General features: G+C 37.5%; 4 protein-coding genes and 1 pseudogene across 16 annotated transcripts; 3 read left to right on the plus strand and 2 right to left on the minus strand.

Annotated features, from left to right (window-relative positions):
• Window positions 1-4,710: 4,710 nt before the first annotated feature.
• On the plus strand, window positions 4,711-7,039 carry LOC131947907 (cytochrome P450 3A24-like; annotated as a pseudogene).
• A 6,457-nt stretch (window positions 7,040-13,496) lies between these two features.
• LOC131947902 (mesocentin-like) lies at window positions 13,497-19,401 on the plus strand. The gene is made up of 10 exons (XM_059309291.1): window positions 13,497-13,635; window positions 14,735-14,850; window positions 15,267-15,363; window positions 15,710-15,813; window positions 16,132-16,205; window positions 16,332-16,418; window positions 16,732-16,955; window positions 17,183-17,248; window positions 17,584-17,610; window positions 17,761-19,401. The coding sequence occupies exons 1-10, from the start codon at window positions 13,516-13,518 to the stop codon at window positions 19,399-19,401; spliced, it is 2,556 nt and encodes an 851-aa protein (XP_059165274.1). The 5' UTR covers window positions 13,497-13,515.
• A 1,448-nt stretch (window positions 19,402-20,849) lies between these two features.
• LOC131947905 (syntenin-1) lies at window positions 20,850-27,165 on the minus strand. 3 transcript variants are annotated; one of them, XM_059309295.1, is made up of 8 exons: window positions 27,022-27,165; window positions 25,249-25,324; window positions 24,866-25,060; window positions 24,042-24,212; window positions 23,665-23,840; window positions 23,345-23,516; window positions 23,106-23,197; window positions 20,850-22,944 (listed from the first exon to the last, which is right to left on the minus strand). In XM_059309295.1, the coding sequence occupies exons 2-8, from the start codon at window positions 25,300-25,302 to the stop codon at window positions 22,890-22,892; spliced, it is 915 nt and encodes a 304-aa protein (XP_059165278.1). In that variant the 5' UTR covers window positions 25,303-25,324; window positions 27,022-27,165; the 3' UTR covers window positions 20,850-22,889. The 3 variants fall into 3 exon arrangements, with proteins under 3 accessions (XP_059165278.1, XP_059165279.1, XP_059165280.1); XM_059309296.1 differs by lacking the exon at window positions 27,022-27,165 and adding an exon at window positions 26,934-26,979; XM_059309297.1 differs by lacking the exon at window positions 27,022-27,165 and adding an exon at window positions 26,093-26,139.
• Window positions 27,166-30,591: 3,426 nt separating this feature from the next.
• Window positions 30,592-100,284, plus strand: LOC131947908 (phosphatase and actin regulator 1). Of its 11 annotated transcripts, XM_059309299.1 has the most exons (20): window positions 30,592-30,748; window positions 34,340-34,366; window positions 35,292-35,369; window positions 48,861-48,898; window positions 51,875-52,069; window positions 53,088-53,136; window positions 66,342-66,359; window positions 69,862-70,020; window positions 72,830-72,934; window positions 88,140-88,436; window positions 88,995-89,177; window positions 92,226-92,423; window positions 92,966-93,212; window positions 93,619-93,749; window positions 93,915-94,071; window positions 94,457-94,512; window positions 94,699-94,760; window positions 95,470-95,607; window positions 96,337-96,413; window positions 96,543-100,284. In XM_059309299.1, the coding sequence occupies exons 1-20, from the start codon at window positions 30,628-30,630 to the stop codon at window positions 96,556-96,558; spliced, it is 2,352 nt and encodes a 783-aa protein (XP_059165282.1). In that variant the 5' UTR covers window positions 30,592-30,627; the 3' UTR covers window positions 96,559-100,284. The 11 variants fall into 11 exon arrangements, with proteins under 11 accessions (XP_059165282.1, XP_059165284.1, XP_059165283.1 ...); XM_059309301.1 differs by lacking the exon at window positions 53,088-53,136 and having other exon boundaries at window positions 51,875-52,067; XM_059309300.1 differs by lacking the exon at window positions 34,340-34,366.
• A 1,228-nt stretch (window positions 100,285-101,512) lies between these two features.
• LOC131947903 (mucin-4) lies at window positions 101,513-113,610 on the minus strand. Its single transcript, XM_059309292.1, has 18 exons — window positions 113,589-113,610; window positions 112,621-112,776; window positions 112,254-112,429; window positions 111,712-112,070; window positions 111,493-111,596; window positions 111,268-111,405; window positions 111,029-111,174; window positions 106,971-110,655; window positions 106,539-106,871; window positions 105,525-105,717; window positions 104,959-105,125; window positions 104,608-104,800; window positions 104,386-104,465; window positions 103,749-103,913; window positions 102,926-103,297; window positions 102,702-102,821; window positions 102,516-102,608; window positions 101,513-101,666 (listed from the first exon to the last, which is right to left on the minus strand). Exons 2-18 carry the CDS (start codon window positions 112,750-112,752, stop codon window positions 101,541-101,543), a joined length of 6,582 nt encoding a protein of 2,193 aa, XP_059165275.1. The 5' UTR covers window positions 112,753-112,776; window positions 113,589-113,610; the 3' UTR covers window positions 101,513-101,540.
• Between the last annotated feature and the right edge of the window lie 526 nt (window positions 113,611-114,136).

Raw genomic sequence — 114,136 nt, forward strand, 5'->3', positions numbered from 1 at the left:
TAGTAGGCCTAAATATTATAAAATTTTCAACAAATAGTATTTGTTTATTTTATTACATAATATTATTGTGATAGACCTAGTACATTTATAGATGTAGATTAATTTTAAAAATATTGTTATTAACTCACATTCCGGGTAGCTTCCCTTTAGTGAAAGTACGCTACCCCGATCAGTTCGAGGCAAGCAGACACGGTCGGCCACCTGTGTACCACAGTGTCAAGTTAAAAATACAGTAACTAGGGCCTAGGCTACAGCAAGAGATTTTGCCGGATATCGTGACCTACTTTGGTTTTCTCTCAACGCTGTTCGTATGAGAGGTACTGATCATGACACACGGCGCCATATTGTGTTCGTAAACCACTTGTTAACACGCCATTGAATCAGTCGTGAATTTAAATATAGCTTCGCAGACATGCAGTGTAATATATCGGCCAAATAACAAATGTCTGTGCAGAAACAAAGGCAGCCTGGCCTAATCTGTTGTTACCATTTACAACGGCAAATGTAGGTTACACTGAGTTACAAATTAAAAACACTTCCGTAGGCCCTATTTAAAAATCTTTGGTGTCTGTATTATTTTATACAATCTTGTGTTTCAAAAAATGAATGATCATGTTGAATTGGCTAACTAATAAAGTAATTTAGATAGGCCTACCCAGAGGCGTCGCGAGGGGCGGGGCGGGGGTGCTGACCGCACCGGGCGACACCATTGGGGGGACGGGGACACAAAGGCAAAAATAGCAATATATAACTAAAATTCCTGTTAAATAAAAGTTTTTTAATTAAGAGCAAAATTGACAAATCATAACACCATGACGTAAACCTGCTAACGATAATTATAGAAAATAATACTACATCCAGCTGTAACCGACTATAGATGAACAACTTTAGTACTATCAGTGGACAGTTTAAAGCTATCACCGGGGGGGGGGGGGGGGGGGGAACGACACCTACTAAACGTTGCAACATTTACCTGAGGAAAAAGGTTTTCTTAAGAATTGTAATAACTGACACGTCCATCCATCCACGTCTGGGGTGGGGATGGGAGGGGGGTGACACCAAAATGAATAACTTACTACAAATACAATGCTTTTTCTAGGTGGATTTATATAATGTTTAAAGAAATTGACGACAAAAAGTTAGGGGGTGACACCAAATACACCGTCCATCGAAGTGAATTGGGGGGTGACACCACATTGGAAATTTTCAAGATCATTCGATTAAGCAAATTATTATACACCAGCCTACGTGTATGTGTGTATGTGTGTGTGGGGGGGGGGGGGGGAAGGCGAATGACACCAGTAGAACAATACTTGTACATTTGATTATATGTAGTTGATTTGTTATCAATGATGTGTGATATGTTTAATGGGTTATTTTTTTTCTATTCCTATTTGTGTGATACGTGGCTAACATCAATGTATCAATCCATTGTAAATAAACTGAGTTTAAAAAGTTTGAGGCACGAAAATGAATACTGGAATCATTAAGCAGTAAAAAGCGATCAACAGATAAACCGAACTGGTTGGCTTGCCACATTGACACATTTTGACTCTTTTCGTCAGCTGAAAGTTTTAAAACAATAATTCGCGTCTTTAATCAGTTTTGACCATTAAATGTTTTATATTTTTACAATGGAATATATTAAATTATAATAATTTGATTACAAATTTAGTATACCCATGCGAGGTAAAGAGCTTCTAGCGGATTCAATTTTCAAGCGTTGTTAAAAAAATTTGGTCGTTACATTACTTATCTATATATATAATTCTCTTCTGGGAGCCGTTAGAAAACAAGCTGTAAACGCGTTCCCTACCCACACCCACCCCTACATGGTCTTAGTGAGCTGTGTTTCACTCTAATGTTTACAAGCAGAGCTGGGTTTAGTGACAACTATTAGAGGCAGATAATTTAGTTTGAAACGATTTTAAACGTAGGGGGGGGGGGGGGGAGGGGATGACGGAAGGGGGGGGGGGGGTTATGGTCCTTAACGTGCTACTTATAGTGTTTTAAAGAAATATTTTCAGTGGCAACGTTGGTACCGTCGAATTTACAAATTATGAATTACTGAAAAGTAGAAAAAAACAACCAACTAAATAGCGGCGTATGATATGCCGCGGGCCGGCTCGTTTCCTATAAATTAAAAAAAAAATGGGACTGAGAGCTCGAGTTCGAATCCGGGTTCAAGGTGGAGATAACTGTCAGGTGGGGAGACTGTCAGGTGGGGAGACTGTCAGGTGGGGATAACTGTCAGGTGGGGAGACTGTCAGGTGGGGAGACTGTCAGGTGGGGATAACTGTCAGGTGGGGGAGACTGTCAGGTGGGGGAGATTGTCAGGTGGGGATAACTCTAAGGTGGGATAACTGTCGGGTGGGGATAACTGTCGGGGTGGGGGATAACTGTCGGGTGGGGATAACTGTCGGGTGGAGGGGACTGGGGTGTCAAGTTACTTGTTTACACACTTTTCTGTCTGAGCAAATGTTTGTTCACGCTTTTTTTTCCGCTTGCGCATTTTCCTGTGCGCATTTTTCCGTTGTTGCATCTTCCTGGGAACCTGCTAGGTTGAGATGAATTTACACCCATCACTGATAGTTCTGTTTTCCCCTCTAATATTTTATCGGGTCGAGAACATTCAAGAGGCAGAGAGAATCCTGCAGATATGGCCACCTGTGAAAAGAAATCATCCAAGAAATTGTTAACATAGCTTTAGCCATAAATGCTAAGTAAAAAGAATTTTGGAAACCTTCAATGAATCAATGCAATAAGTCCACCCAGCTCTAAAGGTCCATACCCCCCCCCCCCCCCAACGAAATATAAAAACAAATAATTTATAAATGGGGTCTATAGGAAATATATACTTTAACCAATATTCTCTTCAACCCCCCCCCCCCCCCCCACCCCCCGTCTGAAAGGAGCTTTTGTTGGGGTGATTCCAGACCGGATGACACTCAAGCTAAGGGGAGGGGGAATGGTGCAAGTATGATTGAAGTGTATATTCTCCATTTAAAATTAATATTTCTCTATATAACTAATTGAGGGGGAACAAACTCCCCCCTTCCATCCCCCAGGGAAAGATGCTTGAAAGAAATATTGCGTATAAGATCCCAGTGTCATGAGATCTGTAATTGCATTTTTAATTTGTGAGATACTAAAATTTTAAATTTTTATCTTTTTTTTTGTAGCTAGGGGAGGGCGACTCGACTCTAAGAGGACCCCTAATAGTTTAAAAAAACAAAACCAATGAAAAACATTATAATAATGTTAATTGTAATTTAAAATCAGTTTAAAATTATTTTTTATATAGGCCTATATTCCCACAAAATAATACATAATAATGTAATGTAATCAGCTTATTTTTTAAAATTAATAATACGAAACTACAAAATCCTTTAAAATAACCATAAGCTTTTAAATTTTGTTGTAAAAGAAGTTAGCCCCCCTCCCCCATAGAAACACTCCTGCCTACGCCTATGACGCTAAGTGTAACTTTACACGTCAGAATGGATATTTAAAGTGCCAAAAATGGTTAGTGTGGGGTTTTTTGGACCTAGGATTGTAGCCTTTTATAAAAAGAGATTTTTACTTGGAGCAGCAGCTTTATTTTCTACATCTTAGAATCGAGGAATTGTAAACTTATAATAGTAAGTTGATATTTAAGTTTCAAACTGAAAAACGATGTTTACAATGTGTTTTTTTTTCTATGATAATTATTAGTCGAGTCTACACCTTAGACTTAACTTCTTGCTTTGATTAAAAGCTGATCAGTAAGTTTAGTGTTTAATTAGCATCTTTGTTATTGTCTTGAATTCCTAAGCAGTGCGAATGATAATTAATATTTTAAATAGCGTTATAGATTTGTGAAGAACTTAAATTGGGATTAAACAATCTGGAGTGTACTGGCCCGCCGACAGTGTTTCTTTCAGATTTTTTTCTCCGGGGAGGGGGTCGGGCACTTGAAATTTCCTGGAGGGGGGGGGGATTTTCCAAGGGGGAGGGGGGTAGGAGGGGGGACATTGGTTAAGGTATATATATTCTCTACTCTAAATTCGATTTAACAGGAGACAAACTATTGCGCTGCTAGCCACTCTTATGTATATTAGTCCAAACACTTTTACTGGCATCTGTAAATACACACTGAGATAACGGATCTTGTACAGAAAAAAACCTCGCCAAAAAAGTTAACCCCCGCCACCAAAAAAAAAAAAAATTATAAAAAAGACTATATGAAACTTGTACTTTTAGTTTTTAACCCTAACCCAACACTAACCCTAACCCTAGAGGCGGATAAGGAGTTATATTTACGGCGTGCGTTAAAATATTTAAAATAAAATGTCTAGATATTAGAAAATAGGTCAAGGTTGCCTGCTTGCATGAATTGAAACTGGCAAAAAAGTGGCGGGGCTTAACTTTTCGCCCGTGCAATTTTTGCATTAGTGGTGGGGCTTAGGTGGACAAGGTCCAATATAACATCCGTAAAAAATATAACATGCAATCAGTGTTTCTTCCTGGCATCTCTTCGGGGGGGGGGGGGGGATTTGGAATTTATACAGAAAATATATACTTTTTAACAGTGTTCCCCCCCCCCCCCCCCCAGGAGAAAAACCCAGAAGAAACACTGCATGCAATGTAATTTGGTTTTAACAGTGGCATCAATACTGTATTACAATATTTTTAAAAAGCATGCCCTAATTGGTTATCTTCCCTTTACAGTATTTAAACAAAATGGACGCTCTCTTCATACTGCTTGTCATCACCGTGGTTGTCCTGGCTCTGATACTTATGAGTTCAAACTAGCAGGACCTGACCACAACAGCTTTAAAAAGATGGGCATAGTCACACCACCTCCCAATTGGTTACTTGGTAATTTTGCGTTGGAAATGAAGCATGGAATTTTTGAGGCACAGAGAATCTTTTATAAAGAGTTTCAAGATAAAAAGGTACAATCATTTATAGGCTTAGCCAATTGTAAGTAAACAATTTTTACAGGTTTCTAAGGAGGAGAGGTTGTAATTTTGTGACCATGTGTGATGAGCAGGAAGGGGGGGGGGGTCCAGACAGTGTGACGTCACACTTGCATTTTCAAAAAGTAATGTAGGAAACTGAATTTTTAGCCGTTATTTCGCGTTTTATAATGCTGTTTTTTTGTAAGTTGTAATAGAAAATGATTAATATACTCAATGATGACCGAAACTCAGTCAATATTTTTGAAAGAAATATGTTTAAAAATATGTTAATGCCTGATTAATAGAGCATGTTCATAGATTCATATTTAAACATGTCGTGACTTAGAAATTCAAGCTTGACGAATCTGGCTTATAATTGTCCTTAGGTGTATGGCTGGTATGGCTGCAAAACCCAGTTATGATAGCCAGGGATCTGGATGTTATTAAAGATATCCTTGTGAAACACTTCAACAACTTCGTGGATAGGACTGATTTCTTCTTTGCTGAATCTCCTTTAAAAGAGAGCTGATCTTTCTAAAGGGGGGAGCACTGGAAACAAGTTAGAAAAACTAGTATAGTCCCAACTTTCAGTTCAAGTCGTATCAAAGTTATGTCCCCATCATATTGAACGCAATGTCAAAGTTCTGCTAGAACACATACATACACTACAGGAGTCAGGCCAGGAGGTTTGAACTGAGAGAGTTTTATTTCAGCGTTTACCTTAGATGTCATAGCCAGCACAGCTTTTGGTCTAGAGCTCAACACACTTAAAAACCCAAACTCTAGGTTCGCTACTGAAGCTTACAAGATCCTGAACCCCAACCCAGTGCTTTTTCCGTTTGCAGTTATGTCCCCGTTCTTGAGCAAGCTATTTTCAAGGATGGGTTTACCATTGACCCCCAAAGCATCCAAGGATTATTTTGCGCAAGTAGTGGATACGGCTATTGAACAAAGGAAAAGAGATGGGCTCAATGGGAAAGTGAATGACTTTCTTGATCTGCTCATGAATGCTGAAAAAAAACGGATGCTGAACAAGAAAAAAGAACTAAGCAGAGTTGAAATACACGTACGTAAACTATTTAAGTTAATACAGTACGTTTTTAGTTGTAAGACGACTAAATTATTTTTAAACAAATTCAGTTATTCCAAGGCTTGTACTTGTATGCTAGCAGAGGCGTAGCGAGGGGGGGGGGGACGGGCGGGGGGGGGGGCACATATATCCACGGGCGCCAACCTTAGGGCGCCAAAATGGGTTGGAAAAACAAATTGAAAGTTTGAGGGGAAGGGGTGCAAATCGAAAGTTTTTCCCCGGGCGCCGGAAGGGTCGCTACGCCTCTGTAGGCTAGTCAAAGCAATAGGTATGTTTATTAGCATTATCATAATGGATATTAATCTCAATGTATTTACTTTTCAGGGCCAGTCACTAATTTTTATTCTTGGTGGCTATGATTCTCTGGCAGCAAGTTTATCCTTCACCCTCTTTCTCCTGGCCATGCATCCTAAAATTCGCCAGAAAGTCCAAGACGAAATCGATGAAAAATGTGGGAAAAACTTAACCAAGTTATGAAACTGTCCAGGAATTAAACTTATCTCGAAATGTGTATTAACGAATCACTGAGAATGTTTTCCGATAGGAGTCTTCTTGACAGAAATACCATCGATGACATAAATATCCAAGGCGTTCATTTCCCTAAAGGTATGACAGTGATGATCCCAATTTTCGCATTGCACACCGACCCCGAGATTTGGCCAGAACCCGAAAAATTTATCCCGGAAAGGTTTACACCAGAGAACAAAGAGTCCAGACACCCTTATGCTTTCTTGCCTTTTGGTCAGGGTCCAAGAGGTTGTGTTGGAATGCGACTTGCCATGCTGGAGTTGAAGATCACCATGGCAACAGTCTTACAGTCCTATGTCCCGGCGAGGTGCACCAAGTCTGTGTACCCAGTCGTAAGCAATAAATTTCAGCTGAAGGCAAAGGATGGCTTGTGGGTGAAATTTGAATCGAGAAAAAAAGCTGCATAAATTGTTGCAAGGAGTGCTGATAGAGTAGATGCTATGCTACAACATTTCTTGAACATATATTGATGTCAGACTTTTAAATTTTTTTATTTTATTTTTTTTATTTTTACATTTTATTTACTTTTACAGATTAACCAATAATTTTTTTAAATTGTGTATTCTAGATGTATTTTTTGCTATGTGGAACTACTGTGATATAAATATATGGCCAATATAATAAAATAATGTGTCCTGTATGGCCACAAAAGGTCCGCCCGTCTTCAGGTATACATGCTTTAATGTTTGTGACGCAGTCTCCATCACAATAGACAACGCTGCCTAAAAAAACTCAATAGGCCAGTTGTTTTCCTGTCAATGTCGAACTGGAGTTCAACTCCGCATATATGTATATAATATATTTATATAATATATATATAGGCCTATATATATATATATATATATATATATATATATATATATATATATATATATATATATATATATATATATATATAATCATATTATGTGTGTTACCAGATGCGTTTAAGCGCTTTGAGATAGTTTTTTTCGAAGTCTTTTCTGTGGTTGTCAATACAAAAGTTTACTCGGTCCTCTATAAGTCCAGCTTGGTCGAATGTAAATTTCCTGAAACTCACTTAAAAGCTTACTGACCGTATTCAGTGTTCATGCAGAGTAGTAAGTATACATTATTCTAACACAACACTATTTTAAAAAATCAAAATTGAGTTCTTTAAAATTATCTACATTTATTTTTTCCCCCTCACGCAACAATCTCTGCCTACGCCACTGCACTTTAAGTGTAACTTAGCGTTCTCTGGCCCCTTTCTTGTTAAGCGTCATGAGTGGATAGACATAGCTTATCCTGCTTCATAAAATGGTACTTTAAAAAGTCATAACCTATCTACACTTATGGATTTTTTAAAATAATAAACGAAAGGGTGGGGGTGGATACGAGATTGTTACGAGGCTTTACACACTAAGTTCACTGATTTCCATATCGATAGTAAATAAAACAGCAAAATAAAAGAATAAAAACATTAAAAGGCAGAGACCGGTAAAAAGTGCCCTACCTTTCGCAAGTGAGTGGGGAGTGTGCAGTGCCAGGTTATTTAGCGCCCTAGGCAAAACTTATTAAGACGCCCCCTTTCACACAAATTAATTACTAACACATATGTATAAGAAAACAATTAATTAAAAGTGACATATTAATTTATTATCAATTGCATACACGTTATAAGTAGACATCAAAATCAAATTTTACTTGCCTCCGTCTCAAAACTTTGTACTAATACCTTCAATTCCAGTTTGCAAGCGTAATCACATGTTATTGAAACTGTTGCTAAGTCCGCGAGTCTACTTTGTACTTTACGACATAGCCCCCCCCCCCCCCCCAACTTAGAAAATTTTAAGTGCTTCGACCCCACCTATTTTTAAGTTTGACTGTCTTTAGTTACAGTTGTAAAATGTCTATATTGTGTGATTACGTAAAGATTTTTTAAATAGACTCCTAAAATTGTTATATATGAATCCTTTAGGAGAGGTTGAAAATTATAAAAAGAAAATTAACTAGATGTTTAATATACAACTAAGACTATAAGTGTAATAACATTAAGTATTGCAATATATAACGGCTACTGATGTATTTGTTTTCCTACTTGATAATGCTAAAAAACCTACCAAAATATTTTGTTTAGAACTTAAGATCTATATAATTTTTACAATAGCAAATAATAACTTACAGTTGTATTTAAATGTAAGCGGTCAACCTAAGTTGCAGGAATTTTAAATGAATGTAAAGTTAAGCAACGATTTATCTACCATTTGATAATACAAATACCAAAAATTATTTTCAAGGGAAATAACTTTCACAAGAATAGCTAAATTAACCAAGTGTAACTAAGACATGCTTGGAAAACACAATAAAACGCTCTAAATTTTATTATATAATAATTATAACAATTCTTTTATATTAGCTAAGTAATTTTGAGAAAAAAATATATTTTATCTATTGAATACTTAACTGCAGGTTTTGTTTGAAAGTCTAAAAATTGTATCTTTATTATAACATACTTCTATTCAATTTTGATGACAATCATTTATCTGCGTTCCAGGTGTGCGAAATATATGTATGTTATAAAGTTTTAGATCCTGAGTGAAAAAAAAAAAATGATCCCCTGAGTTAAGGGACACCCTTCAATAAAATCAGACGCAGGTAACTGTCTTAGACATTGCTAGAATTATTGATTAATTATTTTAAAAAATATAATTTGAAAAAAAAAACTTAACCGTTAGTTATAAATTCCAACCTATTTAATATTATATATTAATACTTTAAGAGGGGTCGGCGTGGTCGCGTCGGTAAAGCTCATGGTTGCCAAACCCAAAAGTATCGGGCAGATGAGGCTCGTTAGCTGGGGACAGACACTCTTCTAGGAGAGACAGCTCCAAAATCAAACAACTGCTGCCTTGTAGTTTGTTCTTGGTTGGACAAAGGCTATGGAAGCTAATCCAAAAAGAAAGGCTGAAATCGGAGTCAATGGCCTCAATGGCGCATAACCAGTTGACACGTATCCTTAATTTTGATGGAAGCGTGGTCGAGTTGGCGAAAGTTCATGGTTGATAAATTCGAAAAAAGTCTCGAGTTCAAACCCTCTGGCAGATAAGGCTCGATCCCTTCCAACGCTAAAAATTAAGAACGAAGAAGAAAAGAAGAAATACTTTAAGAGTGGTAATATAAATTCCTAAAAACTAAAGATCTTTCAACTATTACCAATCAGATTCCACTAGACCTTCAACTACAAAACAGCCGAATAAAAATTATGACACTTTAACACTTCGATACTTTATACCTACGAAACCATATCAGCAACAGTCCTCTGTCGTTACTCCCAAATCTAAACGATCCATCAAAACTTACCAAACAAGTACAATACTTTGAACACCTTGTCATTACAAAACTCTATACATCAAGACAGATTTCTAATTCAAAGTCAGAGAAAACGAGACTTACAAGCCCTATTAAAATTAGATAACAGTTTGAAATGTTCGAAATTTAAATTACGAACTTATTTAATCGTTTTCTACATCAATTATGTGACACCAAATTAGAAAGCTAATGTGACTGGTAAAAAGCACACCGACCTTTCCAAATTGGGGAGGTGGAGTTGCATTTTCACCATCGCGAATAAATATAGGCCAGTATAGACCTAATTTTGGAGTGTGAGTGCAAAATTGATAGTTCGTCCTGGGTGCCGGAATATATCGCTACTCCTTTATAAAAGTTATTAGTTATTAGGTACTTTTTGATAATAGTCTAATGCCTGCCTGGTGATGTTGCAAGTTGGTTTACGTAAGGTCAGAGGCGTAGGGAGGGGGGGGGGGCCTGGCTGCGGACCGCACCGGGTGACACCATTTTAGGGGGGTGACACCAAGGCAAAAAATAGCAACATATATAGAGAAAAACTTGAGGGGGGTGCAAATCGAAAGTTTGAGGGGGGGTGCAAATCAAAAGTTTGAGGGGGGTGCAAATCGAAAATTTGAAAGTTTGTCCCCGGGAAGGGCCGCTACGCTTCTGGGGGGTGACACCATTTAAGTGCCGCACCGGGTGACACCCGACCTCGCTACGCCACTGCGTAAGGTGTTAACAATCCATTCCCATTAGCGTTTTCAAATGTCTTTGCCAATAGGGTTTTCTTCAGTTTTTCTTCATAGTTCCTCGTTGTTGTTTTTTTAAATGTACATTTGTTGGCAAAGTGTCGTCCCGGTTCTACGCTCCCTGTCACGTTTCTGTGCCCTTGGCATATGTAAGGGATAGTGTGGTCAGTGCTATACCCAGCCATCTTTACTTTCATTAACATTAGTTAGGTACCCATCAGAGCTGGGTGAACTCAGGGACGGTCAACTAACTTGAACCCGGATTCGAACTCGAGACACACGGGTTAGCAGTCTAGCTGAGTAGCTCCCTACCGCTAGGCCACTCTGTCCCCATCCACTCCCCAACGAAAAAAATTATCGCTCCTATTGTCGGGGGTGGATGTTATGAAGTAAGTAAGCAAAGTTCCCTTTATGACAGGTGAAGTAGAGTCCACCTGTTTCTGTGACCTCGGCATTTGAAGAGATAGTGAGGTTAGCACTATAGCCAGACGTCTTTACAATTCTCTCACGTAACTCAGGTACTCACCAGACCCGGGTGGACTCTGTGACGTGCTACGACTCTAGCCAGGGAGCCGAACTCTTAGACTTTCTGGTTAGCAGTCGAAGACGCTAGTATTCGACCACGCTGTCCCATTGATGTTATGGAACCAGAGTCAAATACTGTTTACAACTTCATGGGGGGGGGGGGGGGGGGCAGTGTTTCTTCCAGACTTTTTTCTTCGGGGGGGGGGGGGGGGCACTGTTAAAAGTATATATTTTCCATATAAATTATATAAATTTCATTTCGTTCGGAGGGGGGGGGGGGCGGTAGAATTTTTTCGGGGGGCCCCGAAGAGATGCCTGGAAGAAACTCTGATGGGGGGGGGATGCATAAAAACAACACTGGTTGTTAAAGGGTTTTATATCAACACACAACTAATCATTAACACCCAAAATAAGATTATTGACATAAATCTAAATAAGAGGGACAAATGTATAATTTCCACTGGAAACATGGAGGAGAGAGATGGAAGAAGTGCAGGCTACTGGCAAGACCTGGCATGAATTAAAGTGGCTCGTCCAAGACAGAGTGGAATGGCGGAGATTTGTGGTTGCCCTATACTCCACAGGGGGTGACGAGGATTAAGTAAGTAAGTAATGTATAGTTTAGGTTTTGTAAAAAGTTACAGTTTTAAAATTGTGGTTATATTTTTCTTGGTTTTTCAAGTTTCGGCGAAACAGAATCTACTCTCAACCAATCAGTCTGAGGTTATGTGACTGAAATTATAGAACATACCACAACATGATAAAACAACATATGTTTAGAACATTTAAAAGTTGGTGCCAGCGAAAATTGTCCTTGTGGTATGGCCTCGGAAACACCGAACATGTCCTAAGACTGCAGCGTTATACCAAGCAGTGGCGTCTCAAGGGGGGGGGGGTCCAATTTTTACCCGGGGACAAACTTTCGATTTGCACCCCCCCCCCCCTCAAACTTTCGATTTGCACCCCCCCCCCCTCAAACTATCGATTTGCACCCCCCCTCATACTTTTTATATATACCGAGGGGTCTATGGGGGGGGGGGTTATGACCCCCCCTAACCCCCCCCCCCCCCTGCCTACGCCACTGATACCAAAAGATGCAGTCTAGACTCTGGCTCCAAACATCCTACTCAGAGAAAAGGGTATGGGGAGCTTGCAAATCTGGAGACGACGGTGTTGTTTGCACGTTAAATGTGTATAATTGGTTCCTTTTCTAGGAGTTTCTAAGATTTCTCCACACACAATCTGGTAAAAATCAATCCGAATTATAGCAGTGCTCACTCCCAGGGGCGGCGCTACCTATAAGGCGAACTAGGGGTTTTTTAGATTGGAATCCCTAAGGAAAGTAGGTAGGCCAAAACAACGTTGGAAAAAATCAGTAACCAGTGAAGCAAAAGCAACCGGAAAGTCGAGGGCCCAGCTTGAGGAAAAATACATTTCTTTCAATCTGATTTTAGCCCGAACATATTGGTTTGTAATTAAACAGTTTTTTTTTTTTTGCTGCTTCTTAAACCAACACATTTATTCTGCATTTGTAATGTTGACGACTATATGCGAGAAGGCAGAAATGATCTGCGAAAACAGTGTTTAAGGTGTTCTGTCCACTGGATTCCAGCAAAAATAGTAGCATGCAGCAGTGGCGTAGCGAGGTCGGGTGTCACCCGGTGCGGCACTTAATGGTGTCACCCCCCCCCCCCCCAGAGGCGCAACGACCCTTCCCGGGGACAAACTTTCAATTTTCGATTTACACCCCCCCCCTCAAACTTTCGATTTGCACCCACCCCTCAAACCTTCGATTTGCAACCCCCCCCCCCCCCCTCAAACTTTCGATTTGCACCCCCCACCTCTTAAAAGGCTATTTAACACTCTAATTAATCACTCTATTAAGTGGAATTATCATTTTTCTCTATATATTTTGCTATTTTTTGCCTTGGTGTCACCCCCCTAAATGGTGTCACCCGGTGCGGTCCGCACCCCCAGCACCCCGCTCGCTACGCCCCTGGCATGCAGTAAACCCCTGTATAGGGCCGATTTGCTGATAATAATACTAAATTTTATTATTATTTTGGGCTAGCATCTGAGAGCAATAAAATAATGTATAGGAATATTAATGTTTTATTCAGTTTACGTATTTAAATTTAATTTACAAAAATTGATTATACCCATGCCATACACAGCCATGTTAGGCCTAGTATAAATGGTCTAAAGCTGGTATCGACTTAAGATAAAGTTTATAAAACGATACTAACAGTTGGTCTACTCATCCTGATGCTGTGAGATTTTTAGGCCATACAGTACCAAGCCTAGCCTAACTATCTGGACAGGTAACACGAGTTCTTCCGGGTTAAAGTTGAGTGTGAAAGTTGAGTGTAAAATGATGGAGGAAGAGTCACACGCGATAGGTGATGTTTACAAGTGTACATTTAGTGGCTGCGATAAATCATTTAAACGAAGAGACAGGCTATCTGTGCATATCAGGACCCACACTGGAGAGGTTTTCAACTTTAACATAAATACCGTTTTAAGTAGAACGGTCGATATTTTACAGCGACCCCTGAGGCCGCCTTAGCCTTCTTCAGAGTTCTTCTCTTAGGACGTCTTTGCCAAAGGCCAAAGACTCTTTGGTCTTAGTCTTAAGTCTTAGTCTTCTTAGTAGTTAAAAACTCGTAGTCACTCTTCATAGCCGCTTAGTTACAAGTAGTAGATCTAGAATCTAGCTAGACTAGGTCTAGATCTATAATTATATTTATATATTTTATTATAATCTATAGTATAGACAGTATAGTAATTTAAACTTAATAACACTAACCTTACAGTCCTAACACTACTAACAGTAACAATAGACACTAGACAGCAATCAGTACTCAGTAGCAATAGCCAAAACTATACCCATGATTATTAATTATATTTTATATTTATTATGATATTAGTTATTAGGCCTATATTATAATTAGGCCTAAGTATATTATTATTTTGGCCTAACAGGACTTAAATTTAAAGTTCATAGGTCTCTAGGAGGAGAGGCCTAAGCTGAGGCCTAGTTCATTTATAAAATTATAGGCCTACCCTAATTATTTAATTAACCTATCTAATAACTTACTTAATTTAACCTGTTCCATTGCTAAGTAGGCCTATATTAGAACAATTCAAAAATTGAAGCTTAAAAACTAAAAAAAGTGACTTTGAGATTGAAATAGTTCATTCTTTAAACACCTGTGTAATTCTGGCAATGAATATCAAGACAAATTTTGCATGACTGTCACTAATATTAATTACAGAAGCTTGATATTTTCTGTGGATTTCTGTTTATTTTATCTCAAAAAAGTTAAATAAAACATAAAGTTACTACCCAGGACATATTAGTTACTCAAGCTCAGGATTTGAACTCGAGACTTTCACCAGTTTAGCAGTGGTGTGCATTGGTGTCCAACCCGTATTAAAATGATTCAATTACATTTTATTTACATGATACAGTTATTTCAAAACATGAATTTTAAAAATGTTTTAATTGGCGATCAACATTTTTACAAACATAAGGCAGGCTTTTATTTGCTTTTTTGATATAACAAAGACCATTTTCACTGTTTCCCCAGCGGCCATTTGTCTGCACAGTTGAAGGTTGCAACAAAACTTACACCAGGAGGCAGCATTTGACAGGGCACACTGAGAGAGTTCATAATATCGATTATTCAGCTGAACAGAAAGTTAGGTATGTAATGTGGTACGCTACATGTAGGCCTGCTGTGAGATTAATACAATTCCAATTTTTATCAACCCAATATTAGACATTGATTTGTTATTTATTTTTCTTTAATTTCCACTCCGTTTAGCTATTTTATGATTTGAATGCCTTGACGTGATATTGTTTTTCTTGTTTTAAATAGCACAAATCAAACACGGAATGTCATTCTTCTAAAATATCTGTCTCTTTCTTACTAGTCATTTTCTTGGAAATTTAATTAGAAAAGGGATTTTTTTAAACATTTAAAAGTGTATATAAAACAAGTAAATAAATAAAATAGGTGTATGGTTAAAATTGTACTAGGTAGGGATGTATAATGTAAATATCTTGATCAATAAAAGGTGAGCAAAAACATTATTATTCTTTATACGTATCTTACCTAGGTGTGCCAAGTGTGGATTGGATTTTGCAAACAACTTCAGTTTAAAAAACCATTTCTTAAGATTTCACAAAGATTCAACACCCATAAAATCCTATAAGGTGAATTTCATGTCTGTTTTGAGCCTTAAATAATGATTGTATAAGAAAAACATTTTAAGTAGACCTCATGTTAAATGTTACAATACTACTTTCTTTCTGATCTGAAGTAATTTTTGCACATTTAAATGGTAACATTACCCCTTCAGTCTTGATGAACCATAAGGAAATTTAAGTAGAGTTAGTACATTTCTTTAATTGTAATGTAAAGGAATTGTGTGCTCTGTCCAGCTACTTTTTTTTCCCTGACTCCCATTTATGTACCCTTCATAAAAAGGTGAACACAAGTGTTTCTTATGATGGAGCTTTGGGTTTATGTGTTTACCAAAGTTCTTTGTCTCCTCTCTAGTGCACAGAACAAGGTTGCAATGAAAGCTTCCACAAGAAGAAACAGCTGATTGTTCATAGGTTGCTTCACACACCACACACAGCATTAGCCAGCAAATGTTACAAGTTTGTTTTGTTTACAACTTCTTGTCTTTAATCACTGTGTAACACCATAATTGTTTTTGGTACATTTTTTAAAGTGGTCCACATGTGGATTTACCAATATTTTTCCTTAGTTTTACTGTATTATTAGTGTGTGTAATTCTTAGATTGACAACTAGCAAATAATTTTCTGTTTGCATTGTCTTTTTAAAAAAATACTTTAAATATATTTAAACAGTTAGAATATTGAAAAAATATAAAGAGTGGAGCCAGTAATGCATGTTTTGACTTATAGTCTGTTGAAATTAATCGTTGTACATTGCAAAATATTCTTTCTTTCAGATGCTCATTTGAGGGTTGTCAAAAAAGTTTTACCTTCCCCAACAAACTAAAACATCATTTAAAAGTACATCAAGGTTAGATTTCATACTTTATTAACTGACATTTGAATGGTTTTACTAGTAACATTTTTTTTTCCACAGTTTTGTGTAGTTTTGTAATTTTAGTATCCTAATTTATTTATCAATTTAAATATTGTTCAGGCTATACTTGTACATTTCCTGGGTGTGAATTGGTCTGTACGAATTGGTCTTCTCTCCAGAAACACAAAGCAGCAGTGCATGCATCTGGTAATTAATTCATCATTTTTATAAATAGTTAACAAATTCATCCCTTAGTGTATTTTTTTAAATTTCCTTCAATTTATTTGCCATTTGTTTATCTTAATTACTTGAAAAATTTTCTAATACTTTTCATCCTTTTTTACGTAATTTTATTTTGTTTAAACTTACTGTTTCGAACTAAAAATTAATCTTGAGTTAGATTGTTTAGTAGGGCTGATTTTCCAATCAGTCAAATAGAATTTAGTAAATATTTGGTAAATATTGAAATAAAGTTAGCTATTTTATTTTTAAAAGCTGTTTTTTTTCTTCCAAATTTCAGTTTATAGTTGCAATACTTGCAATGCCACGTTCAAGCAAAAGTCAAACCTCACGCAGCACATTAAAATTCATGCAACATCTCGGCCTGCTATACCATGCCCAAAGGAGAAGTGCAATAGAATATTTTTTTATCAGAAAAATCTCACACAGCACATCAGGGAATTTCATGAGGGGGAGAAGATTTGGAAAAATAAACGAATTAGAAAAAATATTTGTCCTAAAAAGGTAGGTTATTTATAGACAATTTAAAAAATAATTGCAATTTAGTTTCATAACTTAATAGTCATTTGGGATTGTTTGTACTATAACTTTTAAATATCTGTTTAATGTAATCTTGATTAGGATAAATATAAGAGTTCCCTACCTAGCAATCCCTGTATTGTTTTCATCATTCACTCTCTTCAGCCACCAGTGACTAAATTATTGCACTATCTTATTAAAATTAATTTTAGGAACGCAAGTCTCCAACTAAAAGATCCATGGCTGCTCGCTTATGCGGGTTAGATGATAGAACCGATGTGAGTTTAATAGTGACTTTTTAAACTTCTAATTTTGCTTTTTAGCATAATTTATTTGTTATTTGATGATTGAACTAATGCAAGTCAAAAACTGACTTCTTTTAAGCATTACCTTTTAGTTTATAGCTTAATTTTGGCTTATTCTTTTATTTTGTTTAGATAATTACCATTATTTTATTGACTTTTTTAAATATTACAACACCTGAGCATAAATTATAAACAAATGCTTTGTTAATTAAAAATTTTGTTTACATCAGTTATCACTTGTAATTTTGAATATAAAATTCCATTTATGCAGTACTCATTAACTTGTTTGAAATTTCTTTTATTTTAAGGAGCTGAAGCTTTACAAAAGTAAAAAAGTAAGTTTAAGATTTTTAATATGATTGAATGAATGTGTTTTTAAAAAAAAATATTCTAACCATTAAGTTTCTGATTGTAATCATTTCATGACTTATTTATTTAATTTAGATTTCGTTAACATTAATATTTTGTCTCAAATTATTTTCCAGGTGGCAGCACAAGAGGGAGTTCAACCTGAATTAGAACTCAACACTGTGTGCAGCTCTGAGTTGAGTGAAGTTTGTGACCCAGTGTTGGCTGTTGAGGCAGTCGATGATCCTCCCATGATGGAATCAAATGAAACTGAGAGTGTTTCTTGCTTGCTTGAGACTAGTCACATCTCACAGAGTGCGCCAGATAAACTGTCTCTGGACTATTGTTGCCAGTCTGATCTTAGTCAGACAACTGGGGAGTATTTACCTGGAGATTCTGTCAATCTTCCATTGCTAGAAGACTCTTCTACTCTGCCATTACTAGAGTACCCTGCCACTGTACCATATCTTGATTACCCTGTGATTCTTCCAATGTATGAAGACACTGAAATTCTACCTGTGATGGAAGTTCCTGCCACTTTACCACTGCCAGAAGAGCCTGCTACTCTACCATTACTAGAAGATCTTGCCACTCTACCAATGTATGAAGACACTGCCATTCTACCTGTGATGGAAGACACTGCCACAACACTACCAGAAGAGCCCATTACTCTAGCAATGTATGAAGACACTGCCATTCTACCTGTGATGGAAGACACTGCCACAACACTACCAGAAGAGCCCATTACTCTAGCAATGTATGAAGACACCACCATTCTACCTGTGATGGAAGACACTGCCACAACACTACCAGAAGAGCCCATTACTCTAGCAATATATGAAGACACTGCCACTATACCTGTGATAATTAACCCTGCCTCACTATCTTTGCTTGAAGATCCTGCCACTCTACCTATGATGGAAGATGGTGTCACTCTACCTATGATGGAAGATGGTGTCAATCTACCTATGATAGATGAAGGTGTCACTCTACCTATGATAGAAGATGGTGTCAATCTACCTATGATAGATGAAGGTGTCACTCTACCTATGATAGATGGTGTCACGCTACCTATGATGGAAGATGGTGTCACTCTACCTATGACGGAAGATGGTGTCACTCTACCTATAATGGAAGATGGTGTCACTCTACCTATGACGGAAGATGGTGTTACTCTACCTATGACAGACGATGGTGTCACTCTACCTATGACAGAAGATGGTGTCACTCTACCTATAATGGAAGATGGTGTCACTCTACCTATGACAGAAGATGGTGTCACTCTACCTATAATGGAAGATGGTGTCACTCTACCTATGACAGAAGATGGTGTTACTCTACCTATGACAGACGATGGTGTCACTCTACCTATGACAGAAGATTGTGTCACGCTACCTATGATAGAAGATGGTGTCACTCTACCTATGATAGAAGATGGTGTCACTCTACCTATGATGGAAGATGGTGTCACTCTACCTATGACAGAAGATGGTGTTACTCTACTTATGACAGACGATGGTGTCACTCTACCTATGACAGAAGATTGTGTCACGCTACCTATGATAGAAGATGGTGTCACTCTACCTATGACAGAAGATGGTGTTACTCTACCTATAATGGAAGATGGTGTCACTCTACCTATAATGGAAGATGGTGTCACTCTACCTATAACTGCAGGCCCTGTCACCCTACCAATACTACAAACTTTTCTCTGCATAGAAAATCATCCAGTTGATACTGAGTTCACAGAGAGTAGTGAGTCTATGGTGTCACGATAGACTTAAAAACATTTCTTAGCTTTCCTGTGATAGCATTTAGAATGATAGTTACTAATATTTTTGTTGCTACCCGATGGCTTTTATTTATTAGCATCTCACACTCAACGTTCTACAGCATTATTCTTCAAAAAGAAAATTAATTTATTTTTATTGTCTATGCATTTGATTTTTGTTAAAACATGTTTTAAAGACCCTACCAAAGATTTAATGATTGTTTTAACTGATGGTTAGATTGATGTCACCTTCAAGTAAAGGCCCTTGTTAAAATGTTAAACATTTGCTTGTCTCCTTTTTTAATTAACTTGAATTGTTGCAGTTGTTTAACATGCCAATTATGTTTATAAACCATATCAAGTATTGTGTGATTATGCAGATTTAAAAAATCTTTTAACCTAAATGTCTTCAGCTCAAATATTTTTTTTGTCTGTTAAGTTAGTTGCCCAGAAAATTTGATGAACCACTAATATAAGGAGGTTGAATACATTTATATTGCTCTGAAATACTATTCAGTTGAATCACCCTTCAAGTATTCCACTATTATAGTTACAGCTTTAAAGCACATTTTTACTATCTGTATAAATGTACAATATTGAGTCAACTGTAATGTATATTGTTTAAATATGACTTGTCCTAGTCTTTTGGTTTTTTTATCGTACTCCTTTGTGGTAAAGTGTCAATAATCTGTTATCTGAGTAACATGTTGGCTTTGTCAAAGTCCTTCATGTTATCATTTTTCTGATCATTGTCTCTTTCATCACGATTTGAAATGCACCATTGAAGTAGTTGGGGGGGGGGGGGAGGGGGGGGGGCGACACTCAAGCCAGGGACCCGAATGTTAAGTATAATTTATTTGAATAAAAATAATGAAGCACACTAAAAATAATACTTTGAACATAAAATATTTTATTCAAAGTTACATTAAATTTTAAAGAAAAATTGAATTGTCATTTACATTCATAGAATACCAAACCAGTGCATAATTACTACACATTTAAGAAATAACAAATTAACTAGCTAATATTTTAACCATGTAATAATATTTGTCAGAAGATTTTTGATTGTATCAATTGACATAATTTAACAATTTTCAAATTTGATGATTTCAAATGGGGTTTAACTTTATTAGAAATTTAAAAATATTTCTGTATCAGAATTGGTCAACACATCCAATTGAGAAAGTTGAAAATTCAGACCACTGGACATTTTAAAAGTGTTTTGCCAACATAGGTCATCATCCATATTTATTAAGTATAGCGTAGATATTTTTTAAATTTTATTTTATTAGGGGTCATCCATTTATGACGTCCACACGGGGGGGGGGGGGGGGGTCCGGAAAAAAAACTGACTTTTGTGGACACATATGGATAAGGAAAAAAAAAGTGGATTTTTGTGGGGGGGGGGGTCCAAAATAAAAAAAAAAATTGTGGATGTCATAAATGGATGACCCCTTACTGAAACTGAGATGAATACTTTTATTTTTCCATAAACAAAAAAGCAAAAGAACTAAAATCACTAATACTAGAAGCTAGAAACTGCACTACAGAGCTACAGGAAACAGACATGGAATTATTGTATAGATTTTTGAGTGTGACCTAAACAGTTCAAGACAATACAAAAAATTAGATTGTAAATTGTTAAAATATGTACTGAAATTATAACACTTGAAACAAAATGAAACTTTCATTTTAAATCGGTTATGAATGCAAAAAATATGTTAAATGGTGATGAAATTAGAAATATGTTACCAGGTGTGGACCAGATTTAAGAAAATGTTAGTTTTAAATTGTACCAGACTACAAGGATTTTTATCACAGATACTTCATATTAGGAGAATGGGATGGCATCCCATTCAATTCTGTCAAACCAATTTTTAACAACAAAAATAATGCTGTTTTATGTTAAACAGGCCAGTCACAATTATTATTTCTTGAATACATAAATGCCAAAAAAGATTTAAGGTCAGAATAAGAAATTTTGACAATTTTAATTTGACAAACCATTTTATTACTGGGTAGCATTTTTAAATAGACTTGCTGCATTTGTGCACTGTATGAATATTGTGTGACTATTTATTAAAAGAATTACAGCAAATATTTTTAAAACTCAGCTAATCGGGTATAGAAGTTCACATACAGAAGTATATTTTTCATAATTGGTAAATAAAAGCTTCAAAAGAAAATTGAATAAAATATAAAACAAAAATCACAACTTTTTAATGTTGATTACCTAACTAAAACTTTAGGGACTAAAGTTGTTTCACGATTATTTTAGCAAAAACATAGTGAAATGTAATGATTTATCTTTACTTCAAAAACTGTTTAGTAGTAAGAATTAGAGAGATAGCTGCCTAATACATCTCCTTCAGACAATTATTTTTTCAATTAAGAAAGAATACATTTAAAAATTAAATTTTATGTACAAAAAGACTATTTTTATATATTGATATATTAACGACATTTATTACTTCTGGGAAAAAGTTTTACTATCTCAAAGTATAAATTTTTATAATCCTTAGGCATTGTGAATTTCAATTAAGAATTATTACATGAAAATCTAAGTGGTCTAAATTAGCCATACCTGCTATTAGTAATGTATAAGCAATTTTTTTTTCATGCTTAAAATTTAACCCTTTGAATTTTACCCTGCATCATAAGGATCCATTGCAAGTTAATCAATATTCAACACTATATAGGAGGTTGATAGTCACATATTGGCTTTAGTACAATTCACAAAACCATTTTTTACTTTTTATTCCTAAGAAAATGGATTACTAAAACAAGTCAAAATGTAAAACTAGTGCAAACATGTTAAAATTTATTTCCAAATTGTATCGTAAGGGTTACTTTGAATAAAGTAAAATGCGTTTTTTAAACATTGAACAACATTAAAATTTTTATTTACAACAATATTTAAATATGTACACAAAAAAAGTAAATATAATGAACATATATTACAAAAATCATAGGAAATTTCTGATATTCGCAAGTTGTTTTCAAATACAAGGATGATGACAATATGTGCAGTCTACAGTTAAGCTCACTAAGTAAGAAGAACAGGAAAATAAAGCAAGTTTAAAGCAGTATAACAAATCCCCCACTAACCTACATGAATTGAACATTTAAATTTCACAATATAATGAAGTTAAAAAACAGTTTCATTGAATAATAGAAAAATATTTACTTTTTGCTGAAAATGTGAAATGCTGGTACACAGAAATTTTCTTGTTAATAAATAAGATTGTGATGTTATGTTTTTATCACCTTTTGTTTTTCTTATGGCACAACTATCTGACTTAAATTAGAAACACTTTTCATAGACATATTTTCATGGACAAGGCATTAGAAGTATTTTTAATTAATGTTTATAATTCCTTATTAAAGGAAACCCAAAAAACCTTAATTGAAAAAAAAATTATTCAAATGGTATGTGTGTTTTAGTCCATTATGCACTTGTTAGTTAATTGCGGTCGTCGAAGTTCATTATCTTGTTTAAAGATCAGGAATGGAGTGATCCATCAGTTTTTTAACAATACTGTTGCCCATACTGTAAAATAAAAAGTTGCATTGATTACCCAGAAAACAAAGCAGCTAATTAAAACAATTTAAAGCTAATAAAATATTTTTAATTAATTATTTCTTTGACAATTTAACTAAAAATCCTATGTAATATGCAAAATGTAAAAACATGTAGAAATCAAAACATACCACTTAATGATGTGATCATAAATAAAGCAAGGCATAACTGTGACAGTGATAGTTCTTCCTGATGCATCAATAATTTCACCAATTTCTTTGTCCTAAAACAAATAAATTATCTTACTTAAAAAGTGATCTATACAACATAAGAACTGTTAAAGTACCGGAAATGTATTGTGTTACAAAAAATAAATAATTTAAAAACAAGCAATTAAAAGTGTGAAGTATCAGAACAGTTTGAAACCTACCTTTAACCCAACAACATTTTGGCCTCCAATTTCAATCAACTGATGGTCAGTTAAAAGCCCATTGCGAGCTGCAGAGGAGTCTTTGACTAATGATTTAATGCGACCGTCCTTGAAAACAAAACCAACAAATCCATTGCTGTCTTTTTGCATTGTAATTGTACGTTCAAAAGGCCTGAAAAATTTTTTGTGGGAAAAATATTAAAACAATTTCTAGTTTAAGGGATTATAATATCAAATAGATCTTGACTATTTTACTTTCAAAAAAGAGATGGAAAAAAACCCGGAAAATTTGAACAAAAAAGCATATTGTTAAAATTTACCTATCTCTAACAGCCATTTCAATTCTCTGGGCATCAGCTTTCTTCAGGAAATTATGTGCTTTGTCATTGTCCCAGCCTGCAACTGTCTTCCCATTAATCTGCAGGATCTGGTCACCAAATCTTAATCCAGCTAGAGCTGCTGGAAACCCAGCTTGGACAAAGGCTACAAAAAGACCCTAATAAAAAAACAAGAGCTTCATAAAGATTTGGAACATAATCAAAAAGACAAATACTATTTGTATAGCTAAATAGAACTTGTATAATTCTAACCTCAATATGCAAAATGTTATATTAAGTGATAATATTTTAAAATTAGATAATGGATATTCCAAACCATAGAACAATATATAGTATGTAACTATCATCAAGGAACTTACGTTGTTTACATGTCTGATACGCAGACCCAACTTGCCATCTTGATTTTTGCAAAACACCACTTCTCTGATTCCAGATTTTATTTCAGCTCTGGCTAGTGCCAAATTATTTCCTGTGATTGGTGCAATCTGTGTCTGTCCAGATTGAGTTTGTCTGATGCCAACTTGCAAGCCCTGATAGCAACAAACATTTTTTTTTATAAACCTGTTGTGTTTTCAAATGTATAAAATCTAAATTGTACTTTAAACTGAGATGCTACTAGATTTAAATTTTCCTCAAGGAACTTATTTTTAAATTAAAGTTTATTCATCTTATAGATATGTTTTCTAAAGATGCCATTGCAATTACTGGTTTAATGTATTGAATAACTAATAAGGTCTAACTCTAATGTGACTTTCTGATTTGATTAACTTTTAGATACAGAAAGTGTTTGTAATGACTGCTTGCAATTTACTTGCTGTGTTTGTGAAATGGCAGAACACTAAAATTGGCATAATGATTTGTCTGACTAATTTATTTATCCATTTTTTATTACTGACCCATAAAATTATTTTGTTTATCAAGTTTATGAATATAGTATTGAAACCCTATATTATATTTATTTTTACCTAGATTTCTGTAAAGATTTTTAAAAATTACTTTAAAGCACAGATTCCCAATCTACAGGTTGTGTTTTCTGAGAGTCACCAACTTGTAGACAAAACCAAACAAAAATATTCCCTTTTTTTACACGGGGTCAGAGGTGACTTGGCAGTTATAAATAGGGGTTGCCATTCAAAAATGTTTGGGAACATGTGCTTTGAAGAGTTTTAGTCTTTTATCTAACCTGAGATGGTACAACTTGCATTTCCTGCATCATCTGTGGTGTTATCTGAAGCCCCATGTAGTCTGTGAGGGATGGGTAGAGGGCATTTCCTACTGGTGTTGATGGAGCTGACCCACCATAACTTGGTGGCTGGGGGTACTGTAAAGCTTCTGGTGCATTTCCACCTGTGATGGCTCTTTCATGATTAATTTGTGCCTGAAATCATAGTCATTTTTATTAAAGGTAGGAAGTAATAATAAAAAGAATTACCATTTTATAATTTATAAAATAATATGATAATAAAGGAATAAAAGTTATTGGCTGCCAATAACAAGTATTAACTTGTGAAAAATGTTTTTAAATCTTGTAAAAAAAAAAAAAGCAAACAGAATCTAAATTCCTACCGTCTGCATCTGATCGACACGCATATCTTCAAGGGTAGGATACAGTCTTGACATTTTGAGTTTAGTTATTGATTACCTAAAATAGACAAATATTAGTTAACAATTAATTTTAAAATGTAAATGTCTCATTAATTAAAGATCAATCAAATCAAAATAACCGCATAACAAATGTAAAATGAGGCCTCATAATACAGTGCTAACTAAAATCACTAAAAGAAAGATGTCTTGTTTAACCAGAGACAAATGAGTAATGCCATATGGAGTAGTATGTGATTCAATCAATAATTTAAAATCTACATACTACATACTTTATGCCACATATCTTGGCATGCTCTTTTTGTAGAATGTAATGCCTACATTATGGTCAAATTTAGGTTAGGGCCAATAGTAGGACTAGAACTAGAATTGGGGAATAGCTTTTTAAATAAAATACATAGATCTACTGCCAATGTAGTAGTATCATGAAGCAGATTCACAGATTGCTATTAATTGTAAATTAATGACACCAATAAAAGAAAATAATTTGGGACATGCCAGGACAGAAATGCTAGAAAGTCTAAAAACTTGGCCTAAAAATCATTTGGTTAGGCCTACAACAAGAATTAGATCTAGATCTAGCACTTGAGTAAAGTGAACAGTGTACTAAAATATAACTAAATTGTACTAGTTTAGCTAGATTCTAGGTCTAGATCTAATCTAAATCTAGATATTAGATTTCTCTATCTATGATACAACAGAAAAACCCTCAAAGTGAAAATGAAACTACTGAAATTGAAATCATTATTTATTCAATAAATTCAATTTTAAATTTATGTTAAATTAAAATTGGCATTTCATTTGTTACCAAGAAGCACAATCAAAAGCCAAAGAGTTAACAAAATTTATAAGAAAAAATTATAAGAACACAATGTCCTGGTCTGGGAGATTCTAGACCTAGATTCTAGATCTCTCTACCTCTATTAGTAAATTATTGTAGCTTTCAGATTGTAAGCACTACTATACAGTGGCCTGTATTATTAGGCTAAACTTTAGATAATACGGAGAATGTGGCAGTCATGTGATTTTGATTTTGTATCCTGTTCTCTTTTCTGCAGCGTCACAAATACACTTTTTCCCTAAAAAGTGCCCTAGTTAACTCAAGCAAGGGAAAAGAACCCAGTTAGTTGAGTTTAATTTTAAATTAAAAGGAAATTAAATTAGGCCCACAAAAAGCATTTTTTGTAATAAAACATCTAGATTTTTCTAGATCTAGAATTAGATTCTAGAATCTAGAGCCCAGATCAAGATCTAGATTATAGATCTAGAACTAGATCTAGATCTAGACTAGATTCTAGATTTCTACCTCTAGTGAAGTGAGTCTAGCTAGATCTAGATCTAGATCTCTAGTCTAGAATCTAGATTAGTCTAGAATCTAGATCTAGAATCTAGATAAGGCGAGAAAGCCTGATAATTTACAAAAATAAACAAGTGTGTAATAAATACATACCAATACTAAAAAATAACAAGATATAATCAGATAGAATCTAGATATAAATGTGATTCCAACCAGCTCGAAACACAGTGTTGTGTTTTATTTTAGTCGAATAAAAATAAATAAAAGTTTGTCTAAAACTAGGCTAGGCAGGAGAATAAAATTATTAATTAGATTCTTCTAGCTCTACAAATTTTTCTCGGAGGTCACGTACAGAAACTAAAATAACGAATTAAGAATAAGATGAACAAAAAAAACTTAGTTAATATTTTTTTATGATTACAACACAAATATACACTTACTGTGTGTTAAAATCCTTTTATATACCTCGATTTTGTAGCTTAAAATATTAGTCACTTTCTGTCAGTCGCTTCGGGTCTATTTTTAGATTGCTTAAACACAATTTGTCACATGACGTCACCGGTCATATGGTTTTGACATCACCTCTTATCAAGTGGGACTAAGTTTTAGGAAGGTAAGGGTAGGCTTCGCAAAACACTAGGTCTACCCGTAATATCTTTTGACAAATAAACATAAGTTAACACTTATAACAAATATATATCTGTCGTTGTTTTTGTTTTGTTTTGAAATGTGTAACAATTACGCATTGTTTATTATGGCAATATACTGAGCGCGTTGCCAGATAGACTGAAGAAGCTAAGGCGAAAGTCTTGATCTTGAGGGGGTGTAATTTTTGTCACGTGAGTGAGGGTCGTTTGGGGCTAAGAAATGTAACTAATTTTCTTTACATTCGAAAGGACACATAACTAGCTTATTGAATAAAAAGAATATTCAGTTCCTGGATATTAGAATCTGGGTACAGTATACAGGCAAATAATTATTATAATTTACAATATATTTCTTGATTTTTCTAAATTTTTCTTAAAGGTCATACTATTATAGAACCTGAAAGATCAACGTATTTGGTTGTAGTAAGCTTTCGTGTTTGCAAGACCAGATTCCAAACCTGATTCCTTTTCTTTGTCATGATAAATTATTTTTAGCGCAATTTCCATTCTGGAGAATTGCGTTTATTAACTCGTCATTTCTGGGAATGGATGGATGAATGTATGGATGAATGAATGTATGGATGAATGAATGTGTGTCCGGGCTTTAAGTCGTATCTCCTCCTCAACGAAGCAATATCGATGACTAGTTCCAAAAGCAATTATGTTAAGCTAGTTACGAGAATGAGCATAGGCCATAAAAATTCCGGGTTTCTTTCATGTATTTCCCGGAAAAGCCAAAAAACCTCGAAAAAATTCAGCTTTTGGCCCATATCTCGGCAACCAGACCACTTAGCGACTTGAAACATGTACCAATCGATTCCTGCCATAATTTAGAACAATATTGCCGAAGAAAGTTTTCAAAAATATCCTTTCGTTCGGTCACAAAAAAATTTTGAATTAATTAAATTTTGACCGAATTAGTAGGCATTTTTTCCAACCACACCACACGCGTCATCACGTTCAATAGCTGCGCCATCGCGTTCCATGGCTGCGCCATCACGTTCAGTAGGCGCGCAATGGTTTTTAGTCATGTAACTCTATTGTAAATAAAACATGTAAAATACTGAAAAAAATTAATAAAAAACGTTTTAATAACTAACCAATGGTTTTACTAACCCTGCTCTTGATTTACGCTACGACAGAGCTATTTTTAGATAACGTAAGGAAATTGCGCTAAAATTGTCACTAGACTTTTTAATTACCTTGTTTTATTTAGGGATAGATCCCTACTTCTTTGTTTAAACACGTGTAAATAATAAATTTTCGATCATCGTTTCTTGTCACATTTTTGTAATATCACAAAATCGTTTTATTTAAAAGTTGTTTTCAATAATTTAAAATTTAACCGACTACTAGTGTTGGGAATGAAAAGTAATGAGGGGGATTATTATTCAAATTTGCATACTAAAACTAAATTTACGTAAGTCTACTTCATCGCTCAAAAATAAAATAAAAAACAATTTAAAAAAAAAACTAAACAAACGTGTATAAGTAATTTAATTGATACAAAGACACAACTGAAGGTTATAGACTTCAGAGTCGGGTCAGAATTCGATGGCTCGATTTCACTACCAGACATTGAATAGATCGGTTATAACAAATCTCCAAGTTCTTCCAATGGGCCTTTTGTTTGTCAATGAAATTATAGCTTTCACTGCAAGGAACACGCCATTTTTGTAGTTTCAAACTGTGTATAATAAAGAGCATATAATTATAGAGCCCACCGCCATTAAGTATATGATGTCACACTTTTGGGGGAGGGAGGGACAGAGTTTCTTCCAGGCATCTCTTCGGGGAGCCCCCCCCTTCCCCCAAAGAAAGTATACCCCCCACGAACGAAATGGAATTTATATAGAAAACATACTTTTGCCAGTGTACGCCCCCCCCCGGGAAATGCCCCCCCCCCCCCCCCAGGAGAGAAAAGTCTGGAAGTAACACTGGGGAGGGGTTCGATACTTTCCTGACCGTCAAACGCTGGGAAGAAAATTGAACCTTAAGAATCGTGACCAGTGGCGTAGGCAGGGGGGGGGGGTTAGGAAGGGTCATAACCCCCCATAGACCCCTCGGTATATATAAAAAGTATGAGGGGGGGTGCAAATCGAAAGTTTGAGGGGGGTGTGCAAATCGAAAGTTTGAGGGGGGTGCAAATCGAAAGTTTGTCCCCGTGTAAAAATTGGAACCCCCCCCCCTTGAGACGATCCTGGCTACGCCACTGATCGTGACGTAGCAAGCATGTTTAATTTCTTAAAATAAATAAAGAAAACATTACACAGTTATGGCTATTTAAGGAATGTGTATGGAACTTCAATACTTCCTTTACTTTTAGCGTTGTTCTTACTTAATGTGACGACGCTAATGGGTAGGTCTACTTGGAAATATCATCAATGGATATTAAGATCAGAATAAAGGCCTATTCGTGGTTTTTTTATAAAGAGGAAAAAGGAAAAGAAAAACCCACAAAACTACATCGACCGGACCAAATTATTAAATTTTTCCTCTCGATATGCATAAGTGAATGGTTACTGAACTTAAATATGATGCCTACAGAATGTCTGTGTTTGCTATAATATGCGTTTGAAAAAAAAAACCATTCTTCTTCGTTTTTAACATAAACACTAGACATAAACACTAATTTATCCCTTTAAAAAACGGAAGTTATTAATATTATATCAGTTTTCTGAATAATATAAAGCTTGAGGGAGTGACTGTGCGATGCAGTTCCCCCTTCAAATCTTACAGTTGTGTAAGCTTTTGAAACACTCCACATCTTGTCCCTTAGGCTTTTAGGATTGGGGAAATTATATGTAGGCTTACACGTTCTAGCATTTTAGATGGGAAGTCGTTGCTCTCTTGCGTAATTAAAGTCATCTAAAGATGCGTAACCCCTGTCAATATTAATAAAAACACACACATACTAGATCTATGTCATATAATTAAATCCAACTACTAGTGCGGTTAAAAAACACATTAGCATACGGACGTAGCAACAAAATTCGACACTGGTGTGCGTATGTGTGTGAGGGATGGGGGGGGGTATCGACCACCTTTTTGTTACCTTTGTTTAAACAATCGTCTCATATGAATATAACCTTTAAAAAAACAACACATACAATCATCTCGCATCCTCGCCATTAATTAGCCACGATGCTGATGGAGAGTGTTGAAAACTTAAACAGTAAGCAGGCGGACTGAGTAAAGGACAGATCGCATTTAAATTAAAACGGATATGCTGGTCAGATCTTTCACAGGTACATTATCTGGAAAAAATGTTTCGACCGGTAGTTAATTTCGATTAATTTATCACCTCCCCTGAAATAGTTCGTTTAACTTTACACATTTAAAATTCTGGCACTAGCCTAAACATTGGTGACCTCAAACCGGAAGTCAACATGATAGAAAATGGCTGAAATGGGCACCAAAACAGATGCGGATTCCGTCTTACCCCCATTTGAAAGGCTCAGAAGTAGTAGTGACCCTAAACCTTCTTTAGATTCAATATCTTTACCAGGCGGTAGTTTAGGTGTGTTTTATATATTTATTTAAAATTATTTTGTTACTTCCGCTAAAGCAGGAAAAAGAATAGATAGGTGCCTACGCCCTGTCTGAACTCACTGAACTCAGCTGTAAAAATAAACCTGTCTGTGTCTCTCACTTAACTTGGACTCAACTCTCATACTCACTCATCTTTTCTTCTACCATGTTATTTATTTAGGGCCTAAAGGGCTCTACTTCTAGCTACTAAGTTTTTTTTTATCATTAATTTTGTAGGTAGATTGAGATATGATTATTTTGAAATTTGTATGTCAGCAACAACTGACAACACTTTTTACTTTTTACAACACTTGACAACAGCTCACTTTAAAATAAAAATATTAGGATTATTAGGCCCTATCTAGGCCTAATATAATAATTAATAATATAAATATAAATAGGCCTAATAGTAGTAATAATAGGCCGAGCCCTAGTCTATAGGCCTATCACTAAGTTTTAGTCCCCTCATTATTTCCTAGTTTAACATGACTAAGACTTGTTTAATTGCAAAGTCTTTCCACTTTTAAGCTCATAAAACATAAAATGTAGGCTTATAGGGCCTAAAGCCCAAACTAAAATGATTTAGTTTAAAATATGTGATAACTCATTTCATGCCTGCAGAAAATTATGGAAAAATGACTGTACAAATCTTGCATGCTGGTCAATATGAATATGGCCTTAGGAAGCCAGATGTTTATTATGGTTTCCTGTGTTCATTTAATCACAATGTTTGTTTGCATTTTTAAAATGTGTAAGTCACATTGCTGCCACTCTTACATTTTTGACCCTCCCCTTAATGTTGCTGGCTTAACTTGGTACATCATCTAGTAGACCTAACTCTTTTGAATACACTTTAATTAGTAAGCTTTTATTAATTTAGTTTCACATTCCATCTTTATTGAATATTAATAATAAATGTTTGAAATTTGGTAATATGTAGGCCTTTTTTGTTTATTCGATTCATGGCTAATGGATAAAAAAGCATTCTTATAGTACTAAAATTGCTTTCAGAAAGTACTGACAAATTTTAATTCTGTGAAATGTATCACACTTTATTGTAAAATATTTTTTATTAAAACAGACTGATAGTTGTCTTTATTAGATAATACTTGAGGTTCTCAACCATGTAGCGTGTGTTTTGAAACATGTCTTTTAATCAGAGCAGGATAGACTCAGGGATGTCCTTCAGTCACAAGTCTGAACTGAGACCTTTGGGCTAGCAGCCAAATGCTCCACCTATTTGACCGTGCCATCACATGTTACTGCTACTAGTTGCATGTCAAAATCAAAATAAATAAAAAAAAAAACAGACAAAAAATATTGTCATAAAATGAGCACTGATTACAAAACGGTATAAACACTGACTCTACTTCTTCTGCCCAAAACAAACTTGCCATTTAATACAAAAGTGCTCAAATGTATTATGTTAACTTCCTGATAAAGTAGTACTTTAATTTTATATGTTGATATCAAGTGTATGGGGGGAATCCACCAAAAAATATACTTTCTGTATTATTTTTATTCAGTTCAGCAAATTATATGAATTCTATATATCATTCTAAAGCAACTGGGCATAGCTCTGACTTACCATCCCCATGTATGCTGTGATTATTGAAACAGATGGACTCTAATTCTATTATTCATGTGATCCCTGTCTTGAGCATGAACGAGTCAAGATGATGTACCATTCTATCTACAAATATGTACAGATACTGTGCTCATTTATTAATATATATAACTTATGAAAGAAATTTTTTGTCTGTTTGTTTTCTTACAAATGAGCTCTACAATAATATATAATTACTTTTTAAAATTTTGAATGATAATTTCTGTTTCCTTACTAAAATACCTAGGAATGCATTATTTAAACCATTATGTAAGTCAGTTTTATGCCCAGCTGTTTTTACTTTCCTTAATCGGAGTCAGATTCTCATCTTAATTGGTGGACTTTAGGATATCCATGATCTTAGTTAAAGACATTTGGGTTAACACTTGTGTGCACAACCACAATGGCACTTGTCTCAATTAAAAAATTATTGCAAAACAGTTTCATATTTGAACTTCTGACACTCTTGGCTAAATTATCTACAGAAAAATTGGGGAATCTGAGAACTGTACTGTCATCATTTTTTAAGTAATGCTGGTAGTGTAGTTTAAAGAATCAATTCACTAAGAGTGTTGTTGTATTTTCAAAACTTTTTTCTCAAGTCTGTGTATGTATACACATCTTGTGAATGAAGTTTGACTAATTTCAAATGGAATAATTTTTTAAAGTGTGTTTAAATTTGTTCTCAGAATTGTTTTTTTTACGCATTTTGTAGAAGGGAGATGTTTCTGTTATTTAAATATATCTATCACACATCATTAAAATATAGTTGAATAATAAACTCATTCACCTAACTCAATTAAAATTTCAGTTTACCTTTTTGTCTAAAATATAAAATAATTTGACTATAATTGTAATTAATTTTGAATTCAAACTTTTGAAATTAGTACTAATTGTAATATATTTTTTGTCCATTAAGGATACAGTTAATGGAGGAAGAGATAAAAAGTATTTTTTTAAAAATAGCAAATGTAAAATTAGAGCTACATCACTGTAAACATCAAATTTAGCAGTTTAAAATCTTTATGATTAGTAATTGTTACTCAATACTTCAGATATCCAATCACAACACCGTCACCTATTTTAGTTATCTGGTAGTGGTCACTTGTGCAATCTGCTTAGAAAGAGTTTTCATAGTCTGCTGATGTTTTTTATCACATTGGTAAAAAGGCTGTTAGTCATAGTATTAGATGTTCTTATTTAACATACATGCAAAGAGTTAGTAATCAAGGTACTTATTTTTTTGTAGTATTCAGAACACAACTAATTCGCCAGCATTTTAATTCAAATAAATAGACGTATATTAACAGCCTTATAAATCCTCATAACAAGTAATGTTTTATCCTTATGTATTAATCATTAAACATAGAATTTTGAAAGTCTGACCTAAAGTCAACAAAATATAAACAAACATGCCTGTAACTGTTGTCACTGTTGACCCATTGAAAAGCAATTGAATCCATCTTGATATAACTTGAAATACCATTGACTTTTACAAGTTTTTGTTTCACACAATGTCCTTTCACTTTACTGAAATGAAATTACATATCCTTTTGTACAAATCCAATTTTTAAATTACAATTAAGCAATCTTGAGTTTTAGAGAAATAATTTTCCCTATTAATTAACTGTAATTAACATAGAAAATCAAGAACTACATTAGATGCTATTCTCTGCTAGACATTTATATCTCTTATTTCTTGTAAGAAAAAAGATGAGTTAATAACCTAGTTTAGGCGCTCAGTGATTCAGATACCAATTTCTGAATTGCTTTAGCCTTTCCTCATCCCAAGTTAGTAGAATTTTATTAATGACACTGCTACTATTGTACCAGCTACCCTTTCTATGCTCATCACCTCTTAGGTCAAACTAAGTACCTTAATTTAAAATTATGCACTGCCTTTATTAGCAACAAAAAAAATGAATGAAAAGGTAATTTTTATGACAACCAACAAATTTTTAAAAAATTAAACAGGTGATGATGGCTTAAGTCTAGAGAATGGTATGTATCTTAAAGACATCTTGCCATTAAAAAATTTCCAGCTATACAACTTAAAACACCCGTTTAATTTAAATTAGAAAATTGCTTGTATTCTCTGCTTTGTTTTATAGTTTTTTTTTGCATTACGTTGCTTTCATTAACAGACCATGATGTAGTATTATTCTGTTGTGTAGAGGGGAGTGGACATACTTTGTTAAGAAAAACAAGCTTATGATTTAAACATTACCTTAGATCTAGATAAAATTTTAAAATGTGTATTTTAATAATCCAATTTTCGAAGAGTTTAGTTTTATACGTTTGAGCTAAATATTTGAACATTGATTTCTAATCTTTGATTAGTTATGAAGTCAAATTGGATTATTAAACTTAATTTTAAAATCAGTTTTTAATCAGTATGATAACAAAGTGCCGTCAAAGAAATTTAATCCAATTAATTTTGATGACAGATTCTCTAATTCTCATCCTAACTTTAATTAAACTTAAAATAGTCTATAACAAATATATCACTTTTTTCTTATTTACGTAGATACAAATATATACCAATAACAATTTTTTCATTCAATACTTCCTTTTTAAAAAACAATTAAATATTCTGTGCTAAGCAATAGTAATGTAGATTTTTTATAACTTTAGTATGGATTGCAGAAATTTGAAGATTCATGTTTTACTTACGTTAAATTATTGTTAAAGGTTTTATAGAAAGGGAAAATATTGATTATTGTTAATTTATTTTAGATAGACCAAAAATATTGATAACTGTTCATTTATTTTAGACAGACCAAAAATATTGATAACTGTTCATTTATTTTAGACAGACCAAAACTATTGATAACTGTTCATTTATTTTAGACAGACCAAAACTATTGATAACTGTTAATTTATTTTAGATGGACCAAAACTATTGATAATTGTTCATTTATTTTAGATGGACCAGGTGGGGACAATTCATATTTGACATCAGGATCATCCACAACACCTAGAACTGTTAGATTTATAAAGGATGGTGAGTAGAAAATTTGTGCATGCCATTTTTTTTTGTAATTAAGCTTAACCAAAACGATTATTTTTAAATTCATTTCAGGTTATGCAATTTACCAATTTAAAAAAAAGTTTCATGAGGCCTATTGAAATTTTTTTTAACCATGGATTTTTTCTTTGTTTTTTTTGCATAAGGGGACATCACCAGAATTAGAATATAGACTTCATTTTTGTTGTTACTTCCCTTAAATACCACAATTGCTATGCCAAGTTTTCAAAATATACTTAAAATGTTAATTGCTATACTTAATACATTTAACGTAAGTTGTGAATTGATTTGAATGTTTTTTGTATGAGTGATTAAGCTATTTCTAAATATCTTCAAAATAGACTTTTATTTTATAGTTTAAAGTGAGAATATCAGTAACATCTTAAGTTGTCTTTTAAATTTGGTCCATAACCAACTGTCATATAATAGTATACTTTAAAAAATGTAAGACATTTTTAAAAACTATCAGATAATCATAAGCAGCAATATTTGAATTAACATTTTTGTAGATATGTTCTCTCTACCAATACTAGTAAGTCATTAGATGCTTTGTTAGTAAAATAGTAGACACTGTATTAGTAAGTCAGTAATCACTTTATGAGTTAGTAGGCACATTATTAGTCAGTCAGTAGGCACTTTATTAGTAAGTCAGTAGGCACTTTATTAGTAAGTCAGTAGGCACTTTAGTAGTAAAGTAGTAGGCACTTGAGTAATAATTTATATGTAATTAAACATTTCAGCAGTAGGCTATAAATACAAATGCAAATGACATAAATATAGTTTCTTCATTAATAAATTGAAATTGGGTTTAATTGTCGAGTTAATTTAATAAGAAAGCTGCAGAGGCTGTAGAATTTAATGACATGCTAATTTATTCAAGTTAATTATGTATACCCATAGTGTTAGCATTGCATTAAAGTTGTAGTGCTTTACAAGAGACCTTATTGGTCCACAAGACACAGCTCACCATTGTTGTAGACTAGGCTAGCTGACACCCTGTCTAATGTGTGCTCTCTATTGTTTGTTTAGGTATTTTCGCCAGATACAGTATGTTTTATTCTATTTTTTTTTCTCTATCTGTGGGGTGGTATTTTTTTTTTATCCTCTAAATGTGGTTCACTTTTCATCTAACTAACTGGAATGTGGGTGTGCCATCTTATTTTTCTCAAACAAAATTTAAAAACTTTAAAAAATGTTTAGGTCATATGTTACAGAACCTCTTATGCTGGGCGTATGTGGCTTAGGGGTAGTCCATAAATGACGTCACACTCGTAGGGGGAGGGAGGGGGGATCCGTAATTTTGTGACGGTGTGTGATGAGAGGGGGGGGTGGTTCAGATGGTGTGACGTCACACTTTTGCATTACAAAAAAGCGTTGTTAGAAAACGAGTTTTAGCCGTTATTTCGCGTTTTAGAAAACTGTTTAAATAAATTGTCATAGAAATTAAATTACTCTATGTTGACAGTTCAGACAAGATTTTGGAAAATTATCGATGTTTTAAGGAAAATTCAACTGCAATTTTGAGGGGGGGGGGGGGTTGTGGGCTGAGGTGTGAGATTTTTTTCGGGGGGGGGGGGGTCTGGCTTTTTGTGAGGGGGGAGGGGGAGTTAAAAATCGTCCAAAAAAGCGTGACATCATTTATGGATGACCCCTTAGACATAAAGGGATGTGGGCGTGACTAGGTCAACGTTTACTGTTAAAACAATGGAGTTTTGTCTTGTTAATTTACATTCCATTCAACTCATCATGCAACAATCTGGGCCACATCTAATGGTTTCACGTGGACACTGGATGAGGTCAGGCCTGGTCAGCTTTCAAGTTTGACCTCAGCATTACTATTCTGACCTTGTATTAACCGTAACTCTGCTTCACGGGGGCAGCAAGGGAGAGTAATCGGTAATTTATTGCCTCCCTTTCTGGTGAGGCGACATGTAATAGATTACCGCTGTCGTTAAGGAAGAACATGCCGTTTGTGATGGGAGAAGGAATTATTGCTTGCATACGCCCAACGCTTGTAGTTATTTTTAAAAATTATTTAGCCATGATTTAAGAAATGCATTTGTTGTTAGTGATATAATGCAATTATAAATAGAAAGGATAATTGTTTCCGTGAAAAACATGAAATCCAATTAATTACAAGTTTTCTCTAAGATATAGTTGTGTATAGTTATGCATTTGATACGTTTAATTATTGTGTACTGTATTTAGGTATAACATAATGTACCGGTCACTTTAACAAACGCATACATTTTTACACATCTGACATATCAACCTTACACATTCAAGTAGAACACAGCAAAACATTGGGTGCTGTGGGTTGTGTTTAAACTGCGAGGTACCATCTTCTCTGGGTCTTTTTGTCGAGTGCATTGATACAATGTTCCTATACATAAGAACCTTACCCATTCAAGTACAATACTAACAGCAAAACATTTAGTGCGATGGGGATGTTGTGTTTAAACTGCGAGGTACCATCTTCTCCGGGTCTATTTGTTGAGTGGTTTGATACAATGTTCCTATACGATGCAAACATGACACGTCGATAATTTAGAGCAGCTTTCTGTTTTGGTTTGTAAAAGTCTCTACCTACTTTTTCGAGGCAGACCATGTCATTTGATGTTTGCTTGCAGCTGAAAGACTATGGTTCTGTTTTTATAAAAGAAAGTTTCTGGTTTACTTATATAAAGGCAAGCCTATCTGACGTAAAAAGCCAATGTTTCTATAAACCATGTACATGAGATAAAAAAGCCCATGTTTCTATAAACTATGTACCTGAGGTAAAAGCAATTTTTTCTGTAAACTAGGCCACCCTTCCTGACGTAAAAAGCCCATGTTTCTATAAACCATGTAACTGACATAAAAAGCCCAAGTTTCTGTAAACCAGACAAGCCTACTTGACATAAAAAAGCCCATGTTTTTCGATCACTGCACGAAGTTTACGCTCGGTTAACTCTGTTCCCTCACGTAATTAACAAGCAAACTGACACTAATTTTTTCTCCTTCTGCAAACCTCATGTTAATTGAGGCTGCGGGGGGGGGGGGGGGGGGGGGGGGTAATCTATACTATTTTAGCGCTTCAATTATTTCAACGTAATTCTTTACGAAAACCAGAGCTCTGTTTTTCTAATCGTTCATTTGTGTTCGTTTTAAATGTGGAGGAAACATTGCTTTGTTTTCTCTGTTTTGTTAAAACTGGTACCTACGACATGTAAGTACCACAATACACCACACCATCACAACTCATGAGACTAGGACACCAACCCCGTAAACCGACTGCAGTAGTTGGCCTCGCTACATCAACAACCACATAGATCTACCTCTATTGGTCAAATTTTATCTATTTTCAACTTTTTGTCTGATTGGGGGATCTTGTCCAGATAAGCCCCGCCACAAATAATAAAAGTTCATGGGCGAAATCTTAAAGCGCCGCCACTTGTAAGTTGTAACCAATTTCTGATGTACCAAAATACACTCATTTTCATGCAAATTATTAATGACGTCTAATTTCAACCTCTTCAACAAAATCTAAAAGTATGTTTCACATCCTCTTTATATAATCTCTTTTTTTGGTGGCGGGGATTAATTTTTTTTGGCGGGGGTTTATCTCGACAAGATCCCGATCGGGCTGTAGTAGTTGCTTCTATCTTTAGTTGATTAAAGTAGTTACACACATCTTATGGAAGTTATTATTACGCCGCCTGTGTCCTTACACCCAGTACATTTAGTGCTTGACATATGCCCTTACACCCAGCACACCTTATTGTAGGGTTTGTATCGAGCACGACATATCAGAGGGCATTGTCCTCGCAGCAGTCTAGTGGAAAAAAATGGCAGGCCATTTGTCCAAACCTCTAGCACACAACAGAACACATGCCCCCCACACATCATAACATCTTGTTCGGGGTATTATTTCCCCTTGCTCTATAATGATAAACATTGTCCTAAACAGTGACGGGGGGCTGGCGAGATGAATGGCCTATAATGAATGTCTCTCTACCCGCTTTCACATTGTGATGAAGCCGTTTATTACTCCGTGTTATCGACCCAGTTTCCACCGTCCCATCGAGCCCAGGAACATTTTCTACGTACCAAAGTTACCGCCCCTTTAGGTTATGTGTTGCGTCCCTTGAACTCAAGCGTTTTGTCCCTTGGCGTAGCCGCCACGCTAACTTAAAACAGGTCAAGATATTTATTATATTTTTATCTCCGGTAATTCCCTTTCTGTTGATAACAATGCTGAGTGAATAGTAAAAACGGTGCGGACTTTAAACACGGTGTTGTCCGCATACCTTTAGCTGTGCCGTACCTTGAAATACCTCGCGGTTACCCAAGCGTGGAGGTGGGGCCGGTCTCCCCCCCCCCATAGCCCACACTTGAACCTGTGGCCTCAAAATTCTAGTTGAGCCTGCTGATGTGAGGACCTTACCGTACATAGTTCTGACTAAAAGGGAATTATTTTTACATACAGACCGCAGCTGTGGCGCTTAATCCGTGTGTGTACGCACCAAGCTAGTTGCAAGTTTGGTGTGAAATTTTTACCTAAATGTTTCTAGTTGGAAAAGGAGAGAGAATTTTTTGTTTATTCACATGTGGCGCCGTTTGTATTTTTTTATTCTGTTTGACTGGGTTGATGGATGGACAGCTACACATGTGACTGGTAATGTACGGCGTGTACTAGGCCAACACCTGTTGAGATTGGATAATTCGTTTGCTTAAAGTTTAACTTCAGTTACCTGGGATTTACAAGCGTGTGTTCACTTCATTCGCCTTAGTTGTTTTTTTTTTCTTTCTGTGATGATTTTGTTAACTACTTAGATTTTTAAGTAAGGGTAACAACGTGTATGGTTATCGTCTTACTGTTTAACCTGTGATACAGAAAGAAGTAAAGTTAGGGTAAGGGTTAGGTTTAGGTCGTGTATGGTTATCTTCTTGCACTACAACATTGTATCTGTCTTTTTAGCGCAATTTCCATTCTGGAGAATTGCGTTTATTAACGCGTCATTTCTGGGAATGGATGGATGGATGGATGAATGAATGTATGGATGAATGTGTGTCCGGGCTTTAAGTCGTATCTCCTCCTCAACGAAGCAATATCGATGACTAGTTCCAAAAGCAATTATGTTAAGCAAGTTACGAGAATGAGCATAGGCCATAAAAATTCCGGGTTTCTTTCATGTATTACCCGGAAAATCCAAAAAACCTCGAAAAAATGCAGTTTTTGGCCCATATCTCGGCAACCAGACGACTTAGCGACTTGAAACATGTACCAATCGATTCCTGCCATAATTTAGAACAATATTGCCGAAGAAAGTTTTCAAAAATATCCTCTCGTTTAGTCACAAATTTTAAAATTACATAAACACCTACAAACCGATCGTTCTTCTAGCTTGAACGCATCCCAGCATTATACGTCAGAGCTATTTTTAGATAACATAAGGAAATTGCGCATAAATGTCACTAGACTTTTTAATTAACTTGTTTTAAAATACACTCACCATGTTCTGCGTGTAAGTCAAATGTTCCCCGCAGTGTTTAGATGTACTCACCAGCCGGTGGTTGCTCTATCGCGTGCCGGGTGTTATCTACAGAGTTCTCTTAAAGAATACCGGATAGTGGCCCCTTATTTTCACTCTGACCTTTTTTCTCTCTCCCCTTAGCACACTAGTGTGTTGGTTGTGTAAAAAAATAAGGGGAGGTAAGGCCGCGGATTCTGTGTTTGTGTGGGGGTGTTGTTTAAATATTTCTAGGAAGTGCTTTGATAAATTTGACAACAAAGTTGTCGTTTGTGTTCCGTAATTTTTTACTTTTATCTAAATCTGGTACGTGTTTTAATTATGTGTTGTTTCCCTTTGCCGTTTGCTGCTTAGAGTTGCTTGCCCTTAGTGTCTATTTACTTATGCATAGATGTGCAGTTAGATTATAAATAGCCTAAGCGGTAGTCGTAAATACGGGTCTTGTAAGGTTAAAGTATTTTAAAACAAACTTTTACAAGAAACACATATTTTAAAAATAAAAAAAGTTTTGGCGTACGAATAGACTAAGAGTTGCCACTTGTGGGCCTATGTATTACCAAGTGACGAAGTTGTTGCCATTCATTTTTCGCCTCAGTGCTAATCGCCTCCAACACATCCTGTAGGTATTGTCAATGAAGGTACCCCCCCCCCCCCCACCCCACCCCGCCCGCCCCTTGCTGTGTATCTTGCGGGCCTAGATATGAAAGATGGGGCGGTGGGGCGCGCCGATAACTCGACCGTAGTTTCGTTCCCTCCTCCGCCAGTGGTGGTGGTGAGGCTCTACAGGTGATCAGCTGGTGGTTCTCTCCCTTATTGACGGATGGTGCTGGTGGTTGTGCTGGATAGGTCTAGTGGTTGTGTTTTTTTTTTAAACTTTGTATAGGTTTAGTGGTTGTGTTTAGAATTGACGGATGGTTCTTATCGTACTGGTGTTTGCGGAAGTTAAGACAGCCATATTGACGGATGGTGCTGGTGGTTGTGCTGGATAGGTCTAGTGGTTGTGTTTTTTTTTTAAACTTTGTATAGGTTTAGTGGTTGTGTTTAGAATTGACGGATGGTTCTTATCGTACTGGTGTTTGCGGAAGTTAAGACAGCCATATTCTTATGTTGGTGGTGGTGATTCATGGATTTAGTTCCGTTAAGGATGTGTCCGTTATGGTGCAAGCTCCAGTAGTGGATTAAGGTTGTGTCAGATGTTGGATATCTTGTTGTGTGCAGTTTTCATGGTGTGGCTTTTTATACTTTGTTCGTTGAGGATCTATGTTTAGTTTAATCAGAAAGTTGTGTGTTGCGTCTATCGGAACTGGCCAGAAAGTTGTAAGTGCTACTGGCCAGAATGTTGTTAGTGACCACTACTGGTTAGAAAGGTCTAAGTGACTACTGTTAGGGAAGGCCATAATGTTGTTAGTGCCCACTGTTGCTACTGGTCAGAAAGTACTGTAGTAGTGTTAGTAGTTAAATTAAGAAATCACTACTATTGTTTACTACAATTTTAAACTGTCCGCCCCATCACGTAGATCCTCCTATACACACCGTACCATTCAGGACGCTATCCACCTCGGCCATCACAAAGAGAAAATACTGTTGTAACTTGAGTTTATTACCTCAGATATACATCACGCCCCGAGCCAACAAATTGTAAAGCGACTCCTTATGACCAATCCTTGTCACCATATTCAAAGATGCGTTGAAAGGTACACATCCCCAGTTTTTAAAGTGTCCCCCCCCCCACCCCAAGCGTGACCTTACCCGCATTCATTTCTGGTTCAGTTTGAAATAGGTGATTGCAGGTCGGCTATTTTTAGCCGGTGTAACCTGGTAGGTCCCATTGAAATCGATGGGTGTCAGTTTGATGTGGGGGGGGGGGGGGGGAGTAGTTTAAACCGGCTAAACCAGAAATATGTTAACATGAGGTATGTTTTGGGCTAAGGTTAGGGTTTGGATTGATAGCGCAGGTAGCAGTTAAAGTGTTGAGGTGAGCTAGTGGTTTCTGTGGTTTCAGCCTAATTCGAAAGTCCCTACATAATTTCACATGAAACAGTTAAGTTTAATAAGATGCTGAGGATTGAGCTATCTTAACTTGATTTTGGGAGGTGTATGTTTGGGGCGGGGAGGGTGAGGGGGGGGATACCGTTGTCTTGACCTGGATGGGTCATGCGTTGCCGTGACCTTTTGGACAGGTCACAGGTTACCTTTCGGACAGGTCCCACCCAGCCTTATGACGAGGTTAAAAGAATGTTAAAACGTGCGAGAGAGGTGACCCAAACTGACCCTGTCGTGAGCAGCCAGGCCTCTCGCTACAAGATTGGGTGGCGCGGGCGGGGCCCTCTATGGCTCTCGTTTGTTTATTTTTACTTCGGCGATTGTTATTAGAAGTGTTCCAGTCAGCGGCTGAAAATGCCCAGTTGGGGGTGAAAACGCGTACTCAACTTTCAAGTAAAATAATTTCAGCTCGAACGGAGCTAGTTTTGTGCAGTCGTGAGTCAATAGGTTTTTTAGGCTCAATTTTTATATACTCATTTCATTAGGGTTGTGGGCCCTTGTTGGAAATATTTGCACGGAAACTCGTTTTATGTGACTCAGTATGAAAAGCTTGCTTAATGTTCTATTTGACTCATTATGGAAACATATGACCCACCATATCGCACACCCAACTGGTACCCCACTTCCCGTATTCCTCTGGTATCAAGCAGTGGGAACAAGTAGATACTTCAGAATGAGGCGGTTAAATCACGACATGGCGAATCATAAGAGACTTTGTTTACCCGGTGTTAGCTCAAGTTGTTGACATGCTCAGGTCTCTGGCTGACTTCAATACTGTGAAGTGTTTACAGTCCGTACTACCCGAGAGTTAGCTCCCCTGGGACGAGTCATTTCCCCTACTAGTTAAGCCCCATGTAGTAACGGCGGGGGCGTGGTTCGTGTTCCAGACCATCTAGAACCTTCGTTGTTTACCAGTGCCACTCTGTTTTATACTTGATACAATTCTACACCGGGTATTCGTATTTAATAATAAGCTTTAAATGTTTTCATAATGTCGTTTTTTATTCAGATTCACAAGGCACCTTTGCTTTAAGAAATGTTTTTTTTTTCTGTATCAGATATCGGAGATCCTTTCATATTAAGATTTATGCCTCTTTTAGTATTCTATTTCTAAGGTTATTAATAACAATATTTAGATTTGTATCTCAGTCATAGGAAGAATGAAAATATTGCAGGGCGTATTTCAATGCTCCAACTGCGGGTGTGGTGGGTGGTTGGATCAGCCAACCCATTTAGCCCGGATGTGTTCATCAGCCAACTCTTTAGCGTGGGTGTTGAGAAAAATCCTAACGGTCATACAAGCACATTTGATACCGCAATGATCATTTGGTGTTTTAAGTAACCATATCAGACATGATATAGAGATCGAGAAGGTTAAACCGAATTGGAAATACGGGTGTGCTTAGCTTTGGTTGCCCAGAGAACTTGTTAAAGTAGTAAATAGCAGCTCTGTCGTGGCGGTAAAGCTGAATGCCTCTAGTCTACCTACCTACAACTGAACACCGTCCATCTATGTCTTACCTCCTTTACTTGTTGAATTATTCAGGCAATTAAGGCATCACTTGCCAGGCTTGTTTGAAGCCCTAGCACTTGAAAATTGGAGCATGGATAATTAAAATTGTGCTGGGGTGGGGGTGATCGATCAGCACCCATCCGTGTAGCCCCGTGACCTTGAAATCAGTGGACCATGTCAGTGAGAAGCTCACGCGCAAATGTAACTGAAAGGGGGACATTGACTTAGCTAATTAGATCAGACTTGTGATCGCTTTCTACGTGATCATTTGCACATTATTTACCTCGTTTTTTAACGCTCAGCCGAACACCTCTATTTGAGGAGATCGGCTATAACGTTTAGTTTTAAGTTGAATGGTTGCAGTAGTGATTCTGGTTATACTTGCTGTACTAATATCACAGTACTATTCTAGTTTACTATTTTCTCATATACGGATGTTTCAATTGAAATATTATAGCTTCTAGGTTTTGGCGAGAGTAAAACTTGGAATAAATATGCTCGGGGGGCTTGTTTGAGGGGGATCGGTAATAAATAAACGCTGCGTATATCGGTGGTTTGTGACATAAAACAAAAGGACCCAGTGACGTAATGTTGTCTTTAGTTCTATGTGTACATAGCTGGTGTGTTGTCTGGCTTTGTTAGGGTTATGTGACGTAAGACGACACGGCGACGTACACGAGTTAAACATCTGAGGTGAAATATTTGACTTACGATGGCACGGGGTATCTGTAGACCATTGAAACACGACAGTAGGGTGTGATTGCTGATAGGGAGGCGAAAGGGGGGGGGGGGTGCTGTTTAAATAATTAGTTAGTGTCAAGGTGAAGCTCAAGTAATCGGATTGATGTGTACGACATGTTTGTCTACAAATCTTGAAGTTTGTTTAGGAGAGGCATATGGGATGTCCCTCCACTCCACCCCTCCGTCGAAGTGTCTCTGTCTTCACACCCTCCGCGTCGTTTCCAGCCTCAGCCTCTACTCGCCTCTCCACACCTACTTCCACCTCACCCTCCACCCACCCATTGTCTCACCCTACACCCTCCCATTGTCCCACCCTCCCGGCTCAAGCGTCACGTGTCAACAACCCCACACCCTCACATACTCTCGGGACCAACAAGCCGATTGTGCTTGTTATCACGCCGTGCTAAGCTGTGTGGTAGATGGATGGAACCACGTGACCTTGAAGATTGAATGTCTTGTCACCCCCTTGTTTCACACGGCACAGAATGTTCTAGTCGACGTCACCTGGGTTGTGAACAAAAAACAACTGCGCCGCTTTATTTCACCTGGTACGGAGCAACTGTTGCAGGGTATATCTGTATGCGACATGTGCTGTAATATATGGGGCAACTGTTGCTGGGTATATCTGTATGGGATATGTGTTGTAATATGTGGGGCAACTGTTGCTGGGTATATCTGTATGGGATATGTGTTGTAATATATGGAGCAACTGTTGCTGGGTATATCTGTATGGGACATGTGTTGTAATATGTGGGGCAACTGTTGCTGGGTATATCTGTATGGGATATGTGTTGTAATATATGGAGCAACTGTTGCTGGGTATATCTGTATGGGATATGTGTTGTAATATATGGAGCAACTGTTGCTGGGTATATCTGTATGCGACATGTGCTGTAATATATGGGGCAACTGTTGCTGGGTATATCTGTATGGGATATGTGTTGTAATATGTGGGGCAACTGTTGCTGGGTATATCTGTATGGGATATGTGTTGTAATATATGGAGCAACTGTTGCTGGGTATATCTGTATGCGACATGTGCTGTAATATATGGGGCAACTGTTGCTGGGTATATCTGTATGGGATATGTGTTGTAATATGTGGGGCAACTGTTGCTGGGTATATCTGTATGCGACATGTGCTGTAATATATGGGGCAACTGTTGCTGGGTATATCTGTATGGGATATGTGTTGTAATATATGGAGCAACTGTTGCTGGGTATATCTGTATGCGACATGTGCTGTAATATATGGGGCAACTGTTGCTGGGTATATCTGTATGGGATATGTGTTGTAATATATGGGGCAACTGTTGCTGGGTATATCTGTATGCGACATGTGCTGTAATATATGGGGCAACTGTTGCTGGGTATATCTGTATGGGATATGTGTTGTAATATATGGAGCAACTGTTGCTGGGTATATCTGTATGTGATATGTGTTGTAATATATGGGGCAACTGTCGCTGGATGTATGAGACATGTGCCGTACTGGGTATATGAGACATGTACCAAGTGTATGGGACAACTGGGTATATGGAGCACACTCCATAGTGTGTCAGCCAAGTGGTCTGTGACGCATTCCCCGAAGTATGTTTGTGGTACTGGGTGTACGTAATATGTTTTATAGTTTGTGGGGCAACTGCTGTGACACTTTTCCATTGTGTACAGGTATATGAAACATGTGTATTGGGGTATAAAGGGCTAAAATGTTTCAGGTCACACATGTTCCAAATGTATATGTGCTGTGTTCCACGGTGTGTGTGTGTCTGTATGACAATTAGCCGTGTAGTGTGTAGACTTGGAATCTACATCACCTGACACGTATTTGTTGATCTATCAGACTTGTATTGTTCCACCACGTGACCGTGGAAGCTACTTAAGACGGGCGTCACGTGGGACTAACGATGCTTTCCCAGGTGTCCACACACCACCTTGGCTGCTACGTGTCGGCTAAATTAGCGTGGGGTCGCTGGGACAGAAATTAGCACATGGTTATTGTGCGGCCCCCACCTGTCATGTTGTGTAAGCGGCGGGGAGGGTGGGGTGGCAACAATAGGACCTTTTTTTTGTAGGCTCGGCCTACCTTCTATTTGTCGTGAGAGTAGGTTTTTCAATGCTGTGTGGAGTTGCTTTCAGTTTTTTGGAGTAGTCCAGACAAGTTATAGTGGAGAGAGGCCTAGTTAGAGCGATGTCTTGGATAGGAATGATATACATTTTATCCCCCCTGGCTGGGTTGTGTTACACTGTATGTCACGGATAAGCAGTTCGTGTTTCAAAATCATTGGAGAATTCATTTTTAATTAATTATTTTTTTAAAATGTGTGGATACGCGTGATGTATTATTTTCCTGATGTAGATCTACATACGATTGGGTGTTGTTGAGTTGTAGTGCATGTGTGAAGGTGTGCGTCTTAGTTATAGTGCAGTGTTCTACAAGTGTTGGTAAGCGTAAATGTGTGTTGGTTCATTTCTCATGTGGCGTTTGACAGGACTTCGGTTCACCTCTGTACCGTCAGGTGCTTTGGGTGCACCTCTCGAGTCAGGTGTGCCGCGTGCTCGTGTAAAGTGCACCTGCGTGCAGGTTGTCTAGCTGGAGGTGTTTGACTCCTGTCAATGGTCATGTTGGCTAACAATCGGACTGAGTGCGAAATCTCCCCGAGTCGCGTACCACTAGCGCCGGCTCTCCCCCCCCCCCTACTGTTCTAATATTTAAGACGGCCTTGCTATGTCGCCTTCACACGACAGAGACAAGCCTAGGCCCCCGATACGGGTAAACTTAGGACAGCATATTGCTGCAAACATCTACCTTTATTAATTCCTCCAACCATTCTACAAATATGAAGAAAATTTAAAAAAAAGTTTGAATAATTATCCGCGTCTCATCTCCATCTTAAAGGAGGTTGTGTGCTGTGTTGGTATTTTCCTGCGGCGAGCCGATTGCCTGTGTATTCTTGTGTTGGTTTGCAAACAAAAACAAATAGCCGACATGAAATGGGCCATGTTACTCTCTGCCGTGTAGGCCTACAAGGGGATGCCACTCTTAACGAGGGCGACAACTCTGCTCTAGATGTGTTTGTTGTCTTTTAACATGGGCAGGCTATGATTGTGATATCTGAGCCAGTAGCACGACACGTCTCTTTTAGCACTTAGACTCTAGAATGTGATTTTATTTTATTTTTTTTATGTTGCCTTAGCTTCTGTTTTGTGTTTACGATTCTCTTCGGTTAATTAATTACAGGAAATTAAGGGCTTTTGGATACGGGATTAATCAATTCTCCGGATTATCTGCCGTTTTAATGAGATAACCGTTTGTGATTTTTTTTTGCTATGGTTTATTTACTATTATATATTTTTTTTAAAATCAGGTGTGAGGGATACTATTTAACTGTGGTGGCTAAATTCTGTAATATAGTGTTTTAATACTTTTTTTTTTAATTACTTGATAACAAAAACAGCATGTGACAATGAAACATTCAAATGTGTTTAAACACATGTGCGTTTCTAAGTAACACTTCTCCCGCATAGGATCATACCCGTGCCTTATGAATTATGGATAACATTACACCCGTACAGCTGTGGATAAGTTAACCCATTCTCTGGATACTAATATTGTGGCTAGAATTTTTGCCTCTATCTGGACTCTACCTTTCTAAAGAGCCCTGCACTATGTCGGCCGAGGTTCGGGTCCCCGAGAGACACTGTTAACGGTAAAAGATAAATATTTGGTACCGTATAATAGATATAATAGTAAAATCAGTGAAATGCTGGTATTCAACCGGTAAGAGGGTCTGTGCCGCTTCTTTACCGGGAATATAGATTCTAGTATTGTATAACTAGAGGTAATATTATTAAGGTCTGATGACTAAGGGTCAATTCAATGCCCAGAGTTCACAGCCTTATTAAAATGATAATTGGTTCTTACCAGGTCCGATGACCTCTTGTCTCTGGCAAGGGTTTACGGCCGGTTAATAAAATAAAATAGCAGGTCCGATGACTACGGGTCAACTCAATGCCCGCAGTTTACGGCCTGTAGTAAAATAGAATGAGGCTGTGTATGATATATATCTACTGCTCCGTGGCTGATACACGTGCAGGATAAAAGTAGTACAGCAGGTAACAAATATCTACTCAACTGCCACGTGGAATTACATCACAGGCAGGAATAGTTTAGGTCAGATAAGTATTTAAATGCCCTGTGGGCTAAGGCACGGGCAGTGTAAAGTTAAGTAATTCAGGTAAGTCATCGACTAGCACAATGTAAAGTAACAATGTATAGTGTTTATGAAAAAAATACATGACAGCAAGATAATATCTATATATGGTATTTATTAAAACTCCTTGATACACTGTTAATCAATTATGCATATAAAAAGTAAAGTTAAGTAAAAGTAAGAAATAACTAAGTAAAACCAAACCCAGAAAAACACGTGGAGGTCGGGCCGACGGCCCCAACGCCGCGTGCGACACCACCAGCTGAGCTCAGTGCTGGGAGAGTGCGAGAATCCCTTTGTTGCATCCCCTTATATGCCTTTACATTGGCGGTGTGTCACGTGGACAAACTAGCCAACTAGAGAGGGGCCTGCGAGGGGGACGAAAGATAGGAATGTACGTAGTTGTATAGAGGGGGGGGGGGGGAGTATAGAGCAGGTAAGGGGTGGTGTAAGAATAACGTGGAGCTAGGCCTAAACGGTTTCACCGTCACACCCCCTTTCCTCGCTAAAATTTCGTGGTAACGCAATTTTCAGCGGACCAGAAATAAAACAATATCTTTTCATGTGTCTTTCAAAGTATAGTTAAGCAAAAAATGTAAATAACAATGTCTTTAGACGAAAATTAATAACATTGAAACATAGGCCATTGACAGGCAAAATGAGTATACATTAGTCCAACATCAATTACAACATTGTGATATGCCATTAGAGGCTATAGAAAACAAAAATTGTTTTTATGTAAATTGTAATAAGACAACGGTGAATAATGACATTTTTTTGTTCAGTATAAGTTTACATTGTATTCAGGAAATTAACTAACGCCAAGTTCTGTTTTAGAAGTATGACAACCAGGTCTAAGAAGTCAGTGGAAACCTGTGAAAAATACTGCAAGAACAAGGGAAACCAACAAATTTATGCATAGATATGAAGTTATGATTACATAAGATATGACAATGATAAATGCCCATAGAATTTTTTTTAAAAAGCAATGCTTGTGTATACAACATATATCAAAGTAAGTCATAAAATAGCTTCATTATTTTTTAACTGTGCAGCTTGCATCAATTAAGTGCAAGGCTGGATTTGAGCTAAGTTCAGGCAATCGACCATGACTTACTAAGAAATTCCACCCTAAGTCTAACTAGCTAAGTTATGCTTAGTGACTTGTCAAAACTCAGAATGGGGTGGGTGGCAAAACGTGAAGCGCCAGTAATTAGAGATGGGTAGACATGGACACAACAGCTATAGAGCAAACGGCACGTCTCCCGATAACTTAGGCTGGTGTCCTTGGACCGTTGTTTCATCAAGTTGTATGTAGGAGGGCGGGGCTTCCAACGAGGTTGTCTGCGTTGGCCAATTTGAGCGTTAGAGTTCTTGTTTTGGCCAGGTACGCAGTAATTGACTGTGCTGTTAGTTGGGGACGATAAGTCTGATTCGGTCCGCAAGGGGCGAGAACCAGATTTTGTTGCTAAGGGTGATAATTGTAACTTGCTTTGTTGATTATCTGCCCCTTGTATAGCTGCGACAGGTAATTCAGGACCGAGAGCGATCCTCCTCTCGTCGGCGAATTTTTTCCCTCTGGGCAGGGGCTGGTAAGGTTTGGTATGTGTGGTAGGTATAACAATGGGGCCGATAAGGCTGACAATCTCAGTGGTTGGGTTGTTTGCATAATTAAGGTCGACTGAAGCATCCGGTGCTGTGTTTATTGATGATTCAGTCGGGGCAGGGGAAGTAATTGTAGGTCCGATGACTACGGGTCAACTCAATGCCCGCAGTTTACGGCCTGTAGTAAAATAGAATGAGGCTGTGTATGATATATATCTACTGCTCCGTGGCTGATACACGTGCAGGATAAAAGTAGTACAGCAGGTAACAAATATCTACTCAACTGCCACGTGGAATTACATCACAGGCAGGAATAGTTTAGGTCAGATAAGTATTTAAATGCCCTGTGGGCTAAGGCACGGGCAGTGTAAAGTTAAGTAATTCAGGTAAGTCATCGACTAGCACAATGTAAAGTAACAATGTATAGTGTTTATGAAAAAAATACATGACAGCAAGATAATATCTATATATGGTATTTATTAAAACTCCTTGATACACTGTTAATCAATTATGCATATAAAAAGTAAAGTTAAGTAAAAGTAAGAAATAACTAAGTAAAACCAAACCCAGAAAAACACGTGGAGGTCGGGCCGACGGCCCCAACGCCGCGTGCGACACCACCAGCTGAGCTCAGTGCTGGGAGAGTGCGAGAATCCCTTTGTTGCATCCCCTTATATGCCTTTACATTGGCGGTGTGTCACGTGGACAAACTAGCCAACTAGAGAGGGGCCTGCGAGGGGGACGAAAGATAGGAATGTACGTAGTTGTATAGAGGGGGGGGGGGGGAGTATAGAGCAGGTAAGGGGTGGTGTAAGAATAACGTGGAGCTAGGCCTAAACGGTTTCACCGTCACAGACACCCCCACGACGACGCCATAGAGACCAACGGGAAAGCCCACACCCTCAGGGGTGGGCAGCTCAGCGCCTCTGGGGACCTGTCTTCCGGTGACGAGCTGTCCGAGTCGCCCTTGGAGAAGTCGTCCAGCAGTAGCAGCTCCAGGAAGCGCTGGCCCTGGAGTCGCTTCCGGTGGAAGAGGAAGGAAGCGGGTAAGTAGCGGCCCCTGACGTACTCTCTCATATACTCAACTACCTGTGTATTAGGGCTACGGAATGTCAGTGGTGGTATACGATTTATCGGTGTCATAACTCGATGTGTAACAACGTGTCATTAATTCAATGAATGCTCTGTATATACTAAGCATGCTGTCGATAACACTACTGTACATTAATAACAGTGTGAGGTAAAGTATTGCTATTGTAAACGTAATCATAACTACCCTGTATGAACTATAGCTACCCAATGCATTAGCCCCCATATTAATACAATGTATTAATCCTGTGCGTGATTATAACGTTATCTGATTATGTAAGCAGAAAAAAATGAGTATCTATCCAGTTAAAAAAGAAAACAGTAGCTTATCCTTAATGCTTTTAGAGTTTGGCCTGGTGCCTGATAGACTCAGCTGCCGGATCATCCATCGATCTATTTTTATGGTGTCTACACAAAAAAAAAATCTACTTTATTTTTCTTCTTTATTTGCAAGTTCAAAAGTCTACACACGCGTAAACAAAGTTTTGCTTAAATGTCTTTCTTAAATGATACTAAACAATTTCAGCTAACTACTCATCCCCTTTCCAGAGGGCCAAACAACCTCACACAAAAAAGCCCCTCACATAGTTGCTACCACCCATTATTAAATTCGAATAAAAAAATATATATTGTATATCATTTAAAATATTGTAAATCAAACTGGATTGTGTGGCACATTTAAATAACCCTCCCATCACACACTTAAGCTAAATACCTGTAAATACAAACTACCCCCATAGTTAAGTGACATAATTTATAAAATCGTGCAATAAAATATATATTAAACTAATGGAAGCATAAACATGTCGTAAGTGTTGTATATATATATATATATATATATATATATATATATATATATATATATATAATGCATAATAAGTCATTAGACGCTAGTTTACAAATTAAAAAAAAAAACTATTCCCATAGAAATCAATTTTTTTAATGCATTGATGTTTTCTTAAGTTTTAAATAAATCAGGTCTTACCCTCCATTATGACAATGGGGAACAACTCGGTTCTTGTGTTGGTGAGTACTAAGTTGTCTAACCTTTGTTCCACCCAGTCCACGACATATCTCATCCAAATGCAAATTTCAATTTCTTGTGTCAACCAAAAATTCTCCGAAATTCACTATTTGTCTCACTATTTTATTTTTGTATTCATGCCGGTACGTTAAAACGAATAAGATGTGAGTTGTGTATTGAAGTGTAAAGCGATGACTTGATAGGACTGTTACATTGAAAGAAACAAATACTTATTAGTTAAAGAAAAGGGGGCGTAACTAAAAAGTTAAACGTATGTGTTTGTAAATATAACGACTTGATTAAATGTCCTAACTTCAACGCTATTGTTATTTAGGTCGTTATACAAGCCTAATGCCAATTTAATTGATTTGTTTTCCTCTGTATCATAATAGGTTCACTCCTCCCCCCCCCTCCCACTCTCAACCACTGACCTCCTTACACAGCTTTTAGTTTCCAGCTTTCTATTCAGTATGCCTTAATTTATACATGATAAACACGTAGGCTACGTGTGTTCGAGATGCGCACCTTTCCCCGTACTGTAGGTGTGTTGCGCACCTTTCCCCGTGCTGTAGGTGTGTTGCGCACCTTTCCCCGTGCTGTAGGTGTGTTGCGCTCCTTTCCCCGTGCTGTAGGTGTGTTCTCTATGCGCACCTTCACCGAGTTGCAAATCTGCCACTGATGCCTTGTATGATATAATGTCCACCTGCCTTGATTGATTGTAATGCTACCCCACAATCACAAGCATCCTCGTATCTCACACACGTATCAGTTAACAGCTAAATTACATGCCAGGGTTTTTGTACCGTCGTCTCTGATTGGCTAAACCAGTCATATGATTCATTTTATGGTTCGCATTTTAAATATTTTTTTTTTAATTTCTTGCACTTTAAGATTTTAAAGTAAATTTTAGATAAAGCCTTTAAAAAAGCTGTTTTAATTATTTAATGAGAACGTTACTTACCACACTGTTAAACGAAAAGTAGTTCATTAATGTATGCTTTAGTTACATTATTATACAAACCCAACCCTCGCCTTACTAATGCACACTGCTTCATTTACCAGCTGCTAGGTATTAAAGAGTCAAAAATGTGCTTTTTATTTCGATATATATATATATATATATATCTATCTATATATATATATATATATATATATATATATATATATATATATATATATATATATATAATGTATGTATAATTAATGAGACAAGAATGGATTGAATAAGTATCGATTGTTATTTGTCCTCTCCCCTCGACGAATGTGACGGTCACTGATCTGATGGATAGTCTCCCCTGGTCCTTATAGGGTACGTAGACAACTGCATGGGCGCTAAATCCACATTGCCCCCTGCTCTAATTAAACTACATATGTCATTGGTAAACAATTTGGCACTCCGTGATTTGAATGATTTCCCTATTCTTTCCTTGCTAAATAGCTGACGATTGTTTTATGCAATTTTTACATGAGTGTTTTGCTGTTTTAATATCCTGCTATTACCCTGCTTGAAAAATTCAATAATTTATTCGCTTTTAAAATTCCGTCCACCGTATTAATTTAAAAAAAAAACTAATTAACTTTAGCCGATTCACACATAGCAACAAACAGCGCAGGCTACGATATATTTTCTTACTGTTTGTATTGTTGTAAATACCTTCTATTAGAAATCTTTAACGTCATACTCTGACGACAGACAATCAAGTTTATAGACAGCTTGGCGTGGTACACTTGACTTCTATAAAGGGCGGTTAGTTTCGTATTCAAAAACTTGCGCTTTGTGCTGCCTAAAATAGAACTATTCACATGTAAAAAAAAGTACACGCTGTTTATTTGAAAATTACTTTAACTCCACGTTTAAAAACGTCTACGTGAAAGGCCGTTACGTTAAACTGATTTTTTAATTATAGCATTACAGACAGCTTGTAGCTTAATTTATTTTTAAAACTGGGTTACACAAGCGTTCACATAATTTTGTTAACCTTTTTTTTTTTTTTAAATCAACATTAACATCGCACAGATTAAAAAACGGTTTATTTATAAAACATAACTAAAACATTATTGCGATATTTATTTTGGTTTCTCAGAGGATAAAGTAAGATCAGAAAAAGTGGGGGTTAGAGTTTCTTCCAGGCATCTCTTCGAGTCCCCCCCCCCCGAAAAAATTCTACCGCCCCCTCCCCCCCCCACCCGAACGAAATGAAATTTATATAATTTATATAGAAAATATATACTTTTAACAGTGTCCGCCCCCCCCCCCCCCCCCCGAAGAAAGTCTACCGCCCCCCCCCCCCCCCTGAAAATTTCAAGTGCCCCCCGGAGAAAAAAGTCTGAAAGAAACACTGGTGTGGGGGGGGGGGGTAGCTTTGATGTGCAATGTCTGTATAGATGCAACACACAAGGAAACCAGCCCACGTCTGTCTTATATTGAGGAGCCACCGTCAGCTGATGAAGACAGATTGGCTGTTCCTTTTGTCGGTGGCTCGGTCCTCAGACAATCAGCCCCATGTCCGGCATACATCGTGCCTGCTACATCCAATAATGTGTGTCTGGGTTTAGTCGTGCTACGTCACGTGTCTCCATGTTACAGTGACTACAACATGCAATCATATGTGTCTGGGTTCAGTCGTGCTACATCATGTGTCTTTATGTTACAGTGGCTACATGTCTTTAAGTTATGTTGACTAAATCAGCTGTGTCTACAATATAGAGTATAACAAATCTGTCTACATTATAGTGGCTACATCATGTACATCATATTCAATACGTCTACATTATAGTGGAAACATCATGTGTCTCTATATATCCAATACGTCTACATTATAGTGGATACATCATGTCTCTATATATCCAATACGTCTACATTATAGTGGACACATCATGTGTCTATAAATACAATATCTACATTATACTGGATACAACTTGTAATTTCTGTTTCAGCATAACTGTCTTATTCATTGGATAAACGTGTTCAAGTTGAGGATAACCGTGTTTAATATTGGAGTTACTTTCAAAACATGACATGAGTGTTTCTATACTGATTGGGGTAGACTTACTGCATCTGTAGCTTATATTTTTTTAAAAAAAAGTTATTTTCTGTAATATATAAATACTTACTTGATAAATTAATGGGGAATTTTATTATTATTTTTTTTTTGCTTTCAAAAACCAGTCAATATTTTATTAATTTAAATTTAAAAACAAACAACCAAAGTAGTATATTAGGTCCCTTTTGGGTATTATTTTTGGCGGAGGTGGGGATGGGGAGGAACAATGACATATAGGAAAATACTCGGGAGCAGGATGCGCAGGCGGGACAATGACATATAGTAAAATACTCCCAGCCTGGCGCATCGGGATGGGGAGGGTGGGTGAGCAGGATGCGCAGGCGGGACAACGAGATATAGTAAAATACTACGCCAACTGGGGTTGGCGGAGGTGGTGGGGAAGTAGGTCACCTTTTGGTGACCTTGTGACGTAATCATTGACCTTGTGACGTAATTAGTGACCTTGTGACGTCATCATTGACCTAGTTACGTAATTTTAATGCGTTTTTTTAATGAGTTTTAATGAGTTTTTAAAATTTTAATTAATTTTTGACCTAGTTACGTAATTTAATGCGTTTTTTAATGAGTTTGAATTTAATTTTTAAATTTTATAGTTACGTAATTTTAATGCGTTTTTAATGAGTTTTTAAATTTTTAATTAATTTTTATTATCGAGTTACGTAATTTAATTACTTTGATTGTATTTTTATTTTGTTTAATTTGTTTGTTTACTTGTTGTTTAATTTAATTACTTTGTTTATATTGTGTAATTTTTATTAACGAGTTACGTAATTTGATTATTTGTTTACTTTTTAATTATTTTTATTTTGTTTATTTTTAATTTTATTTTATTTTATAATTAGTTAAATTATTATTAACTAGTTACGTAATTTGATTTTAATTACTTTTGTTTATTTATTTATTTGATATATTTCTTTTCTTTGTTGTTTAATGTTGTTTATTTATTTGAATGTATGTATGTTTTAAATAAAAGACTAACACTAGCATGTACTAGAACAGTCTTTGTATAGGGACCATTTTCCAACACAACGAACGTTACAAAAATAGAACATCCATTAAAGATAACGATCAGCCACAGCTGTTACGTATCGACCCGCCCGCGAAGTTTTCTCACCGCTGCCCGTTTTAATGGGAATGTATTGATCGCAGCCGCTGGCCCATCACACCTAATTAAATTTTTGTTATGCTTCACCGAGTTACCCCCGCTCGGTTGACGGGTTATGGTAATTAACGACATACATTAAGTAGCTTTCCGCGAAGCACTTAGGTCATTATGCAACAGCTTTTGTGCGACAGCTGGTGCTGTAATTTACGTAATTTGATTATTTGTTTACTTTTTAATTATTTTTATTTTGTTTATTTTTAATTTTATTTTATTTTATAATTAGTTAAATTATTATTAACTAGTTACGTAATTTGATTTTAATTACTTTGTTTAATTTAATTACTTTGATATATTTCTTTTCTTTGTTGTTTAATTTGTTGGTTTGTTTGAATGTATGTATGTTTTAAATAAAAGACTAACACTAGCCGTGTACTTTGTGAATAACATCCATTAAAGATAACGATCAGCCACAGCTGTTACGTATCGACCCGCCCGCGAAGTTTCCTCACCGCTGCCCGTTTTAATGGGAATGTATTGATCGCAGCCGCTGGCCCATCACACCTAATTAAATTTTTGTTAGGCTTCACCGAGTTTCCCCCGAGCGGTTGACAGGTTATGGTAATTTACGACGTACATTAAGTGCCTCTCCGTGAAGTACGTAGGTCATTATGCAACAACTGTTGTGCGACAGCTGGTGCTGTAATTAGGCGGATCAACCGGACATTACCTATTTTGTTTATTTTTAATTTTATTTTATTTTATAATTAGTTAAATTATTATTAACTAGTTACGTAATTTGATTTTAATTTTTTTTTAAATTTTTAAATTTTTTTTTTTTTTTTAAATTATTATTTTTAAATTTTATTTTTAATTGTTGTTTACTTGTTGTTTAATTTAATTACTTTGTATAATTTATTTGTTTGAAATTCATTTTAATTAGTTTGCTGTTAATTACTGGCGACAGATGTTACCAAGCGGGTGGTGGTGGTGGTGGTGGTGGTGGTGGTGGTGGTAAATTTGCTTAAGATTATAAACTTCAAGTTTTAAAAATCAACAACGTTATGGACCATTCAGCAACACAACGAACGGTTACCGAAAATAGAACATCCATTTAACCACATCTGTTACTTAACGATCCGTGATCCTTTGTTGACACGCGCTGCGCTTTTAATGGGAATGTATTGATCGCACCTACTGACCATCAGTATGATGGTCCATCTATGTGTAATTTTTTATTAACGAGTTACGTAATTTGATTTTAATTTTTTAAATTTTTAAATTTTTTTAAATTTAATTTTATAATTAGTTTAATTATTATTAACGAGTTACGTAATTTGATTTTAATTTTTTAACTTTTTAAATTTTTTAAATTATTATTTTTAAATTTTATTTTTAATTGTTGTTTACTTGTTGTTTAATTTAATTACTTTGTATAATTTATTTGTTTGAAATTCATTTTAATTAGTTTGCTTTTAATTTCTTTGTTGTACGCCGTTTGAAATAAAAGACTAACACTAGCGTGTACTAGAAAGTGTCATTGTGTATAACATCCATTTAACCACAGCTGTTACTTATTAGCGACAGCTTGTACTTATCGATCCGCCCGTAATCCTCCCAGGCGCTCCCCGTGGTTGCTTAATAGCGGGCTCACTGAAGCGATCACAACAGGTAATTAATCGAAGCCATTAAGTCCCTCTCCGCGTTAAGTGTGGCGACAGCTGGTGCTGTAATTAGTCACGGCTCTCGGCTTTTTTCATTAGACTACAGCTGTACATGAACTATGTTCACATATCGTACGCCCGGTCATTCTTTGATCAAATTAAAAAATTTTGTTTCCACATGTCATGCGTACCGTCCCTTGCTATGTATGAAAGATTAATGGTTGTAACTATTCGCTTATAGCGAGGGTCAGCGAAAACAAAAATATATTTAAGGGTCGGAATTTTCTTTCAACCACCGTTAAGTCAGGTTTTGAGACGAAACGAAGTCTCGGTAGGTTCGTGTTTTTTAATGGGCGACAGGGCGACTTGGTGCGTTGGTACGTAGGTATGCGGGGTAGACATGTTTTTTACAAGTCTGGAAAAGTAATTACGTTTTTTATGACCGTTCCGATTTTCTTTTGATCTGACCACCATTTGACCACACTGAGCCAGATAAATTTAACAATTGTCGCAGCGGGGTTTATTTTAAGTGCACCCCGTGCACGCTTGTTTACATTTTAAAAGACGTGTCGCGTGTCTTCCCCTTACGGCTTCCCTAATAGAGAAACGAGAGGAAAGACAACTGTTCTAAAATTACAACAACCTTGTCTACAGACACGAGTATCGTCCCTTGTGAAAAAATTCGCGTCAGAATCCTTAACTAAACAGTCAATTTCTTTAAAAAGTTAAAAAATAATTTAGGAAGACAAGGGTTAACAAAATATATATCTTAGTCTTGCAGCAGATTACCTTCCCATGTTCGCTTTAGTATTACAGTTTTCATCAATCTTCTTTTTGACTTGAACTTCTTTAATTTTTAAGAAAGTTAACTTATACATAATACATTACGTCTAATGACAATTTTTTTATTTTTACCACTCAATGTATTTTCTTTTTCTATATCTTACATTGTCATCTTAATTTTTGATCACCTTAGGTGGTGGTAAGGTGGTAAGGTGGTGGTAAGGTGGTGGTAAGGTGGTGGTAAATTTGCTTAAGATTATAAACTTCAAGTTTTAAAAATCAACAACGTTATAGTACGTCGTGTCAAATGACACACCGTTAAAATGTCTACATTTAAAGTTCACCAAAATAATGACGTAAAAACTAAATATGATATGACGTTAGCATACATATCATTCAATCTAATCACTCTAAAGTACAAATCAATAATTTTGATTGATTAAGGGGCTGGGTGAGTTATTTTTATTTGGGTGCCCAGGGAAGGTTTGGAGTTGGTTGGGACAGATTTTATACACGAGTCGGTGACGTTTTCACCGAGGGAGGTTCGAAGCTAGACCATGCATGTTTTGGAATTGTTAGGGGTCGAGTCTATAGTAGGGTCGGGGGAGTTTTGTTAACACCGAGGCAGGTTACAAAGTTCGTACATGCATCATTGGAATTGTTAGGGAGAGTTAAACTAAGGTCGGTGAAGTTTTCACCGAGGCAGGTTACAAAGTCGGTACATGGATGTTTAGGAATTGATGGCAGTCGAGTTCATACTAGGGTCGGGGAATTTTGTTAGCACTGAGGCAGGTTGGAAAGTTGGTACATGCATGTTTGGGAATTGTTGGTAGCCGAGTTCATACTAGTGTCGGTGAAGGTTGGTTTTGAACTCGGAACATGCATGTTTTGGAATTGTTGGTAGCCGAGTTCATACTAGTGTCGGTGAAGGTTGGTTTTGAACTCGGAACATGCGTGTTTTGGAATCGATAGGTGTAGAGTCCATACTAGGATCGGTGAAGTTTTCACCGAAGTGGTTTCAAAGTTAGTACAGGCATGTTTTGGAAGTGTTAGGGGTCGAGTTCATACTAGTGTCGGTGAAGGTTGGTTTTGAACTCGGAACATGCATGTTTTGAAATTGTTGGCAGCCGAGTTCAAACTAGGGTCGGAGATGATTTCACCGAGGCAGGTTGCAAAGGTGTTACATGTATGTTTAGGAATTGTTGGTAGCCGAGTTCATACTAGTGTCGGTGAAGGTTGGTTTTGAACTCGGAACATGTATGTTTTGGAATCAGTCGGTGTAGAGTCCATACTAGGGTCAGGGGAGTTTTCGTTAACACCGAGGTAAGTTGCAAAGTTGGTACATCCATGTTTAGGAATTGTTGGTAGCCGAGTTCATACTAGTGTCGGTGAAGATTGGTTTTGAACTCGGAACATGCATGTTTTGAAATTGTTGGTAACCGAGTTCATACTAGGGACGGGGGTGTTTTCACCGAGGCAGGTTACAAAGTTCGTATATGCATCATTGGAATTGTTAGGTAGAGTTAAACTAAGGTCGGTGAAGTTTTCACCGAGGTAGGTTACAAAGTTGGTACATGGATGTTTAGGAATTGATGGCAGTCGAGTTCATACTAGGGTCGGGGAATTTTGTTAGCACTGAGGCAGGTTGGAAAGTTGGTACATGCATGTTTGGGAATTGTTGGTAGCCGAGTTCATACTAGTGTCGGTGAAGGTTGGTTTTGAACTCGGAACATGCATGTTTTGGAATTGTTGGTAGCCGAGTTCATACTAGTGTCGGTGAAGGTTGGTTTTGAACTCGGAACATGCGTGTTTTGGAATCGATAGGTGTAGAGTCCATACTAGGGTCGGTGAAGTTTTCACCGAAGTGGTTTCAAAGTTAGTACAGGCATGTTTTGGAAGTGTTAGGGGTCGAGTTCATACTAGTGTCGGTGAAGGTTGGTTTTGAACTCGGAACATGCATGTTTTGAAATTGTTGGTAACCGAGTTCATACTAGGGACGGGGGCGAGGGTGGCGGACAAAGTTGTCGATGTAGGTAGGGTGCAAGAGATATTCAACGAGGAGTGGTGTCTACAAGTTATGTATCCCAGTCTGTTGGAGTGGTTTCTAGGGGGTTGTGATATTAGTTGAATAAATATTTGTCTGTAGGATTGTCATACAGCCTTTGTCTGTCCAAGGAATAGTGTGAGTAGTAGTACGGTCTGTTTATCTAGCGGTTGGTATTGAGGTTAGTGTGATGACGCAAGGTTGGATGGGAGAAGGGGAACGGGGTTGTGGACAAAGGGAAGGGGAAGGGCGAATAGTGATAAAAATAACTCACCCAGCCCCTTAATCAATCAAAATTATTGATTTGTACTTTAGAGTGATTAGATTGAATGATATGTATGCTAACGTCATATCATATTTAGTTTTTACGTCATTATTTTGGTGAACTTTAAATGTAGACATTTTAACGGTGTGTCATTTGACACGACGTACTATAACGTTGTTGATTTTTAAAACTTGAAGTTTATAATCTTAAGCAAATTTACCACCACCTTACCACCACCTTACCACCACCTTACCACCTTACCACCACCTAAGGTGATCAAAAATTAAGATGACAATGTAAGATATAGAAAAAGAAAATACATTGAGTGGTAAAAATAAAAAAATTGTCATTAGACGTAATGTATTATGTATAAGTTAACTTTCTTAAAAATTAAAGAAGTTCAAGTCAAAAAGAAGATTGATGAAAACTGTAATACTAAAGCGAACATGGGAAGGTAATCTGCTGCAAGACTAAGATATATATTTTGTTAACCCTTGTCTTCCTAAATTATTTTTTAACTTTTTAAAGAAATTGACTGTTTAGTTAAGGATTCTGACGCGAATTTTTTCACAAGGGACGATACTCGTGTCTGTAGACAAGGTTGTTGTAATTTTAGAACAGTTGTCTTTCCTCTCGTTTCTCTATTAGGGAAGCCGTAAGGGGAAGACACGCGACACGTCTTTTAAAATGTAAACAAGCGTGCACGGGGTGCACTTAAAATAAACCCCGCTGCGACAATTGTTAAATTTATCTGGCTCAGTGTGGTCAAATGGTGGTCAGATCAAAAGAAAATCGGAACGGTCATAAAAAACGTAATTACTTTTCCAGACTTGTAAAAAACATGTCTACCCCGCATACCTACGTACCAACGCACCAAGTCGCCCTGTCGCCCATTAAAAAACACGAACCTACCGAGACTTCGTTTCGTCTCAAAACCTGACTTAACGGTGGTTGAAAGAAAATTCCGACCCTTAAATATATTTTTGTTTTCGCTGACCCTCGCTATAAGCGAATAGTTACAACCATTAATCTTTCATACATAGCAAGGGACGGTACGCATGACATGTGGAAACAAAATTTTTTAATTTGATCAAAGAATGACCGGGCGTACGATATGTGAACATAGTTCATGTACAGCTGTAGTCTAATGAAAAAAGCCGAGAGCCGTGACTAATTACAGCACCAGCTGTCGCCACACTTAACGCGGAGAGGGACTTAATGGCTTCGATTAATTACCTGTTGTGATCGCTTCAGTGAGCCCGCTATTAAGCAACCACGGGGAGCGCCTGGGAGGATTACGGGCGGATCGATAAGTACAAGCTGTCGCTAATAAGTAACAGCTGTGGTTAAATGGATGTTATACACAATGACACTTTCTAGTACACGCTAGTGTTAGTCTTTTATTTCAAACGGCGTACAACAAAGAAATTAAAAGCAAACTAATTAAAATGAATTTCAAACAAATAAATTATACAAAGTAATTAAATTAAACAACAAGTAAACAACAATTAAAAATAAAATTTAAAAATAATAATTTAAAAAATTTAAAAAGTTAAAAAATTAAAATCAAATTACGTAACTCGTTAATAATAATTAAACTAATTATAAAATTAAATTAAAAAAAATTTAAAAATTTAAAAAATTAAAATCAAATTACGTAACTCGTTAATAAAAAATTACACATAGATGGACCATCATACTGATGGTCAGTAGGTGCGATCAATACATTCCCATTAAAAGCGCAGCGCGTGTCAACAAAGGATCACGGATCGTTAAGTAACAGATGTGGTTAAATGGATGTTCTATTTTCGGTAACCGTTCGTTGTGTTGCTGAATGGTCCATAACGTTGTTGATTTTTAAAACTTGAAGTTTATAATCTTAAGCAAATTTACCACCACCACCACCACCACCACCACCACCACCACCCGCTTGGTAACATCTGTCGCCAGTAATTAACAGCAAACTAATTAAAATGAATTTCAAACAAATAAATTATACAAAGTAATTAAATTAAACAACAAGTAAACAACAATTAAAAATAAAATTTAAAAATAATAATTTAAAAAAAAAAAAAAATTTAAAAATTTAAAAAAAAATTAAAATCAAATTACGTAACTAGTTAATAATAATTTAACTAATTATAAAATAAAATAAAATTAAAAATAAACAAAATAGGTAATGTCCGGTTGATCCGCCTAATTACAGCACCAGCTGTCGCACAACAGTTGTTGCATAATGACCTACGTACTTCACGGAGAGGCACTTAATGTACGTCGTAAATTACCATAACCTGTCAACCGCTCGGGGGAAACTCGGTGAAGCCTAACAAAAATTTAATTAGGTGTGATGGGCCAGCGGCTGCGATCAATACATTCCCATTAAAACGGGCAGCGGTGAGGAAACTTCGCGGGCGGGTCGATACGTAACAGCTGTGGCTGATCGTTATCTTTAATGGATGTTATTCACAAAGTACACGGCTAGTGTTAGTCTTTTATTTAAAACATACATACATTCAAACAAACCAACAAATTAAACAACAAAGAAAAGAAATATATCAAAGTAATTAAATTAAACAAAGTAATTAAAATCAAATTACGTAACTAGTTAATAATAATTTAACTAATTATAAAATAAAATAAAATTAAAAATAAACAAAATAAAAATAATTAAAAAGTAAACAAATAATCAAATTACGTAAATTACAGCACCAGCTGTCGCACAAAAGCTGTTGCATAATGACCTAAGTGCTTCGCGGAAAGCTACTTAATGTATGTCGTTAATTACCATAACCCGTCAACCGAGCGGGGGTAACTCGGTGAAGCATAACAAAAATTTAATTAGGTGTGATGGGCCAGCGGCTGCGATCAATACATTCCCATTAAAACGGGCAGCGGTGAGAAAACTTCGCGGGCGGGTCGATACGTAACAGCTGTGGCTGATCGTTATCTTTAATGGATGTTCTATTTTTGTAACGTTCGTTGTGTTGGAAAATGGTCCCTATACAAAGACTGTTCTAGTACATGCTAGTGTTAGTCTTTTATTTAAAACATACATACATTCAAATAAATAAACAACATTAAACAACAAAGAAAAGAAATATATCAAATAAATAAATAAACAAAAGTAATTAAAATCAAATTACGTAACTAGTTAATAATAATTTAACTAATTATAAAATAAAATAAAATTAAAAATAAACAAAATAAAAATAATTAAAAAGTAAACAAATAATCAAATTACGTAACTCGTTAATAAAAATTACACAATATAAACAAAGTAATTAAATTAAACAACAAGTAAACAAACAAATTAAACAAAATAAAAATACAATCAAAGTAATTAAATTACGTAACTCGATAATAAAAATTAATTAAAAATTTAAAAACTCATTAAAAACGCATTAAAATTACGTAACTATAAAATTTAAAAATTAAATTCAAACTCATTAAAAAACGCATTAAATTACGTAACTAGGTCAAAAATTAATTAAAATTTTAAAAACTCATTAAAACTCATTAAAAAAACGCATTAAAATTACGTAACTAGGTCAATGATGACGTCACAAGGTCACTAATTACGTCACAAGGTCAATGATTACGTCACAAGGTCACCAAAAGGTGACCTACTTCCCCACCACCTCCGCCAACCCCAGTTGGCGTAGTATTTTACTATATCTCGTTGTCCCGCCTGCGCATCCTGCTCACCCACCCTCCCCATCCCGATGCGCCAGGCTGGGAGTATTTTACTATATGTCATTGTCCCGCCTGCGCATCCTGCTCCCGAGTATTTTCCTATATGTCATTGTTCCTCCCCATCCCCACCTCCGCCAAAAATAATACCCAAAAGGGACCTAATATACTACTAACCAAATCTTTATGCTATAGTTAAACTTTTTTTTTTTAAATGGGGTCCTAGTGTAAAATGCTGTCTCTCTTTCTGTCCTACTGAACAATGAAGATTTTATACGTACGTGAAATGAAGATTTAAATTATATATCTACGTGCAATGAAGATTCAATTTGTACGTACAATGAATATTTTAATTGTACGTTCAATGAAGATTCAATTTGTAGGTACAATGAATATTTTAATTGTACGTTCAATGAAGATTCAATTTGTACTTACAATGAATATTTTAATTGTACGTTCAATGAAGATTCAATTTGTACGTGCAATGATTTTAATTGTACGTGAAATGAAGAATAAATTTGTAGGTAGAACCCAACCTGTTGCTGAACATGTCTAGATTTAATGTTGAAGTATTTGTTTCCTCTCTGTGTTTAGATGAGCAGTCCCCCGCAGGTAACATTTACATTGTCTTATCACCTGCATCCTATACATGTCTAGCCTCCAACGCTGGCACCTGTTCCCGTCATGGTGCGGCTGTATATCATCTCCCCGTACCACCTCTTCCGTTTTTTATCTACCTGTATGTCTGGATATATCTCCCCCCGCCCTTTTCTGCCTTATAAATTCATGGTTTAGCTTATGCCTGTATCTTAACATTGTTGCCCATTGCACCTTTTTCTTTCACTTCATTATTATGCTTGTATGTCAGTATGTTATCAATCAGTTATAAAACAAACTGTTTCTTAGTTACTTTAGCGTATAGTTATGGCGAATATTTGCTTTTACCTACCATCTGTGTTTTGTTTTGTCATAAACCATTCAGTAGAAAAAATCGTAACCTAATATGTTTAGTTTGGCCTCTGTACGTAGATGCTACCTGTTTTTTTTTAAACCATCAGTTCTGTTGGGAAAAAAAATCAACGTTAATATATTTAGTTTGTCCTAATTAGTTTTGACTGTAAGATATTAACCCCTAAAAGCGTGTTAGTTAAATGATTTGCTGAAACCCATTTTTTTACTAAACATAAACCTGCATTTTGTTTTTTCTACATTTCCTACTTAGTGTAATCTCTTTTTGATGTGTTTTTTTCACCTTTATCTGCATGATCGTGTGCTGTCTTTTAGACATGTACATTTGTAACCCTCCCCCACCCATACATACTTCACTACATAGATACATTTACGTATATTGTATACGCATATTTACATATTGCACAGTAACAATTAACTTATCTCGTAACTTACACTGGTCAGTAATTTATTTGATCTTCTAGCCCTACCTGTCTGATACACCTGTCTGTTTCTACCTGCCCAGCGTACCTGTCTGCCTCTCTGCTCAATATTCCTATCTATTGCTACCTGTATTCTACCTACCCAATATTCCTGTCTATTGCTACCTGTATTCTACCTGCCCAATATTCCTATCTATTGCTACCTGTATTCTACCTGCCCAATATTCCTGTCTATTGCTACCTGTATTCTACCTGCCCAATAATCCTGTCTATTGCTACCTGTATTCTACCTGGCCAATATTCCTATCTATTGCTACCTGTATTCTACATGCCTAATATTCCTATCTATGCTACCTGTATTCTACCTGGCCAATATTCCTGTCTATTGCTACCTGTATTCTACCTGCCCAATATTCCTATCTATGCTACCTGTATTCTACCTACCCAATATTCCTGTCTATTGCTACCTGTATTCTACCTGCCCAATATTCCAGTCTATTGCTACCTGTATTCTACCTACCCAATATTCCTGTCTATTACTACCTGTATTCTACCTGGCCAATATTCCTGTCTATTACTACCTGTATTCTACCTGCCCAATATTCCAGTCTATTGCTACCTGTATTCTACCTACCCAATATTCCTGTCTATTGCTACCTGTATTCTACCTACCCAATATTCCTGTCTATTGCTACCTGTATTCTACCTGGCCAATATTCCTGTCTATTGCTACCTGTATTCTACCTGGCCAATATTCCTGTCTATTGCTACCTGTATTCTACCTGCCCAATATTCCTGTCTATTGCTACCTGTATTCTACCTACCCAATATTCCTGTCTATTGCTACCTGTATTCTACCTACCCAATATTACTGTCTATTGCTACCTGTATTCTACCTGCCTAATATTTCTATCCATTGATACATGTAGTACTCTGCTTCCCTGGAGCTCTAGCAGCAGTCGGCGCCATTTTGTGGTGCCGTCAGATATCAATACAGGACGATCACGTCCCCCCACCCCCATTCCATCCCACCTCGCAGTTCGCAAACACCCCATTCTCGAACTTGCAGAGTTGTAGGTGAACGGAATCAATACAATTCCACCGTGGAACGAAATTAGCCACGAACCGAAGTGCTAGGCATTTGTTGTGTACCAAGCGGGGATTAAACTCTCTACTTACTGAGATGTTGATTTCTTGTCTCACATGGGGTGTTCATATCTTGATTTGTGTGCTCAAACTCACACGAAACGAGAACTGTTATTCGAAGATCCGTCATGTGTATTACAAATATTAATCGTTGAAATGTGTAAACAAAGTGTTCATTGACAAATGTCAAGCCTTGTTTATTTATAACTATCTAGGCCAGTTTATTTCTTCATCCTGTCAAGTGTGTCTCTACATTTTCTATTGTCAGGATTCTTTTACACAACAGCACTTGTCAGTGCTGAATTAAACATTAAGGATGATAAAAAAAGATCTGTGTCATTATATCCACTCTTTAGAAATCGTTTGCATTCGCGTTACTCGTGTTACAACTTATCCTTTTGACGTGGTTAATTGGTAACTGTTTAGAAATGTACATGGATGTATGGATTAATATATTTCGGTATCAAGTGAAAATATGACCTCAGTAAAGCCCAGTGACTTATTTCTTCTTCTTTTTTTTTTAAGTCTTAACAACAAATGTTACAGCAAATATTTTTCACATCATACCTCAGCATGGTAACCCCCCCTTTTGCATGTTCATTTTATATTTTAATCATTATAATAAGGGTAGCACGTTATTTTATTGTTTCTTTTCAATTTTTTCCCCTTTTTTTCATGACCCCTCTCCTTCACCCTTTTTTTTGGGGGGTTTGTTTTCGCAGTATATTAGGTGTTCTATTAATAGATGCGTAAACAAAGCATAGAGGAATGAGAAAGCCAAAACACAACATAAACTAGTTCACCTATCTTTGTTACTCACACCAAACGACTCGTGTGTCATTTGTGAAACAATTGACACTCACACTGTCACGGTTACTACTGACAGTGTCAAAACGTCACAATGAAGTTTTTATGAGGGAGACAGTAAAATTTATATTTGTCAATGTATATAATTCTTTATTTTAACCGTCAGTCTAACACATTCATGTTGTAAAACTATTATTTTTTAAAATAAAATATTCCTATTGTAAAACTTAACTCTTTGCATACAATTCCGAATGCAATTATTGTATCTAAATGTGTTTAACAAAGCATGAGTTGAAGCATGTATATATTTTTACTGGATTTTAATTTGATGATAAAATACATAAATAACATTGTTGACTATAACGATATCAACCCATTTTTAAGCTTTTTTCGATTATAATTATTTTAACAATTCAACCAGAATGTATATTACAGTACTGTCATTCACACACAAACACACAAAGAACTAATTCGTGCATTAACTGTTTTAATTAAATTTCTGACAGAAATATGGAAATTTTTTTTATTGAACAATATAGTCTCATTTTATAAGAGACATGAATAATTTTAATTGTGTTTGAAAAAAAACCGGATATCTTTTAACCTGGACAATGGATAACTAAAAAAATGTTCACCAAAATGTCGGACACAATTCACGGATAACTCGGAATGATGTCAAAGAAAAGGTCCAAAGTCCAGCAATCGGCGTCCTGCTGGGCTCTGCACGAGTTACCCCCGCCATAACCCCCTGTTTCTGACTCTCTCCCTAGATGCACGGAAGAACGGGGACAGCAAGCCGGTCACAGCCTCAGCCAGCGCCACCCCGCCCGCAGAACGGAAGAGCAAGCTGTCGACCCTGGGGAAAATATTCCGCCCCTGGAAGTGGAAGCGGAAGAAAAAGAGCGAGCGGATCGAGAAGGCGGCCGTGGGTGAGTAGCTGTTTGACCTCTTCTCGGCCTAGAACCCCCACACCACGTGTTTCCAGCTAGTCGGCCTTGAACTCTTGGAGTTCATTGCTAGATTTAACTAGCGTGGTGTCTCAAGGTCTCTATCGTCTGTGTGAGCTGTTTTAATTTCTCTCTAACCATCTACCTCTGTCTACTGCCCCCCCCCCCCCCTCTCCCTCACTTATATGTCGAGGTAAGCTCTATGGTAAAACTACAGCTTTCCCGAAGGACCTAGCAACTATGTCATCATATAAACCACATACATAAATATAAATAAGTATGTGGTATTGTTGCTTTGACTGTCGGAAAGTTTGACCGAGTGGGTGAATTTAAACAGCTGGTCTGGCCTGTAAAGCCTAAAGAAAAAAAGCCTCAGCAGATACGGTTACGTATATATAGTTGGAAGCTACAGAGATTTCTATCATGTATACGTGAGTTCCGGTACTAGAAGTACTAATAATGCTGTAAGGGGAACAAAATCACTCAGTGGACCCCCAGTGTAGTGCTGATTGGTTTGTAATGTTTAACAGAGTCCAGTTTCAACTGCCGTTATCTCATATATTTTTTTCATAACTTTGTACCTCTGTGTCTACCTTTGTTGTACTACTGTACTACATATTCAGAAAACAAAATGATGTTGTACCAATGAATTTTCTAGCTCCAAAACAGTTTAAAATTTGAAAAGTTGAAGTTGGCACACCCTCCCCCCGTTCTTATCCAACCCCCCCCCCCCCCCCCCCCCCCCCCCACGCATATAAATAGTGAGGGCTTGGTGAAGTGTGATACAAATCGGTGCGCCTCAGCACCTCGCTGGGGTCACTGGGATGACGTCACCGAGTTCACCGTGAACTTGCAGTGTATGACTACACGCTTCACCAGTCTTCACGCTTCACTTGCCATATGAAGCGACCCCCCCCCCCCCACCCGCATTCACTGGTATCATGTGAGTTCATAAATCAATGACGTCTTCTATAAATAGATCAAGACGTATAAATTTTGTCAGCAGAACACGAAGCCGACCCTCATGGGACAGAAACTTTTAAGTAACTTTGCTTTATACGTAGTGCCGTTAACAGTCGCTCGGCAAGAATAAAGAATTGCACCACCACACCCTCATTTAGTAAAATAACTTTTATTAAGAAAAGTTTGAAAAACTAGTGCGTGGAACAAGTATAAGAACTACATTACAAGATGAACTAATTTCAGTTTCCTTCATGTTGGTAGTAGAAATAATTTGACTCTTAGCTCCAAAGTTTAAAATTAAAACGTTTCTATTGAAAAATAAGCAAGTAAAAACTAGTTGTAAAAACAAGTTGCAAAATCGTAAAAATAAGTAGAAAAACGTAAAAACAAGTTGCAAAAACCTAAAAAATAAGTTGCTAAAACATAAAAGAAGTTGCAAAAACAGTTTGAACAAACTTCAAAAAACAAAATGAACAAACTAGAAAAAACAATTGGAATAAATATGATAGAAGTCGAACCAACAGAGCCTGCATGCGATGCCAAGTGTATTGGGTGCCCTTCACATGTGCTGTCTAGGATTGATGAGATGAAGTTTAAACAAATTAAGATGTCATTGAGAAGTTTACTTTATGGAGAAATTGTTTTTTTTTAACCGGCTTGTGCTATCCGGGACAATTTAAAACAAAGCTCAAAAATTAATTTTGAAAAAATTCCGCTAGAAAAAAAAGGGGACTGTTTAACTCCCCTAGCCTCGAGGCTCTTCTGCTGACATAGGCGGGAAGTCAGGCTTAGCTGACGTCACACTCGTCACGTATGACTTTAAGCACAATACTTAGTAACCATAGCAATGTATTGAACACAGCGTGGGGGCGGGATCTCTTTTACCTGAGTGATTAAAACAGCACGTTTATATGTGCATTAAACTTGGGAAACATATAAAGCACATTAAGTCACGTAAATCCAACGACGAAAGACTGTGGTAGAGAGTTGAAACTTGGGAAACATATAAGGCACATTAATTCATGTAAGTCTAATGACGGGAGAGGGTTGAGCAGGGGTTGGATAGATCGCGTTTGAACGTTTACTCCAAATGAGAGTACTTAACGCGCTAGACATGATTTTGGCACTGCACGGTCGACATTCCCCCCTCCCCCCCTAACCCACGACGGTCCTTTAATACCTAAAGGTTCCTTCTCTATTATACAATAGTACTTAAATAAAGTGAAAATTGTGATCGGGTGCATTGACGTCATGGCGACGTTATTGAAATTACCTTTCGGGTGCTTACCTTCAAGGTATTTTCGGTGTACGTTTTATTAAGGTCCATACAAACAGAAAGATGGTCACAAAATGACAAATACGCTAGTGCAGATGTACAATTATGATACTGTTTTAAAATATATTCTTGCTAATGTAAAATCTGCTTATGTTTTTATTACAAACCTTAAATTCTTGCTACTGTAAGTGAAGCACCAAGTTTCATTTAGCATCGCTCCTTAATTTTTGCCCAACATTTCGTTACAATTTTCCGCGCTACGTATTTTCATGAAGAAGTGTAATTCTCTCCTCCAATTTTTTTTTATACATGGTATACTCCCCTCAACATTTGAACAAAACGGTATCGATAAAAAAATATTATTTTGCAATCAGCATATCGACCCTTTTTTTTGCATGATTTACCGGTATTAGCTTTGTACATGCATGCGACTTCTTGATGCGAGCCTTGCTAGGTGGACGCACTATTTGTTTAGACGTACCCATGTAGGTAGTGTAGAGGTCTCACCACACACAGGCCATTTTGAATGGACGCTTTCCGTCTTCGCTTCAGAAATCGAACGCAAAATCTCCATGCGTACGTCCAGGGAGGAGTTGATACGAAAAGGTGTAATTCGGGAACCAGACGGCACGCAGAACCACTCGACTCCAAAGATTGGTAAGTTTATCCAAGTTTTTTTTATAGTGGGTGAGTTGGTGAGTTTTATGTTATGTGTTGAGTACTGCCTGGTGTGATACACTTCTATGTTGCATGTTGTATCTTTTCTACACTGTCATCTTGCAATTATTTTTTATATTGTATCATTTAAACTTAGTTATCTTGCAAATTTTGGTGCATTTATTATATATATATATATATATATATATATATATATATATATATATATATATATATATAGTATATTTTGATTTAAATTAAGTTGTCTTGCAGTATTATTTTTATAAAAGCTGTATCATTAAACTCAGTTGTCTCGCTATGTTTTGCTGTTAAAATTCAGCAATTTAAACTTAGTTGTCTCGCAACTGTTCGCTTTTAATATTGTATCATTTAAACTTAGTTGTCTGGCAATTTTTTTTTGCTTTTAATATTGTATCATTTACTTTATTTACACATAGTTGTCTCGCAATTATTTGCTGTTAATATTGTTTTTTCAAAAACTTAGTTGTCTCGCAGTGTTTTGTGTAGTATTGCGGTATTCATATTGGTGTGAATCTGTCATGAACGACCTAGTACTAAATAACCTCCTACGAATATTTCTCATGGTCAACTTTGTTCAGTGATGACCGAATCGTCCTCTGTTTACTTAAAGTGTAATGAATGTATCGACGGTCTATAAATAGACATCCTGTAATATTTTTAGAAACGAATGTGAGTAACCTGTATTGTTCATACATTCGTGTTCTGAGCTGTGCCTCCCCCTGCCCCACTTGTCAGTATTTAGATTGTCACACCACTCTTGTCTAACAATGTCATTTAAGTCCGTTCTGTATTGTTCTATTGTTGTTATCAGGGCCTGCTAGCTTCCTGACTGCTGCTATGGTGTTTTTAATTGTATTTTGTTGAATGTTTACTTAACTCGCAGTTGATGACATCTTCGAACGCTAGAACACATTTTTTATCGTTCTTTATTTATGTTTTACTTAACTCGTGAGATTATTAATTAAAAGAAAAACCACATAATTTTTAATCGATTTTTTACGATTCTGTTCTTATACCCTAGCGAATTGAATACTTTCTGTAGTCAGTAATAGATGAAGAACGATAAATGTAGGGTTGAAGCATGGTTGTCAACAATAGACGAAGAACGATAAATGTAGGGTTGAAGCATGGTTGTCAGCAATAGATGAAGAACGATAAATGTAGGGTTGAAGCATGGTTGTCAGCAGGCGGCAGTAAACGTAGACCGTTTATAACTTTGATTCTCGCGTCCCCGTGCTCAAATACTCTCTGGCATAATGGTGCCTCGTGCTACACGACGGCAACCATTTCACGAGCTACACGACGGCAACCATCTCATGAGCTACCTGTTGGGTAGCCTATATGCTGCGGGCAGTGCCTCCTGCTATACGACGGCAACCATTTCATGAGCTACCTGTTGAGTAGCCTAAAATGCTGCTGGCACTGCACGACGGCAACCATCTCACGAGCTACCTGTTGGGTAGCCTATATGCTGCGGGCAGTGCCTCCTGCTATACGACGGCAACCATTTCATGAGCTACCTGTTGAGTAGCCTAAAATGCTGCTGGCACTGCACGACGGCAACCATCTCACGAGCTACCTGTTGGGTAGCCTATATGCTGCGGGCAGTGCCTCCTGCTATACGACGGCAACCATTTCATGAGCTACCTGTTGAGTAGCCTAAAATGCTGCTGGCACTGCACGACGGCAACCATCTCACGAGCTACCTGTTGAGTGGCCAGCACTAACCTAAATGCAGCTCAGGTTAAAATAATTTATCCAGGAGTGGAGGGATGGGGGTACGGACGGAAGGTAGATTAAAAAACCCAACAAGACCTTCACTGTCTTCTATTTTTCTCATCTCTTGAGCTTAGTTTTTTAGTGCTTTTTATTAAAGGTCGACAGGTTTTTTAAAAAAAAAGATATACACCATTACATCACGTGCGTTTTGGCTCCAGCCCATGTCTCTGCTCACCTACAGGGAGTGTTCAAAGGGCAGGTAGATAGCCTTGAGTTTAGGTCAATATACGCAGCACGTCGTTATACTTAAGTTAGACCTGCCATTCATTCAGTCTTCGTGTCCATTGCGCTTGATTGTAACTGATGAATTTTAACATCCCAATGTTCAAATAGCCAGACTTCTAATAGTAAACGCTATGTAACATTCAAGTGTTTCAATAGCCAGACTTCCCAGGATCGTACTTCTCCAGTACATGTCTACACGTTAAAAAAATAATATCGTTTATTTTAGCTAAGTGTATGTTCTTGTTTCTTCAACAATTAGCCAGCTGCTGTTAGTGTGATTGGTTAAGTGTAGAACAGTATTTTTGTTTCGTTTTTAGTTGTTTTTTTGTGTGTGTGTGTGTGTGACATAGCTCGCTTTTTGTTTTAGTTTCTAAAGTAAAGATTTAAAGTGAAGATGGCTTAGGAAAAGTTTTTCTTTGTGACTTGTGTAGGGTAGAATAATAAGTTCTGCGTGTGTTGAAATCTAGGGAAGTTACTATTGCTAACGTTGAAGTCTAGCCAGTCCCCATTGTTCCCGTCTACCCCGGCGGTTAGATCCTCACCTGTCCTATCAGCAGGTGAAGGACGTCCTTGTTGACAGACACACCGTTGATCAAAGGTAGCTGAGTGGCTCAGGTATGTTTGACCCGGCCTACAGACGTACTATGGTGCCTCTTTGATGCTTACCTCAGCAGTAACCCCCCCCCCCCCCATCTCAAACCATTTCGAGTTGCTTGCCTTTGTCCTTTTTCTCCTTTGTTTAAGAGAATAAACAAACAAAAAATTATTAATTGACTGGCTAATTCTGTGATTATAAAAGTCAGCAAAGCTGTATGTAGCTACTGGCATTGTCATTATAGTTGTGTGCATCGGCCCTATAGCTTCTATCACTGACATTTTAGTTGTGCGCATCGGCCCTAAAGCTTTTGTCATTGTCATTATAGATGTGTGCATCGGCCCTATAGCTTCTGGCATTGTCTTCATTGCTTATTTGATAGTGATATAAATGCTGAGTAGTGTTAGCAGTGTGGACGTTGAGCATGGTTAACGATATAAAAAACTGACCAATCGTATGGTGTTGTTATTGAGCTAAGTCTCGTAAACGTAAGGGGGGGTGGGGGGTGGGGGGCTCGCGTGCAATCATGTATTAGCTATCGGATATTGATTATTAGGTGAAGCTGGCGCCGAAGCTATGAAAATTACACTGGCGTATTCGGGGATGCATTCAATGCTTTGCTAACTCATTCATTGAACAGCTTTATGTATATTTTAGTCTTTTCAATATAAAATACAACAAAGAAACGAACACATTTTATAAACTCGAATTAATAATCTGGCAATGATGTTTTGGGCGACGAAATAGTCGAATGACAGAGCATACGACTGCTACCCAAAATTCTCGAGTTCGAATCATGGTTAAAATACGTAGAACGTGCATGAGTCCTCCCAGCTCTGATGGGTACCTAACTCAAATTAGGGAAAGTAAAAGCGGCTGGTTATAATGCTTACCATTCTATTCCTTCACATGCCGAGGCCACAGAAGCAGAACTCTACTTCACTTGCCCCGTAGACAGTCAGGTTTGATAGGGACCTTGACTTGGTTACTTTGAATGTCTGTAAGATGCTGCAAGATGCATTAAAACAACAGAGTAGTTCTATGTTGGATGGTGCATGATAGCTATTTGTCTGTTGAATACAACTGGTTATGGTGTAGTGTATGATGGGTGGGGCAGCCATTTATCTATGTATCTAATTAATTAGAACAGCTGGTTACGCCAGGTTCATTAACCACCACGTTGTGCTCGATACTCATGCGGGTGGGGTTTTGTAAAGTTTGACCTGAGACAGCAGTTGTAAAGTTTGACTGCTTGTAAGTTTGACTGCTTCTGTATCTCGAGTAAGTTTTAAATAGACTTCTTGTATGTCTCGAGAAAGTTTTAAAGTTTGACTTCTTGTATGTCTCGAGAAAGTTTTAAAAGTTTGACTTCTTGCGTACCTCGCGAACGTTTTAAATCTTGACTACTTGCATGACTCGAGAAAATTATAAAGTTTGACTGCTTGTGTGTCTCGAGAAGCGTGTGTGTTCCGAGAAAAGAGTTCAAACTCCAGACTAAACGCGACTTGTGTCAATATTCGTATGTAGGAGTGCGGCTATGGTATAGCTATTGTATGTACATATGTGCCGCTATGGTGTGTATATCTGCCATAACGGTATGCATATCCGTAAGTATATCGTCAAATCCCAGCAAGCTGAGAGGCCGGCGCTGCTTATGACGAGAGCTGACAGTCCCCACTACACACGGACGTATCAAGTCTGGCGCAGTTGTCCTTCCCTTTCTCCCCCCACAGTGGATGTAACCTACTGGTTCGCCAACTCTGTAAGACACCCCCCCTCCCCCGCACTAGAAAAAAGAATGAATGGGTCTGTTGAAGTTTCCCCCCCCCCCCACCCCTGCCCTATTCCCCGTCTCCCCCCATCCGTGGCTGACATATCGGCACATTAGTCCTCTCGACTTGGTCGGCCTCAGCTTCATTTTCATAACATTATTCATGCGTGACTTCTGACCCCGGCTTGACCTTATCTATCCTAGCAGAGCTAATGTCTGGTTCAACTCGTACACCCCACCCCCCCCCCACCAGCAGTAACAAACCACCCAATAGGTTATCAGCCAACACACAAGGGACCGAGGCAGATATTGTTTAGTATCTCGGCCCTGTTTGATGGGACACCGCAGGGGACATAACTCTCACGTTTTAAAACGCCGGGAGTTTCTTTGGCTGTCGTTGTTGTCCATGTGACTATTACATGTTGACATCTGGGGTTGACTCGCCGGCAAGACGTCATGTAGGCAAGATGCTGACTAGACAACTCAATTGGAGTCACAAGATTGATGACAGTTGCCGGATTATTGAAATTGTTTTGTGATATTTAAACAAAATTCTAATTTGGCTAAAGTTGGGTGTGTTTCACACATGGATTAGTGCGAGGTGACCAGTTGAGAGCGTCTAGTTGACCAATTATGGTCACGTGACCGAAATGGGCTGTTGTGTTTCTCACGGTAAGTTTAGCCGTTTGCTGTCTTTTGTTTATGAAATGACGTGTTTATGAAATGACTTATTAATAGAATTAGTCCGTCTCTTAAAAAAACACAAAAAACCCACGTAGATTTGAAATCCTGTATGTAACATTGAAACGTGCTAGTGCAATGATATTCGCGGTGTAGATGTAACTGTTACATGTAGAGCAAATACCGTGTGACCGTTCTGTACCCTATAGCTGGGTGTCAGGTTTTGTTGTGATGTCTGGGTTTTGTTGTGATGTGTGGGTTTTTTGTGATGTGTGGGTTTTGTTGTGATGTGTGGGTTTTGTTATCATGTGTGGATTTTGTTGTGATGTGTGGGTCTTTTTATGTGTGGGTTTTGTTGTGATGTGTGGGTTTTGTTGTGATGTGTGGGTTTTGTTGTGATGTGTGGGTTTTGTTGTGATGTGTGGGTTTTGTTGTGATGTGTGGGTTTTGTTGTGATGTGTGGGTTTTGTTGTGATGTGTGGGTTTTGTTGTGATGTGTGGGTTTTGTTGTGATGTGTGGGTTTTGTTGTGATGTGTGGGTTTTGTTGTGATGTGTGGGTTTTGTTGTGATGTGTGGGTTTTGTTGTGATGTGTGGGTTTTGTTGTGATGTGTGGGTTTTGTTGTGGATGTGTTGGTTTCTGTTCTTGAGGTTTTCTGTTGGTTCTTCAAGCCATACAAAACTAACTGTCCTTACATTATGATATTTTAATCTAGGTTTGAAGATTATTGGAAAGAATGGTTTGATCTAGTCTCGTGAGCAACTTGTGTTTGTATTTTATCTAGAATCTAGATAAAGCTGTGTTGGAATAAAACTAGCTATGATACATTACTGCTCTGAAGTGACCATATATTTTCGACGTATTATAGTTGTATTTAGAAATATGTCATAAACACTATGAAATTATTTTATTCTAATTTTGAAAATTAACTAGGAGTTGAAACAAATAATAAAGCATTAGGATTAGGAGTTTTAAAAATGTCCCTTTTGAGTAATGCAAGCACTCAGTAGTTATGTCCCTTGTTTGCAGTTACGTCCCTTGGTGTGCAGCAAAAAAAAACGGGGGCGAGTGTGTGGAATGTGGACGTTGTTGCTTGCATAGAGGGGGAAAAAAGATCCAGGGACTAGTTGTCCAGCATTCGTTGATAGCGGGCCATTTGAAATTTGAGATTAAAACTTTTTCTCTGTTAGGGTCCGCTTTAGACACCGCGTTAGGCTGTGTACACTGTATATAACAAGGGGGTAAATGGATGAGCAGTTGAGCATACACTAAAGCTGTGGGTGTTAGATTTGAAATGAAACTTAACATTATCCGCGATTGACAATATCAAAACTGGGGATGACTGATTTTAAATGAAATTTAACATTATCCACGATTGGATATACTAAAACTGGGGATGACTGATTTGAAATGAAACTTAACAATGGCCGAGAAAGCTGTAACTAATGAGGTGCTAATTGACAGCAGATGAAACCCTTGTCAGAACGTTTGACAATTTATTATGGCGGTCTTGTCAAAGTAGACCCTGGGAAAATTGCTGGCTCCTATCGCAAGATGATTTCTGTGTGATGTGGTGGTGTGTGTATACATCATCACAAGATGTTTTCTGTATGGTGGTGTGTGTATACATCATCTCAAGATGTTTTCTGTGTGGTGTGTATACATCATCACAAGATGTTTTCTGTGTGGTGTGTATACATCATCACAAGATGTTTTCTGTGTGGTGTGTATACATCATCACAAGATATTTTCTGTGTGGTGTGTATACATCATCACAAGATGTTTTCTGTGTGGTGTGTATACATCATCACAAGATGTTTTCTGTGTGGTGTGTATACATCATCTCAAGATGTTTTCTATGTGATGGGGTGGTGTATACATCATCACAAGATGTTTTCTCTATGGTATGGTGGTGTGTGTATACATCATCACCACAAGATGTTTTCTTTATGGTATGATGGTGTGTGTATACATCACCACAACATGTTTTCTGTGTGGTGGTGTGTGTATACATCATCACAAGATGTTTTCTTTATGGTATGATGGTGTGTGTATACATCACCACAACATGTTTTCTGTGTGGTGGTGTGTGTATACATCATCACAAGATGTTTTCTTTATGGTATGATGGTGTGTGTATACATCACCACAACATGTTTTCTGTGTGGTGGTGTGTGTATACATCATCACAAGATGTTTTCCGTAGGGTGTGTTGATGTTTGTATACATAATGTTATGGTGTGCTCATCAAAGATGTCACCATCCCAACTAGCTGTTGATTGATGGTGTGTTCAATCATACTCTCCATGTCATATTTTGTTATGTGCTGACGTCATATCAGCACCGAACTAATGATTCAGTATCTTACACACGCGTGTGAATTATGTCTACTTTTATCACAGTGCTCCTACTTAAAACATGTATGCGTGCAAGTGTTATAAAACACTTATCGTGTACAAGATTGTTGGATCAGTGTAACCTAAGTGTCCCACTGTCTCTACTGTAAGACCTCAACATTAGCAGCTCGTGTATCTTATTTAACTCCCAAAAGATAACTTTTTTTATTATCTGCCTGTCCTAATCAGCTCAAGGGCGAGCTACGACGGTGTGTTCAGAGGTAGTCGATTCTTTCATGTAACTGTACAGGCTAGGTAGTCGATTCTATCATGTTACTGTGCTGGCATAGGTAGTCGATTCTATCATGTTACCGTACATGCATAGGTAGTCGATTCTATAATGTATCTGGTCAGGCATAACTATACAGGCTTTCATAACTGAATATGCCATGTAAATATACAGACATTTGTATACGAATATGAGATGTAACTGTACATACGTAGGTAGTCTAGTCCGTTATACGGCTGATATATCGATCTCTTGTTCGCGTGAGCGTTAAATTCACGTGCATTACATGGCATATAGATCTATTATTCCGCTAGGCTTTAAATAGTAGTGCAAGCTTGGCTGTTTTTTCTTGAGGAAAAATAGAAAGGTTGTCCAGCAATACAGGAACATTTAGTTGTGCTTGTTGTTTGCTTCGGTTGTTGCTGGTAGAATGGTTTTAACATTAGAATAGTGGGGAGGGGGAGAGGTGGAAGACAGACACGAGTCATAAAAGAATAAGATAAGACAGTCACCACCAATAAATGACTAAGTAAGACAGTCACCACCACAAATAAATGACAAAGTAAGAAAGTTACCACCAATAAATGACTAAGTATGACAGTCACCACCAATAAATGACTAAGATAAGAGTCACCACCAATAAATGACTAAGATACGACAATCACCACCACCAATAAATGACTAAATATGACAGTCACCACCACCAATAAATGACGACAGATCCTTATATGTTGTAACTGGGAAATGAGAGGTGCAGGCTGTAGTTGAGTCTGGTGTCACATCAATAACCTATTGTTTTTAGTCTAATCAGCTGTTCCAGAATTCAGTTGTTGTGATGTGTGGCATGTAGACTTGTAGCCCCCGCCTAGTTCTTGCCCGTGTATCAGGTTGTGAAGGATTTGTTGAATAATTCGGGCGACCAACCCATCTGATAACACTGGGTGCCAAAAAAGGGATGACACTTTCCGGTTGTTGTGACCCTTGAACTCTTTAAAGTTCAAGCACTCTGCGCAGAGATTACGCAACAAATGCAAAGGGAGAGAATTATTTTTGCTATCACGGGGCAGCGAGTTAGTTAACCGGGTTATTTCTCTTTGGTGTGTGTGTTAACAAACTTTAATGTTTCTAATATACGCAGTAGCTTTCGAAGTTTGGCAATGATAGAAGTGTTTATGGCTGCAAACACATTTTTTGTTGTTGTTGTTGTTGCGTCAAGTTTAGCTTCAGTGTGCGTGAGAACATGACGCAATACCCAGCTTACTTTGTTGGATACAACTTGTATCTCTCTTTTTTGGATTCATCTTGTATCTTTGATACAACCTATATCCCTCTTTGTTGGAAATAACCTTTATACCTGTGTATTTAATACTAATTGTATCCCCAGGTGTTGGATACTCCATGTATCCTGTATTCTAGACACATCGTGTATCCTGTATTCTAGACACATCGTGTTTCCTGTATGTTGAATACAACCTACCTATCATGTTTCTCTCCCTGTTCTAGTTGTTTGTGCTGACCAGTTTTTTGTTTTGTTTTTAATTAACAGAGAAGAAAAAAATGTTTGTTTGATATAAAAATGGCTAAGGACGTGATCTAAAATATTGCTTGGTAAAAAAAAAAAAATCAAGTTGTTTATAATAAGACTCGTGGTTGGAGTTTTTTATTTAAAAAAAAATAATTTGAAGACGGAATGTCGGTGAAGGCTAGTTGAGATGTTTTTCTGGCTAGTTTTTAGTGAAGCTACTACAAGTTGAGGGGGGAGGGGGGATGAACGGAAGTGACGTATGGTCGTTTAGTCCCATACCTGTATCAGAATTCCAGTGTTCTGCCGGCGCCAGCGATGTGAACGCACCCCCGGCTTAATCCCCGTGGGTAGATGATCACATAAGGTTAGGCCGCTCAGGTGCCAGAAGTCTGGTACCACAGGTACACGTACCTGGGTGAAGGCTTTTGTTTGCTCTCTCACTCGGCGACCTTGTGGCCAGTTTTCGAGCAGATTCCTGGAAAGACAAAGATACTTTTTTTTTCGTTAGAGGAAGGAAGAAGATAAAATGATTATTTCGTTGGATGAATTTATGGTGTTTTACGATGAAGCTACGAGTTGTGTTATTTTTTATTGACAGTGTGTTAAAGTTGTATTAAAGAAACTGATATTTCTTAAATGGTCATACAATTTCTTATTGGCGATGTGGAACTTTTTTTTTTTAAGTTTCTATTTGTTTATTTTCCTTAAACGGGAAATTCCGAAACTGCGCGTTATATAAGAGAGATCTAACACTTTCATGTATTTGAGTAACAAAGTATTGTATAAGCGGAGTTAGATTTTGAAGGCGTTTGTGTTGAGTTGTGTTTTTAGGACAGTTTTACTGCCATTGTGGCCGTGGACTGACCAGTGTCCTGGTGATAATAGAGTGGTCAGTTCCAGTATGGAGCAAGCGTAATGTGGTTTATTGCTTCACGAGGACTAGTTTGTGTTGACTGATTGTGTAAATCATGCTCAGTAAGGCTGGTAGACCCATGAAAACTGCGACCATCTTGTGGGTTTATAGAGGTAACTTTCTCGTGTTTGACACTTTTATGTTATGTGTGTATGTATGTGTGTGTATGGATGGATGGATGGATGGATGGATGGCTGGATGGATGGATGTTTGGGTGTTTGTATGTATGTATATATGCGTGTGTATGTATATGTGTGTGTGTGTGTGTGTTTAAACTTTACTTTGTTGGGTGGGGATGAGGTTAATTGGGGATAAGGAGGATGGGTTAGTGAGGTACTGTGTTTTTGTGTGGTTTAGAACTAGAATATTAAGGGGTTGGTTGGGGGGGGGGGGGTTAGTGTTTGGGTACGCTTTGGACATAAATCTTTTATGTTTTGTGTGTTGTAATTGGGCTGTAGTGTATGTGATGATGGTGGTTTTAGTCAGTGTTTGCATGTTCACCCAGTGTGTTCTTTATGTGTGTTTATGTATGTGTGTAAAGTAGGGTCGAGGGGAGCACATGTGTAGTACCTGTGTGTTAGACATTGGTGATTCAGTGTGTGAGCGTGTGTGTGTTGAGTTCTTCGTTGTGTGTGCAGGGATGAGTTAATTCACGTGTTTCGGTGGCTTACATGGATTCCACGTGAAAGAGTGGCGTTTATAGAACATTAGCGTGAGAGTTTAGACAATGTGCGTGTGTGTGTGTGGGGGGGGGGTGATTGCTAGTCGAGTGGGGGGGGGGGGTAGAGTGCGCGCATGTGTGCGCAGTATATGAGTGTTTCGATTTGCGTGTGTGAGTGTATGAGAGTGGGTAGTAGTGTTGGAGATAAGCCAGGACCAGTGTGTGTGTGTAAATACGTTTTGTGTGAGTAGTTGAATCACGGTGTGTTTTTGAAGGAGGGGTTAAAGGTTAAATGCTTTCAAATGTTAGTTTTATTATGTTAAAAGTTCGATTTAAAAAAAAAAAAGTAGCACAACGACCCACTTACGTTGGCTCTCGTTTTTTCTTTTTTTTTTTTAAATTTCCGGCAACTTTTTTGAGTTAAGCCCAACAAGACGAATCTCATCTATCACCCCCCCCCCCCCCGGGGGTTGTCTATCAGCCGCGGGTCTAAAGGTAAACCTCGTTACCTTTCTAACCAGACAGGTAACTAGCCAGGCCCCTCCTACCTGCTGCACTTAAAAATAGATGCATTTCAATTCTACACACTCACATTTCTTTATCCATTTATCCCCCAACCCTCTCACCCCTCCCTGGCTACTGGCCTTTAATAGTTAGAGGCAATGTTTAGATTGAGGGCTCGTATGTTTTTTTTCAAAGTTTGATGAGCAATTTCTTATTTCATCTCTTTAAAAAAACAATACCAGGGGATATGTAGAGTGTTTGGATTTTGAATAGTTTTTCATTTCCGTTTTGAATAGGGTTTGTTTCTGTTTAAAGTATAGATAGGCGCTTAGAAAGAAAATAAATTAAATAGTGCTGTTAAATACATTTTTTTTGCTCATGTAGGTCATCTCACCTGGTAGTGAGTGCTCATGTAGGTCATCTCACCTGGTGCTCATGTAGGTCACCTGACCTGGTAGTGAGTGCTCATGTAGGTCACCTCACCTGGTAGTGAGGGCTCATGTAGGTCATCTCACCTGGTAGTGAGTGCTTATGTAGGTCATCTCACCTGGTGCTCATGTAGGTCATCTCACCTGGTGCTCATGTAGGTCATCTCACCTGGTGCTCATGTAGGTCACCTGACCTGGTAGTGAGGATCGTGTAGGTCATCTCACCTGGTAGTGAGTGCTTATGTAGGTCACCTCACCTGGTAATGAGTGCTCATGTAGGTCACCTCACCTGGTAGTGAGTGCTCATGTAGGTCATCTCACCTGGTAGTGAGTGCTCATGTAGGTCACCTCACCTGGTAGTGAGTGCTCATGTAGGTCACCTCACCTGGTAGTGAGGGCTCATGTAGGTCATCTCACCTGGTAGTGAGTGCTTATGTAGGTCATCTCACCTGGTGCTCATGTAGGTCATCTCACCTGGTAGTGAGTGCTCATGTAGGTCACCTCACCTGGTAGTGAGTGCTTATGTAGGTCACCTCACCTGGTAGTGAGTGCTCATTTAGGTCATCTCACCTGGTAGTGAGTGCTCATGTAGGTCATCTCACCTGGTAGTGAGTGCCTATGTAGGTCACCTCACCTGGTAGTGAGTGCTCATTTAGGTCATCTCACCTGGTAGTGAGTGCTCATGTAGGTCATCTCACCTGGTAGTGAGTGCTCATGTAGGTCATCTCACCTGGTGCTCATTTAGGTCATCTCACCTGGTAGTGAGTGCTCATGTAGGTCATCTCACCTGGTAGTGAGTGCTCATGTAGGTCATCTCACCTTGTAGTGAGTGCTTATGTAGGTCACCTGATCTGGGGCTCATGTAGGTCATCTCACCTGGTAGTGAGTGCTCATGTAGGTCATCTCACCTGGTAGCGAGTGCTTATGTAGGTCATCTCACCTGGTAGTGAGTGCTCATGTAGGTCATCTCACCTGGTAGTGAGTGCTCATGTAGGTCATCTCACCTTGTAGTGAGTGCTCATGTAGGTCATCTCACCTGGTAGTGAGTGCTTATGTAGGTCATCTCACCTGGTAGTGAGTGCTCATGTAGGTCATCTCACCTGGTAGTGAGTGCTTATGTAGGTCATCTCACCTGGTGCTCATGTAGGTCATCTCACCTGGTAGTGAGTGCTCATGTAGGTCATCTCACCTGGTAGTGAGTGCTCATTTAGGTCATCTCACCTGGTAGTGAGTGCTTATGTAGGTCACCTCACCTGGTAGTGAGTGCTCATGTAGGTCACCTGAACTGGTGCTTATGTAGGTCATCTCACCTGGTGCTCATGTAGGTCACCTCACCTGGTAGTGAGTGCTCATGTAGGTCATCTCACCTGGTAGTGAGTGCTCATGTAGGTCACCTCACCTGGTAGTGAGTGCTCATGTAGGTCACCTGACCTGGTTGTGAGTGCTGATGAACTTACCTGTCCAGTTGACTGCCCTGAAGCCCCCCCCCCCTTTCTATCTTATCTGCCAGCAGTGGCTTGTGATTCCAGTCAGGTGGCTGGGTACACCTGGTTGTCTTCATTTGGTTGTGGGGCTGTGTGTGTATATGTGTGTTTGTGGGTGTGGGTGTGTGGGTGAGATACAGGTGGTTTGGTCAATTATTTCTGGCTCCAGATTTTAAAAGTAGGATGGATGTTTGTGTGTTCATTAAACTTCATGTTCAAAGCATCACTTCTAACATAATCAGTGTTTTAAGTGATGTCTTGGTATCAGCTTTGAAAGTGTTGATTAAAATAATGATTTCCAGGGCCATTTGTGACCAATGTGTTGGGTTTTACATATTTAAGTCAACTACTAATCAAGTTGTTCTGTTTTTGTTTTTTTTTAGTTAACTTTAATAACGTATCACTCTTGTTGAGGTGTTTTGTGAAGTGAATGTTCATGCTATCTCTGTTTTTACCAAACTTCTGTGTTTAACAGTATTTACTTAACTTTTCCTTTTGAAATACCATCACATTCAAACTTGGCCATAACCCTGTCTAATCTTGATCATTATCAAAGATCAACATTTTTTAAAAGCTCAATGGTATACCTAATGGAATCTTGATCTTAATCAAAGATTGAAGTATTCCACTCAGTGGTATAGCTAATAGATATTATAACATTTATTTGTATTTCAACACTGTGGGCGGCATGTTCACAGGTGTTTAACATCCACCTGTGTCTCACCTGTCTAATTCATCTCTTCAAACATTAATTCATTTGGCGCATTTGTCAGACTTGACTCCATGACTCATACCACAACCTGCTGCTCAACACACTCCTCTACCCACACTTGCCTGACTCCTCTTCTGAATCCTCTACCCACACTTACCTGACTCCTCTACCCACACTTGCCTGACTCCTCTACCCACACTTACCTGACTCCTCTACCCACACTTGCCTGACTCCTCTACCCACACTTGCCTGACTCCTCTACCCACACTTGCCTGACTCCTCTACTGACTCCTCTACCCACACTTACCTGACTCCTCTACCCACACTTACCTGACTCCTCTACCCACACTTGCCTGACTCCTCTTCTGAATCCTCTACCCACACTTGCCTGACTCCTCTACCCACACTTGCCTGACTCCTCTACTGACTCCTCTACCCACACTTACCTGACTCCTCTACCCACACTTACCTGACTCCTCTACCCACACTTACCTGACTCCTCTACCCACACTTGCCTGACTCCTCTACTGACTCCTCTACCCACACTTACCTGACTCCTCTACCCACACTTACCTGACTCCTCTACCCACACTTGCCTGACTCCTCTTCTGAATCCTCTACCCACACTTGCCTGACTCCTCTACCCACACTTGCCTGACTCCTCTACTGACTCCTCTACCCACACTTACCTGACTCCTCTACCCACACTTACCTGACTCCTCTACCCACACTTACCTGACTCCTCTACCCACACTTGCCTGACTCCTCTACTGACTCCTCTACCCACACTTACCTGACTCCTCTACCCACACTTACCTGACTCCTCTACCCACACTTGCCTGACTCCTCTACTCACACTTGCCTGACTCCTCTTCTCACACTTGCCTGACTCCTCTACCCACACTTGCCTGACTCCTACTCACACTTGCCTGACTCCTCTACTCACACTTGCCTGACTCCTCTTCTCACACTTACCTGACTCCTCTACTCACACTTGCCTGACTCCTCTACCCACACTTGCCTGACTCCTCTACCCACACTTGCCTGACTCCTCTACTCACACTTGCCTGACTCCTCTTCTCACACTTACCTGACTCCTCTACTCACACTTGCCTGACTCCTCTACCCACACTTGCCTGACTCCTCTACTCACACTTGCCTGACTCCTCTACTCACACTTGCCTGACTCCTCTACCCACACTTACCTGACTCCTCTACTCACACTTGCCTGACTCCTCTACTCACACTTGCCTCTTTCAGAAACATTGAAGGAAAGCGAGGAAGAAAGGCAGCCGGACACAGAACTGAACAAAAACCATGAGATTAGCGGTAGCGTGCTGAAGAAAGATGGTCAGAACTCTGTGGGGGATAGCCTGGCCCCCACCATTGTTGCTAGTTCAGCCCCTACCGTAGTTGTGGGGGCCACCACCACCTCAGCCCCTTCATCCACAACAAACTCCTCCAGCTGGGCCCCAGCGGCACCGCCAGCCAGCCCTGTTGTTATACTGCCCACAGTCACAACTCAGGCCGAAGTCACATCTAATATAAATAATGCAGGTAAATTGATGTCTTCAAGTGGAGTTTTATTTTAATTTGATACAATAATTGTATGCCCATTGAATGTAGTCACATCTAATATAAATAATGCAGGTAAATGGCTGTCTTCAAGTGGAGTTTTTTTAATTTGATACAATAATTCTATGACCATTAAATGTAGATAGCATAACATAAAATAAGCTTAATATTTTCTACCTTTAAATGAAGTTTGCAGTATACTCTGACTCAGTTTAACACAGACTTTACACTTGCGACATGTATTCTATACACGTCTAGAAAAAAACTTTGCTGTAAGTTAATTTTATTCAAACATGATAGGGGGCCTACTCACTTATTGCAAAGTTGTTTTTTCTAGAAATATAGTATACATTTTGCAAGTGTAAATGCGGGGTTAGAACTCAAATCATAAATTTTAAGTTCCTGACTTGACCAGGCTTACAATGAGATTAGTTGACATGTGACTAATTTATTGTTGAAACTAAATTTTTGCCGTAATGTGACGTGAATGTTTTCATACCTCTGTCCCACAAACCTAACTGTTTGACCCCTGTGTTGCAGGCTCTATAGCTTCATCAGCCCAAGCGCGACCCATTATTGTACCCCCAAGATGCCCCAGTCCCTCTGTCCAGACCAGGGAGGTCATGAACCATCCGCCACCCCCCAAGTACACGGAAGCGCTGGCGCAGGTGGCACCAGAGATGGTCCCTGGAGGGAGACTCCCTGTATCATTCCAGCCAGTAGGTGAGGCTCAGACAGGTGGTGATTTGTCACAGGCAGGTGGGGATACCTGCATCACAGGCAGGTGGTGATACTTGTGTCACAGGCAGGTGGGGATACCTGTGTCACAGGCAGGTGGGGATACCTGTCACAGGCAGGTGGGGATACCTGTCACAGGCAGGTGGGGATACTTGTGTCACAGGCAGGTGGTAATACCTGCGTTACAGGCAGGTAATAATACCTGCATTACAGGCAGGTAATAATACCTGCATTACAGGCAGGCAATACCTGTATTACAGGCAGGTCCTGCATAAAAGGCTGTCCTGCTGTCACGCAGTGCCATTTATTTTCTTTAGTATTTTATACTTACAATACTGTTGTGTGCTTATAGACACGCAGTGCAGTTTATTTTCTTTAGTATTTTATACTTACAATACTGTTGTGTGCTATAGACACGCAGTGCAGTTTATTTTCTTTAGTATTTTATATTTGCAATACTGTTGTGTGCTATAGACACGCAGTGCAGTTTATTTTCTTTAGTATTTTATACTTACAATACTGTTGTGTGCTTATAGACACCAATTCATTCATTAACTGTCCTGCTTGTATGCACCAACACATGATTATAATTCATGCCTTCACTACCATGCTTTCATGCACCAAAAGTTGTTTATATTTAATTGTTGATGTTGCTAGTCTGCTTTCACTCACCATACGCCATTTGTTGCTGAATTAAGTTTAGCAGAGGTACACGTATAAATGTTGGCTACTTGATATTTTCCTATCTTTTCATTCCCTGTAATTGACTATTTCACAGTGCATAAATTCATATAGTGTTTTGATCCATTACATCCTACACATTTGATACATTAGGTATTACCCTACACATTTTGATACTGCATATTACGCTACACATTTTAAAAACATTACATATTACCCTAACATGCTATGATACTACATATTACCCTACATATTTATATACATTACATATTTCCTTACACATCTAGTTACATATGTAACTGTAGACTGGTAGCTTGTATCAGTGCTATGTAGAAAACATTGAATGTAAACACTGATGTTTAAGCTTGTTCAAATCTCTGCTTGTCAGCAATTCTTTTGTGCTGTGTCAGTGATTTGGTCCACCTCTAGCAAGATTTCACTTAATTAGAAAGGCCACAACACCTTGAAGAGATTTTTTCCCAATGTAAACAGAGTTTATTTAACACTTAGCACAAATGCTTCATGTTTCTTCTTGTTCATATGACAGGCTCTAACTAAAAGATATCATTTGATAGACTACCACTAACATTCACTTCCAATACACCTTCCACACACCTCAATCCACCTGGTCTCATAACTCCAGTTGACCACTGCCCACCCCCACATACATCCACTGTCTCCTAAAATCCACGCCCATAATTTAGTCCCACTCACCTGTTATTCACACCTGGACTACCTGTCTTTTACCCTCACCCTGACACCAGACATTGTTAATCTAAATCCCCAATCTCCAACAATTAGTTTAATCCCCTGCATCCCAGCTTCAAGTCTTACCCTTTCTTTGTACAGTTGTAATATTCATTGTCTTACATGTGTCTGTCATCTACAATTTGACTGCGTTGGTTTTCATACCCCCCCCCCCCCCCACACACACACACACAAACACAATTTGTATACCTGAGCACAAGGAGCCAGCAAAAATTCAACAAGATTTTTATAGTTAAAATAATGAAGCAAGTTTTCCCTGGTTCAATGCCTGTTGGCATTTTTAAAGTTAAAGCTGTAGGTATGTACACCACCTGCTCTGACTTGCCACTTTTTTTTTAGCGCCTCACATTTTTGGCTGCTACCATTTTTTTTCCTACCTTCTTTTTTTTTTTTACTGTTTGTGCTCCAATTTTGTTTTGTTGTATGAGTTGATGTATCATTTCCATCTTTTCTCTTTGTTTTGTAAGCTCTTAATCCCTTTTGTTAACTTTGCATTGTTTGTTGGCCCTCATCTCATAGCCGGCCCCATCTATCTCATCTAATTTTATCCACTTACTTTTATTCTCTTTGTTAGCTCATCATTTGATTCTCTTGGTTAGATTCTGTTATATTCCATATGACCTATGTACTAGCCCTTTATTTCTCTGTTAGACTTCATATGACCTATGTACACGTTTATGTTGTGTGTGTATGTATGTATGTATGTATGTATGTATGTATGTATGTATGTATGTATGGATGGATGGACGGACGGACGGACGGATGGATGGATGTATGTGTGTATGTATATGTGTGTGTGTGTTTAAACTTTAGTTTGTTGGGTGGGGATGAGGTTAATTAGGGGTAAGGAGGATGGGTTAGTGAGGTACTGTGTTTTTGTGTGGTTTAGAACTAGAATATTAAGGGGTTGGTTGTGGTGTGTGTGTGGGGGTGGGGTTAGTGTTTGAGTACGTTTTGGACATAAATCTTTTATGTTTTGTGTGCTGTAATTGGGTTGTAGTGTATGTGATGATGGTGATTTTAGTCCGTGTTTGTATGTTCACCCTGTGTGTTCTCTTTGTTTTGTAAGCTCTTAATCCCTTTTGTTAACTTTGCATTGTTTGTTGGCCCTCATCTCATAGCCGGCCCCATCTATCTCATCTAATTTTATCCACTTACTTTTATTCTCTTTGTTAGCTCATCATTTGATTCTCTTGGTTAGATTCTGTTATATTCCATATGACCTATGTACTAGCCCTTTATTTCTCTGTTAGATTCCATATGACCTATGTACTAGCCCTCTATTTCTCTGTTAGATTCCATATGACCTATGTACTAGCCCTCTATTTCTCTGTTAGATTCCATATGACCTTTGTACTAGCCCTCTATTTCTGTTAGATTCCATATGACCTATGTACTATCCCTTTATTTCTCTGTTAAATTCCATATGACCTATGTACTAGCCCTCTATTTCTCTGTTAGATTCCATATGACCTATAATGTACTAACCCTCTACCTCTCTGTTAGATTCCATATGACCCATGTACTAGCCCTCTATTTCTCTGTTATGACCTATGTACTAACCCTTTATCCTTGTCTTGCCAGCTCCTCAAGATTACCACTCGGACCGTGAGGACAGTGATAATGAAGAGGATGAGGAAGGTAGCGATATGCTCAACAAGTATGTGATTGACCCAGGTCTGATCAACCCCCAGTCTCCCTACGAAGCTGTCCTAGCCAGCGAGCCTGACCTGACCAAAAAGCCACAGAAATCCGCACTCAAGAAGTCATCAGCAGCCTCAGGTGTGCTGGTCAACTTAAAAAAAATATTTTGCCCCGACTGGGAAATTTTCATTGCTCATGCAAATTTACAACTTTTTTTTTTCTAACCTGTTTTAATAATGTGCGATTTCCAACATCTAAAATATTTATCAATTAATGTGTTGCATTTCATCTCTAAATTTAAAAAGCTGGAATGTTGAGTTTATAAAAGACAGTTTGAGCTTGCATTTCTAAAATTACCAGCATCTTATTTATAACTTCTTGTTTCTGATATATTTGAAAACTAAACCACAGTTTTTGACTAACCTGACTTAATATTGAATGAAGGTTTTTTTAAAAAAAACCTATGCATTTACTAACAAGTTTCATTTTTCTTGTTTCATTAAAGTTTGGTCCAAATTTGCATAGCTTTGCCTTTTTTATTGTTGTTATTTGAACGGGTTCTTATTTATCTTATTCTTATTTAATTTTTAAAAATTTTTTTATTGTGCTTTGTATAAAATTAAAATGTCTTAAGAATTAGTTACTGAAGTAATTTGTTTAATTTGTTTTTTTAATTACAGGAGCCACTTCAACAACATGGACAGCCAGGCCGTTGGACACCAGTAGGGCCAGTCCAAGCCCCACCCCTGGGGCCGGCCCCACCTTTTCATCTAGTGCCAGTAACTGTGGGGTGCCACCAGCTCCACCCCTGCTGCCTCAAGCACCCAGACATATGGAGGGCACCCCAGCCCTCCTCACCCCCCAGGCTACACCTGCGGTGGCTCCCCGACCTACACCTCGCCCTCGGGTCACTATACAAAATAACATGTACGCTCATTTCTTGCATGGCTAGATGTAGATGTTTCAATACAATAGTTTGTTGCATAACCAGACACAGATGTTTCAATACAATACATTGTTGCATAACCAGACACAGATGTTTCAATACAAAAGTTTGTTGCATAATCAGACACAGATGTTTAATTATTTGTTGAATAGCCAGACATGTTTCAATACAATAGTTTGTTGAATAGCCAGACAGGTTTCAATGCAATAGTTTGTGAATAGCCATACAAATGTTTCAGTATAATAGTTTGTTGAATAGCCATACAAATGTTTCAGTATAATAGTTTGTTGAATAGCCATACAAATGTTTCAGTATAAAAGTTTGTTGAATAGCCAGACAGATGTTTCAATACAATAATTTGTTGATTGTTTACCCAAATATTTCCAGGGCTGACAAAGAGAATGATAAAGAAAACATTAACCCCCCAACAGTTGAGATCAGTAATCCACCTGATTACTCTGCTGCCGACTCAGACTCCGAGGATGATGAGATCAAATACAGAGATGACTACGATCCAAGTAAGTTGATTCTCTCAAATCTTCCATCCAATTAGTGAACACTTTTCTCATTAACAACCGTGGATGATTAGTGAACACTTTTTAAAGACTGATTGACCCCATTCAGTTTGAAATTTGTCAGCCATTTTGTTTTGGAGGCATCAAATATTGTTGACATGTTTCCAGATTCACTAGCTGCCAAAGTGGCAAGAAATGACAGTCTGGCCAGGTTTCTGGAGAGTCGACCCTCCAAAAATGAACTGGTGGCCAAAAATATCATTCCAGCTCAATCAGAGAACGAGAAAAAGGAGTTGAGAGAAGCAATAGGGTCCAAACTTACAAGGTAAACATTCCCACCTAGGGTCCAAACTTACAAGGTAAACATTAACATTTAGGGTCCAAACTTACAAGGTAAAAATTTCCACATAGGGTCCAAACTTTCAAGGTAAACATTTCCACATAGGGTCCAAACTTACAAGGTAAACATTAACATTTAGGGTCCAAACTTACAAGGTAAACATTCCCACATAGCAAATTTACAAGGTAAACATTCCCACATAGCAAATTTACAAGGTTAACATTCCCAAATAACAAACATAAAGTAAATATTCCCACATAGGGTCCAAACTTACAAGGTAAAAACTACTCCCCAAGTTTTAGTAAACCAATTTAATTAGCTCGGTGAAGGAATTAAAATTTGAGTTGGTTTTAATTTTTTCTGTTTTCAGGCGCCTGAGCCAAAGACCAACCCAAGAAGAGTTAGAGAGTAGAAATATTCTACATCGTAAGTTCCATTTCTTGTCACAGTTGTTTGTTTTAGTCAATGTTTTTAGAGAAAAATTCTCTACAAAAATTAACAACTAAATATTTTAATTGAGATTTGATGGAACAAACACACTGATCTATTTGTTTTTTTTTTACCTGAATAGAACAACCACAATGCTGTAATGTTTTTTTTTAACTTTAATAGAACAATCCATTGATGAAGCTATGGCGGAGAAAGAAAGGAAAAAGAGATATCTACTCCGGAAGGTAAGCTGAATTTTATCATTAAAACCATCTCAAGACAATGTTTGCAAATGCTCAAATGCAAGAAACTTTCTGTATTCGAGAATCTTTATTGAGTTTACTTCAGAGTTTTGTAGTGACAGCCAAAGTCTTAGCTCAGTTGTCTGGTACTTGGTGGTGTTTGTCACTGTGGGAGGGTTTTGTTAGCAAGTTGTTCACACACATTATATCAATGATAAAATAAAAAATTAGGCATGTTTTTAAAAGGTTATTTTATAAGTTTCATAAGAAGAGTGCCTTGTAATAATTTAGTGAAATATAAAAAGGTCTTTAAAATGTGGACTTGTATGCATGAAAAAAGGGTGTGTGAGAATATTACTTAATAAATAAGTTTTGAATAGATAAAAGGGCATTTTTAACGTAGCCCTTTTGTGATGTAACATTGTATTAAATATGTATACATGTTTGTCAGCGTTGGACATCAAGATATATGTTGATGTTTGACATTAAGTTGTATGTTTGTGTTTGATATCAAATTGTATGTTGATGTTAGACATGAAGTTGTATGTTGTGTTTGATTTCAAATGGTATGTTGGTGTTAGACATCAAGTTGTATTTTGATGTTTGACATGTTTTTATTTATGTTAGACATCAAATTGTATGTTGATGCTAGGCATTACGTTGTATGTTGATGCTAGTTGTACCTTGACATGATTTCTTCTCACCATTACAGCTCAGCTTTCGGCCCAGTATAGAAGAGCTAAGAGAGAGAAAAATTATCGACTTTAGTGATTATGTTGAGGTTACTGATGCACATGAATATGACAGACGAGCAGACAAACCATGGACCAAACTCACACCCAAGGATAAGGTAGGGCAGGGGGATAGGGTGGTTGGTATAGGTGGTAGTGGGGTTGGTACAATACTGGGTACACGTGGTTGGTACAGGTAGTAGGGTGGTTGGTACAGGTGGTAGTGGGGGTTGGTACAGGTGGTAGTGGGGTTGGTACATTACTTGGTACAGGTGGTAGTGGGGGTTGGTACATTACTTGGTACAGGTGGTAGTGGGGGTTGGTACATTACTTGGTACAGGTGGTAGTGGGGGTTGGTACAGGTGGTAGTGGGGGTTGGTACAGGTGGTAGTGGGGTTGGTACATTACTTGGTACAGGTGGTAGTGGGGGTTGGTACATTACTTGGTACAGGTGGTAGTGGGGGTTGGTACATTACTTGGTACAGGTGGTAGTGGGGGTTGGTACATTACTGGGTACATGTGGTAGTGGGGGTTGGTACATTACTTGGTACAGGTGGTAGTGGGGGTTGGTACATTACTTGGTACAGGTGGTAGTGGGGGTTGGTACAGGTGGTAGTGGGGTTGGTGCAGGTGGTAGTGGGGCTGGTACATTACTTGGTACAGGCAGTAGTGGGGTTGGTACATTACTAGTACATGTGGTTGGTGCATAAGTGTGTACAAGTGGTATTGTGGTTGGTACAGGTGATAGTGTGGTTGGTACATTACTCAGTATATCTAGTAAATTTAAGAAAATTGAACTGGCTTTAAGCCTAGTGACTTTATATAACTAAAGAAATGGTCTATTTCAGGCTGCTATTCGTAAAGAATTAAATGAATTCAAGAGTAAAGAAATGGACGTACATGAGCAGAGTAGGCATTTAACACGGTAAGTTGTACGTGTTGGTGTTTTCCCAGTGTAGTTGAACTTGTCACTATCTCATGCTAATTAAACTTGTCATTATCCAGTAAAACTTAACACTATCCCATGCTAATTCCTTGATTTCTTCCTGCCCAGGTTTCACAAGCCTTGACAAGAACTAGGGACATTAACTCTGTATACACAAATTCTTTCTTCCTACGGGAGCTTTCAAGTCTGATTGTACACGCTCTGGTCCTACATTGAGACTCATCTTGCACGTTGATGTGTATATATTATAAATAAATTTGTGGGGGAAAACAAGCTTGCTATTACCAGAAGAGTAGATGGGAGTAAAGTTTATTTTTTTTTGAGTCTACTTTAAGACTGGCTGTCTGCATTGTTAGCCCTTTTTAGTCAGGTTTTTTTTTTGTGCATGAGGAAGTAGATTTTCACTGTTTTTACAGCAATATTTGAATAAGAAAATTGAGTATTGGGGGGCTACTATATTTGTATATTTATGTATGTATGTATGTGGCTCTCCTCAAGGGCAGATAAATCATGTGTGTTCTTTGTTTGGTTTAATGGCATGAGGGCATTACAGAATGTCCTGAACAATGGTGACAAGGTTTATTCAGGGGAGCTAATTTTTTAATTACCCATTTATTTCCCCTTATGTTCTGTTTTATAATGAGTGACCTGGAATTTTCACAGATTTTAATTAAACATTGACGGACCCAACATTAATTTAAAGGCAGCAGTTGAAAATTTACTGACACATTAAAAAGAAAATTTTGTTTTCATGATTATAAAAAAAAGTGCTATGAAATTGAGCAAATTCTTAGAATATAGAACAGTTTATTTAGAGTTGAAATAGTTTCACAGTATTTACTAACTGATAGATTCTTTTTTTAAAAGTGCTAACAGCTTGACTCAGTTTCATGGAGGTCGATGATTTTTTTGTCTCTAAAAGGCTTATTTTTATTTTGTTTTTTTTATAAAGATCATCCATCTAGTTTTATGATTTCAGCCTTTGACATGATACTAGTTTGTTTTTTCTCTCTACATTGCAAGAGAAATCCCTCCCACTATTTGTGTAGACCCATAGTGTGGTCTAGCAGGGGACATAATTCTAAAGCTGACAATATTCCACTCCTCCTGGAACAACTTAGATTCACTCCCCTGGCCAGGAAATGTTACATTATTATGCCAGTTAAGTCAAAAAGTAAATTTTACTTTGGCTAATGTTTTGTAGATATTTTCCTTGGTCTTTGAAGGGACTGGGGAATTTTGGGGTAATGTATTGATGTGGAAAGTAATCACATTGATCATAGGTGATATTGATTGGCGTGATCGTAGCGTAGGTGTGGTTTTAGATAACTTTTGCGAACAAAAAGACTTATAAAATGTAACATCCACAAGATGTACTTTGAATGTCATCACTGTTTGCATAATGTCTGTGAAAACTAAAAATCTAAAAAAAAAAACAACAGCCTCTTTGTTAAGCTGCCCACTACAAATGACATAATAAATAACAAAGAATTGATCAGGTGTCTTGTCATTTTTACTGGAATACTTGTTTGTTTATTTTAAAAAAAATTGTTTTGCCAGTTAAATTTAGTTGAAAATTGGATTCAGAGTTAATTATGCATGATAATCAAGCTTTTATTTCAGAGCGTTATGTTTCTTATATTAATCTCATTTTCTCAAATTATCTATTTCTCGCTGAATATAATTTTAAGAATTAAATCCCCAAGATTAGCAGCAACATCCATTCATCAATAATTCATGGTTAGTCTGTACTTAGTTTAAGTAATCATAAATTTATGATTGCTTCAACTTCTTAAAAAAAATGCAAATTATTTTAAAATGAATACTCACAAGCTTAGTTTATCATTGCCAGGGAAACGTGTAAATTACAGATTTATAAAAAAAAAATTGTTTGGTTACTGCTGGCTACTGTCTAAAATGTATGTAGGAAATTTTAAGAAATAAATTAAAAAAAAATAATGAACTGTTTTTATTTTGTTTAATTTTACACTAGTCTATAGTTGAAGAATATTATTTTTGACCATGACAAAAAAAATTAACAAAAATCCCAATTGTTTTGAAATTGCCTGATGGACTATAAATAAACATTTTAAAAAATTATGTTTTTTTTTATTATTTAGCATCAGGCGCGTTTATAAGTGGTGCATTTAGACTTTGACAATCAAAATGTATGAAATTCAACAAAAAATGAAAACTTGTTAAACTTAATTCAACAAATGATGTTCTACCTTAAGTCTTCACCAGATTGAGAAGTTGTTTTCCATATATTTTTCATTGTCAAGTGAGAATAATATCCCCCCTTTGTTCAGCAGCAAAACTGGTAAATGTTGATGTACCACAAGCAGTAGTTGTGTCAATGGATGATGATGTATCCGTAAATTGGTACAACTGCGTCAGTGGACGTTTATTTCATCTTTTCATGTTACGTGTATAGCCATGCAGTTTTTGTATAATAAATGATTGAAATGGAGACTGTCCATGATGCAAATGTAAACATTCTTCACTAGTGTATTCATCATCATGTATTATATGTAAAATGCTTCAATAAATAGAAATTTTTGACAATGCTTGATGCTCTGTAACCCCCTCCCCTTCAATTGCCTTCTGGCTTTTAATTGCCATTAAAATTGTTAATGTGCTGGTGGGTTTTGTGTTAATCTACAATTATGTTGTCATCCCATATAATACATCATTAGTTCTTTTTTTTCTTTTAAATTTGCAATTGCCAGTAATATTGACTATTTTCAAATGTAATTTTTTAACTCAAAAAAAAAAACGCAAGTGCCCTATGCCTTTTTTTTTGTACTGTACGGCAGTGCTGTAAAGAATTTTAAGTTATGCGCTTTACCTTGATGTTGAAGAAACACAACTGCTGACAATGCATAAGGCGAAGATGAGGATATATAACACTCTGTAAGAAACATTTTGTACTGTCAATTTTTTTTTCATTTTCAGTTTTTGTTAAAGCAGGACTGTTTTTATTGCTTTCTTTTTTCCTCCCCCCTTTTCATTTTGGTGCTGTAGTATTTGAAAGCTTGCTTAAATCCTCAAGTGCTATTTTGTCTCTGTTGTGCCATGTTTCTCTCCCCCTCCCTCCTGTTTGAGATTTGTATAAGATGCAGTGGTCAGTGACAATCAGGTATTTTACCTGTGGTATTCAGTTGAGTGTAGGTAACCTGTTCGTGTCTTGAAGTTTTTTGTTAAAACTTTAAAAGAAAACACTTTTAAGAATCACTGGAATAATTTCAAATTTAGCACCCTTTTTCCCGAAATTTATCTTTTATTAGAAAAACCTCCCACCAGTTTTGTACAAATCAAGATATTCCTGAACAAATTTTTTAGATTCACCCTTTCTATCGACTTTGTTTTGCTAATTTTTTTTTATAAAAATTTATTTTACTAATTACTAAGCATTTGTAGTTGCATTTTTTTTATATCAGAACTTAAGAAAAATAATTTTTTACATCACTGAGTACTGACATGTAAATTTTGACTCATTAATTTATATAGAATCACTGAATTGTTTAGAGGCTGTACCTATCATTACTACACAAGGAACTACTGTGATGATTTGGATTAGCAGCGTGTCACATTGGTGTGTAAATGGAGTGAAAGTTATTTGAGCTGAATGAAAATTTCAGTGGTTTTTTTTTATCATGGTTTAGTAGCTGGTCACAAGTCATTTCCTAACCTCCATAGCTGTTGCTGTTAAAATCAAAAGCTAGACAGCAACCAAAGGGTTAAGGGGATGCTGTTGTAGGCCAGTATACTGGTCATATCTGGCTCATGTATGAGTGGTTCTCATTTAAAATGTTTTAGACAAAATAAAATCTGTCTGTTATTATTTTGATTCAAAGCTTTATTTTTTTATTATTATTTTGAGCCCCTAGTCACTCCAGTACTTTATAAAAAAAAACAAGGCACAAAGATTCTTATTTTTTTAATGTTTAGAAAAATAGTTAAGGTCTGTAATGTGGTGGGAATAAAAAAAAATAAATCCATATATACTTATACAATTATCAACATTTATTGATACAAATTCTCAAGCATAAAAAGGAAGCAATTAATTTTAACAATTTATCAATTCTAACATGTACAGTAATTATTTAAGTTAGGAAGTAACAATCATATCTTTAGAACCAATGATATAGATATGGTTCACAATTGAGGGGAAAAAAATCAGATTAAAATTAGTGCTCTACAACATCAACATATACAATAAACTGTACAAATCAAAGAAAAGCTGCACATTGGGTTTTTACATACAATCAAAATTTTGCTGTCAAATGATATCAACACAAAAATAGAGCAGAATTTGGAAGAATTTGTTTATAAATTATTTGTACAGAATTGTATCACATTGCTCAATCAGTGAAAAAAAAAATAAACCGGGAGTGATCTCCCCTAAACTTTCTCGAATATTCTTATATAAAATAACAGGGGATGGGAACTCGGGCTATAGACATGATTTTTAATCCATTTTAAATACTTAAAGTTTTAAAAATAGAATAAAATCTCGTAGACAAATTAATTGCACACCAAGTGAACGCCAAATAAAAAAGCGCATAATGGTGCGCAATATTATTATTACTTTTAAAATTTACATTAGTTTTTTGAGAAATCGGAAGTAGCGTAAAGTACTACTTCCAGTCAACGGAAATGACTCAAAATTTGATAGAAGGTAGAGAATTAGATCTTTTACTTACATATGAAATTTCATTTATCTATCTGAAATAGTACTCAAGTTATAGGCTTTTGAAAAATTCAAAGTAGGAAAAGTACCACTTCCGGTTATCGGAAATCGCTCAAAAGTTGATACGGATCTACGATTTTGATAAAATACTTATATATGAAATTTCATCAACCTAGCTGTAACGGTTCTTAAGTTATCGTGTTTACACACGGACAGACAGACACACAGACACACAGACACACAGACACACAGACATACGGACAAGATTGCAAAATTATGTTTTTCCGTATCAGTGAGGTGTGAAACGTCGAGATTTGTAAAAATCTCGATTTTTTTTTTTTGCACGATTACAAGACTTTCTCTATACTTCGTATATACGAGAAAGTAAAAAAACAACAATCCAATCAGCAGACTCAAATGATCTCCCCTTGTTTCCCCAACTTCTTGTAATTGACCTTTTTCTTGTGTCTCTTCCCATCAGGGCTGACCTGGGAACTATTTTTTTCAAACAAGTCAAACTTGCTGTCAGTGGCCAGAGACTGGAAAGTTTTAGTAAAGACAATTTTAGAGCCATGATTTAATTACCAGGTTCATCAAGTGAACTATTTCCACAATGTAAACTGCTTTAGCTTTTTTTTTTTACATTTCTAAATATTTCTAGAATTTGAGTTCAGTACTAAGATTGTATAACATCTTAGGCCTTTGAATGTAATTTAGAGAGTTGCATTGCAAACCAGTGGTTAATTTAGTTAATTGAGGGTATTTCACCATTTTTTGTGACCTTTAAAAAAAAGAATGCGTGGTCAGCACTTTGCTCAGTCAGCTTTTCTTTCCCCTTAATTACCCATCAGAGTATGTAATGGTGGAAAAAAAAATTGTGAAATATCCTGAATTTACCATTGGTTTGCAATGCAGCTCAAAGATGTATGGTAATGAATTCTAGACTTTTGATATATGCAACTGGACCATATCATCCACAGCAGATAACTCAATGATCTAGCAACAAACTAGGGTTTTGATTTGAGTAAAAAACAAAACCCCCACACCTTAAACTAGTACAGTTTTTGTGACTAATCCCAGTCAGCTAGGGGATACTGACTTGATCTTTACTGCAATGCTAAGTAGCTATGGTAAAATTACCACCAGGTCATTTCACATCAACCTAATAATTGTGATATAATGTTGAAAGTAAACTGATTACAATTTGTATTATTTCTGCTTTATCTAGATGGTACCAAAATATAATCAAAATTTATTTCTTAAAGAGTATGTGTCACAATCTAAAATTATATGTGAACCACAATTTTTGTATTAACCTAAAACCTTCTTGTTGAGCTAGGTGACTGAAATGACCTTGAAGATTAAAAGGGATAATGTGCAAAAATTACCATTTTGTTTTTGACAAATCTAGGCAGCTCCTCTGTCTCCCCCCACAGCTCCTCCCTCTTAGCCTGGAGCAGAGAGCTGTCCTCAAACTCAATCTACAAACAAATGACAGACATTAGCGCCTTCAGACATTCAAGTTCATCAGATATAAACCATTAGTTTTTTAATAGAAAACCAAAAGCACCCACCAGATAAAGATCCTGCACATTGACCCTTCTAAAAGTTGCTCCATAAAGGGCTCCATCAGTCCATTTTATTTTAACATGCTCTCCTTTCTTGGGTGGACCATCTTTCAAGCAATCCCTACCCTAAATGACAGAACAACACAATTTTAAAGTCAAATCTCCAAACACAAGATAAAGCACTATTAAATAGAACGTAAGATCCGCAGTTAATCACAGATTTGGTTTACCTCAATGTCTTCAGGGAGTAAATCCTCGCTAAACGAGCCATCATCAAAATCAACTTCATACAGCCGGTTACGCTGGACATGGATGACCTTGGCCCAGTAAAACCTGCGGTTCTTATGTTTAGCAACCACCTTATCCCCCTGGTTCAAATCCCGCAGCTCTTCATTGTGCCTGCCTTCCAGTCTGTGATGTGTGGATATGTGCTTGATGCAGGAGACGTAAATTGGGACGGGCCATTCACTGATCTCAAACTTGACCCCAGCTGCGTAGCCACAGGTGACATGGAATGACTTGGTGCACCTACCAGAGGAGCACTGCACACAAGCAGTCTGGTGGGAGATGTTCTGGGAGATGGCACTACATAGGCTGCATTTCTGAAGGAAGAGTGGATTCATTGCATTAGTCCAGTCAATTAAAAGTCATTTCTTTCACATTAGGGATTAGAAAATACTTTTATGATAAAGAAAAATTATTATTTTTTTAAATTGATAAACTTTCTGGTATTTTTTAAAATATAAAATTAAAATGATGAACAAAATTCCAATTAACTATAATGATGGAGTATGAGGTGTTTGACTGTTAACCCAAAATTCTGAATTTTAGTTATCAGACAAGTCTGTAATGCTCTTTGAGTCCACCCAACTCAGATGAGTACTAGACTCTTGTTTGGGAAAGTAAACAAGGTTGGGTATAATACTGACCATACCATTGCTTTATATGCCTTGATCAAGAAACAAGTTAACTGTATTTCTTCTGCCCAACACCTTGTCAGGTCTGAAAGGTTAACTGAACTTTTAACAATGATGGAGCAGATAAAACATTTACCAGTTTGTATCTTGGAGCTGTGATTTTAGAAATGTCTAGTGGAGCCCTTGCCCTGGCATTGACAAATGAGGCATCACCAATGGCCAGTGTACACACAATGTGAGCCCACTGGCCCTCTGTTGTCTGCTTTAAAGCTCCCCCTCTCAGACAGCACAGCTGGCAGATCTAAAGGCAACAAAATCAACACTTTATTTATACATTTTCACATTTCTATACTGTGCTTATTTATGTATACAGTTTCTCATTTCTATACTGTGCTTATTTATTTATAGTTTCTCATTTCTATACTGTGCTTACTTATATACTTTCACATTTCTAAACAGTGCTTATACAACTGAAGTGAAATTATGAAAATACTTTTATACATTTATTACATCTCTATGCTGTGCTTACATAATCAAAATAAAATTATACACATTTTCTTTATACACTTATTTTGTATACTGTGATTATATAATCAAGATGATTATAAAAAATAACTTGTCAAATATTTAATATTTAACCCAAAATAATTTGTTTAGGAAAAATAATTTGTTTTTAGCATACATTAAAGTTGTTAAATCACAATACAGTATGGTCCTATTTACCACTAGAATGATAAACATAAGGAAGAAAATAAGACAGAAGTAGGACTTGCCTTATCCTCCACCCCATCCGCTTGACACAGAGAGCATGTCCAGTCGCTAACAGATACACCATTCTGTTCACCATAGCAACCTACAAGTTGAACAAGATTCAAGTCAAATAAACTAATTTACACATTACCTTAACTTTTCACTGTTGGACTTTTACTGAAGGGAATTCTACAAAGCTGGGACCACCCCCCCTCATTCTGTCTTACACTCCTTCAACTACTTACTGGCATGCACACAGACATTGCACTTCTGGCACTGTAACAGTGCACTCAGACCATCCTCATCCAGTGGGGAGTAATCACAGACTGGCTTCTTGTTGGTGGCACTGATAGCAAATGATGCCTCAGGTATCATGGGGAGGCTTCTCTTGGGTATCTCCACTGGTGCTGTACTCCACAGCTCAGCCTCCTTTTCTGACTAGTTGTACAGGATATTAGACAATTTATTGCAATGGTTCTTACTGACATGTCAATACATATGTACATACATGTTTTTACACAATTAAAAATATCCCTACATATGATTTAAATGAAGAAAATCAGAGATGAGAGATGAATGCACAAGGCATGACTTACATCCAATCTCTGAAACAGAGAGCAGATGGAACAGTGTGGCGGCCGTCTGGACATGGTGTAGTTGTAGTGCTTGACAGCATCAAAATCAAAGGGTTCACACTGCCACAGTTTGCTGATGTGTTCTGCCCAGGGCTCTTCTATCCTCTTTACAGTCACTGGATTGTTGTCTGAAACAGCACATAATTGGTGTTATAGGTCATGTCATTGGGATATAATCTGAAATTAGCAAATTATTGTTGATCTACACCGGTAATGTGATTGGATTGTTGCCTGAAATTAGCAAATTTTGTTGATCTACACAGGTAATGTAATTGGGATATTGTCTGAAATTAAGGCACAATAATTTTGGTCAATTAATGTGACTAGATTGATTATTAAGGGCCGCTTTAGAGAGATTCTATTCCAACAACTAACTGCAAAACTGTGTTAATGTTAGCCGACTTAGCAAAGTAAAAACCGTCAAAACAGTGCTATCACTTCATGTGCTGTAGTTAAAGAAACAAACTCAATCGGCAAATGACATTTTTCTAAACTTTCCTTAAAGATCAAAACAAACACCAACTCACTTTGTTTGGTAGTTCCAATCTCAAGTTCCCCTAACATGACTTGTCCCAAAGAATCATCTGTACAAAGTTTACTACTACAAGAGTCTACTTCATTATCACAACTATTGCTTAACATTTCATCGTCCCTCACATGCTTTTTCTCCCTGTCTTTGGGACTCTGGTTATTTTTTCTTTTCTTAAGTGGCTTCAAAGCCTGCAAACAGAAAAAAAAATTGAATAAAAATCATAAGTCACCATCATCAAGTAACTATTTTATTATAATATTTACAAGCTTTTTAGTCATATCTGCTAATATGTGAATTTTTAAATCTTATATTTAATGGAAATAATGTGATCACATGACCAATGGTCCTGTCACAAAGGGAACAGACTAAGATAACACAAACATGCATCTAATTATGAACAAGTTTTAATGGAAAACAATACAAGTCAGCTAAAAACATTCACGTTGATTTAATTCTGAGAATGGAATAATAATTTAAAAAACTTGTATACACTATTTAACACTTTAAAAAAATTTAAAAACAAAATTTACACGTTGATCAAATACAGAAATAATACAACACATTTGATCAAGATGCTAAGATCATTTCATGCTTGAATAACAAATGTAACAAACTGGAAATGGCATGCAGACAAGACATTCTTGACAGAGAGCAGCATATTAAGACAGCTGTCTACAGTAGGGCCACATGACTGGATGCAATTTGATCAACTTTTTAAAAATTTGCCATTCAAGTTTTAAAAATTCTAAAACATCAAATAAATGAAAATGATCCACAACTTTTAAAAGTAATACAAACAGGATAAAAATTTTTTTTTAGCTGTAATTGTTTTAACAGGAGCCATTGAAATCTAAACAAGTGTGAAACAAAAATCGCAGGCATGCTATTGCTGTTGTTTAACCAGAAAAACATTTGGTCATGATGGAGAGGTGGTGAAGTAAGAACAAAGTAACACAACTGTGTAACCAGGCTAAACAAAACTGTCCACAGATGGCAGAAACACTTATACCTTTTTACCTTTGCTCAATGACAGCTCACCTAAAACACCAGGTTGGGAGGTGCTAGGGACACGAGGGTAACTTTCTTGAGAAGATATTAACTGTGGAGGTGTGTTCCTTTCCTCGGCTAAAACACCAAACCCTTCATAAGTCAAGACTGGAGGTTTTGATACGCAATTTCTTTCAGCTTTTTTATTCTTTCTTGAGCTAGCAACTTTCTTTTTACTTTCTCTCTTCAATTGGTCTACAGTGGTTAATGGGTTACAGGGTAGGGGATGTGCCAAACGAGAACTGGTGACAATCGGCTGAGGAATTAATTGGCGCGGAGCGGGCTGAATGTGAGACTGTAAAGAAAACAGTGCGTCAGATTGGCTGGGATGTGGGGCATGTGAGCTAGGTTCTAGAGAGGGAGTACAAGACACCACACCCGGCCACGTTCTCACCTGGCTTGACATGCTTGGCACCTCCACAGCGCTTGCCTCGCCTGTCTCAGGAGCTCTGGCTTTCATCTGGTCTGGAGGGGGACTTTCATGTGAGGGGCCCAGCTCTAAAAAACTGGCAGGATTTGGAGCGGTGCTGCTGTCAATGATAAGATCCATGGATCTGTCTGAAGCAGGGGAGTGCAGGGACTCATTCAGGTATGGCTCCTGAATGACACAGGCAGCTTCTACAAAGGAACCTAGTGATGACTGGGATTCTAGTTTGTAGTCTGGCTGGTCAAAGGAGGTGTGGAACATTTCATTACACGAGGAGGATAAGGACAGGGAGGAGTTGGAGCGAAAAGACTCCTGGGAGGTGGAAACTATGCCAGACTCAATGGGTTGGGAGTTCTTGAAGGGGGTCAGGATGGGCATTCTGTCGCTCAGTGCAGGAGATAAAGATGGGGGTCTTGATAAAGGCTGACTGTTTGGAGTCTGGACAACAACTGCTTTCTGGGAGGTCAACTCTGGAATTGTGGCATTGTGAGGCGATGTCTGAGGAATGATGTTAGTTTGTGGAGTGAGGACGGGGCAGCCTTGCAATGAATGAGCTGAGATTTGTGGAGACAGGTAGGGTGCCTCTGTGGGAGATTCTGATGTATTCACATGAAGTACCGTTGCTGGTGATTGGTGCTGAGCTTGTAGAATATAGATAGGGGCAGAGGTTTTACCATGGGCCATTTGGAGCAAAGTTTCAGCCACAGAAACACTGCTAGGTGTTGTGGAGGCCACAGTAGTCTGCTTTTTATCTGATGATTTCTTTCTATTCCTCTTAGGTTTGGGCTTGTCTACCAGCTTCTCAACCTGCTGCTGCTGTAGGAGTTTAGCCGTCTCCAAGATCTGCTTGACACGCTCGTCCACTGAGACACCAGGCATCTGAGTGCTGGGGAGGTTGGGACCCTGGGACATGTTGACCACCACGTTGGATGCTGCCGGCTGTTGTGGTCTGGCGTGGCTCTGCTCAACATGAGAGTAGTTATGAATCTTCTGCATGCTTTGTATCTGGGCTTGCTGGTCTGAAGTTTGCTGTGGCGCCCTCTGGGGAGTGGAAGTACCCTGACTGGCACTCTGGCTGCTGTTTGTTAATATCTGTATCTGGGGTGGAGCAGACTTGCCAGGTTGTGGAGCACTGATGACCTGACCCCTCAGGTAGTTGGCCAGCAGCTGGTGGGGGCTGAGGACAAGCTTGACAGGCTGCTGGCTGGACTGCTGAGAGAACAGATTTGCTACTGGAGCCTTGGAGGGGTTCTGGATGAATCTGCTGTTGTACAAGGTGATGGATGGGGATGAGGGGTTGATGATTTGAAATGCTGGGCTTGTGCTGCTTCTTGGCTGGTTTGTGCTGGTGGCTGTTTGATTAGAGCTTGAAACAGGTTGTCCCAGTAGACTAATGAGGCTGCGGCCTTGAGGCTGGGAGACTGTGATGATTCTAGATGGAGTAGAGTTGGCTTGTGCAAATGACTGGGGCGGAAGATTGAACTGAGCTGATTGGACTGTGCTGCTTGGCTTTGGGTGATTTTGTGAGAGGGATGAAGTCAGAAATTGCTGGGGTACTGTGCTGTGCTGAAGATGTGCTTTCTGGGGCTGTGATGACATCATTTGTGGAGGGCCACTAGCTGTCTGGGGTTGTGATGACATCATATGTGGAGGGCCATTGGCTGTCTGGGGCAGCATTGACATTTGTGGAGGGCCACTAGCTGTCTGAGGCTGTGACTGCATCATTTGTGGAGGGCCACTAGCTGTCTGGGGCTGTGATGACATCATATGTGGAGGGCCATTGGCTGTCTGGGGCAGCATTGACATTTGTGGAGGACCAGTGGTTTTCTGGGGCTGTGATGGCAGCAAATGTTGAGAACCACTGGCGATCAAATGCATAGAGTTTGAGGATGTAGTGGGAGTAAGGTAATTCCTCAAAAGACTAGGATTATTTAATGTAATGATATGCATTGGACGAGTGGCTTCTAATTTTGGCATTTGTTGCGGTTTAGCACCATTGAACACAGCAGTTCTTCCGCCAGACGTTCCCCCTGATGTGGCTATTACAGTCATCTTTAAGTTGTTGGTATCACCCTGAAGTTGGGGCTGTGTTCTAGGACTCTGCACATTTTCATTTGGGAACTGCCGTTGTGGGGAATACTGTAGGAATCCAAACTGACCAGTGGACATGACTGGGGCTTTGTGTGGTTGAGTGGGCTGATTTCTCATCATCTGGAAATCCCCTGCAGGTTTATTTAAGCCAGGTTGTCCTTGTGGTGAGTGTATAACGGTCAGTGTTGCATGATCAGGGTTAGTTTTAGGAGCTGCTACTTGAGTCGGGTGGGGGGGATTTCTAGAAATATTTGGGGAATGGACAGACATCACAGAGTTAAAAGCAGGTGATCTGTGTTGGTTAGGGTTAGGCCATCCTGAATTATTTGTAGTGGGATTCTGATTAGAAGATCCAGAGTTATTTGAAGCATGGTTTTGGTCAGGCCATCTTGAGTGAACTGTAGGGTTAGGCAACCCTGAGCTGTTTGATACTGGGTTTTGGTTAGGCCATCCGGAGTTTGACACAAGGTTCTGGTTAGGCCATCCAGAGTTATTTGAAACTTGATTTTGGTTTAGCCATCCAGAGTGGTTTGAAGAGGGGTTCAGTGTGCCTTGTAAAAACTGGGACGACTTAGATAGAAATGAAACATTAGAACCATGAGCTTGCTGTGCCACACTACTTGGATAAGGATGATAAGCTTCGGTCTGACTGACTTGACCCGGTAGAGAATGGACCATCTGAGCCTGTGATGGGGCAGCATGGTGCTGGCCTGACAAAACACTGTGATGTGGTGTCGTAACACATTGACTGTTAACTGGGTTGTAACTGGCTTGAGGGGCAACTGGTCCAGCAGTTGAAAAAGTCTGGCTGTAGCTCATGGCTGGCATCTTGTTAGCATCAGCTGCGGTACTCTGGGGTACCACATTAACCTGTTCAACTGCCGGTGCCTGACTTGCAGATTGCGCTGACTGGTTTCTATCCACAACAACTGGGGAGTTACCCTTCGCTGCCTTGTTGGCGCTAGCCTGAGCCAGCTGAGCTGGCGTTGAGTAAATGGCGCTCCATACACAGGTTTTTCCATTGTTGACGGAGGCTGTAGAATGCTGTGGTGGGGGGAGAACAGAACTATATGGCGCCTTGCTAAGAGCAGCCTTTTGCTCATCTGGTCTGTTTGCCAACAAATTTGGCCCACCATTCGGCATAAGTGTCTTAAGAAAAGCTTCCTGAAACGCTGTCATCAATTTCGGCTTAGTATTTTCAACTTCTTTCGGTCGGGGGAGCTTCAGATATTCATCAATGACTTGTTTCTTTGTGGATTCTTCTTGGGATGGTTGAGAATTAGAAGGAGCAGAGTTTAAAGCAACTAACGCCTCACACTTCTGTTTCTCAGAATCCTCGCTTGTAGCTTGATTAGCCTTTTTTCTTTTGGCTTTCTTTTTTGGAACAGGGTTCTCTTCAGAATCATTTACAGGCTGCTTAGTTTTTTTAGTGCTTTTAATTTTGCTTTTAGAAACGTCAGCTACCTGGTCAACACTTGACTTGGGGAAGTCATCTTTCAGAGGGTGACGTCTAGAATGAGCAGTGCCTGAGCTATTTGCTTCAATCTTTTTCTTGGATGACCTGCAAGCAACCGCAAACTTTTGAAACAATTTGTCAAGTGGCAAAAATCCCACCGAATAAAAAAACTGAGTTATTCTCATCATCAGGAAAAACATTTTGGTTTCTATTAGAATATTCAGTTGTATATTTTAAGACTTTTTAAAGCATATTTATTTATAACAACCAAAATTTGCTAACTATCATACTGTACTAGAAAAACTAATAATTTAAAACCCTAAAAATATAATGTTGAAAAATTATGTTTGTAATAAATTTTTTTAGATGAAAATTTTAAAAAATAAATGTTGACAACAAAACCCAACCCTATAAGTCTAAAAATGTTATTGCAAACGAATTACTAAATATAGAAAAAAAAACAGAAATAAAAATATACCTGTTGTTTGTCCGGTTACTATCCCTATGCCCTTCTGGGTGAGGAGCTATGTCTTTACCAGCTTTCCAAAGTTCATAGCGATCAGGCTGGTATGTCTTGACAAAAATATCCATAGAAATCTTGACACCATCTCTCCTACACACACACTAAAATAAAGGTGAAGGTTGTTATGAGCATCTCTCTGTGAAACATTATAACCAAATAGCTACCAGAAACAACAATGTCACTATCCTATCTACCTGCAGGCAACGTTTTCCATATTCAATCCATCTCTTTGTAGCAAAGTTAGTAGACTCTGCACAGTTAAAACCATGGTTGTAACCAGCATGGTAGCCATAGGGAAATGTTATCATTATCTCCCCTGCTTCTTGGGTGATCTATTAAAAAAAAAATTTTAAACAAACATCCTGAAAATATAACTACTTTCTAAAACCTTCAAATAATAAGCAACATATATCACCTACCTTATGAAATGGTATGGAGTACTTTTTAAGTATAAATGGGGAAATTAAAGACATCTTGTGTCGCAGGAAGGCTGAACATTCACTAAAACTAGTGGGGAAAAATCCTGAGAACAAGAACAAAACAATTAATATTACTGCCAAAACAACGTGATGTACCTAATTATGCATTTTAAACTTCCAAAAATAATATGTAGATGAAAAATAAAAAAATAAACCAACCTTGAGCCAAGCGTTCTAATCTTTGCCCATGTTCAGGAGGAATGGCATACCATGACTTTGGGGCACCAAAGTGGAGATAGTTAATACTGTAAAGGTCCATATCTTCTGTGTGCCACGCAAAGGTTGTCTTCCACATACCAAAGTAAAGGTATGCTGTGCAGACACCCTCTATTTGAATGCCATAATCAGTTTTCACATGATCCAGTATGGTGCCTAATCTGTTGATGTTCCAGTAGTCCTGGTCATCGTCAGTGATAGAACCGTTTATGTCAGCTCCATATATGGCGGCACCAAAACTGATATTCTTCCAATATTTTCTTTCTAAATCTTCATAGTCAAAATGACTTGGAGTACGGTACCTGAGCATACAAATATTGATAAAGCAGTGTTAAAAAAGAAAATGACAAGAATTGCCTAACGTGCACATACAAATGTATCTCTATGTGAAATGCAAAAAATTCCAATTATTTACTTTATTGGTCATACTAAACTCTTTTGTTAAACTGAAGTAAAAAAAAAATCTTATAAGAAAGCAAACCCACTTTTTAGAATTAGCTAGCTCTTCAAATTCTTTAACGTGCATGGCTTTCTTCTGTACATTAAACTGTGTGTACAATCCCTGGTGGCCTGTCACTATCTGTTCTATGGGAGCAGGGATCATAAGATCTATATCATCATAGCCTTTCTTTCTTGGTACCCACTCCTTTGGGGGTATTATCTGAAAATTGTTAGAACATTTTTTAAGAGCACTTGATATTTGTGAACTATTTAATACTATTTATAAATTTAACTACAAACACTGTAAGCAAATGAAATATAACCCTTACAAGTGGAGAAAAAAAATCATAACATAGGCACTAATAGTACGAGAAAAGATTCAAATAAAAAGGTTGCAAATATGTGACCTACCTTAGCTAATCCCATCTTATGTGCCCCACAGGATTCAATATATTCAATATATTTATTAAAGTCTTTGAATTCTTCAAATGTTGGCCGAAAAACCATAATCCTATCTGGTCCATGTATAGGTGGATCAGCCATTGTAGTATTTGTTGTCAATTAAAACTAAACAGAAAAATTAATTACATAAAGAAGGGGGAAAAATGAATGGGTGATGAAAAGAACCTATTGGTTCATGCTAGTAATTAGCTTTAGCATGTAGATCTAGGCCTACATTTTTTAAAATGTAGGCCTCTCTTTGTATAGCCTAATTTAAAATGCAAGTAATCATGTCTTCAAAGTATAGTTTAGTTATATAGTATAGGGCCTAAAAAAAAGCTTAGCTTTGCAATGGCTGAGTGGGGGTACATTTGAAATAATAGGCTAAAACCTAGGCCTAAATGTTTTAATAATTTAATTTAGGGTTAGGCCTATCAACATCAAGTAGTCCCTAATTACTAATTAATAATTATTAGGCTAATTATTAATTAATTAATTAGGCCTAGCCCAAATGCCAAACTTTTATTAGCCTCAGAGGCCTAGTATCAGGTCAGTTTTCTTAATATGAAAATCCCCCCCCCCCTTATTACTAACGCATTAGTGAAGTTATTAGTATAATAATTAGTGTTAACTTTGTTATTTTTAAAACACTAACTATCGGAATGGTTTATCTTTAAAATATATCCACTTTATCGACATACCACTTCAATTATTACGAAATTACACTCATGCTACAATTTATCGAGTAGTTTCCCTTGCCTGGGAAAAACGAGCCTTCCAAACGAGACTGAGTATTGTGTAGTAAACCAAGGAATAAACATGGCGTATGGCATTCAAGCTTCGCATTAATAATGCATTTCCTAGACTGGATCTAGACACTAATAGTGAAGTTAAGAATCGCAGGAGAAGAACGAAATACTAAAAAAAATTAACCCTACCAATAAAATTGATAAAGAAAGTCAGAGCTATGCTAGACCCACATCTCGTAGATTAACCCTGATCTACAAAATTCAGCCATTACAAGAAGTCCAAAACTCACGACAACAAACCCGACCTACCCGATCGATCATTAAACAACTGTAACGTGTTTAAACTGTTTAATTATCTTATAGTTCATGCAAACTAGTAATAGTCGATGTGTGTATATTTTCAACACTAATTCTATATTGAGTAACGAAGTTGCACACTTACTTATGCTTTTAGAATGTATAGATCTAGTTAGTCCTTACACACTCGGCTCCACGACATTGTATAGTAAACCGATTCACAACTAAAACACACTTATGAATGCGCAAGCACTATAGATCTATGGTCATTTAAGAAAATGCATTTTACGCATGTAGCAAACTATAATTATTTAAAGAGTAAAATATACGAATTTAAATGTAAAAAATAATATTATAATTTTTAAACGGTTGTATTGTATATTTGGAAAAAGTACTGATTTTCTCGCGTATGCGTAGTGATATGAACGCTTGTAGATATG

Source organism: Physella acuta, unplaced genomic scaffold, assembly GCF_028476545.2.
Source record: "Physella acuta isolate Inbredline_101_S28 unplaced genomic scaffold, ASM2847654v3 ptg000615l, whole genome shotgun sequence".
Classification (NCBI taxonomy): Eukaryota; Metazoa; Mollusca; class Gastropoda; family Physidae; genus Physella; species Physella acuta.

Excerpts from the sequence above, each read along its gene's own strand:
- LOC131947903 (XM_059309292.1), bottom strand. The coding sequence starts at position 112,752 with ATGGCTGATCCACCTATACATGGACCAGATAGGATTATGGTTTTTCGG. Across the intron at positions 106,872-106,970 it reads TGCCAAGCATGTCAAGCCAG|TCTCACATTCAGCCCGCTCC; the intron begins GTGAGAACGTGG and ends TTTTCTTTACAG. Across the intron at positions 105,126-105,524 it reads GATTGGAACTACCAAACAAA|ACAACAATCCAGTGACTGTA; the intron begins GTGAGTTGGTGT and ends GTGCTGTTTCAG.
- LOC131947902 (XM_059309291.1), top strand. The coding sequence starts at position 13,516 with ATGATGGAGGAAGAGTCACACGCGATAGGTGATGTTTACAAGTGTACA. Across the intron at positions 15,364-15,709 it reads CACCCATAAAATCCTATAAG|TGCACAGAACAAGGTTGCAA; the intron begins GTGAATTTCATG and ends TCTCCTCTCTAG. Across the intron at positions 16,419-16,731 it reads AGCAGCAGTGCATGCATCTG|TTTATAGTTGCAATACTTGC; the intron begins GTAATTAATTCA and ends TCCAAATTTCAG.
- LOC131947908 (XM_059309299.1), top strand. The coding sequence starts at position 30,628 with ATGGCTGAAATGGGCACCAAAACAGATGCGGATTCCGTCTTACCCCCA. Across the intron at positions 52,070-53,087 it reads GGAAGAGGAAGGAAGCGGGT|GGTCTTACCCTCCATTATGA; the intron begins AAGTAGCGGCCC and ends TTAAATAAATCA. Across the intron at positions 72,935-88,139 it reads CCACTCGACTCCAAAGATTG|AAACATTGAAGGAAAGCGAG; the intron begins GTAAGTTTATCC and ends TGCCTCTTTCAG.
- LOC131947905 (XM_059309295.1), bottom strand. The coding sequence starts at position 25,302 with ATGTCAAGACTGTATCCTACCCTTGAAGATATGCGTGTCGATCAGATG. Across the intron at positions 23,841-24,041 it reads GTATCAGACATGTAAACAAC|GGTCTTTTTGTAGCCTTTGT; the intron begins GTAAGTTCCTTG and ends TTTTTTTATTAG. Across the intron at positions 22,945-23,105 it reads TATGATCACATCATTAAGTG|TATGGGCAACAGTATTGTTA; the intron begins GTATGTTTTGAT and ends TTTATTTTACAG.